Source organism: Lutra lutra, chromosome 10 (assembly GCF_902655055.1).
Source record: "Lutra lutra chromosome 10, mLutLut1.2, whole genome shotgun sequence".
NCBI lineage: Eukaryota > Metazoa > Chordata > Mammalia > Carnivora > Mustelidae > Lutra > Lutra lutra.
Window position 1 is genome coordinate 62,719,130 of NC_062287.1, and position 144,179 is coordinate 62,863,308.

Genomic DNA, 144,179 nt, shown 5'->3' on the forward strand with positions numbered 1-144,179 from the left:
TTCAAAACCATACAGATCTTGGCTTACAGAGACACCCAGAAAGGCAAGAGGAAATTTGAAGAAAGTGTGGGTTTATGAAAGCAAAGGGGAAAGAGAACATCAAGAAGTAAGGCATTGTAAAAACAACAATTAGCATAGTATGGCACCCTGTAAGTTAATTGTGTACATTAACTTCTAATCTTTGCAGAAGTAGGGACTGTTTTCTTATAGATATGACAGTTGAGTCCAAAAATAAATACCTGCTGGGTTTTGCAACAGGGTGGTAATTGGTATAAGTTATCTCGGTGGAATTCTGGTTGCAAAAGTGAGATTGCAGTGGACTGTGGAGGAATAATAGGTTATGTATAGAAGACTCTGAAGAAGTTTGAGCATGAAGCAACAGATGTGGAGTAAAGAACATTTATGTAAGACTAGATTTGCGCATGTTTATATGTCAGTGAGAAGGACTGAGTGGTTAGGGAGAAGCCTTTTGGTCCTTGAGAAATTACAGTGTTCCTTTGAAGATTCCTCAAATGTATTCCTTTTTATTTCTTTTAAAAAATTACTATGGAAGCTGTTTTGGTCACATCCTAATCTAGAATATTTCTGCAATATAGTTAAAACACACACACACACACATGCACAAAACCAAGATCCTAAAATAGCTGATTGCTCCCTAATTACTGTAGGATAAAGTCCTGATTTACTATGTAATTTTGAGACAATTCACTTTCTGCTTAAGAAGTAAAATTCCCCTTCTGTACGTTTTTATTTCCTTCCTCTTCCTTCTCCAGGCCCATTAGCAAGATTAGAGGAAGGATTTTGGAGTACAGAAAGATCTCAGAGTTCTGTCTGTACCACTTATTAGCTCTCTCTAGCCAGTTGCTCAAGAGATGAGACACTTGAGGACACTATGTAAGTGATTAACTGGAAGTGCCTGTGCTGAACAAGAAACTGAGTAAGGCTCTTAAGCGGCTGATAAATAAGAGGAAAACAGGCCTCAAAATAAGAGGATTTGAGGGGCGCCTGGGTGGCTCAGTGGGTTAAAGCCTCTGCCTTCGGCTCAGGTCATGGTCTCAGGGTCCTGGGATTGAGCCCTGCATCAGGCTCTCTGCTCAGTGGGGAGCCTGCTTCCCCCTCTCTCTCTGCCTGCCTCTCTGTGTACTTGTGATCTCTCTCTCTGTCAAATAAATAAATAAAATAAAATAAAAAAGAGGATTTGATTGTATTTGAAGAACTGTCGCAGTAGGAGGGAGGGCAAGAAATTAAGTTATCTGGAAGGTATTAGGAGAGAATGTGTTATAGGAGCCTTCGGGTTAAGTCTGAGTAGTCCTTGCTGATACAGTCAGGAGTGAGAGCATCAGAATGAAAAGTTGGAGTGGAACATGGTCATGGGAGCTGCTGTGAGAGAATGTCAGTGATGTGAGAGAATGCAGTTTTGGGTGAGCTTTAACGCAGAACATATCCAGAATGTGTAGTGCTGGGGAGTGGGTGTGAAAGGAGCTTGTGACCTGGGAATGCTGACCCTCACTGGCTGTGTATGGATTTGTGACCAGCGATGACAGGACAAAAAGAGGTAGATGGTGGCATATTCCAGCTTTGCTTCAAAAGTAATGGTGTGTTGGTGGGGGTGCCATAACAATGTTTTATGGGTTGAGGTATGGGTGAGTTTGGGGAGAGAAGGCATGAGAGGGTTGCCAGTCTTAGGAGTCTGGTCTGTGCTGGGTGATAGATTAACTCTACCTTGTTTCATCCATACTGCAGTTCTCTGGGCATGATTCTGATCTCCTCTCTTCAGTAGAGTCAGCTGAGGCTCAGAGAGATGAATTGCCTTCATTTCTTATGGCTCATAAGTGGTGGGACTGGGGGTAACTTTGGGAAAGTGGAAGAAAGCTACACTGATCTGTATTAGAGGAATGTTTTTATGACAGTAGTATGGGGCCAGTAAGTACTGAGCCTAACACTGGGGCTTTCACCATGTGTTTGCAGAATTCATCTATATTTTTAAAGGCATTTCATTTTCTAATTTTTTCTGTCAGTCCTGTTACTTATATTTTTAATGAACTTGCTCTTTATTTTTTTAATTAACTTTAGCTCTTTTTTATTAACATATATGTATTATTTCAGGAGTACAGGTCTGTGATTTATCAGTCTTATACAACACCCAGTGTTGACCACAACACCTACCCTCCCCAGTGTCCATGCAGCCACTCCATCCTCGCCGCCCACAGTAACCCTCCGTTTGTTTCCGGAGTTTGAGTCTCTTATGCTTTTTCTTTAAGGATTTATTTTTATTTTAGTGTGCAGTGGAGGGGGGTGCAGAGGGAGAGGAACAGAGCCTTAAGCAGACTCTACACAGAGCATGGAGCCCTATACAGGGCTCCATCTCCCAAACCTGAGATAATCACCTGAGCAGAAACCAAGAGTCAGACCCTCAACTGACTGTACCACTCAGGTGTTCCACTCATATTCTTCTGTTTTTTTCTCACTGAAGCCTGAATATTGATCCATAGCAAGATGACAGATGGATCGTCATCTTCCTTCTTTCATGATTTTGGACTGCTGTTGTATTTGGAGGAGCTAAACAAAGAGGAATTGAATAAATTCAAGTTATTTTTAAAGAATGAGACCGTGGAGCCCAGGGACTGCCAGATACCCTGGGCTGAGGTGAAGAAAGCCAAGCGAAAGGAACTGGCTAGTTTGATGAAAAAATATTATCCGGGGGAGCAAGCCTGGAATGTGGCTCTCAAAATCTTTGGCAAGATGAACCTGAAGGATCTGTGTGAGAGAGCAACAGCAGAGATCAACTGTGAGTAATGCTGGGAACCGATCTGGGGCTGGGGGAAGGATGTGCTTCCTGAGGCCCATCAACAAGGTTCTATGAAAGGGACTTGGGGATTATACCATTGTTGGATCATTTGAGAAACCCTGAGGAGGCAGGAGGGTTCTGAGTACTATTACTCAGTCTGGCTCCTTAGCTGGGGGTAATTCATCCATCTTGTACCAGCTAGAATGATTAAAGGAATTGAATAATAAGAATTGTCCCATCTAGTGTTCCTTTGCCTGAACTGCAAATAGTCATAGGCTGCATTAAATTTTAAATAACTTAGAATAGGATTTAAAATCTTTGCTAAAGTATGAGGAATGGGCAAAATATCAAGGGACATAAGTCGTGTTGATATTTTTTTGTCATTCCTAAGTATGAAATATTACAGATCTCACAAATTTCTTTCTTGTATTCTTTACCAAGGCCTTACAGCTACAAAGTTGTATTCATTATTTCCAGGAGCCTCACCATATTCCTGGGAGGTCCAGGTAGACAGGAAATAGACTTAGACTAGAGTGATAGGATGGTGGGAGGGCCTGGCAAAAGGTCCTGCTCCAGTGCTGTTGACACCACATCACTTTTCCCTTAGCTAAGCTGTGGAGTCTGAGGCTCTCTTGGTTCCCATTTTCTTAAGCCCAGATGTCATAGAATTGGACCAGCAAGGACCATTCTAACCCCTGTTCTAGCTGTCAGTAAAGCTCCCCTTGTCTTTGGTAAATCTCATGATCCTGTTGGAACCTGTCACAGGGACAGCCCAGACCATAGGACCAGGCGATGCCAGGACACAAGAGGAACAAGATGGTCAGGAGACAGTGCAGGGTGAGTAGATGTGTCCTCTGTTTTCAGATTTGGAAGTAAGTGTACTCTGAATCTCCTTCACCTATTCCACCCATCCCCCCCTGGTAACCATCCGTTTGTTCTCTATAGTTAAGAGTCTGTTTCATGGTTTTCCTTTTTTTTTTTTTTTTTCTTTTTCCATTTATTTTGTTTCTTAAATTCCACATAGGAGTGAAACCATGTGGTATTTGTCTCTCTGACTTATTTCACTTAGCATTATATTCTCTAGATCCATCCATGTTGTTGCAGATGACCAATTTTCATTCTTCTTATGGCTGAGTAATATTCCATTGTATACATACACCACTTATTTATCCATTCATTTATCAATAAACATTTGGGAGTTTCTATGTCTGGCAATTGTAAGTACTGTTACAATAAACATAGGGATGCATGTATCTTTTTGAATTAGTGTTTTCTATTCTGTGGTAAATACCCAGTGGTGGAATTACTAGATCATATGGTAATTCTGTATTTAATTTTTGGAGGAACCTGCATACTGTTTTCCATTGTGGCTGCACCAGTTTGCATTCCCACCAACAATGCATGAAGGTTTCTTTTTCTCCATATCCTCAGCAATATCTGTTGTTTCCTGTGTTGTTAATTTGAGCCATTCTGACTGGTGTGAAGTGATATTTGAATTTCCCTAATGTTGAGTGATGTTGAGCACCTTTTCTTGTAACTGTTGGCCATCTGTAGGTGTTCTTTGGAGAAATGTCTGTTCATGATTTCCATTAAAAAAATTTTTTTTTGAAAAGATTTTATTTATTTATTTGACAGAGATCACAAGTAGGCAGAAAGGTAGGCATAGAGAGAGAGGGGGAAGCAGGCTCCCCACTGAGCAGAGATCCCGATATGGGGCTCTATCCCAGGACCCTGAGACCATGACCTGAGCTGAAGGCAGAGGTTTAACCCACTGAGCCACCCAGGTGCCACAAATTTTATTATTAACATATAATGTATTATTTGCCCCAGGGGTACAGGTCTGTGAATCATCAGGTTTAAACATTTCACAGCGCTCACCATAGCACATACCCTCCCCAATGTCCATAACCTAGCCACCCTATCCCTGCCCCCCACCCCCCAGCAACGCTCAATTTGTTTTGTGAGATTAAGAGTCTCTTATGGTTTTTCTCCCTTCCGATCCGATCTTGTTTCATTTTTTCCATCCCTACTCCCCACAACCCCTGACTTTGCCTCTCAAATTCCTCATATCAGGGAGATCATGTGATAATTGTCTTTCTCTGATTGACTTATTTCAGTCAGCTTAATACCCTCTAGTTCCACCCATGTTGTTGCAAATGGCAAGATTTCATTTCTTTTGATGGCTGCATAGTATTCCATTGTGTGTGTGTGTGTGTGTGTGTGTGTACACACACACCACATCTTCTTTATCCATTCATCTGTTGATGGACATCTAGGTTCTTTTCATAGTTTGGCTATTGTGGACATTGCTGCTATAAACATTGGGGTGCACGTGCCCCTTCGGATCACGACATTTGTATCTTTAGGGTAAATACCCAGAGTGCAATCGCTGGGTCATAGGGTAGTTCTATTTTCAACTTTTTGAGGAACCTCCATGCTGTTTTCCAGAGTGGCTGCACCAGCTTGCATTCCCACCAACAGTGTAGGAGGGTTCCCCTCTCTCCACGTCCTTGCCAGCATCTGTCATTTCCTGACTTGTTAATTTTAGCCATTCTGACTGGCGTGAGATAGTATCTCATTGTGGTTTTGATTTGTATTTCCCTGATGATGAGTGATGGGAGCACTTTTTCATGTTCATGTCTTCCCATTTTTAACTGGATTATTTTTTCGATGTCGAGTTGTAGGCGTCCTTTTTTTTTTTTTTTTTTTTTTTAATGTTAAGTAATCTCTACACCCAACATGGGGCTTGAACTTACAACCAAGAGTCAGTCACATGCTCCACAGACTGAGTCAGCCAGGTGCCCTGAGTTGTAGAAGTTCTCTATATAGTTTGGATACTAACCCTTTGTCAGGTACATCCTTTGCAAATATCTTCTCCCATTCAATAGGTTGTGTGTTAGTTTTGTTGATTTGTTTCCTTTGCTCTGCAGGAGATTTTTATATTCTTGCGGTCCCAGTAGTTTATTTTTGCTTTTTGTTTCCCATGCCTGAGGAGACATATCTAGGAAAGGGAATACTTTTCTTTTCTTTTAATATTCTTCAGGCTATGCTTCGATGTTCATTTCTATTAATGTTTTACTATAAAGTGGATTATTTTGATCTGTGGATTCATATGTATCTTCAGGTCCTCCATATAGTCCTCTTTTTTTCTCTGTAGAGGAAAAGTACAAAGAAAAAATTTCTTTTTTTGTTTTATTTAAATTCAAGTTAGTTAACATACAGTGTACTATTAGTTTCAGGGGGAGAAATTAGTGATTTATCAATTGCATATAACCCCAGTACTCATTACATCAAGTGCCCTCCTTAATGTCCTTCACCCAATTATCCCATCACCCCACATCTACCTCCCCTCTAGCAACTCTATTTGTTTCCTAGAGTCCAGAATCTCTTACAGTTTGTTTCCCTCTCCGTTTTCATATTCTCCCTTCCCTTCCCCTGTGTTCATCTGGTTTTTTTTTTTAAGATTTTTTATTTATTTGACAGATCACAAGTAGGCAGAGAGGCAGACAGAGAGAGAGGGGGAAGCAGGTTCCCCGCTAAGCAGAGAGCCCGATGCGGGGCTCCATTCCAGGACCCTGAGATCATGACCTGAGCTGAAGGTAGAGGCTTTAACCCACTGAGCCACCCAGGCGCCCCTGTTTTGTTTCTTAAATTTCACATATGAGTGAAATCATATGGTATTTGTATTAAGAGAACATATTTGTAGAGTGAATCTAATTTTTACTTGCTACTCCAAAGTCATCCTTCTGCATGTTCAGTTTTGTTTTTTCAGTTTCTTATGCAGGTTTTCTGTTTGTTTGTTTTACATTCTTATCTAAACCAGCTGACTTGGGGTGCCTAAGTGGTTCAGTTAGTTGAACATCTGCCTTCGGCTCAGGTCATGACCCCCGGTCTTGGGGCCAAGGCCCACATCCGGCTCCTTGCTGAGCAGGAAGCCCGCTTCTCCCCTGCCTGCCATTCCCCCCTGCTTGTGCTTGCTCTCTGTGTATTTCCCCCTCTCTCTGTCAAATAAATTAAAAATTTTATAAAAACAATAAATAAACCAGCTGCACTTTGATTTGAGCCGAGTAGAGTGTTCTTAACACTGTACTTTGTAATTCATAGAATTTGCCTTGATCATGTATATCTTTGTTTTTTTTTTTTTTTTGCTTGTTTTTTCCTGCTATATTCTGACTTAGGTGATGGAACAGAATACAGAATCCAAATAAAGGAAAAATTTTGTATCATGGGGGATAAGAAGTCTTTGTTTGGAGAACCTGAAGATTTCCATCTTGGAGTTGCTCAGGAAGATCAAGAACTGTTGGAACATCTATTCGACGTGGATGTGAAAACCGGTGAGCAGCCCCAGACTATCGTGCTCCAGGGGGCTGCTGGAGTTGGGAAAACAACCTTGGTGAGAAAAGCAATAGTAGATTGGGCCCAGGGCAATCTCTATCAGCAGAGGTTTAGCTATGTTTTTTATTTCAATGCAAGAGAAGTCAACCAGTTGAGAGAACAAAGCTTTGTTCAAATGGTATCAAAGGACTGGCCTAGCAGGGAAGGTCCTATTGAAAGGATAATGTCTGAGCCAAGTAGTCTCCTTTTTATTATTGATAGTTTTGATGAACTGAACTTTGCCTTTGAGGAGCCTGAGTTTGTGCTTTGTGAAGACTGGACCCAGGTACACCCAGTGTCCTTCCTTATGAGTAGTCTGCTGAGGAAAGTGATGCTCCCTGAGTCCTCTTTATTGGTGACAACGAGACCTACAGCTTGTAAGAAACTAAAGCCTTTGTTGAAGAACCAGCGTTCTGTAGAGCTGCTGGGTATGTCCGAGAGTGCAAGAAAGGAGTATATTTATCAGTTTTTTGAAGACAAGAAGAGGGCCTTCCAGGTATTCAACTCACTAAGAAGCAATGAGATGCTTTTCAGCATGTGCAAAGTCCCCCTGGTGTGCTGGACCATCTGCACCTATCTGGAGCAGCAGATGGAGATGGGTGGTGATGTCTCATTAACCTGCAAAACAACCACCACTCTGTTCACCTGCTATACCTCTAGCTTCTTCGCACCAGTAGATGGAAGCTGTACTAGTCTACCCAACCAAACCCAACTGAGGAGCCTGTGCCACTTGGCTGCCAAAGGAGTGTGGACTCTGACATCTGTGTTCTACAGGGAAGATCTCAGAAAGCATGGGTTAACTAAATCGGATGTGTCGATTTTCCTGGACAGGAATATCCTTCAAAAGGACATGGAGTATGAAAATTGCTATGTGTTCACCCACCTGCATGTTCAGGAGTTTCTTGCAGCTATGTTCTATGTATTGAAAGACAACTGGGAGATCAGGGACCGTTCCCTTCAGTCATTTGAAGATGTGAAGCTATTGCTTGAAGCCAACAGTCGTCAAGATCCCCATTTGACGCAGATGAAATGCTTTTTGTTTGGCCTTTTGAATGAAGATCTAGTGAAACAACTGGAGACAACTTTGAACTGTACAATGTCGCTGGAGATAAAAGGGAAGATCCTTCGGTGGCTGGAGATCCTGGGGAAAAGTGAACATTTTCCAACACAGTTAGAATTTCTGGAGTTGTTTCTCTGTCTGTATGAGACTCAAGATGAAACATTTATAAGCCAGGCAATGAAACCTTTCCAAAAGGCTGTTATTGATGTTTGTGGGAAAGTCCACTTGCTTGTGTCTTCATTCTGCCTTAAGCACTGCCAGTGCTTACGGGCCTTTAAACTGTCTGTAACTGTGTCATGTGAGACAATGTTAAACTCAAGCCACCCAGCTGCACTTTGGTAAGTGGGGAGATGCCCTGTCCCGGGAGTGATGGAAGGAAATTTCATCAGAGAGAGGGGAGGGGACTTGTTTAGCTGAGGTCGCAGAGCCAGGATTACCGTCAGAGTTGCCCCACCTTGAGGCAAGGAGGCCAAACACCAAAACCTATATCAACCAGTTGTGCCTACTGGTGGGAAAAGGACAAAAACTTGCCTGAAATGACTGTCTTGGCCTGAGGGCAATCTCAAAAAAGTGGCGTGGCTGACAGCAATTACCTGGCAACCCCCTTAACAACTAGAAATAATCTTTAGTCCTCAGGGATGCATGTGACCTAGCACAAAGTTGGATCCACTGTGGAACATATATTTAACTTTTAAAAGAATGCACTCCAGAAGGACTAGAGACCAGGAATTTCTTGCTGAAGCTAGTTGACACAGGGCATCTCTCTGGGCTCTGTTCCTCTGTAAGCTACCAACCTAGCTCACCTTCCCCATTGCCTAGACAGAGGTCATCCTTTACTTTGTAGTTCATGAAAGGTCTCAGCCCTTTAACACCTAACAGGAGAGTCTGATTTGGATAAGAAACAGTAGGAGCTGAATGAATATTTTGAAAGAATAAATGAATCATTAGCATTTGAAGCCTATTTTACCTTTTTCCCTTCCATGAGTTCCTTTTCTGACTCTATCCGTCTATGTCTAAGGGAAGAATTGAATTATGGGATTAGCTCTAGATTTAACTGAAATTGAGGGCTTACTATGTGACATATAGTTATATAGCACATGGGATATTTAACCAATTATCCAATTTGATGCTGGTCAAAAGTATATCTCTATTTTTGGGATTACAAAACTGCGATTCACAGTAGTTCACCTAGAAAGTAAGTGTACCATTATTGATTCAAGCACACATCAGACAGTAGCTAGCATCTGCTTGACACATGCCCAACAGTCTTCTGAGTCTCAACTCAATGCATCTCTCAACAATCCCAGGAAGATGCTGTTATTTCCATTTTACTAGTAAAAACCCTGAGGTACCAAGAAGATATCAACTTGACTGAGGTCAAACTGATTGTTAATTCCTTGGTTTTCCAACTTGACCCACGTTGCCTCACCACCATTACGTACAGTTGGCAGAACCATGTCTCTTATAAGGACCTACATATTTCTCTTCTGCTGTGGGAGTAGAATCATAGGCTGGGATGCCGTGATCTTTACTGTCCTTGGGGTATTGTAAATAATCTCGTCTGTTTTCTCAATTCTGACTTAGTGGTTCTGATCAGAGCTGTGATTTGGACCCAGTGCATTAGAATGTATTTTATGCCTAATAATATTAGGAAGGCATTCTGGCCATTATATTGCTAGTCCTCATGCTGCCTTCCCCTCACCTGTGTCCTAGTGTTACCTAATATTAGAGCTGGCATTGTTGCTAAATTAAGTCTGAGAACCCAGTCCTTTAAGAGGCACATTACAGGTGGGTCAGTGTCTTCTATAATATAATAATGTTGTAAATTTAACAGCATCTCTCCTGTTCACCATTATATCCTATGGCATTTCTACATAGTAAGCACTTAAATGTTTGAATGATTTATTGCCTAGTTTTATCAAATTTAAGACCTCAGGTGATATAGAGACAGCACTCTGCAATGTTATTCATTCCAAGGTAAGTAAGATATGGGAGAGTCAGTATTTATTGAGTGGTGATGGAGATCAGGATATGCCACCCCTAAATATGCCACTTTTCCATAAGAAGTGTTTTTTTTTTAAGAGTTTATTTATTTGTCAGAGAGAGAGAGACAGAGAGAGAGAGTGCGCACAAGCAGGCAGAGTGGCAGACAGAGGCAGAGAGAGAAGCAGGCTCCCCACTGAGCAAGGAGCCTGATGTGGGACTTGACCCCAGACCCTGGGATCATGACCGGAGCCAAAGGCAGTGACATAACCAACTGAGCCACTCAGGCATCCCCATAAGTATTTTGAACTGAAGGCATATGAGTTCCTGAAACACCTCACCTGCCTAGAAGCAGAGCCTCCAAAAAGAACTCAACTGTCTTAAATCCCCTCCCTGGAAGCAATTTCTCTACTTTCTTCTTAGAGACAGAAGTTGACCCCATAACCAGACAGACACTGTCATAAACTATCATGTCTTATCTGTTTTTTCTTTTTTTTTTTTTTAAAGATTTTATTTATTTGACAGAGAGAGATCACAAGTAGATGGAGAGGCAGGCAGAGAGAGGGAAGCAGGATCCCTGCCGAGCAGAGAACCCGATGCGGGACTCGATCCCAGGACCCCGAGACCACGACCCGAGCCCAAGGCAGCGGCCCAACCCACTGAGCCACCCAGGCGCCCCACTTATCTGTTTTCTTTAGGGTACATTTATCTTTCCAACAAGTCATTTGTTTTTCCACAAGTGACTTTTCTCCCCCTGCCTTTTTCCTGCTAAATTAGCTATATAAACTCCAAATTCTACCTACCCCTTTAAGTCACTCCTCACTAATTTCACCCACGTGTATCCACAATGCACATGCTAATATAACTGGGATGCTGTTCTCTTATTAATCTGTCGTTTGTCAGTCCAATTTACAGGGCCCCTCTAGAAGCTAGGAGGACACAAGGAAAAAGATACTTCTTCCCTCTCCTACAGCAGCTGTTTGTGTAAAGCAACATGCTAGATTTTTATATATTTTAATATGAATAAGGGCAGCTATCAGTTGTAAGCCTTTACAGTGGAAAACATTTGCCAAGAGTTTTCTATAGATTGTCCTACTGAATCTTCACAGTAATCCTAAGAAATCGATACTATTATCTTCATTGTTCAAGGAGCAGCAGTGGAGACATACATAAGTTAGTAGCACTGCCAGAATCACCCATGTTAGCGAATGGCAGTGTTGGGGCTCAGGACTGTTTTGTTCCAGAGCTTACGCTTATAAGGCTATCCTGTTTTGTTCTTTATTAACCTTTGTTTATAATGAGCTTATTGAAAGTATGCCTAATACTTACAAATCTACAGAGTGCTTTTGTGTGTGCACCTAACTTGACTATTAGATCCTCACAATCCCATGAAGGGAGATGGAATTCCCATTTCACAGATGAAGAAAGCTCAAAGTTCATAGCACTGATGTGATTTACCTAAAGTCAGGTGTCTAGTACACTGGAGAACTGCAGCTCATAACCTGTGGTTCTTTTTTTTTTTTTTTTAAGATTTTATTTATTTATTTGACAGAGACAGATCACAAGTAGGCAGAGAGGCAGAGAGAGAGAGAGAGAGAGAGGGAAGCAGGCTCCCTGCCGAGCAGAGAGCCCGATGCGGGACTCAATCCCAGGACTCTGAGATCATGACCTGAGCCGAAGGCAGCAGCCCAACTCACTGATCCACCCAGGTGCCCCGTAACCTGTGGTTCTTAACCTCCACCCCTGTGTCTGGATCTCTACCCACTACTCCTATACTCACTCTTTGTGGGTCTTAGATTATTTTTCTTCTAGATACTGGCTTTTTGGATATTTGAAGACCTCTGTCGTCCTTCCTAAGTCTCGTCCTCCAAAACAAAGTCTCTCTAGTGTAACTTTGTGTGTTGAAGGGGTGAGGGAGTTTTTGAGCAAACAAAGCCTCCTGGAGTGCCAAGAGGAAGACGTTGGGGGGACTGTGCCCATGCCAGGCTGGCAGTGGTGCACTCGCCATTTCCAGAATAGCTTACTTCCACCTGATACCATCTTCTGAGATTTGCATGGGCTGAAAGAGCTACACCTGTCTTGTTTTTTTTTTTCTTGATTGTTTAGGCAAAGGGATGGTGGTCACATTACTCATTGCTGGCAAGATCTCTGTTCTGTGCTTCGTACAAATGAGCACTTGAGAGAACTGGAACTGTGTCATAGCAACCTCAGTGAATTAGCCATGAAGACTTTTTATCAAGAACTGAGGCATCCAAACTGTAAACTACAAAAACTACTGTAAGTTCGGCATGAGAACACTTAGTGGATTTATTTCAACTTCTTTCTTTGTCCCACCTCCTGCTGCTACTTATTAGGTAGATCCAGTGATAAATACTTAAACTCCACTGTGTAAAATACTCTAAGAACACCACAGTGGAAACCTCTGGGGATGTGGGGGCATGACTAGCTTCTTCTGGGAAAGATTGCATGGAGTGTAGCACCTGTCGACATGTGGGTTTTGAGGCTTGATAAGGAATTTCCTAGATGAAGAACAACAAAGAGATAAGGCATTCTAGGCAGTTCAACAGCAATTTCAAAGGTGAGTTCTATTGAGTAGTTTACTTTTAATAAAATACACATATGTGTCTCGTTTTTGTTTTGTTTTATTTTGTTTTTTTGGGTTGTTTTTTTTTTTTTTTTGATGATTGTGTACACCTAGTGACCAGTATTCAAAATAAGATAGAAAACATATCACCTGAAATTTCCTTCTACCCACTTCTGTTCAGTTTTCTTACCCTATCCAGTCTCAGGAGCAACCCCTTTCTAACCTTTTATTGCTATAGGTTAGCTTGTTCTGTTCCTGTAAATGATTGTTTCATATGGTCAGTATGTACTTGTTGTGTCAGTATTCTTTTGCTCAACATGATACTTAAAAAAATTACCCATGTAGGTATTTGCATGCTTCAGTAGTTCATTATTGATACACATGCCATTGTATGATAGACCAACTCCTGCATTCTCTTTTGAATAGACCCCTGGGCTGTTTCCAGTTTGGCGCCATTATGAATAAGGCTGCTAGGACTATCTTCGGACACATTTTTTTCTGTGTGACACAGGTTTTCATCTCTTGGGCTAATATTTTGAAATAGAACTGCTAGTTCACAGATGGGTGTTAACTTGTTGGGAAATTGCCAACTAGCTCTTGAGAGTGGTTGTACTATTTTTCAGGTTTACCAGCAGTATAGGAAAGTCCCTGCTGCTCCTCATCCTTGCCAATATTTGCTCTTTCAGTCGTTATTACATCTTTTTTTTTTAAAGATTTTATTTATTTATTTGACAGAAATCACAAGCAGGCAGAGAGGCAGGCAGAGAGAGAGGAGGAAGCAGGCTCCCCGCTGAGCAGAAAGCCCGATGTGGGGCTTGAACCCAGGACCTGGGATCATGACCTGAGCCGAAGGCAGCGGCTTAACCCACTGAGCCACCCAGGCGCCCCTCGTTATTACATCTTAATTTGATTCTACAGACCCTATCACTTAGTTACATGGGCTGGTTTACACATCTTTCCCCTTGTCCACTGACTGTACTGGGAGCTGGAACTGATCCTACTTACTCCTGTACTCATTAGTGCTTGTAACATGTGTGTAATCGGTGCTCAGGAATATGTACTGAGTGTTGAACAAATGATTAGTGCTGGAGATTGATGTTGTTCTTTGGGGTGGGGGCAGGATTCCCCCCAAGTATTTTCCTTGGAACCTCCATGTTTTTAGTGAGATTGTCCTTGGGTTCCAAGTAATCAGATTTGGCCTGGTTTTGCACGTAGATATGGTAGGTGACTGTGCAGAAGTCCTGATTACGGGGTTCCAGGAAATCCTCTTCCTTTGCCCCCAGACATCTCCCCTACATTTCCCTTTCCATGAATGTCACCAGTCTAAGCCCCTAACAAGAGCTATTGCCTTCTTTTGGGCTAAATGGATTCCTCTTCTAGTATGTGAGGGCTCCATGGGGGAGGACACCATGAAGGCAGCTTAGTCTTTCCCACCATAAAGTGGCCTACCTTTCTCAAGTCCCTTTTCCTTAACACATGAAATTGTATTTGCAGTTTGCATTTAGTAAGTACATTAGGCATTATTATCAGATGATGATGGCTAGTGCTGTACATAGGTGAAAGTTTTGTTTTCTTATGCCTGGCCTGAAGGAGAGTGAGGGTGAGGGGTAGGTGGTGAGCAAAAGGGAGGAGAGGTGAGGTGATCTTACAAAGGGATGTTTTGAACAGTTAGCAGTGTGAACATGCCAAGCATTGGGGGCTAGCAGAGGCACTTAAAGAAGAATCAGATATAGCTAACAGTGCCTGAGTAGCAGATAACTAGGAAGAAAGATGGGCATATTTAATTTAGTTTTGGGCTATCTCTGTACATCTAACAGAGTCCATGAGATGACAGCATATTTTGCAATAATATGTTTTGCTAATGATGCACATCAAACACTTGATATTAACTATGAACTCACCTTGGGTTATTTAAAGGATTAAATATTGTGCACTGGGGTGACTGGGTGGCTCAGTGGGTTAAAGCCTCTGCCTTTGGCTCAGGTCATGGTCTCAGGGTCCTGGGATTGAGCCCCGCATCGGGCTCTCTGCTCAGCGGGGAGCCTGCTTTCTCCTCTCTCTCTGCCTACTTGTGATCTCCATCTGTCAGATAAATAAATAAAATCTTTAAAATAAATAAATATTGTGAACTAATGCTGTAATTGAAATATTTGGAATATCCCTCATTATTCCAGTAGTTTCTATTGAAATTGAGTTCAGAAACTCTCCTTCTGCTTTTCCTGATGTTACTACCTTCTTTTTCTCCAAGGTCAAAATAAGTTGAGAGTATCAGTTGTCAGGATGTAATGGACATCTAAGTTGTAACCCAGCTGTTTTACTAAGCAACCTCCTGAAACTGATTTATAACCACCCGTGAAATAAAAGAAACTCCAAGTAAGATAAGAAATGACAGGACTATTTAGATATCAAAGAGTTGGATTTGAAGATCAAGGGAATGCTGTAAATAGGACAGAGATAATTTTGTAATTCCTCCTGTATATTTTTCCTCTGAAGGTTGAGATTTCTTTCTTTCCCTGGTGGTTGTCAGGATATTGCAAATTATTTGACTGACAACCAGAATCTGATGCATCTTGACCTGAAAGGGAGTGATATAGGGGACAATGGAGTAAAGTCATTATGCGAAGCCTTGAAACACCCAGAGTGTAAACTACAGAATCTGAGGTAAGTCGTGAGTTATTTTTGTTGTAACTGAGACCTTTATCCATCCAAATAGACATTTGTTGTTCATCAGGCCAGCTTCAATTTATTTTCACAATATCAAATAGCAGAAATCAGTAGATTCAGGGTGATTTTCTCCTGATTGGACTTTTAACTGGTCCCATCCCCCTACTGAAGACTCCCCCCCCCCCCATTGTACAGTTCCATCTCTCCATTTCCTAAATTTAAAAAACCTAGAATTTATAAGGATTTAAAATTGTTCATATTTAAGTGCAGCCATATGTGTATTCATTGCATCTTTGAATGCTTTCAGGAAAGAATGCAGTAATGGTAAGGGGTGGGGGCAGTGATAAGCAGACTCAGTCTTTTTTTTTTTTTTTTTTAACTTAATTCATGCGAGACAGAGAGGGAGGCAGAGGCAGAAGCAGGCTCCCTGTGGAGCAGGAAGCCCCACGGGATCCCAGGACCCCGGGATCATGACCCAAGACGAAGGCATGCACTTAACCAACTGAGCCACCCAGGTGTTTCCCCTGCCCTCCCCCCGCCCCTTTTTATCACTCTATTGGGGCTGCTACAACCAAATACCACTGACTGGGGGGCTTAAACAGAAATTTATTCCTCGGTTTGGAGCCTGGAAGTTAAAGATCAGGGTGCAGACAGGATGCATTTCTGGTGAAACTTCTCTCTTAGGCTTGTAGATAGCCCCTTTCTCAGTGCCTTCACGTGCCTTTTGTGTGTGTGTGCCCATTCCTGGTGCCTCTCTTATAAGGACACCAGTCCTGTTGAATCAGGAGTCCCCACTTATGACCTCATTTAACCTTAATTATCTCCTTAAAGGCCTTGTCTCCAAATACAGTCACATTGGGAGTTCAGCCTTCAACATGAATTTTGGGGAACACAGTTCAGTCCGTAACACTTTTTCAGGGCAAGTTGGGGTTTTCAGCCTTAGGCTGTATCCTAAGTCATCCACTGAGGTCTAATTCGGGACTGAGGAGGGAGCTTCTCTTTCCTACCTATGTACACCCTTATTTTGAGAACCAATTCCTGAGGAACTGAGTTGATAAGTGCTTGATTCAAAGAAGTAACTAGAGCAACTCCAAGTTCCTGGAACCTGCTGCCCCCTGCCTCCTCTTACTAAGAGCTGGTATCAGGCCCTGCTTCTCCCAGGACAAGCGGTCTCTAAATATAGGAGTCTCTAAAAAAGTGTGGGCTCTACATGCACTTCTTCCTTTCTTCTTCTGCTCCCCTCCTTTACTTATTTTTTTTAAAGATTATATTTATTTATTTGACAGAGAGGGACACAGCAGGAGAGGGAGAAGCAGGATTCCTGCTAAGCATGGAGCGGGATGCCGGCTGGATCCCAGGACGCTGGGATCATGACCTGAGCTGAAGGCAGATGCTTAACAACTAAGCCACCTAGGCGCCCCTCCCTACTTTATTTTTGAAACTGTATTATTTCTGATTCACTTCTTGTTTTTACTCTCAAGGACTGGGTTCCTCATAAAATATGAACTGACTCCCATGAATAAGTAAGTGGGCTAAGTACTGTGGGAATCACAGCTTGTGCTCCTGACTTCTGCCCATTTGTTTCAGAAGTCAGAGTGGTAGGACACAATGCCCTTCAGTCCACCTTCCATGTTGTATGTAGTTGGAGGAAATGTCTCCTAGTTTAAAAAAAGATTATCATTTAAAAAATATTTTTTAGGGGGGCACCTGGGTGGCTTGGTCAGTTAAGTATTCGACTATTGATTTTCCTCAGGTCATGATCTCAGGGTGGTAGGATCAAGCCCTTCAGCAGGGGGGTCTTAAGGATTTTTCTCTTTCCCTCCCCCATATGCATGCTTTTGCTCACTCTCAAATAATAAATACATATTTTCATAGGGAATAGGGGAGGTGGGGATAGAAGAGACAAGCCTCCTACCCCTCCCCTTCCTGGTTATCAGAGCCATGTCCTAGTTAAAGAACTCACTCCATGGAGGGAAGCTGGTCTTCAGAATGGGTCACAAAGCCTGGGAAACAACACCCTCTAGCGGTGAGTGGTGGTCATAGCTCTTCTCTGAGGAGGGTCCTATGCTCTTCTGCGCGTGTTTTCCAGCTTGGAATCCTGTGACCTAACTACAGTTTGCTGTCTAAATATCTCTAAGGCTCTCCTCAGAAGCCAGAGCCTGAGATTTCTGAATTTGTCGACCAATCACCTATTGGATGATGGGATCAAGCTGTTGTGTGAGGCCTTAGGACATCCCAAGTGTCACCTAGAGAGACTGTCGTGAGTTTTGCTGATTTGTTTTCCTGGGGTCCTTTGTGCGGTCCTGGTGTGGCTTAGTGAAGAGCTGATAGGGCAAACTGCATGGGCCTTGACACCACTTGGCTCATTTGTCAAGCCTGGATGAACTTTACATGAAGGCTGTCTTTGCTTCCTCTTCTGTTTGGGTTTTAAATGCTGCTTTTCTTCATGAGTGCTTATTTTTACTGTTTTCCTCCTTTTCTTCTCTGTACATAGCTGTAGTGGCATTTTGATTCTATGGTAGAGGTATAGGGGGTGTAAGTACCAACTAGTGTCCCTGCAAAGGAGAGGAGAAACAGGAACTTTGTGATTTGACTGCTCCCTTTCTGTGTTTCTCCTTCAGCCTAGAAAGCTGTGGTCTCACAGTAGCTGGTTGTGAGGATCTTTCTTTGGCTGTCATCAACAACAAAATGTTGACACATTTGTGCTTGGCGGACAACATCTTGGGAGATGATGGAATAAAATTTGTGACTGATGCTTTGAAAAACCCACAGTGCAATCTCCAGAGCCTTGTGTAAGAGTCTACTAGTGTTCATCCTTCCGTGTATATTACATTTTGAAATATATTTTATTTTTTTAAAAGATTTTATTTATTATAAAACACAAGCGGGGGAGGGGCAGAGGGCAAGGGACAGACTCCCCACTGAGCGGGAAGCCTGATGCAGAGCTCCAATCCCAGGATGCCAATATCATGCCCTAAGTGGAAGGCAGACACTTCACTGACCGAGCCACCCAGGCGCCCCCTAGCCACTTGGTTGTCATGGGACATTTCTATCACTGCAGAAAATTCTATTGGACAGTGCTATGTGAGACCTGACAGAGGAGGAATTCAGTACTTCACAAATCAGAACACAATAGCAGTTCAACTGAAAGGTCTCACATTTATTTCTGAACCAACTTAGTGAGGTAAAGGCATAGTAAGAGAGAAAAATCATTTCCCTGATAAAACATGTCTATTGGCCAGGTAGGAGGGACGTTAACAGAGTGATAGGATAGGAACATGTTGGGGGAAAAAAGGAACATGTAAGCCTCATGCAGCTTCGATATGTATGCCATCTCATGAAGTGTGATGCCTTACAGACCCAGCTTGGTTCTTCTCCAGTGACGCCTCTTGGAGTTGTACCTGATTTTATTACCAGTTTTCATCTGAATCCACTGGGGAATGGGACGATTCTGCTTTTGTTTCTTGGCCAGGAATCGCTTGATTCTGAACGTCTTGTGAGAAGACATGGCGAGGAACAGTCAACCACACACCAGGATGGTAGCAAAAAGGAGGAAAAAGCTGAAATATATTTTAAAAGGGAGAATGTTATGAACATACTCTGTCCCTTGCTTTTTCCCATCTGTTATCCGTAAAGATACGACGACAAGGATGATGGTGTTAATAACTGCCGTGTCTTCTGTCCTTCCTCTGCGCTGGGTCCTGTGCTAAACTGGTTTAATCTGTACAAAAGTACCTGATGGTGTCAAATTGGCCACCTGAGTTCTAAGTGCCTTACTGGACAGTAGGAAATAGGAGGCTTAGAAAGATTATGTAGTTTGCCTAATGCTCACAAGAAGATGATGGATTCAGGACTAGAGTCTGCCTGTCTAGCTCCATATTCTGGGCTTAGATGAGCACCATTAAAGAGAAATGCAGCATCCCATGGTATGGCTGGATCACAGTGTGATTATTTTCATCATGGCTCTTAGACAATTTTAGACATGGAACTGATGAGCCAAAATTCTTATTTTGTTAGATATGGTTAAATTTTCTCCAGATTATTCATATTTCCTCAGCAGTCTAGAGGCCTACATTTTAAGATCTTCACTGGGTATCTACTTTTTTTTTATCAGTATTATTTTCTTTAAAGATTTTATTTCTTGGAGCACACAAGCCAGGGGAAGCGGCAGGTGGAGGGAGGAGAAGCAGACTCTCTGCTGAGCAAGGAGCCCGATGTGGGGATGACCCCAGGACCATTATCTGAGTGGATGGCAGATACTTAACTGGCTGAGCCGCCCAGGAGCCCCTTATCAATATTATTTAGATAATTGAAGATAACTAAAAATAATTTGATGTTGAGCATCTTTTCAGATGTTTTTGGCCTTTAGTATTCTAGGAATTATCTCTTCATGGATTTAATTTTCCTCTAGATGTTTTCTGTTATGTATGTTATATAATATGGTTATTAATAAGCACATAGACCTTAAAGCCATTATTTTTTATATGTTGCAAATAATTTACCTAGCATGTTACAGCATTCCTAACTTTCTTATGGTCATTTTTAGAATACAGAAGTTTAAAATTTTTGTGAAGTCAAAATCCTCCTCATGACCGCTCAGTTTTATCATAATTGGAAATATCTTTTTTCAAAAAAAAAAAAACTGTCACACACTTTATGGTTTAATTTTTGAAATGTTAAATTATTCCTAATTCGTTATAAGGCTTATCCCATATGTCAGGTCTGCCTTCCCAAATTATTTATGGCATAATAGATCTTTTCCCTACTGATTAGAAATGCCACTTTTATTATGTACAAAAATACTTTTCTGTGATTACTCCCATTCTGTTCCAAATGCCTGCTCTTCTGCTCCATGTAGCTACTTCAGCAGTTGGGCCCTATATTTGTGCCCAGTGTAAAGAGGCCAACATTTCATTTATAGTAAGAAACATTCTGAAAAACAAGGGCGGAGGGTATTTGATGAGATGAGTGTTGGCAAATAGATATAAGGTACCAGAGCATGAAATCTTCCCAAAGATAAGAACCTCTGGGCAGTAGCAGTGATTCCATCTTCACTCACACTGTCCTTCCTACAGGCTGAGGCGTTGCCACTTCACTTCGCTTAGTGGTGAACATCTCTCATCCGCTCTCCTGTGCAACAGGAGCCTGACACACCTGGATCTGGGGTCAAACTGGCTACAGGATGATGGAGTAAAGCTTCTGTGTGATGCCTTTCGGCATCCAAGCTGTCACCTTCAGGAGCTGGAGTAGGTCTTCTGTGACCTTTCTTTGGGTGCTTTGACTACTGTGAGGGTAGGGGAGATGAGGAAAGAAGGGATGAGCTGAGTGTGTGTCAGAGAAAAGAATAAACAGCTGATTCCTTCTCTCTTACCCTGCTTGAGACAAGCTGGGGAAGTATGTTCATCAGATTTTTCTTAAACAGTTAATACAGTAATTCAACCTCCCTCAGGGAAGGAAGACCAGAGACAACAGACTGAACAGCCATTTTATATATTTTTTTGGTTGTACCCCAGTGAGTCTACTGTGTGTCCTCTACCTTACATCCATGAGGCAGAAACTGTGCCCTACTAGTTTTTCTTTCAGGTTTAAAACTAGGTCAACTTTTAAAAAAACAGGAAGGGAATTTTTTTTCTTTTTGGAAAGAGTATGTTGCATGAGTGGGGAGGCTGGGACAGAGGCAGAGGTAAAGAATCTCAAGCAGACTCCATGCCACACGCAGAGCCATACATGGGGCTTGATCTCAGAACCCTGAGATGGTAACCTGAGCCAAAATCAAGAGTTGGATGCTTAATGGACTGAGCCACCCAGGTGCCCACTAGGAAGGGAATTTATAAAAATGTTCAACAAGCCACTCATTAAGCAACTGTTTTTATTACTATGTTCTCTTATTCTGTGGGTGGGTATTTACATGTGTGGTATGTGTATATGTAATTGTTATTACTGTATAGATAAGACTTGGAGGTTTCCTTTTCATAGGATAGTATTTCAGAAATATTTAAATACTTATATGCTGTTATCTTATTGGATATTGAATATATCCTATATACATTCAATATCTTATTGAATAATGGATGCACTATATTTAGTATTTAATATTTCATTTTGTAAATATTGTGGCTAGAGTGAAGCAACATAGAGGTGTCACTTAGTGATCTCAGCTCACTTTCCCACCAGGGCCTCCCATAGGACTAGTCACCTGGGTGAGTTATTAAGGGTTTAATCTCCAGCATTGTTTTTTTTACAACTATAAACTCTAGATCGTTTGACTAGACTAGACTCAGGGTAATCAAATTTCCACAAGAGTTTAACAGTTGATTGTTACATTGGTAAACACCAAGGTGATTGAACTCTTGGGTCCAATAAGTACCTTTACTTTGTTTAGGAAAACATACACAATGTGATTCTCTGAAGCTTCCTTGATTATTATTCAACTGGAAGACAAAATTTTACTTCATGGAAATTATTGTTAAATCCACTACCTTTATTTTAGCCACAATTTCTAAGTGACCTATACACACAAGATGTTTGCGTAGTCTACTTTCTCTCTTTAACATTGTAAGCACATAGACAAATTCGTGCTCTCTTAGCTACCTTCATAGCCTCTATGCAGACCATGCCAATTCGCTCAACTAAAATTTCCAACAAATATAAGCTATATTCTGAGGGCATTAAAAGTTATTACTAAGGTGATGCACTTGCCCTCCATTAACTCATAAAATGCTGATGGCAAGGAAATAAAGACAAAGCCAGTTACAACGTATTCCACATATTCTTGTAAGACAAAAGTCTCAAGGAGCAAGGAGTGGGACAGAGGCTACTGAATTACCTTAGCCTTGAAAGATGAATAGGATTTTGTGGTGTGCAGATACCCTTGGCAGAAGGTAGGAAGAGAGCAGGGACCTGAAGATAGGTGTGGCAGATTTGGAAGAAAAAAAAAATAGATGAGTATGCTTGATGAGTAGGATGGGGATGAAATATGGAAAGTGAACACTTGAGGGCAGATTCTGCATGCTCTCGAATGCCCTACAGAGGGTTGAAAGAAATAACTTCTATGTAGTCTGCTGCTTCTTGGAAAACAGCACTTTAGGATAGATTCTTGGAAAGTATTTTTATTTTAAAAATATATTAGAAACTAAAAGCACAGAGATCTGTGGGTTCCTTGGGTAAACTTCTATCTATTTTGTTTGTTTTGAGAGAAAAAAGTGTTTATACCCTTGATTTGGAAACTTGGTGGGTATAACTTATTTGTGGGAGAAAGCAGCTTTACCCACTGTTTTGTTTTCAGCTCATTAAGAAATCCCATGTGTTTCTGCTGGTAATGTTAGACATTCCTCTGTGTGTCCTGGATTGTGGGGAGAAAAGGGTCAGGAAAAAGGCTTAGATACTTCAGCTTCTCTCCTAGGAATAATTTAATTAAGCTTCACAACTGACAGTCTCACCTCTTTTGTATTTCTTGCAGATTGTTGGGCTGTGTTCTTACTAGTACGTGTTGTCTGGATCTGGCTTCCGCTATTTTGAACAACACACACCTGCGGAGCCTGGACCTTGGACACAATGACCTGCAGGATGATGGAGTAAAAGTTCTGTCTGAGGCTTTGAGGCATCCAAACTGCAATATTGAGAGGCTTGGGTAAGTTCAGTTTTCCATTAGGAAAATGATACCTATTTGGTGGCCTGCATAGCTAGAAGAAATTTAGTACATGAGAAAGGATGATAAATGGGACAGAAGGTAAGTTACTCTCAGAAATGAGAATCTGAATTTCAAATATGTGGATCACTGTGTATTATGTGCTGTTAGTATTGAAGCCATATTTCACAATTCATTGTGTCCTCCTTAGTGCCCTAGACAGAGTATGTATTAGTATGTATTAAGTAAATGGTACCTGCTTTAAGGTCTTCCATGTTCTATCATTCTTCAGATATTCCATCTCTCTTTGAATTTTCTAATTAAAGTGAAGATTTGGGGGTACCTGGGTAGCTCAGTTGCTTAACAACCCGACTCTTGATTTCTGCTCAGGTCATGATTTCAGGGTCTTGCAACCAAGCCCACATAAGGCTCCACTCAGGGTGTATGCATGAGCCTGCTTAAGATTCTATCTCTCCCTCTTCCCCTCCCTTGCCCTCACCTCCCACCCCAGCTTGTGCTAGATCTCTCACACGTGCACTCTTTCTCAAAAAAAAAAAAAAAAAAAAAATTTGCTCATTGTTTTTAATCTGGAGAAATGCTATCTTTGCTGGTTTGTTTGTTTGTTTTGTTTTTAAGATTTTTATTTATCTTAGAGGGAGAGCATGAGCAGGAGAGGGGCAGATGTGAGTGAGAGGGAGAAGTGGGGGAGAATCCCAAGCAGACTGCAGGCATTGAGCCTGACACAGGGCTTGAGCTCACAACCCTAAGATCATGACCTGAGCTGAAATCAAGAGTTCAATACTTAACTGAGTCACCTAGCACCCCACTACTTATGCTCTTAAGGAGCCTGTGGTCTAATAAAATCTTATCCTATGTTTTGAGTACTTTTTATGTTTAATCATATATTGTTTAGATGTTTTTTAAATCTTGAATGGATATTGTCTAGTATATTTTTACTTAAATAGTGTAATGTATTGATCTCTGGGTCAAGAATTTTGCTCCATATGTGGGAAACCCAAATATTCTATGTCTCCTTGACTCTTACAAGAAAATGCTGCTTTACTTTACCTATGTGTCCATTGACTGTTTATATATTTTTATCTCAACAATAATGATACTGTAACTGTTGGGTCTGGAATTTATTTTTATTTTTTTAAAGATTTTATTTATTTATTTGACAGAGACCACAAGTAGGCAGAAAGACAAGCAGAAAAAGAGGAGGATGCAGGCTCCCTGCTGAGCAGAGAGCCCGATGCAGGGCTCCATCCCAGGATCCTGGGATCATGACCTGAGCTGAAAGCAGAGGCTTTAACCCACTGAGCCACCCAGGTGCCCCTGGGTCTGGAATTTAATTTTATCCTGCTTATAAACCTAGTAAACTAGCCTATCCATATTTCCTGGATACTGGCAGGAAACACAGAATCCCATCAGAGACTGAGGACTTTATTACTCCTTGCATGGCAGCATAAGCACTAGTGTTTCTGTGTCCATTTCCTCTGTCACCCAAATCCCACTGGGTGGATGTGGACAGCAATTGATGGATTGTGAGATTAAAAAAAAAAGAAAAAGGCAAATATAAAACAACCCTTAATGATAGAGAACAAACCAAGGAATAATGGAGGGAGGTGGGCTAGATGGGTGATGGGTATTAGGAAGGCACTTGTGATGAGCACTAGGTGTTGTATGCAAGTGATGAATCACTAAATTCTACACCTGAAACAAATACTACACTGTATGTTAACTGAAATTTAAATAAAAACTTTAAAAAATGTTTATACACAGAAAAAAATAAAGATCTGCCAAGTTCACATTTTAAACATTTTCACTATGAAATATAAAATACATACAAACAAGCAAATAAAACTGTTTAAAAAAAAATCATGTGCATAACCTCACCCAGGTCAATAAACTGAATTCGCCCAGGAAAGTAAATTCCCCTACTCCTCCCTTATAAATTGCTTCTTCCTTCCTCCCCAAGAAGTAAACATTATCCTGATGTTTGTGGCCATCATTTATTTATCTGTACAGTGATTGCAAGTGTATATAGCCCTAAGCAATATATTGTTGAATTTTGCCAGGTTTTGCATTTTATATACAGGGAATCCTACTCTATATTCTTTTGTTACCTTTTTTTTTTTTTGCTCATTGTTATGAATTTGTCATCCAGTTGTTTCATGTAGTTGTAGTTAGTTCATTTTTATCACAGTAAAGTATTCCAGTGAATGACTGTACCACAAACTATGTAATAACCATTCTATTATAGGTGGACTTTTGTATTGTTTTCATTTATTTTTTGACCAGTGCTGTTGATGAATATTTCAGTAATGAATTCTGAGGCACATATGTATATATTTATCTAGGGCAAATAGGGATAGATTTATTACATAATGGGGAAAAGATCTTTAAATTTATCAGATATTATCAAAAAGACTGTACTAATTTATTCTGCCCTTGGTGGTGTGTGATATAGTTCCTGTTCTCTGTTCTTGCCATTTTGTCTAATTTTGTTTTTAAAGTTTAGGGAATTAGGTGTGTGTTTTAGCATCTTTGGTTTCAATATGTGTCTGGTTAGAGATCTGATACTTATTCAGATGCTTAAAAGCCATTTGTATTTCCTCTTTTGTCAAGTTCCTTTTCCACGTGTTTTGTTCATTCTTCTATTTGGTGAGCCATTTTTGGCCTTACTGATTTGTAGGGTTGTTTTTTTTTTCCTCCAGTATATTCTGGTTATGAGCCCTTGTCGCTTACATATGTGACAATAACTTGGGCTTTTCTTTCCACACTGTATGGTGTCTTTTATGGAATTGAAGAACTTAATTGTTAACATCAGGTTATTCTTTTATTGTTAGTGCTTTTTGTAATTGTTCAGGACATTTTTCCCAACACTGGCAAATTCTAAATTTGGATTCAGGACTCTGAAGACCTTCTTCTATTTTCTAAATGTAAAAGGCAACTTATGAAGCATTTGAGTTTTTTTTTAAGATTTTATTTATTTATTTGATAGAGATCAGTAGGCAGAGAGGCAGGCAGAGAGAGATGGAGTAGCAGGCTCCTTGCTTGTGGAGTAGAGAGCCCAATGCGGGGCTCGATCCCAGGACCCCGAGATCATGACCTGAGCCGAAGGCAGAGGCCTAACCCACTGAGCCACCCAGGCACCCCAGCATTTGAGATTTTAAAATATGGTTGGAGGTCAGTCCAGTTTAATATTTTTTCTATGTGGATACATCTTTTCTAGCAAAATTTAATGACTCTCTTTCTTTCCTCACTGTTTGGCAGGGCCACCTTTGTTATAAATCAGTACATTGGTGCATGGGTCTGTTGCTGGGTTCTCCCTTCGCATTTCCAAACAAAATTTTAAATATTGGCTTACCAAGTTACACACACGTGCACGTGAGCCTCCCCATGTATCCACGCCTACACATAAAGGTGGCATTTTGATTGGAATTGCATTGAACCTATCAATTATGATAGATCCTTATTTACTTAGCTATATCAATAAAGCTTAGTAATTTTTCCTGTAGTGGCCCTCTATTTTGCTGTTTAACTTTATTTCTAAGTACTTGTTATATTGCAATAGTATTTGGAAAAGGGTATTTTTTTTAACGATTTAATTATTTGACAGAGAGCACAAACAGGAGGAGTGGCAGGCAGAGGCAGAGGGAGAAGCAATCTCCCCACTAAGCAAGGAGCCCTATGCAGGGCTCCATCCCAGGACCCTGGGATTATGACCTGAGGCAAAGGCAGATGCTTAACCCACTGAGCCACCCAGGTTCCCCAAAAATGGGTATTTTTGTTATTTTTTCATTTTATTTATTCCTTATAGATAGAAACACAGTTGGGTTTTTGTATATTAATTTCATATCCAGTAGCTTATCACATCCTGTAGTTAATTATAATTGCTTATTCGTATTTGTTTGGATCTTCTAGGTAGAGTCCTCTCTTTTGAGAATAACAGGGTTTTGGGTTTTTTTTTTTCCCCTTTTCTATTCTTTTCCTTTTTTCTTCTTACTGCCTTAGTATCTTGTAAGACATGTGATAGAATGTCTGGAGATACTGGGCTTCCCTGTGTTATTTTCAGTGTTAAAAGCAAAATTTGTCAAAAGCAAAATTTCAACGTTTCTCTTTTATTAATTTAAGAAGGTTCCTGTTTTTAGTTTGCTAAGAATTTTTTATTTTCTTTCTAAATTATGAATACATGTTGGGATTTATGAAATGTGTCAACTGTGGTAAATCACACTGATTTTTATTATATATATTAGATTGGGGGTGGGAGGCTCAAAACCAACTTGGTCATGGTATCTCCTATACTTCGTGCACTTCATTTTGTTGATAGAGGACTATTTTAACATCTTTGTTTATAATGGAGATTAAGTTATAATTTTCTTATGCAGTTCCCATCAAGTTTTGGTATCCAGATTACAGTATTTTCAAAAAATGAGTTTGGGAGTAATCCTTCTTTGTTTTTCTTAGGAGGGTTTGAGTAAGATTAGAATTATTTCTTCCTTGAACTTTGTAGAAATTTCTGGTAAAGCTATATGATCTGTGGAGATTTGACTTGTGATTCAATTTTTAAAATGATCACACATTTATGTAAGTTTCCTCTTAGTAATTTTTGGTAAAATTATTCCTATGATTTTATCCATTTCGGCTAAATTTTTAAATCTCTTGGCAAGTGTCTGATATTTTATTGTCTGCTCAACTTCTGATCATCTCCAGTGATTTAGACATCTGCTGATATCTCTTTTCCTGATATTGACAGTTTCAGCTTTTTCTCATTTTACTTTTCAAAGAATACAACATTGATCTTCTCTATGTGTATATTTTTTCCTTAATTATTTTATCTTATTTCTCCTTTTTGAGTTTATTTTACCTTTAAAAAAATTTTTTTTACTTATTTATCAGAGAGTGCACATGCATGCGTGTGCGCCCTGGAGAGCACAAGCAGGGGAAATGGCAGGCAGAGGAAGAAGCAGGCTCTCTGCTGAGCAAGGAACCAGGTGTAGGACTTGATCTTAGGACCCTGGGACTGTGACCCTAGCCAAAGATGCTTAACCAACTGAGCCACCCAAGCATCCCTATTTTACTGTTCTTAAATTCTTGAGCTGGATGCTTTGCTCATAAATATTTCCTCCTTTTCCAACACAAGGGTATGACTTTTCCTTCAAATCATTGCATTAACTCCATCCTGTAATTAATATTAAATGTAGCATTTGTTATTTTTGAGTCTAAAATATTTAACTTCCCTCATGATCTTTTTTCTTCAATCCATTGGTTATTTTAAAGTATATTCCTTAATTTTCAAACACGAAAGGGGTTTCTTGTCATCTTTTTATATTTAATCTCTAGGATTGTGGTCTAAGAACATATTTTGCATGATTACAGTTCTTTAAAATTTATTTGCTTCACAACCCTAAAAAATATAGTCCATTTTTTAGACATGTACCATAACGCACTTAATATGAAGAGTTGTTGGTTGCTGTATTGTATGAGTTAATTAAGATTGCTAATTCCGCTATTTAAATCATCTATATTTTTAGTGATTTTTTATAACTGTAGAGTTGTCTTTCAGTTTGTCATCCTGTTAGTTTTAGTTTTCTATATTTTGAGAACATTATAAGTGACTGCAAACTTAGAATGATTGTTTCCTGATGGATTCTTGAAATCTTTTATGTCTCATAGTGCTTTTTACCCTATGGTTTATTTTGAGTGATATTTATCTTGTGTCATAAATAGTGGGAGTGTTGCTCTACCACATTAATGCCAGTTCCATCTAGGCAGTAATTTAATTTTTTTTAATACTCTGCACCTATATAGGCACTCAGTTATTGAATGGCTCAGTAAACATAAGGTGAAAATTAAATTAAATTTAGTTGGTTAGGGACATCATCATGTGTACAAGTTTGAATTTAACATACTTCCTCAGTTCATGGTTTATGCAAGGATCCTCCAATGACTACTGGTTGGCTAGTTGGTTAATTTATCTCTTTTAAACTAGTCTCCTTTCCATGTATAGGCAGCTGGTCTACTGTGTTTGAAATATGCCGTAGAATTGTGAGTATCTTTGTAAAAGATGTAATGTTTTTTGGTGTATTCATTTTTATTTGTATAAATGGTGTGGTGCTAAGAGACCTCATTATATACCCTGCTTTTGAAATACTCAATATCATATTTTAAAAGTCCACTTATATATCTATATGTTTTTAAATTTTATTTATTTATTTGACAGAGGGAGAGCAATCACAAGTAGGCAGAGCAGCAGGCACAAAGAGGGGGAAGCAGGCTCCCCGCTGAGCAGAAAGGCTGATACGGGGCTGATCCCAGGACCCTGAGATCATGACCTGGGCAGAAGGCAGAGGCTTAACCCACTGAGCCACTCAGGTGCCCCAGTGTATCTATATTTTTGATGATGATAAAAGATTCAACTGTTTCAGCTTTTCTTAGCGTGCTTCCCTATTTATTCCCTGGACTATAATTATGAACTTGCAATTTATGATTTAGGAAGGAATATATTCAGTCTATAAATATCTAGTAATAATGAATATTATAAGTATTTAACAGTCTTTGAATCATTTGTCTAATTGTGCCCCCCCCCCATTTTTTTTTTTTCTTTTTTAAGCTTCTGGAGTCGTCCTACACTCCCAGCTCACAGACGTCTTATGTGCTTGCTGTCTGGAGTAAAATTAATTTTATCTTTAGTCTCTCTTCCCTTCAGGTTGGAATATTGTGGTTTGACCTCCCTGTGTTGTCAGGATCTCTCCTCTGTTCTTAGAAGCAACCAAAACCTGATAAAAATAAACCTCAGACAGAATACTTTAGGGAACGAAGGAGTGATGAAGTTATGTGAAGTCTTGAGGTCTCCTGAATGTAAACTGAAAGTTCTAGGGTAAGTCTTCACTGGCTTCTCAGGGCAAAAGTTTCTTGTAACTTTTGGGGATTGGGGAAGCTACTTATTTATTACAGCCCTAAGGATCAACCTGATCGTGGATCCCCATGTATTTTTGAGGCCCTTACTTGTTTTTCTCCTATAGGACATTGAATTTTGAGACATACTGTAGCAAAGTAGTAATAGCTGAGAACTGTAAAGCCAGACTACCTGAGTTTGAAATCTAGCTGGAACTTAATAGATACTTGAACTTACACTAGTTTCCAATCTGTGTTTTGGTTTCCTTATCTATAAAAATGGGTGAAATAATAATATCTACCCATGGTTTATTGTGAAGATCCATCAGCCAAGTCAGTAAGGCAGTAGAGGTGTCTCCCTACTATCTGAAGGTAGAGTGTTCCTATGAAGCCTTTCACAAGCCAAAATGGTGTAAATCAGATGCAGTTACCATTAATTTATATGGAAAATTTTTTGAGCATTCCTGGACCCAAAAAAACAACCTTTTCTAGGCTTTTCTGATACCTTAAGACATATGCACAAAATAAATTGATATGAAGCACAGACACCCACAGCCACAGTTCAAAGCTATGATGGCTTAGTGCTGAGGGGCACTGTAGGTCCCAGGGAAGGAGCTTGGAGGGGCTGCTATTGCTGCTTGGGTTCCTGCTGCCTCTGTAATGGCTTGCTGCAACCCAAATGCCAAATGCTATTTTTGCTTTTTACCTATGTGTGTGTGTGTGTTCAAAGAAAAAATCTTTGAACTTCCTTCAGTTATCAAAAACAGGTGCTAATGTAGCTCTCTCATAAAGGTGATGTGGTATAGCCACGACCTTTGGAAAAGCAGAGGTATGGTATCTGTATTGAGAACTGTGCATTTAACACCTAACGGTGTTATATGTTAGCTATTGTCCTCATTAGTAGTACTGTTTTGCCTGAGTAGAAAAAAGCTCTTGGGAGGATTCTCTTAAATTTTAATCTATTTCTATTTCTGCTCTAAATTCCATTTTCCTTCGCCTGCTATGTTCCCTTGGTATATCACTCATACTTTCCTTGCCCCATTCCCCATGTTTGTCTCTACATCAACAGTCTTTCTCTGAAAAACAAATTCTCCAGAGAAATTACAGGACTGTGGGAAAACTGAGTACAAGAAGAGATATTCCCTTGTTTTCTCAGGGTGTGCAAAGAGGCGTTTGATGAGGAAGCCCGGAAACTTCTGGAAGCTGTGCAAGTTAGCAACCCACACCTTATCATTAAGCGTGATTATACTGATCACAATGACGAAGATGGTTCCTGGTGGCGCTGTACCTGATTTAAAGAACCTAATGTTCTTTTAAAAAGTGAAATAAAGGCCTCAGAGTGACAAGGCTTGGGGGCTCTTAGCGTTAGATGCTTTTGCCCAGATGGTGTTTGATGTCTGTTAGATGTAGGTGAGTCATTTCTCTGTACACTATCTGTGCTACTTCACATGGGGTTTGAGAGGCTAAAATAAAGTGAAAAACATAAGCTCTGTGAAAGGTATAACATGTTTTTAATTGAATGTAGAGCTTAAGAATTCAGATGTGAGAAGCCTAGAAATGAGACTGGAGCACCAGGCCAGGGTAGATTATGTTAGAGCATCTGGTTTCCTCTCTCTCCCTTGCCCAGATGGCTTCCTTCACAGCCTCACCATCTCTGGCATGTTTTACTGGCATGTTTTGTGTTCCTGGAACCACTGGGTCTAAATCACTTGGGTGTTTCTTAGAATCCAGATTCTTGAGCCCCACATCAGACTTACTGAATCTAAATACCTGGATGAAGGTCCTAGGAACTGGCATTTTAAATTATTTCCCAGGCAGCTTTTAGGTACATTACTATTTGAGAATGGCTGGTTTCTCAATTGAAATGGGAGTCTACTTCCTCAGTGAACATTATCTGTAGCCTGTTGTGAAGATATAAGTAGATATAGGATTATTGAGATTAGACCTATTCCTCCATTTCTCATTTGACAATCCCAAATGTGAAATCTGACACAGTAACATTTTCTGTGAAAGACTGTTTAAACCTTTTCAGAACATCACTGAGGAAGGTAACTCTACTATTTTCTCTTATAAGGCTATAAAACTTTAATAGTAGAAGATAGCACTGCAAGGAAATTCACAGTCATATTATTTATGAATATATATGCATAAATATGAATATTTGAAAATTCCAAAGTCAAATTTAAATATATCATGAATTAGGGGCGCCTTGTTGGCTCAGCTGATACAGCATGTCACTCTTGATCTCCAGGTTGTGAGTCCGAACCCCATGCTGGGTGTAGAGATAACTTAAATATAACATTTTAAATATACACTGTAAATATAATATGACCTACAACAGAAGTACAAAAAGACAAATATTAGGAATGTTGTAATTTATGTTATCGATTGATGGAGAAAGGCTAAATAATCACTTCAGCATATGTTGATAAGGCATTTAACAAAATTGGTTTTTGGTCAGGTACTTATTTCAAAACATAAGGAATTTTTACCTTGTACTATTAACAGTATACTAGAACCACAGTCATCTAAATTTTGGAAACACACCTGGTGTCACTGCTATCAGATAATCCATGGGCCAGGATTGGGAGTGAAGGCAGATGGGGATCTGGAGGCAGATGGGGGCTGGGGCCGACCTTGTGCAAGTGCAGGGTCAGACACTGTCTTTAAAGTATTTATAGTCATTTATGGATATTTTGCATTAATGTTGACTTAAAAGATATTCCACTAAAATGTTTTTCTTGATTCTTGAGTCTTTCCCTATCTCCTTAAAGTTGTGCATCCCCCAAGTTACCCCCCTCATCCTAAATCCAGCCCTGGAGAATAAAGAGTTTGCAATTTCAAATAGTGTAGTTACAGGGTCAAAAAGGATAGTCAAATATTCAAATAGGGTGATCAAAATAAACTTTGGCTTTGTTGGATTTTTTTTTATTCTTTACATTTTCTTTTTTAAGTAAGTTTATTTCATAAGTTCTTATTTGTTATTATTTGAATTTGTTCTGACAGTATGCTAACTCCTTAAGTTAGATTCTTACTGATTTCTAGCCTTTTTATTATAAGTATTAAAGTATAAAGTTCCCTTAATTTATATTTTAGCTGAATTCCTATGCTTGAATACAGAGTTATTTTCAGTAGCCTTCATGTCCAAATGTTTTCTTGCAGTGGGACTTTTTTTCTGTGATCCATATGTCAAATAGAAGTATTTGTAATTTCCAGACTTAAGGGTTTTTAAAGTTATCTTTGTTGGGGTGCCTGGGTGGCTCATTTAAGTGTCTGCTTTCTGCTCAGGTCATGATCCTGGGGTCCTGGGGTTCTGGGATCTAGCCAGGCATCACAGTGGGTTCCCTGCTCGGCAGGAGACCTGCTTCTCCTTCCCCTCCCCTTTGGGATTATCTTTTAATCATACGGAACATTTGCACTGCTAGCTCACAAGAATTATTTACATTGCTATCAGTTTTCTACAAAATAATCTCTATACCCTTAGTTGTCAATCTCCTGATCAAATAGCAAATCAAGAGTCAAAGAACTGTTAAATTTTTTAATATGCCTCAGTTTATCTTTTTAAGAGCTTATTTGAGGGGGAAATTAATTTGAACTATGTAGCATCAAAGAAAGTGGCTGGAAGGGCTCCACCCAAAAACAGAAGGAAGTCTTAGAAAGATGTGAAAGCAAAAAAATTATTTGAATGGCAATAGCTTAAGCATTATAAGCTTTCTTGGAAAAGGCCAGTTGGCTATTTGTGATTGGTTGTCCTTAGGTTTCGATTTAACTTTGAGACATTTACAGATTTATGTTTTGATTTGCTTGGATATTGTCATGAGCATGTTATGAAGGCGCACACAGGAGTCTTTCCACAGTCTTAAAGTTAACATAATTACAAAGCAGGTTCAGGATTCCAAACTCAGTGACATTTCACCATGTGATTAACGGGCTTCTTATAAGGCACACAAAGTAATGCACAAGACAAGTCCTACAACAAACTAAATAGAACAGGGGGTAGGAGGTTAACAAACCAAATGTGAAATCATAACATTGTTAAGTCCTTGGCCCCATGTAAGTGGGCTCTCAGGACTCACTGCTTATGTTCAAGGGGTGAAGAATCCCTGTTCTTTGCAGAGATCAATCAGGCAGAGCCTTCTGTAGTCGCTGCCTTTGAGAAGTAGTCAGGCATAAAACAGTCAGTGCTTGGAGAGTCTTAACAGTTTGCTGCAAAAATCCTACTTTGCTAAAGGATTAACAAAGTCAGTCTTGGGCCCCCACTGTTTCTGTGAGTTATAAATTGAGTGTGTCATCAGCTGGTGCTGATGTTTCTGTGGGTTATAAGTTGAGTGTGTCATCAGCTGGTGCTGGTCTTGGTGGTATCTGGTCTCAGCTGAAATGCCCTAGGTGCTTGTGTCACTGCTTAACACAAACCACTGCTCAGTACGAGTGATGGCATCTTGCTCGCTATAGTAGGCTGCTATGATATCAGAAGCATTATGATTTTCATACTTGAGTTACCTTTAACATGGAGGCTAAGAAATATTTATGTCTCACTATCACCTCTGAATCTTGGTCTAGGAGCTAATGAACTTTAGGGAGGGAGGTGTAGAAAAAGGACAACAGTCTTTACCCAACCATGCTACTGTTGTTTATAATATATTTCAGTCTTCAAGCTTCCTGTCTCACAGCTCTAGAAATCTCCTAAGAAAACCTTTGGAAATTTCTAAGCGGGAAGATCAATGGGCTTATCTTTGTCATACTATTTGGTCTTCTGTTCTCAGTTCCTGAAATTGCCTCAGAGCTATAAAGATGAAATGGGTGTCTTATTATTCATAACGAGCCTCTTCCAATGACAAGTTTATGTTAATGAGGTGACCTTTGGAAATCCCCTGAGGATGAGGGCCAGGCTGCCTGGGGAGCCAACCTTGATCTGAAGGTTAGAATTTTCAGTCACAGCACCTGATGGGGGGTGGTGTTGGTGGGGTGGGGGGGACTGTTGTAGGTTGAATCCCCAATAGCCAGTGATTTAATCAATCATACCTATGTAATGGAGCCTCCATAAAAACCCAGGAGTGTTTGTAGAACTTCCAGGATGGTGAACCAGCACATTTGAACCCGCTAGTCCCCAAACTCCATGGGACAGAAGCTCCTGCTTTTAGGGACCTTGCCTTACATATCTCTTCATCTGGCTATTCATATACTTCTTCTGTTGTATTGTAATAATCCAGTAATAGTGATGTCGAGAACAAAGGGAAATTAAACTTCCTTACAACTTACAGCCCATTGACAAGTAATTGGTACAGGCAGAGTGATCTTCCTCATTGCTTAGCTGCCTCAATGTTAATACTGTGTTAGAGGCAAAAGGCAACCATAGCTTAACACTTGACATTAGCTTGACCTCCAGGATCCCATAAAAATCCCTTTGGAAACTTCCTTTATCTCTACCTTGCCCCCTCACTCCCAAGATATGTTAGCAGTCATCCTCCAAGCATATGGCCCACTGATAAACTTCTGAAGGGTCTCATGATTAGTTTTACTAGATAGTAATAAATGACCTTTTCCTAACAACAGCTAGCCCTCCAAGGTCCCAGAAACCTTGCTATCCCCAACCACCTCCTTACTTGAAAGTATATAATCGGCCATTCCTCACAACCCAATGCTGCTCTTTCTGCCCACAGTTCCTGTCTTTGGGCTTTAATAAAAACACCCTTTTTGCACCAAAGATGTGTCAAGAATTCTTTCTTGACTCTTCAGTCCCGAACCCCAGCATTTCATATCCGTAAGTATACTGATTTCCTGAGTCTGTGAGCCACTCCAGCAAGTTAATCGAACCCAAGGAGGGGGTGTTACCAAACAGTATTTGATGTTACCAAACTATCACAGGCACTAACCCAGAAGAGGAATGGGTGAGGCTCAGCCCACTGCTACACCCAGCTGGTCCCTTACAGGGAATCCCAAGGGGGCTGCACACATTGAAAGCATGGTTCCTGACTGGGTTTGCCAACACTGTTGTTGAACAAACTCTGATAAACTTGTCCTAAGATAAGTCAGTAACTCAAGAAACAGGGGTTAAGAAGAGAAAGGGAGAAATTTATTTTGGGTGGCAGCACCTGAAGGAGGTGACGGGCTCAAGCCGTTAACAACTACCTCTCCCAACAGTAAGATAGACACCTAGAGTTTTGCAGACATTTTCGGGGTTGGGGTGTACCTGAAAGAGAGCAGGCAGAAAGCATGTGATCAAGGGTGGGGGTCAGTATATGTTCAGCCCATGATCTTGGGCAGTGAAGGGGACGTGTGGTATGTGATCCTCTAGGCATGCCATTACTATCAGGGGTTTTCTGGTCTGGCCATTGGAATGTTCCAGTTATTGTCAGTACCTCAGAAAGTGCAATAAGAAATAATTGTTGGGGTCTATAATTGAGGAAGAGGGTCGCTAACAGATTGTAATTTATGTTCAAAGCGTAGATTAACAACCTGGACTTCGAATTGGCATCTGATATGGGGGCAGTCTTGTGGGACTCCGTTCTTACTAACCTGTGGAATGTGATGCTATTTCTAGGTAGGTAGTGTCCGAATTGAGTGAATTTATAGGATAGTCAGTCAATGTCTCAGGAGAATTAATAAGTGGCATGGGAAAAACATGTGGTACCTTAACATGGTCAATATACTTTTTTTTTTCCTTTAGATTTTATTTATTTGATAGAGACGGTGAGAGAGTGAACACAAGCAGGGGGAGTGGGAGAGGGAGAAGCAGGCTTCCCGCTGAGTGGGAAGCCTGATGCAGGGCTTGATCCCAGAACCCTTTCTGGGATCATGACCTGAGCCGAAGACAGATGCTTAATGACTAAGCCACCCAGACACCCCAGTATACTTCTTTAGGAGTGAAAGAGATAAGGGAAAACTAGATTGAAAAGATATGTTCTTTCCAGGCTAATTAGTATAGCTTATTTTAGGTCATCATTTCCTGTCTAGTCTCTCGGCTTCTCCCTTATTGCATTCTACTCTGTCTTCTACACCAAAGTAGCTTTCTTTAAAAACAAAACAGAAAACTATTTTCAAGTCTCTTTTCCCTCTCCTTCCTCCTCTACTGCTTTACATTCAGTTTCAGCTCTCAACCCCCAAACAGTGTAAACCATTGACAATGTTATTTCAAACCGAATACTGTGTTCAGTTTATCATTTTTCCCCACTGCCTTTTGCACATGTCATTCCCTCTAATATTTTTGTCTTCACTCCTTCTTAATCATAGGTCCTTTACCAGAAGATAAGATCTAAGAATAGATTAAAAGGAGGAAACTAGCAGGTTCCATTATACCAATAGGAAGAAGAAAGACCATGAACTCACATATTGTTAATATTTTTGTCTTTCAGATGTAATCGTTTAAAAAGATGTTTAAAAGATATAATTGTTTAATTAAACAGCCCTCTTTCCTATTTGTCTTCACCTCAGAATCTTCAATACCTAGGTCAGTGCCTGCCCTATCAGAAGTGCCCAATAAGCATTTGTTGAATAAATGAAAGGGTATGTGAATCATGTGAGGGCTGGATCAAATTCTCCTTATTTAAAAGGCAGCATAATTTGGGCACTTGGGGGCTCAGTTAAATGACTGATTCTTGGTTTTGGCTCAAGTCATGATTTCAGGGGTCCTAGAATTGAGCCCTGCACTGGGTTCTCAGCTTGAAGATTCCTTCTCTCTGCCTCTCCCCGCCACTCACACACTCATGCACTCTCTCCAAAATAAATTTTTAACAATAACAAAAAGCAGTGTTTTTGTTCCACTTTCCAATATGTCACTCTCCCTTCTCACCAAACAACACAGTGATTTCTTCTCAATTCCCTGAATGTTGCAAGTTTTTCACCACCAGTCCTTTGCACTGGTGATCCGCTCTGTCTCCTCAGCTCTTCCACAGGGCTGACTCAGCCATCTTTGCACTGCAGTTTAAATATCCCTTGTCAAGGATTTGGTTAAGTACTGTTATCTGAAATACCACTGCCTGCCCCCTTTTACTAACAGATCATAGGTGTTTTTTTTTTTTCCTACAGCTTCTCAAAGATTTTCTTATCGTCTGTTTTCATTAACACAGTGTAAGTTAAGCAAGGGCAGGAACTATGGCTCTTTCCTTCACTGTTGTATTTCCAGCCCACAACACAGTGTCACCCAGTGTGAGCTCTGAACAAACAAACGAATGAATGAATGAAAGCAAAAATATCCCACTACTCCTGAAGGCAGCTGTATTACTTGCCAACTTACTAGCAACTCCGTGAAATTGTGACCCCCACAGTTTGGGAATGCCCAGCTTTTAGGAAACAACTGGATTTGCAGTCTCTGCATCCCTCTGTAGCCCCTGAATTCCAACTCTGTTGGGGAGGAGGGCACTTATTTCCAGTTGGCTTTTGTGAATTACTAAGTGCGATGAATTTGCCCTCAGGTCCTGGGACGAAGCCTGGAAGGGCCAGGAGATTCCTGCGGAGTGTCTGCTGTTGTGGTGGAGAGGGGAGGCAAGCTCAGCAGGGTAGGGAAGGCAGAGCAGAGTGCACAGATGAGACAGGGGCCCAGAACTGTTGGAGGGCGTAGCTTTTGGTGACTCAGGGCGCGGGGACCGTCCTGATCAGGCTTGCAGGGAGCAGGAGTTGCAGCCTGTGTAGTCCACTCCTGGAGCTTGTGTCCCTGAGATAGACGCTCTCAGAACCTGGCTTGGGGTGCACAGTTCACAGCATGGATGTTCTTGGAAAAGAAGGACCCCAACCTTGGCCTCCAAAGACAGACAAAACAGGACCCCGGACAGCGCTTAGAGGCCACAAAGGCAGGGCTTGCGTTACTTTGGGTTCCCAGATCTTTTCCACTGGGGCAATTTTGCCACTCATAATAAAGCTGAGATCCCAATCTGTGGGGCCACTATCCTAAAGTTGGGCAGAAATGGATTTCCCAAAAATGGACACCTGTTATTCACCAAAAAAATATAAATTTCTTTGAAACAAGAGGAACATAAAGAACAGTCTTTTGGTCATATTATTTGAATAAATCAGGGGATACTAATAGATTTGAAAAGTACAAAGGTGGTAGCCAGGGGCTGGAGGGAATGTGGAGTTAATGGGTACAGTCTCAGGTTTGCTAGATGAAAATAATTCTAACTGAATAGAAAATAATTCTAACCAATAATTCTATTGGTTTCACAATGTGAATATACTCAATGCTACTGTAAAGAGAAACTTTTTTTTTAAGGTTTTTATTTATTTTTTGGACAGACAGAGATCACAAGTAGGCAGACACCCAGAGAGGCGGTGGCGGGGGGGGGGGGGGAAGCTCCCCACTAAGCAGAGAGCCTGATGTGGGTCTTGACCCCAGGACCCTGGGATCATGACCTGAGCAGAAGGCAGAGGCTTTAACCCACTGAGCCACTCAGGTGCCCCAAGAGAAACTCTTATTTTCATTTACTTCAAATGCAATATTCTGAATACTACACTACTTCTGGCACTTCTGGTCACCACATGCATACGCATCCAGCAATTCTCCAACACCAGCTGGGTGTCCTACAATTCAACCCAGTCCTGACACGATCCACCTGGAGAGAGCCTCAGATCCCACAGGTTGAAAGCTCAGTCCTGTACCACTGCTCCCCCACCCCCACCAGATTGTGCTTCCGATCCACCAGCTATGAAACAGAGGTTCCCCAGACCCTCTTTTCAGGTTTGATTAATTTGTTAGAATGGCTCACAAAACTAAGGAAAACATTTTACATATTAGAGTACCAGTTTGTTACAAAATGATGTAACTCAGAAACAACCAGATGGAAGACATGCTGAGGGCAAGGAATGCGGAAAGGGGGCAGAGCTTACATGCTCTTCCTGAGCAAGACTGCTACTCTCCCTAGCACCAGCTCATTCACCAGCCTGGAGGCTCTCCAAACCCAGGATTTTTGTGGAGGCTTCATTATATATGTGTGATTGATTAAATCACTGGCCTTGGTGATTGAACTCAATCTCCAGTCTCTATCCTTTCCAGAGAGGTGGGGGTGGATGGGGCTGGAAGTTCCAACCCTCTAAGCAAGAGGTTGGTTCCCTTGGCAACCAGCCACCATCCTAGGGTGCTTTCCAAAAGTTGCACATTAACATAAACTTAGGTGTGGTTGTATGGGGAGGACACTCCTTTCACCTTTGTGGTCCTGGAGCTATTTCAGGAATCCATGACAAAAGACTAAATATTAAAAGATGCTCCCATTTTTCTTACTCTCTTGGAATGCCAAGGATTTTAAGAGCTATGAAACAGAAATCTTGGACCAACACCAAAATATAGAATAAACCACAATATCACAACTACTCAACTATATACCTAAAAATGTTAAAAGTGGCAAATTTTATGTATTTTTACCACAACTTTAAAAATTACCAAGGGAAAAAAAAAGTGCCCAAGCTGCAGAGTGACTGGGAAGCTCCCTCCTCACTGTCAAGGAGCTTGTGGCATAGTATAGAGCCACGGGATCACTCCATGTGTCTGGATGGCTGGCCCAGAAGTCAGTCCCTGGAGATACTGGAAACAGAGTCAGGGTCCCATTCCACAGGCATTGGTGCTGCCTCTAGAGCTAGTCCCCCGACCTTCCCATTAGGAAGGATGGGGATCTCATTCAGTTGACTCTCCTTTCTACCCTGAGGAATTGGGGACCTTCATGGCAGTTCCTTTCTGTTCTCCAACTCTTCCTTTGCAGAGATTATTATTGTTACTAGAGAAGAGTGATTTTCTTTTTCTTGAAATGTCATCTTCATTCCCTGATAGTAGATAGATTTCTTTTTTTTTTTCATCTTGAAGCTTCTCTACTTACTAAATCCCATACTGCAGCCTGTGCGATACTCCATAAGGAATGCCTCTGCACCCCCTTGCCTGGCTCTCCTTACTTTGATGTACCCATCCCTGTCCAGCAGTATTCACATCTTCATTAATTATTAAGATCTGCTATAGTTTGTTGCCAGTAGGTTGTAAAGGAGTGAAAAATAGTATTAGCATTCTTTTTCATTGACACCTGGGGGACAGCTGTAAACATAAAATACTCAACCATTACCATTTTGCAATTTCAAGTATGATAATTATTACTTTAAAATATTTCAAAATGAGGGGTACCTGGGTAGCTCAGTCGGTTGAGCATCCAACTCTTGATCTCAGCTTAGGTCTTGATCTCAGGGTTGTGCTCCACAGTGGGCGTGGAACCTACTTAAAAAAAATTTTCAAAATAAGTAGCCAGACCATGAGTGTCAGAACTTAAAACAACCATGTATGTTAGACCTCTTCATTGTAATTTAGCAGGGCAGAAATTCAGGTGGCCTGGGGACCCCATATGCAACCAGCAGTTTTGTTGCGACTGAGCCCTTAAGCTATGGGGTTTGTACTAACTCTGGGCAACTAGTGTCAGAAGTTAGTTGAGTTGTAGGATATCCCGTTGGTGTGAAAGAATTGAGAACTGTTGTTAGAAAATGACACACCATCTCCCCTTGATTACTACAATAGCCTCCTAGCCAACTACAAATTTAGGAATTCCCACAACGCCCTCAGTTTCCATAATTCAGTAGAAAGACCTACAGAACTCAGTAAAGTGCTATACTTATGATTCGTTTATTATAATGAATGCAAATAAACAACCAAATGAAGGGGTACCTAAGGCATATTCAGGGAGTAGGTCTGCGGCTTCCTTACGCCCTCTAGGCAAGTGACTGTCCCAGCACATCCACGTGTTCACCAAACAAGAAGTTCCCTGAACTCTGTTGTTAAGTGTTTTCATATGAGCTTTCACTGCAGGGGCATGATTAATTAAATCACTGGCCATGGTGATTGAACCCAATCTTCAGGCCATTTTCCCCTTTCCAGAGTCACGTTCTAACCCTCTAATCACATGGCTCTTTCATCTAGTGACCAGCCACCATCCTGAAGCTATTTAGGGGCCCCTCTAGGATTTACCCCATTAGCATAAACTCAGATATGGTGGAAAGGGTTTATGAGTAACAAAAAACATTTCTATTGCTTAGGAAATTCCAAGGGTTTTTAGACAAAGATTAAGTATGTTTTTTATTATACCCCAGGCCACCCCCTAGTCTTTGATCTCATGGATCCCTTATAGCAAAAAGATCATATCTGTCTGAACGTAACAGATAACAGCAGCATTTGGAAGAGTCAATGTGGGTAGAGATAAGAGCCTTCTAACGCAATTTCCCAATACATCTGACCATCAGTATCAGTATTATAATTTTACCAACAATGTAGATATAAGACCATATTTCATTATGATAAACATAATCTGAAAAATAAAAGTCAAAAGATATCAGCCTATTACTAGAGTTCCATTCAGTCCAGGCCATCATATTGTATGAAAGTATCTCCCAGGATGAGGCCACTCATGTTCACAGGCTTCCATTTGATCTCTGCAGTTTCCAAAAGCAGGTGTGGCTTCAGCACCATAGCACTACATAGCTTCACTCTTTCTGGCATCTGGTATAATTCAGCTAAGAGACAGTATCATCTCCTGTTTTGAGCCTCTTTCTAAGTGTTAATGAATTCGAGATTCCCTCATTATATAACTTGTTTGTTTATTTATTTGTCTAGCAGGTACTCCCCCCAGTCTACTCCCTAGAGTAGGGTTATACAGGTACAGAATGAGTGGGCTATTTTTACTACTAGACATAGCTGCATTCACTGTTAATCACGGTTTTCACAAATAGGGTAAAGGTATACTCCATCAGGTCCTTAGGAATTCCGACATAAGAATTTAAAATATAGTTAAAGTTTCTTACTTAGGAATCATCCTTGCTTCTGGAGCTTATAGCTGCAGCCTTGGTCCTGTGACCATTAGGTAAGAAAAAGAAAGTTGAGGTGATAAGGGAAATAAAGAAAAATTGTAGTCATTAGTCATCTTCCCATGGGAAGATGAATAATCATGCCATCATCCTCTTCCAGTCCTCTTCCCCAGATCCACCGGGGTGGGGGGGGGTAGTCTGTTTAGTGAGGATAATACCTTGTCTTCCTTGAGTGTGAGCATGTACTCATGAAGGCGTGTAAGCCAGCCTTCACATCTTTATCTCCCCCCGTTTCAGATGAACAATGTTTAATTGCCCATTCCAATTCTCTATCAGACTATTAGTATGAGGAAGATACCTCCCTACTTGTTTATGTGCTGTAAAGCATGTTCCTTGTTCTGAAGAAATATGACTTGGTGACCCAAACTGGTGCAGTTTCTTCTCTCATGGTTCTTTTATTGTACTCTGAATATTTGTATCTTCCACTAGGTAAGCAAAGTCTACTTCAAAGTCAATATCTACTCCTATTAAGACCCGTTGGCAGGGCGCCTGGGTGGCTCAGTTGGTTACGCGGCTGCCTTCGGCTCTGGTCATGATTCCTGGGTCGTGGGATAAAGCCTCATATTGGGATCCCTGCTCAGCAGAGAGCCTGCTTCTCTCTCTCCCTCTGCCTGCCACTCTGCTTACTTGCTTACTAAATAAAATCTTTTTTTTAAAGATTTTATTTATTTATTTGTCATAGAGAGAGAAGCGAGAGTGAGCACAGGCAGACAGAGTGGCAGGCAGAGGCAGAGGGAGAAGCAGGCTCCCTGCCAAGCAAGGAGCCCGATGTGGGACCCGATCCCAGGACGCTGGGATCATGACCTGAGCCGAAGGCAGCTGCTTAACCAACTGAGCCACCCAGGCGTCCCTAAATAAAATCTTTTAAAAAAAAGTGTGTGGGGGGAGCGCCTGGATGGCTCAGTGGGTTAAAGCCTCTGCCTTTGGCTCGGGTTGTGGTCCTGGGGTCGAGCCCCACATCGCATCGGGCTCTCTGCTCGGCGGGAGGCCTGCCTCTCCCTCTGCCTGCCTCTCTGCCTACTCATGATCTCTGTCAAATAAATAAGAAAATCTTAAAAAAAAAAAAAAAGACCCCTTGGCTACCAGAATCATTTTCACTTTTCACTTGCCAGCTGTGTTCTCCCAGGGAATTTGCCATATATCACCTGTAATCTTTTGTTGGCAGAAAGAATAGTTGTTCATGGCATTTTGTGCTCCAGAGCTGCAAGAGGAGTATGTCTAGATTCAGGGCATATCTGCAGTGCTCCAATGTCCGTGCATTTCATACATGCAGGTAGCCTCATCAGACAAGTACACAGGACTACCCACTAGTGAATTCCAAGCACCTTGTGAACCTGCAAATTGGTTCTTCCGATGGGCATCAACATATGCTACTGTAATGCATCCCTCAAATTCTCAGTCATTTCAATAGGGCCATGCCTCATAAGGGCATATCTCTTGTTTTAAAATCTTTTATTTATTGAGTAATCTCTACCCTAACATGGAGTTCAAACTCATAACTCCAAGATCAAGAGTTACATGCTCTACCTACTGAGCCAGCCAGGTGCTAGATACCCTTGGTAAATCTTCCATTGCTTTTCCGCCTGACCATATGGCCAGGCCAATGGACATCATCCATGAGTCAGTATCATTGTTCAGTTCTTCAATCACCGCTGGGAAAACAGCATGTAATTCAGCCAACCACAGATTTGTTTTTACCCTCCTCAAAAACAGTTTTTAGCCTTCTAAAGAGGATGCTGTCCATTTACCTTGGAACTGCCATCCATAAACCAAGCAGCTCCTTGTTGGTCAGTTGAGAACTGTTTACAGGGCACTGTTAATAGAAGAGAATCTTGCAGCTCCTCATGTGGTCCCAAAATCAGTCCCAGGAGGAAAAGTCTACTTGCCTTGCCTGTGAATCTACAGGGTAACTTTCTGCATTCCTTTGATGGCATATTCCTCTATGAACCATTTCCATTTTGTTATAGAAGTCTTCTGGGCACTGCCCCTCCCTATTAGTGTGTTTCTGTGACCTCACCCAATTATTAGTGTTCCTTCTGGTTGAAAGATTATTTTTCATTTAAAAATTTTAAAATTATGGTTAAATGCACTTAATATGAAGTCTACCATGTTAACCATTTTTAAGTGTACAGTTCAGTAGTGTTAAGTATATTTGTGCAACCAATCCCTGGAATTTTTTCATCTTGCAAAATTGAAGCTCTGTACCAATTAAACAACAACTCATTTTCCCCTCCCTCTGGTCCCTAGCAACCATTGCTCTACTTTCTCTTCCTATGAACTTGACCATTCTAGATAACTCACATAAGTGGAATCGTTACTCAGTATTTATCTCTTTTGTGACTGGCGTGTTTCACATAGCATAATGTCCTCAGGGTTCATCCATGTTGTAGGTAGTGTCAGAATTCCCTTCCTTTTTCAGGCTAATATTACATGTACATATATACTACATTTTGTTTATCCACTCATCTGTGCATGGACAGTTGAGTTGCTTCTACCTCTTGGCTATTTTGTGACTAATGTTGCTATGAACATGGGTGTACAAATATCAGAGACCCCACTTTCAATTCTTTTGCATATATACCCAGAAGTAGATTGCTAGATCATATGATAATTTTTTTTTTTCCCTGAAGAACCACCATACTGCTTCCCATAGTGGCTGCACCATTTTACATTACTACCAGCAGTATACAAGTGTTCCAATTTCCCCATGTCCTTGGCAACATCTGTTCTTTTCTGGGTGTTTGTTTGTTTTGGTTCTTTGATAGTAAGCATCCTAATGGGTGTGAGGTTATACGAGTACTTATATACTTCAGTCACAGGGGCAGTTTGAATCAATGTCTAAGAGCAAGGTAGTAATTGCCCCTCAAATGAAACTCTCTAGTCCAAAGTCCCAGTAGTCATTACTGCGGGGCATTCACAGAGTTTGCCATAAGCTCCAGTTTACATTCCACATGGGTCTCTGGTATAGAAAATTCGCCATACCAGCACTCCAGTTTTTATTTTATATTGTGTGGGCTTGGGCAGTCTTATTTGTTGCCATTTAGCATGTCTAACTAATACTGCTTGAAGGGTGGATTTATAAGCCTGGAGTTTCACAAAACTAGGTAGGGGAAACTTTGCCAGATGCAATATCCACCCACCTAATACACTCAGGTAAAAGAGAAATAGACACCCAGTCACTTCATGTAAACATTCTAGTTTTCACCCAAATCTCTACTTTAATCCTATCAACACTTAACATTTCTGTATTCTCTCGATCTGATTACAGCTCCTGTTAGGGATGCACCAGTGGGTTTTGATACCGCAGTGCACAAGGTTCCCTTCTCTAGGAGACCCAGAAACTACTCTTCTCCACTCCTGCCCATATGTGAAATGTAATCAGGCACCAAATGTATGATTATATAGATAAACTTATAAACTTAGCATTTATAGGTTAGCCCTAAATAAAAACATTCAAGGTAAGCATTCAAAGAATAGAAATTGAAGGCAAAACTTCCATGTTAGTAGAGAAAAAAGAAAGGAATAAAGACAAATCATTTGATAGAAGAGAATGCAAGAAAATTGGGAAAAAAAGAGTCAAGAAAGGTGTGGTTAACAGCACACAAGAAATCTGAAAAATATTGAGCTACATAAGTATTAGATAAAACAGAGTAAAATAAAAATGTTATAGATAAGGGGCGCCTGGGTAGCTCAGTGGGTTAAGCCTCTGCCTTCGGCTCTGGTCATGATCCCAGGGTCCTGGGATCGAGCCCCACATCGGGCTCTCTGCTCAGCCCAGAGCCTGCTTCCCCCTCTCTCTCTGCCTGCTCCTCTGCCTACTTGTGATCTCTGTCAAATAAATAAATAAAATCTTTAAAAAAATATTATAGATAATGAGGATCATTACATAATAAACACGTTTATCAGAAATACATAGCAGTTCTCAATTTATATATCCAACAATGTAATCTTAAATTACATGAAGCTAAAGTGTGCATAAAGGGAGATTGCCAAATCCACAATTATGGGAAATTTAAGAAACCATTCTCAGTGATTGATAATTCTATCAGATATAAATAGGATAAGCTAGATTTAAACTTCTAGGGAAAGAATTCTACCCCAGTATTTAGAGAATATATTTTCCTCTCAAGCATAAATGGAACATTACGTGCGCGCACACATACGTGCACACACACAGATGCATAGCAGGTCACAAAGCAAATCTCAGTAAACCCAAAGAATGGAGATCATACAAAGCATTTTAAGAAATAACCTCCAGGGCACCTGGGTGGCTCAGTGGGTTAAGCCGCTGCCTTCGGCTCAGGTCATGATCTCAGGGTCATAGGATCGAGTCCCGCGTTGGGCTCTCTGCTCAGCAGGGAGCCTGCTTCCCTTCCTCTCTCTCTGCCTGCCTCTCTGCCTACTTGTGATCTCTCTCTGTCAAATAAATAAATAAAATCTTTAAAAAAAAAAAAAAAGAAATAACCTCCAAAATCTGTATGTTTGAAAATTTGAAAACATACTTCTTTATAATTTATAAGTCAAGAAAGGAAGAAATGAAAGTGAGACAATGTTAGGACCTGAACAACAGTGAAATCACACCATGTATCATAGCTCAGGACATGGTGTTAACTAGTACACAGAGAATAAGTTTTAAACTTAGATACAGTAATTAGAAGAAACATTTTTAAAAACTCTTAAAGCACTGTCTTACCTAAAAATTTAGAACAAAAAAATACAAACTGTAAATCCAAAGAATGTGGAAAGAAGAAAAGAAAGACAATAGTAGCAAATAAAATCAAGACAGAGTATCAATGAAGAAAAAAGGCTACTTCTTAGAAAAGATAAAAAACCTCTGGTGAGACTGGTTACAAAACAGAAAGCAAAACAGAACACAGCTATCCATAAAATAAAATTTCAAATTAAAGAAAAATTAGTAACTTAGAAAAGTGTATCCTACAAAAACCAAGTCACGAACAAAGTTTTAAAAATCTGAATAGATTCAAAACTAGAAGAAACTTAGGCAAAAATCTTCCCAGCTCAATAAGGGAATGAAGATTTTAGGCCAATGCCTTTTATGCTGAGAACTGTAAAATTTCTAAGTGTTAGCAAACAAAAATAAATTTATTTAAAAATAAATACATTCTGACCAGGTAGGCTTACCTTAGAAGTATAATGATAATAAAATCTGTTAGTGCAATTCATTTCATGAATTGATGTGATGCATTTAACTTACATTCATGCACATTAAAATAATCTTAAAACCTTCCAAATATATGCATTTAAAGTCAGAAATGTCATAAAAATTCCTGCTTTCACCACCTCTTTCAACGTTATGTAGCTGTTGCAGTAAACCAATGGAACACATATACACATGTATATGTACACATATTACATACACGAATACTTCTCATGACTATTCAGTTAACTTTTCACATAGCAGCCTCTGAAAAGCTAATTTGTTATTTTAAAAAGCCCCCAAATACACTACAGGTTTTTTTAGAAAGTAGTTTTAGATGTCAGAATCTCAGGCAAAGCTATGTTCACCAAGTTACTCTTCGCACTTAGTTCCATTCAGAGAATACTGTAAGGAGCAAATCTGAATTGTGTAATTTGTGTAAACCCAAAATGTTGTTTCCCTGAGATGTACTTCCTCTTCCGAGAGGAAGAGGCAAGGGCTTTAGCTTGTTCTGCTTGCTCAGGGGTGAGGAATGTCCCGGAGCTCTGTCCCCTTATTTTCCCTAAAGGTGACTTTCCGTGCAGTATCTTTATATTAAAGGGCAGTACTACATAAAACTATGAGGCCTTTGAAGGCTGGCAAACTGAAGAAAATGGCGCAGAACAGGAAAATGGTGCATCCAAAGAACGACTCCCTCTTTTTCCTAGTCCAGTAACCAACTCCCCCCACCCCCCGCCCCAACCAAGTCTTCTCTTCCCCACTGATAAGTACAAAATTCTGAATACAATTTACGTATGAACAGCGTTTTTAAACTTTAAAGTTATTTCATTTTTCAGTGGATTTTTTTTTTCCTGTTTGAAAATTGTTTAGGTTACTTGAATCAGAATGCACTATAATTTTTCTCATTAAGACTAATGGAATTTTTAAAAAAAAAAATTTTTTTCATTTCGCAACTGACCTTTCAGGAGTGAATTAAAAGACAGTAAGCCAGGGACAGGTTAAGAAGCCCAAGTTGAAAGACTTTCCCCGAAGGTGCCCCCCCCCCCCCCGCCGGACCACCAGCCAATCACGACTAGAAAGAGCCCCGCCAGGTTGCGCACCCAGACCCAAAGGCACACACCCCAGCGTTCCGATTGCGCAGCGGGGCCGCCAACCGCGGTTCTGGGGCTCCGCGACGACGCGCTGCCTGACCGGTAGGAGCCGCCGTCGACGAGCGACGGGTGCCGTCCAGGCCACGCCGGGTGCCGTCCCCTCGCCTCCCCCCACCCCCGCCACCGATCCCTCAACCGGCGGACATGGTTGAGGCAGATCGCCCCGGGAAGCTTTTCATTGGGGGGCTCAACCCCGAAACCGATGAAAAAGGCCTAGAGGCCGCGTTTGGCAAGTATGGGCGCATCAGCGAGGTTCTCTTGATGAAAGATCGAGAAACCAGCAAGTCCAGGGGCTTCGCGTTCGTCACCTTCGAAAGCCCCGCGGACGCCAAGGCCGCCGTCAGAGACATGAACGGCAAGTCCCTGGATGGTAAGGCCATCAAGGTGGCCCAGGCCACCAAGCCGGCGTTTGAGAGCGGGCGACGGGGCGCGCCGCCGCCGTCCCGCAGCCGCGGTCGCCCGAGGGGCCTGCGCGGGACCCGCGGGGGCGGCGGAGGCCCGCGGCGACCCCCGTCCCGGGGCGGGCCGGCGGACGACGGCAGCTACGCGGGGGATTTCGATCCGCGGCCCTCCAGGGCCCCGCTGCCCATGAAGCGCGGGCCGCCACCGCGCAGGGCCGGGCCGCCCCCCAAGAGGGCCGCACCGTCGGGCCCGGCTCGCAGCGGTGGCGGCGGAATGCGCGGGCGGGCTACGGCCGCGCGGGGACGAGACGGCTATGCGGGCCCGCCGCGCCGGGAACCGCCGCCTCTGCACCGCGACCCCTACCTGGGCCCCCGGGAGGAGGGCTACTCGCCCAGAGACGGTTACTCGAGCCGAGACTACCCCCGCGAGTTTGCTCCCTCGCCCCGAGAGTACACCTACCGCGATTACGGCCACGCCAGTGCCCGGGACGACTGCCCGTCGAGAGGCTACGGCGACCGAGACAGCTATGGGGGGCGCGACCGTGACTACGCGGACCACCCGAGTGGAGGCTCCTACCGAGACCCCTTCGAGAGCTACGGAGACCCGCGCGGTGCCGCCACAGCGCGGGGGCCCCCGCCTTCTTACGGCGGAGGAGGCCGCTACGACGAGTACCGCGGCTGCTCGCCTGACGTCTACGGCGGCGGCCGCGACGGTTACGGCGGCGGCCGCAGCGACCGCTACTCGAGGGGCCGCGACCGGGTAGGCAGAGCCGACCGCGGGCTCTCCCCGTCCTTGGAAAGGGGGTGCCCTCCCCCGCGCGATTCTTACAGCCGCTCTGGCCGCAGGATCCCCAGGGGCGGAGGCCGCCTGGGAAGCCGCTCGGAGAGAGGGGGAGGCCGCAGCAGATACTAAGTACCGACAGACTTGGGACCAAAATGCCGTTTTCAACGAAGAGTCTGTGCCCTGGTAAACTACCCAAGGACTAGTACAAGGAAGAGTTGTTTTTACCTTTTAAGAATTTTCTGTTAACCTCCTCTCCATGATTTTTGTGCTTTTGGGAGGAAAAAGTTAAAACTCGTTTAATTGCGTTTTGGAATTGTTAACGTTTCTTTCAACAAGCTCATGTTAAAAGTGTAAGACTTGAACCTGCGTACTAGTCTTCTTATATTTTCAAGTAAAAATTCTTCTAAAGGCTTCCTCCTTCTAAATTTTCCTGAAAAATGAGACAAACGGTTCTAAGATCTTTTACAAACGTCTCAAAAAATGGAAAAACGGATCATTCTGTTAATTCAAACCAACTAGATTTTGGGGGGAAGAGTGGGAGGGAATTAGTGTATGCTACTCTTAAGATTTCAGGGTGTATCTTTCAAACCCAGGCTCAGTGTTCCCAATATTTTGAAAGAAAAATGACCAGCAGCAACAACAAAAATTACTTAAATGCTTATTTAAAGGAAGTTCTATACACTCTGTAAGTCTAAAAAAAAAAAAAAAAAGCAAGTGGACAATACTGGCCATATTTGGGGGTTTTTTTCCTTTACCTGGGAATCTGCAGGAATTCCTGATCCCTTTGTCCCCAAAATACTGTTCATATGTGTTGGACAAGAATGGAATACCAAATTAAAGATTTGGCCAGCCAACCACAGAGCTGCAAAAATCCCAGAAAAACATCAATTAATAGCATTTATTTTCACCACCAACAAATTACTAAGAAATAAGTAGAAAATACACCAGTAGTCGATTTGGGGATCATATGGCTTCCATTTCTAACTCCAAGCTACTTGCCCTTGGCTCTAGAGCCACCTGCTGGCTCCTGTGGAGAGAAATAGGATTCTGCCCCCAGGGGTGGAGGAATCAAATGTGAGCAACATCAGAGCTCAGAAGCTCAGAGAGTTCCTAAGAGAGCTTGGTATTTCAACATCTGAGGATTTCATCCTGGTATGAGGGACTTGGGTCTGCCTGTTCACAAAAGGCAAGGGGATGGGTTGAGTGTACTGTTAACGTGGGCAAAAGGGCTTGAGCAGACAGAAATCAGAGAGGCTTCCTCCAGAGTGCCTCAGGAGGGATGTAACAACCTCCTCTTTCCACCCCAAGCTCAGGGCAAGAAACACCTTTTCCAGTCAGCACCTGTGGAATTTCCCATTTATTTGAGAGAAAGGTAATTGCACAGTCAAGGAGCTCTGGTAGCCACCAGAGAAAAAGGACGAGGTTAAAATAGTAGGATTCATGTTCTGCATAATAATTGCTGGAGGAAATAGATGAGCATTTGAACAACAAAGTACTTAAAGAGATCTGAATGTACCACACTCACATACACAACTCTAAAAATATGGTTTTGTGACAAAATAATAAAGTAGGTGAATTACAGCAGAGGCTGCATTAGTGGCCCAGAAGATCAAATGCAGGAAATAGCTTTAAAATAAAGTCCAGAAATCAATCTGGCAAAAATGTGTAACAGCTTTATGGAAAAGTTGTTAATGTTTATTAAAGGACCTGAAAGAAGACTAAATAAATGGGAGGTTTGTATCATGTCGTGGTTGGTAACAGTTTTTATTGTAACTCTTCTCAATCTCACCAAATTAATTTGGAAAATCAATACAACTTCAAAGGAAGTTACAACATGACTTTTCCACACAGCTCGCTTCTCTTTCTCGATAATACCTATTTGTTGGTGTGATCAACGATGGAATACTGAATAAAAGATTTGGTCAACTGGCCACAAAATGAAAAAAAAAAAAAAGAAGCTTCAATTCACTACAAACAAATGATTAAGAAACAGGTAAGAAAAAGACACTATTGGGAGATTTAGCTAACAATTCTGAAAGTTATATGGTGGAATAAAAGAGCAAGAAGAGCCACAGCAATTCTGAAAAAAACAATTAGAAAAGACTGGCCTTACCAGATACCAAAACTCGTTACAAAATTAGAGTAATTTAAGCTGTGTAATATCAACAGACAAGGATAGACAGACCAACAGAGCCAAAACAGTGAGCCTAGAAACTGGCCCACTTGCATATGAAAACATGATATATGACAGGTAGCTTTGAAAGTCACTGATGAAAGGATGGACTTTTTTTGTTTGTTTTTGATGGCTGTCTCTTTGCAAATATAAAATGAGATTCCCTAACCCAGCATACACAAAAATACATTCTAGATGATTTGAAGATTTAATTCTGAAGAGGAAATTTTTCAAAAACTTAGAAGAAAATAAAGAAGAAATGTATCACACTGGGGTAGAGAACTTTTTAAGACATAAAACACAATCCTAGAAGGAAAATGTTGATAGAATTTTCCACCTTAAGATATTTTTTATGATAGGATACTTAACAGTGAAATATCAAACCATAGATTGGAAGAATTTATTTGCATTGAAATAAGTTCCAAAAGAATGCTTAGGAACCAGTTAGAAAAAAAAAAATCAAGAAAAAAAGGGGGGAGCAAAAGGACAGATACCTTTTTGATAGAAGTATAAATTGACATAATCACTGGAAATAATTTTGGCAATGCCTAGTCAAGTTGAAGGGGGTACGTACCTTATGACCCAGAAATTCCACTTCAAGGAGAGGACCTAGAGAAACTTGCACATGTACACAGGAGGTTTGCTCGAGATTGGGCCTTACTGCACTCTTTGAATGTTGAAGTAGAGCCAGTCTGCCTGGAGTGGATCAGTGGTGAGGTTTACTCTCATAATGAAGTTCAATGTAGAAGCCACCGTCAATCAACCAGATTCACACGTAACAACATAGGTAAATATCTCAATATTTGTTGGGTGAAAAGGGCAAATTGCATAAATACAGGTGTACTAAAAATATGTGATCAAGAGATACACAAGAAATTGGAAAGCTTACTGTGAGATAAGGAAGGTAGATGAGGAATGAGCTTTAGCTGAACCTGCAGTGTTGTTTCTTTAACAGATGAATTTTGAGCAAAAATGGCAATGTTAATAACTTAAATTTCTGTGTCTATACATTAGCATCTCTTTGGTATTCCATAATTTTGATACACATCATACTATAAACTTTAACATGAAAACAGAGCTTAGCACAGCACCATCATATAATGGCTACTCAAAAATGTTAACTAAAACACTGCAACTGTCTTTCAGTTCACTCTTAACAATGACTGTCTCTCTTGGCTATGTTTATGGGTGATGCTTTATTCTATTTGACTGCTTATAGAACCTCCTGTCCTAGACTGTGCTCACAGCTAGGTCACCATAACCTCTAGGGTGGAGCTTGCATATTTGAGAACCAAATCTTAGAGGAAAGTGTAGTTTTTTCCTTTGATTTCTTTCTGAAGCATAATGGCGATGAAAACTTTTTTCCCATTAACAAAATGCCAATTTCTGAGGAGTAATCTCCTGAATATTGAACTATTAATAACTTTTTTAAAAGTGTGGTGTAAACATTTGGAAATAAAGTCTCCTGCAGAGCTTAGATGAGTTCAAGACGTCATAGCATTCAAAGGCTGTGGATTTCTCATGTACATATACAGTAGAGCAGTTTCAATGCTTCTTTACTGGAAATTAATGTATAAAGCTATTTTTGTAGGAAAATATGTAAGAGATAGAGCAATTGAGAACTCTCATAATTGCTTTCATAATGACGAGAGAAAAAGCATACCTGGTATTTTGCAGGACTTACTCACTGGGTCTAATTTAAAGAATGTGCATCTCATAACCAAAACCTTTGTGTTCTCTATCTTGAGCTCAGTCTACTCCTGAGACCCTATCTCCACATTTCTTCTGTCCAAAACAGGGTTCCAGGATCATCGAAAGTATCCATGTGGTAGCTGACAGCATTACTGAGTGTTCCCCGACCAGGTGAGGCCTGAACATCTTCCATCTTTGGTAGCAGCCTGAATCCTGTTGCGGGTCCTGGGGCTCTCCTAGAGTGCTGGACATAGACTGCTTTCCTAGAGGGCAGTGGCTCCCCTTTTTCCTTTGCCTCAGGCCTGGTAAGATGGGGAAGAATTTTCTGCTTATATTCCTTCCATCTCGGACCCCTAATATTCCAGCCTTTAGATTATTGGGGTTCATGCTGCCACCCTTTTAGTCTCTACCTTAAGGTGATGAGATTTCTCTTATCTTCTTCACAGAAATTTCCTTTTTGGAGACAGTTACTTTTTTTTTTTTTTTAAGATTTCATTTATTTATTTGACAGAGATCACAAGCAGGCAGAGAGGCAGGCAGAGAGAGAGGAAGGGAAGCAGTTTCCCCGCAGAGCAGAGAGCCCCACGCGGGGCTCGATCCCAGGAACCCGGGACCATGACCTGAGCCAAAGGCAGAGGCTTTAACCCATTGAGCCACCCAGGCACCTTCAGTTACTCTGTTCTTGACTTGAACATAGTTAAGAACTCACCAAGTAGAATCGGATTGTGTTGCTTTTGCTCTGAACATATAGGATCCAGTGATAGCGGGAATTCTTTTCAGAATTCAGATATTCTGTTTATGGTGATGTTGTTTCTGAAGCTAATTTCTCTTACAGTATGGAACGTCTAAAAAGTCTTTAAAAATTGTTCTGAGTATAAATATTTTGAGGGTGACATTTAATATGGGTATCAAGCACAAAAAATAAACTGTAGCAACCACAAAGCAGTGATGACTCTGGAATGTGTTCCACTATCATATTTACTAAAATGCTCAAGGAGTATGAAAAATATCTGAGGATGTATTTTGAAATTCTTAGGGAGAGCATTAGGAAAAAGTAGTGAAGCTTTCTTGTTATGTTTGGAGGCTGCTTGTTATAGTAAAAAGGTAATCTTGGTCTGTGTATGAGTCTTCGTTCTGTTGTTTGGGTGACTTGGGCAATTTTCTTCTTCTTCTTCTTTTTTTTTTTTTTAAGATTTTATTTACCTGAGAGAGAGACAGCACAAATGAGGGGGAGCAGGAGATAGGAACAAGCAAACTCCCTGCTGAGTGGGGATTCCCCACATGGGCCTCAATCCGAGGGTCCCAGGTTCATAACCTGAACCTCAGTGAGACTGAAGTCAGATGCTGAAACGACTGAGCCACCCAGGCGCCCCTGGGCCATTCTCTTAAAAATTTTGACCTTTAGTTTTTTTCATGTGCAAACGATGATGATAGAATTATTTTGAAAGTTTAAAATAAGATCACACCTGTTAAGCAAGCAGCACAGTGAGTGGACTTGCAGGGGGGCTCTCATTACAGAGTAGTGCCACGGCGGCGCTCTGCACAGAGCTGTAGCAGAGACTTTCCTTTGCAATTTATCATTCCATTGACGAGTTAAACAGCTAATTTACAAAAAGTCTTCAGAAAGTTCAGAAAGTTGAGAGTTTTATTGTATTTATGTTCCAGGTGTACTCACCCAGCTTGAAATCTTGGGAACATCTTTGACTCTTTGCTGTCCTCACTCTGCCTCTGTCTTCTGTACTTCTTGGCAGCTAGGGTCACCAAAAACTTCTACTGGCAGACTGTGTCCCATTCCTAACCAGTTTGAAGGGATGGATATTATCATCACCTTTTTTTCCTTCAAATCTAGTAGGGTTTGGAATTCTTACTCTCTGTTATTAGATTTCACTCTCTGGTATTAGATTTCACTTAGATTTCTCTTTACCTCGTAAATAAAACAGCTAATACTGTGCCTGGATTTTAAAAGGCATGGCTGTTGTTACCTGCGGTTGACCCTGGGCCCAGTGCACCTCGGGAAGTCCCCGAGTTGCAGTAGAGTGTAGTGATAAGTAGTGCAGAATCTGGTAGACCTGAATTCAGATCCTGTATCCACCACTTACTAACCATGTGATCTCGGTCAGGCTACTTCCTCTCTCTCTGCTCTGCTTCCCTTACCTATGAAACAGAGGCAAGAGTGCTCACCTCATGAGGTTGTTTATCTATCTGTTTACTCATTAAAATCCAGTGATGAACAGTTACTTATGTAGTATCCACTGTATGTCAAGCACCGTGTTAATATGGGAACAAGGCAGATACCACAGTGGCACATATTCTTGGCTGACGAATTCATGTTCATCAAGGAAGAATCATAGAGCATCCACTGTTGGTGGTTGCCCACATGCATGCTAGGGGAGTGCACAGGGAGCTAACAGGATTAGACATCAGGTTCCTCCCATATAGTTTTCTTTTTACTTTTCTGCCTTTTTTTTTTTTTTTTGAGTGTAGTTGACACACAATGCTACATTAGTTTTAGGTGTACAACTTAATGATTTGACAGATTTATGCATTATGTGGTGTTCACCACAAGTGTAAGCACCATCTGTCACCATACAATGCTCTTATGATAACGACTATATTCTTTTTTTTTTTTTTAAGATTTTATTTATTTATTTGATGCAGAGATCACAAGTAGGCAGAGGCAGGCAGAGAGAGGAGGAAGCAGGCTCCTTGCTGAGCAGAGAGCCTGATGCAGGGCTCATCCCAGGACCCTGGGATCATGACCCAAGCTGAAGGCAGAGGCTTTAACCCACTGAGCCACTCAGGCACCCCTCATTGACTATATTCTTTATGCTGTGACTTTTATTCCTGTGACTTACTCATTCCATAACTGGAAAGCTGTATCTCCCGCTCCCCTTCACTTATTTTGCCCAACAACCCCCCTCCCCTCTAGAAACCATCTGTTCTCTGTATTTATAGGTCTGATTTTGCTTTCTGTTTGTTTATTCATTTTTTGTTTGGTGGTTTTTTGGTTTTTTTAGATTCCACTTATGAGTGGGATCATATGGTATTTGTCTTTCTCAGGCTGACTTATTTCAGTAAGCATAATATCCTCTAGGTCTATCCATGTTGTTTCAAATAGCGCAGTCTTATCTTTTTTTTATGGCTGTGTAGTGTTCCTGTGTGCTCATGCATGAGTGTGTGTGTGTGTTTGTGTGTGTGTATTCCTTATACATTTGCTTGTTGATGAACACTTAGATTGCTTCCATGTCTTCGCTATAAACATAGGGATATGTATATCTCTTTGAATTATTATTTTTATTTTCTCAGGGTAAATGATAGTGGAATTTTCAGATCACATGGTATTAATATTTTCAGGAAAAAAAATTTTTTAAGATTTTATTTGAGAGAGAGAGAGAGCGCGTGCATAGGCAAGAGGAGGCACAATCAGAGAGGGAGAAGCAGACTCCCTACAGAGCAGGGAGCCCATTCAGGACTGGATCCCAGGACCCTGGGATCATGATCTTAGCCAAAGGCAGCTGCTTAGCCAAATCAGCCACACGGGTGGCCTATCTTCAGAAATCTTAACACTGTTTTCTACAGTGGCTATGCCAATTTACATCCCCACTGACAGTTCATAAAGGTTCTTTTTCTCACATCCTCACCAACACTTGTTTCTTGTTATTTTGATTTTAGCCATTCTAACTGGTATAAGGTGATATCTCATTATGGTTGTGATTTGCATTTCCCTGAGGATTAGTGATATTGAGCATCTTTTCATGTGTCTGTTGGCCATCTGGATGTCTCCTTTGGAAAAATGTCTCTTCAAGTCCTATGCCTATATTTTAGTCAAATTGGTTTTTTGGTGTCAAGTCATAGAAGTTCTTTATATATTTTGGATTTTAAACCTTACTGGGGGCACTTGGGTGGCTCAGTGGGTTAAGCCTCTGCCTTCAGCTCAGGTAGTGATCTCAGGGTCCTGGGATCGAGTCCCGAACCGTGCTCTCTGCTCAGCAGGGAGCCTGCTTCCTCCTCTCTCTCTCTCTCTCTGCACCTACTTGTGATCTCTCTCTGTCAAATAAATAAATAAAAATCTTTAATAAGAAAAAAAAGACCTTACTGGATATATCATTTGCATGTATCTTCTCCCATTCAGTACATTGTCTTTTAGTTTTGTTAATGGTTTCCTTTGATGTGCAAAATCTTCTTATTTTAATGTAGTTCTGATAGTTTATTTTTGTTTTTGTTTCCCTCGCCTGGGCAAACATATCTAGAAAAATGTGGTGATGGCTGATAGATAAATTACTGTCTGTGCTCTCTTTTAGGATTTTTATGGTTTCAGGTCTCACATATAGATCTTTAGTCTGTTTTGAGTTTACTTTTGTGTTTGATGTTAGAAAATGGTCCGGTTTTCATTCTTTTACATGTAGCTGTCCAGTTTTCCCAGCACCATTTATTATGAGACTGTCTTTTCCCCATTGTATAAAAATTAATTGACCATAAATTGTGGGTTTATTTTTGGAGTCTCTATCCTGTTCCATTGATCTGTGTGTCTGTTCCTGTGCCAGTTCCATACTATTTAGATTACTATAGCTTCGCAATATATCTAGAAATCTGGGATTGTAGTACCCACCATTTTGTTCTTCTTTCTCAGGATTGCTTTGGCTATTCAGGGGCTTCTCTGGTTCCCTACAAGTTTATTGTCTGTTCTAGTTTTCTGAAAAATGCAGTTGATATTTTGATTTTTTTTCCTTAAGGATTTTATTTATTTATTTGACAGAGAGAGACAGCAAGAGAGGGAACACAAGCAGGGGGAGTGGGAGAGAGAGAAGCAGGCTTCCAGCAGAGCAGGGAGCCCAATGCAGGGTTCATCCCAGGACCCTGGCATCATGACCTGAGCTGAAAATAGTTGTTCAATGACTGAGCGACCCAGGTGCCCCTGCATTTGATATTTTGTTAGGGACTGCATTGAATCTATAGATTGCTTTGGGGTTGTATGGACATTTTAACAATATCAATTCCTCCAATTAGACATCAGCTTTGGGAGAAGAATTTCTACGTTTGGGCTCTGGGGCCTTTGAGTTGCATAATAGAGTAAGTGCCAGCTGGAATAATCCAGGATTAAGGTACGGTGGCCATGTGTCATGACAGAACTTTAGCTCTTACCTCGCCCTCACTCATTGCTTGTGGATGGGGTTTGAAGGAGTCAAGGTCTTGATAACAAAACCTATCTGCCTCCTTTAGACTGATTACAAAATGGGGCACTCAGACTTGTGAGAAAGGTTTTTGACCAGCCCAGATGTCAAGAACGGGAGAAGGCAGGGATAGTGGATATATATAAATGGTACTATAATATAATGGCTGTGAAGGCATTACTCTGTATGACACCTGTTCTCAGATCCTGGGATGATGGGACCAAAGTCTTGCAACTGAAGCCATATGACATAGCTAACTAGCAGTAAGATTTGCTACATCAGCATTCATGATTGTGAAAGGATTACCCCTCCTAACACCATAGCTGACCATGATTGACTGCCTTGAAAACTAGGTCTTCCCAGTTTCCATTGATACTCTGCATAAGGCCAGTGTCTTTCGGGGAGGCCAATCTGCTGGGATTAGTTTTGGACAAGTTAATCCTTATCTCTTGACTAAGCAATGGAGACACTGTGTGAACAAAAGTAGACATCATTAATCCTCAAAGGGATTAATGTTCAAAAGAGATAGACTTTGGTTAAAAAAATGTAAAATTTTAACTGTGATAAGCATTATGAGAGAGCTGCCTAGTGCTATGAGATACTATAGTAATAAAGGTTTCGTGTAGTACAAGATGTTAGAGAATGCATCCTTAAGGAAGTGATGATTGAATTCTGATGTGAATGATGAGTAAGAGCTACATTGCTGGGAAAATTAAATGAGACAATATGTTAAAGCATGTAGCACATAGGAAGCTCTCTTTAAATGAGCCCCTGGTTTTTTTATTGCTGTTCTTTTTTGACTTCGAGATAGTTTTAGCTGGAAGTTTAAGCTATATGGATAAGGGTGAAGGAACACAGATAAATGCTTAACTTACTAATTTAAGAAGACATACCTTGAGGTTGATTACCAGGAGAGCACAGAAGAATGCCAAGGTTCGAATCAACAGAGGCAGAAGGTATGAGATCAGTTTGAAGTCAAACTAATAAGAAAAAATTAATAGGGAAAATGTAGAAACTGATAAACAGGCATGGACTATTGGGATTAATGCCCTGGTGAACTGCATTTGTGGTGACTACCATTTAAAGTCTCCTCATCTTTCTGGAGAAAGTCTCTCCATCCTTGCTCTCCTCCTCCTCCTCCTCCCCCTTCTCCTCTTCCTATTTATTAGAGAGCATGAGGGGGGCAGTAGGAAAAGGAGATGCAGAGTCCCCACTGAGCATGGAGCCCAACACAGGGCTGGAGCCCAGGAGGATCAGGGCCTGAGTCAACCTGAGCTGAAGACAGACACCCTACCAACTAAGCCATCCAGGTGCCCCTAAATTTTTTTTTATTAAAATTTTTTATTTATTCATTTGAGAGAGAGAACATGAGAGAGCCAGAGCAGGAGCAGGGGCGAGGGTCAGAGGGAGAGTCAGACTCTACACTGAGCAGGGAGCCAGACTCAGGTCTTGATCCCAAGACCCAGGGATCATGACCTGAGCCAAAAGTGGATACTTAACTGACAGAGCGACCCAGGGACCCCAGAAAGTCAGTCTTCTTAAAGGTGTCAAAGCTGTTTGAATCTGGGATGAAACAGATCCTGCCTTTATCCTTAAGGCACTCACAGTCCAGTGTGGTTGGCAGATTGTTCTGCATCAAATTACCTTCAGTGCAAAGTAGAGAGTAAGTGCTGTGAGATAGGTGTGGGCAGTGTGCTAAGGGAGGAAGGGAATTCTGAGGAGAGGAAAAGCTTTCCAGAGGATGTGAATTTCAAGGTTTTCCCTGATCTTCCTCAGTGTGTGTGTATTTTACATTTTAGAAACAGCTGGGTCCATTTTTTTCTATTTGCACTTAATTTTAGGATTGTTCTCATCCTTGTTGATTTTATTTCCCTCTCTGCTAATATACATCTACTTAATTTCATTGCCAATTGGAAGCCATTGAAACTTTCGAAGACAGAAGTAGTGATCTGAGCTGCACTTGACTGTTGTATCCCTGGCATCTCAAAGATGGACCACAGAGAAAGGTTGGAAGCAGAGGGCCAGCCTGTACATGATGAGGCTTACAGTTTTTATATTAAAATTGCCCTAGTGGAGTAAGAAACCAAGTGGTGGAAAGGGTTTCCAGACTCCGAACAGAGTTTGACCCATGAAAACAGCCCACTAGATGGCACCAAAAGCTTAAGGATTGTGGCTTCATGGGTCCTTGAATTTGCCACCTAGAAGTTGAATTTCAGGGCCAGCTGCTGTGTGGCTGAGTGGCGCCTATACCTTCCTTCTGGGTATGATGAAAATGACATAGGTACAACTGGAAATCTTCACTGACTCAGATACTGAGCATTGGGTACAGTTGGAAAGACCAAAAATATATCCAAGTGTATCCAAGTATTCAAACTGGTAGGGAAAGACAAAAATGCAGTAAGTCATACTGATTTAATTGGATAAGTACTTTGGGGGGAAAAATACAATTTTTTTAAAAGATTTTATTTATTTATTTGACAGAGATCACAAGTAGGCAGAGAGAGAGAGAGAGAAGTGGAAGCAGGCTCCCTGCTAAGCAGAGAGCCTGATGCGGTGCTCGATCCCAGGACCGTGGGATCATGACCTAAGATGAAGGCAGAGGCTTTAACCCACTGAGCTACCCAGGTGCCCCCCAAAAATACAATTTTAAACTCCAAAATAAATTCCAGGTGGATGAACTTGTATTTTAGGTGAGGTTTTTTTTACTAAAAAAACTATTTCCAGTTTTCTTGAGGTATAATTGATTATATCACTATGTAAGTTCAAGGTGTGCAGAATAATGATTTGACTTACATGTTGTGGAATGTTCGCCAAAATAAGTTTAGTTAGCATCCATCATCTCCTATAGATACAATAAAAAAAAGCAAAAAAGAGAAACATTTTTTCCCTTGTTTTGAGAACTCTCAGGATGTCCTCCCTCAGCAGCTCTCCTGTATGGTCATACAGTGGTGTTAGCTGCACTCTGACTGGAAATTTATACCTTTGACTACCTTCCTTCCATCTTCCCCTCCTCTCGTCCCCCACTTCTGGTAACCACAACTCTGATATCTTTCTGTAGGGTCTAGAATCATTTTAATTGTGGTTAAATACACAGACAAGTTACCATCTTAACCATTTTTAAGTGTACAGCTCAGAGGCATGAAGTCCACTCACACTCTGTGTTGGCATCACCATCTCCCAGCCACAGAACTCTCTTCATCTTGTAAAATGGTAAATTAACTTTTCAAGTATAAAAACCAGACGCTACAAAAAGCGTAGGAGATATAAGTGTGTTTTATATAACCTTGAGTTTGGGAAGATCTTTCAAAGCCCAAACAGCAGAAGTATCAAAAGTTATATATTGATACATTTGATGGCATAAAAATTAAAATTTAGTTTCCATATAGATAAGCCTAAAAATTTATGAATTTATCATGTGTATTTATTCTGTTCACAGAATGCATCTTCGTGTGGTTAGAGGACTGTAAGACTGAGGTCCCTCTTTCTTGCTGGCTTCAGTCAGGTGCTGCTCTCCGCTCCTAGAGGCTACACCCCCCCACCATTCCTTGCTCTCACAGGCCCTTTCAGAACACAGCAGCTTATTTCTTCAAAGCCTGCAAGAGAGAGGCTCTCCAGTCTACTAATGTAGACTCTCGTATATAACAACAGAACAGAGCATTAGTCTTACATGACATCTGTGTAGTGTCTCCATAATCACAGGGGTGACATCCCATACCCTGCGCCATATAATGTAAGCTCATCCGAGTTGCCCCCCCATGTATGCTTATCACATGGAGGAAACATGAACGATGAGTTTTAAGAAGATACTAAAATATCGAATGAGAATGGGGGTTTTAATAAATTTAAAGTCTAAATTCATATTGGAACTTATAGCTGTAAAGAAACTAAAGAAAAGAGGTTTATGTACTTAGGATAAGTATCAAGATATTAATGGAAAGTATACAGTGATTTAGTCCATTTAGCCTTAGTCTTCAAATTCAAAAATAGGGAATGGAGAGAGGTTAAGATAATTTTGACCTATATTATCTCTAAGCTTTCTTGTTGACTCTAATGATAATAACAGAAACAACTAATATTTTTGAGTGATTCCTCTAATAGGCACTGAGATAATTTACCTCACTCTTCACAGTGATCCTAGGAAGTAGATAACTTTTTTTTTAAGATTTTATTTATTTATTTGTCAGAAAGAGAGAGAGAGAAAGAGAGTGCACAAGCATGGGAAGGAGAAAGAGAAAGGAAGAGGGAGAAGCAGACTCCCTGTTGAGCAGGGAGCCCGATGTGGGGCTCAATCCCAGGACCCTGGGATCATGACCTGAGGCGAAGGCAGACGCTTAACCAATTGAGCCACCCAGGTGTCCCAGTAGAGTCCTTTTTATACCCATTTTACAGATGAGGAAAGCAAGATCTAGAGAAGGTGGTAGGTTTCTATGATGTTAATCCAAGTGACTCATTTTTCAGCTTGAAGTTCTATAAAAAGTTACTAAGTGGGGAGTGTTCTTTTCCTACCTAAAAAGCATTCATTTTTCAAAATTATAGAAAATATTTAATGAGAAGAAATATATTAAAAATGAGCATATAGATTACTTGACAGAGAGAAAGCTCCACTGACTCCTAGTTTTACCCAAATTTTTAAAAACATTTTATTTATTTATTTGACAGAGAGATCACAAGTAGGCAGAGAGGCAGGCATAGAGAGAGGGGGAAGCAGGCTCCCTGCTGAGCAGAGAGCCTGATGCAGGGCTCGATCCCAGGACCCTGAAATCATAACCTGAGCCGAAGGCAGAGACTTAATCCACTGAGCCACCCAGACACCCCTATTAGTATCTTTTTATAACTCACACTTCACACTTCCTCCAAGGACAAGCTAATAAGAATAGAGCAGGAGGACTCCTTGGGTGGCTGCAGTGGCATTCTGCTGGCTACTGCCTGGTCTTAATTATTTTGATCATTAATTTCTTTACAGTTAGCATCTTATCCCTCCATCGTGACAGCTGTCTTGAGCTAAGAAATCTCACAGTGAATCTTGAATCATAATTGATAATGTATGTTTTTTAAAGATCCTATAGTGATTTTTGGTATCACACCCAGAGAAGCTCAGCTTTGTCAGAATCTTGGGGCATCGGCTACCTTCAAATCGACTGCTCTTTGGTGGCAGTTGTCTGGATGTAAATTGAAATCACTCCTTATCAGTGTTTGATTCCCTGTCATGTCTAAGTTCAATCGTGTCCTCACCTGAGTCCTTCACAGGCAGCATTGACTCTTGTCTGGTTTGAGACTGCAAACTCATAGATGTCCTACTTTTGCCATTATATTATGATGCCATTTCCTTTTATTTTTCCAATAACATCAAGATACACAATAAGATTCAGTCTCCAGACTTGAATTTGTGCCAGAGAACTCAATCACTACAATATTCTTATTTTCCTTTGTGTTTTACTTCATTATTGAGTCCACATGTAGCAGTGTATGGGTTTAGCCTTCCTTTAGAGCCTGGAGATTTAATTATTACAAGCTTTTTCCTGCAGACCCCATTCTGGTTTTGGGTGAGATTCTAAACCTTCTAAGTTGATATTATGATGGGTGTTTCTACCAAAATTAGAGGAAAAGTGAACCATTTGTATATTTAATTATGGGGGAACTGTTCCTGGGGTTGTAATCAGTCTGGGCATTTAGACAGGTTGGACATGTAGTTCCACTTTCCAGATGCTTGGTGATTTCCAAGATAATGTCCAGCCTGCGGGTGAGGAACAAAGGGGCATGGAGCATGTGAAAAGGAGCCTCCTTGGGGTGCCTGGGTGGCTCAGATGGTTAGGCCTATCTGCCTTCAACTCAGATCATGATCCCAGGGTCCTGGGATTGGCCCCACATCGGGCTCCCTGCTTGGTGGGGGGTCTGCTTCTACCTCTCTTTCACCGTACTGTTCCCCCTGCCTGTGCTCTCTCACTCTCTTGTCAAATAAATAAACTCTCTGGGGGAAAAAAAAAAAAGGAGCCTCTTCATGCTTACGGTTGTCCTAAGCCTTCTATTCATTCATTTGGTAAAGATTAATTCAACACTTAAGACTGGCCGAGCACGATTCTGAAAGGTGGATGTGTAGACAGTGACACCAGTGATGATCTCTTCCTTTGAATACTTACCTCTCAGTCCAGGAGGGGAGAAAAACGCAAACTAGCAGTTGAAACCCAACTCCTATAGTAAGAGTAGAAATGAAAACATTTCACCTCAGGAGCAGAAAGCAGACTTTTGCTTTAGAACAGAAGGAAAATTGAAGACCAGAAACGAAGCTAAATAAAAGGCCGAAGTGAAGCAGGGTCTGGATAAAGCTGTTGTGTGCTTCCTCTTTTGTGTCCAGTGAAATATTTTTGACACTAGAACTCCAAAAATACTACATAACAAAGTGAATTGAAAAATTGCTTTCTAGAAGCTTTGAGGATGCATCATTACTCTGATATAAGGGAGTCGTAAATACTATGAACATTTTGATATACTAAAATAGCAAAATAAGAAGATTAGCTTTTGCCAAATGGATTTTATGGCCTCAATAATAACACTGCTTCATTTATTTTCATTATTTCCAGTGGAGTAAAGACTCCACATGTAACTAATATATTTGGATTAACTCCTCTGTGCTTCGTTTTTTCTGGGAAGGATTAGCAACAAAGCTAGCTTTATGAACCTTGGGGGAGGGATGTACTTTGTTGAACCCCTCATCTGATTTTATACATGTTTCTAAACCCCCATGTTCACAAGCCTCAAATGGTGCCCAGGAGAGATGAAATTACCCAGGCCTTAGCTCCTTCAGGGTGTAACTGCTGGCTGACCAGGACAACTACATAATTAGGGGTAGCTGTGGAGTAGCACTGGGCCTGGGGCTAATCCACTCCTGCGGGTCGGAGGGGCGGGGGGAACACGATTACTGGCCTGTGTGTGCCGGGCACTGTTCCTTCCTAATCCTTTTGGATGGTGCTTTCTCAGCCTCAGACTGTTTCCTCAGATACACACACCCATCAGGAAGTGGCTAACGCCCCAAGTGCCTCCTCTGCAGATGTCTGGAGTTCTGTCTCTGTGCTGCTTGGCTCTCTGGTCCTTGGGTCTGTGTGTGGTGGAGTCCTTTCTCCCCTCTGGGCTCCTGTCCCTGGCTCTTCAACTAAGGCCTTCTTACTCAGGCCAGGGGTTCCCTCCCTGCTCTCAGTAAAAGTGGGCATTTCAGAGGAAAATAGGAATTATAGAAATAGATCCAAGAATACATGGAATATATAAATAGGATAATGATCATGGAAGTAATCTAAAATGTGAAAGAATTCTCTAAAACCACACTTGTTCAGATTTTAAAAAAAGAATTCCCATGTTATATAAATTATTGAAGAACATTTTAAAAGATAGTGTCTAAGTTCATTTTACAAACCAGTATAAACTTGCTACAAAAACCTGACAAAAATATAAAAATAAGAAAATTATAGGCACCTTTCACCTATAAATATAAAAACGTATTCTCAATAATATAATAGTAATGAGTCACTAACATTGAAAGAATAACATACCATGAATAAATAGGAATGTAGCTTTATAAAATCTAATATAATATTTTATACAGTAGACTAAAAGAAAAAAAAAGTCACCACTGTCTCCATAGTTTCCAATGAAGCATTTATAAAAATTCAATATCCATTTTTGATACAGACTCTTAGGAAACCAAAAGTATAACATGATAAAATGTATTAATTTTAAGGTATCAACTGACAATTTTTTAAAAGATTTTATTTTTTTATTATTTATTTGACAGAGATCACAAGTAGGCAGAAAGGCAGGCAGAGAGAGAGGAGAAAGCAGGCTCCCTGCTGAGCAGAGAGCCCGATGCGGGACTCGATTCCAGGACCCTGAGATCATGACCTGAGCCGAAGGCAGAGGCTTAACCCACTGAGCCACCCAGGCACCACACAATTATTTTTTTTTTTTAATTTAAAGATTTACTTATCTATTTTAGAGCATGAGTGCTTACAGGGAGAGGTAGAGGGAGAAAGAGAAACAGACTCCTTGCTGAGGAATTAGTTTAAAACTCGGGGCTCCATCCAAGCCCCTGAGATCCTGACCAGAGCCAAATCAAGAGTCGGAGTCTTTTTTTTTTTTTTTAAAGATTTTATTTATCTGACAGAGAGAGATCACAAGTGGGCAGACAGGCAAGCAGAGAGAGAGAGAGGAGGAAGCAGGCTCCCTGCAGAGCAGAGAGCCCGATGTGGGACTCGATCCCAGGACCCTGAGATCATGACCCGAGCTGAAGGCAGAGGCTTAACCACTGAGCCACCCAGGTGCCCCAAGAGTCGGAGTCTTAACCAACTGAGCCACCCAGACGTCCCTCAACTGATAGCATTCTTAATACTAAAAGCAGAAGGAATCTGATTGAAGTAAGAAATAAGACAGAGATACTGCCATCAGAATTATTCAGTATTGCTCTGTAGTGTCAGCATATGAAAAAAGGCAAAAGGAATTAAATGAGGAGGTGAAATACAATGATGTGCTGATAACATGATTATTTGCTTTTAATTGCTTATCAATGAGGAAGGAGCTATGTTTTCAATGTCAAGAATGAAACCATATTTTTCACTACCCCCGTTAATTTTTTAAAAAGAGAAGTTTAGAATGTTTCTACACCCTAATTTCCTCCCATCGCCCTTCATAGTTTAGAATCACTGGGATTTTAGATATTAATTATTTCATGTAGCTTCTCTGGCAAAAATAATTAGTGACCTGAAACTAAAACATTGGATGTTAATTATATTTTAATTAAAAAGGAAAAAAATAATGACAAGTATTTAATTCCATTAGTTTATTTTTAAATTATGTACTATAAGTTTTGTTTACTTTTAATACTTACTGCCAATTTTTTTTAAAGATTTTATTTATTTATTTGACAGACAGAGATCACAGGTAGACAGAGAGGCAGGCAGAGAGAGAGAGAGGGAAGTAGGCTCCCTGCTGAGCAGAGTGCCCGATGCGGGACTCGATCCCAGGACCCTGAGATCATGACCTGAGCCGAAGGCAGCGGCTTAACCCACTGAGCCACCCAGGCGCCCCATTACTGCCAATTTTTTAATACCATCTTCCTTTTTATTAAGTTAAAAAATTTATATTATAATCAGCAAAATTAGAATCTGGAATAGCTTTTAAGGGCAGAAATGTGGTTGTTAGATTTTAAGCTTTTCTATGGTTGGGAATGTTTTTCAGTGGATTCTCAAATGGATGCTTGCAAGACCAGATAGAAAATGTTGGTGTGTCTGTTGTTTCCAAAGTTCTGTAGTTAATGCTAAACTCTTTTCTGGCATTTACTATTATAGAGCAGACATCTAAGGCCAACGGGACTCTAGTTTTCTTTGTGGTTTGTCTTTTCTTTTTGCTTGAATGCTGGGTTGAATTTGTTTTTTCATCCTTAGAATTATAGGTTTAATGAGGTTTTACCCCTACCCCCATAACATTCGCTGTGAATGAAGTGAAACATTTCAACCTAAAAATTCAGCCAGTTCTTTAGTTCAAGGCATGTTCTTCTTTTACTTAACTGATTTTGAACCATACAACATATTTAAAGAATAATACGCCATGAGCAAATAAGAATGTGGTTTTTAAAATCTATTAATATAGTCTTTTATATCAGTAGACCAGGAGAAAAAAGATTACATGATCATACCCATAGATCCCAATGAAGCATTAATGAAAATTCAATATCCTTTTGATACAAGCTCTTAGTAAACCAGAAATAGATCACGTTTCTATTTCACTTTTAAGAATGCTTCTTCTAGATTATGCTGAGTGAAATAAGTCAAGCAGAGAGAGTCAATTATCATATGGTTTCACTTATTTGTGTTGCATAACAAATAGCATGGAGGACAAGGGGAGATGGAGAGGAGAAGGGAGTTGAGGGAAATTGGAAGGGGAGGTGAACCATGAGAGACTATGGACTCTGAAAAAGGATCTGAGAATTTTGAAGGGGTGGGGGGTGGGAGGTTGGGGGCACCAGGTGGTGGGTATTGTAGAGGGCACGGATTGCATGGAGCACTGGGTGTGGTGCAAAAATAATGAATATTGTTATGCTGAAAAAATAAAAAAATTAAAAAAAAAAAGAAAAAAAAAAAGAATGCTTCTTCTATGCTTATTTCATGTGCTTGCTTTGTCTTCCGTGTCTCTAGTATTTTCTCCTGTCAGTTCTGTCCATATAGGGTTATTTGTTTGGAGGTTTAAGAGTTTTTCTTGAGGGGCGCCTGGGTGGCTCAGTGGGTTAAAGCCTCTGCCTTCAGCTCAGGTCATGATCTTAGGGTCCTGGGATTGAGCCCCGCATCGGGCTCTCTGCTCAGCAGGGAGGCTGCTTCTCCCTCTCTCTCTGCCTGACTCTCTGCCTACTTGTGATCTCTCTGTCAAATAAATAAGTAAAATCCTTAAATAAAAAAAAAAAGTTGTTCTTGAGCATTTGAGTATTTACTTTGTTATCCCTTTTTTTTTTTTTTTCTCATGGCAAATCTCCATTTTAAAAGTTTACCCATCTGGGATGCCTGGGTGGCTCAGTTGGTTAAGTGGCTGCCTTTGGCTCAGGTCACGATCCCATCGTCCTGGGATCGAGTCTCACATCGGGCTCCTTGCTCGGCGGGGATCCTGCTTCTCCGTCTGCCTCTGCCTGTGCTCTCTCTCGCTCTCTGACAAAAAAATAAATAAAATCTTTTAAAAAAAAAGTTTACCCATCATGCTTTTTCAAACCCTGAAAAATATCTCCTAATCTCATATTGTGCTTTTCTTGTAATTTTGTATTCTAGTTTCATAAATCATAATGTACTCCCAAACCCTGTTAAGTGGGTGAATTGTAGATTTTCTAATGATTTTTCTTTTTAGGGCAAGAAGTCAGTTTACTTGGGGTGGTCAGGGGTTGGGACATGCTCAGATTTGTCATCTTCGTTCTTCTTTTACACTGCTGACTGTTTCCATAGTCAAATTATCTTTGTTCTTTTTCATTTTATCTGCTAAGGGGTATCTGTCTTTTAGCAGAGGGGAAGCAAGGTAGCCTTAGAGACCCTGTTGGTCCTTTTCAGATACTTAAAGCACCAGCACATATAAGGAGGCATTCTAGATTTTACCAAGTTTTACTTTGCCATTGTAAAGTTGCAAAGACCTGTAAGGAAAATTAAAACTGTAGAGCTAGGCGTGGCCCAAGCCAGAGGCATTGTCTTCGTGCTCAAAAGATAGGTTTCCATGTTTGTTGTGACAATCCAAGTTAGAGAGCTCTGTGCCTTCGGGTTTTTCTCCTCTTCTTCCTGATCATCTGTTACCATCCTCCTCCTCTTTGTTTTGTTTATTTTGGTCCTGGTTTCCCTTTTAATGTTAATTGCAAAATATATGTGCAGAAGAGAATGGAAATTTCCACATATAGTTTAGAGGAAAATTATAAAATGAATTATACTGTATTATTTCTTTTTTACTTTCCTCTTTCACTCAATATTTTATTTGTGAGATGCATCCATGTTCTTGAATGAAGTAGTAGTTGTTAATGTTCATTGCTGTGTTGAATTTCATTACATGGTATGAGTATACCGTAATTATTTGCCCATTTTTTGGTTGTAAATATCAGCATCTTTTCCAGTTTGGGACCGTTTTGAACAATGCCTCTCCAACATCCTTGTGTCTCTCTGGGTCCAGAATATATACTAAATAGTGTTAAGTTGATTTTCCAGTGTCGTGGTCTCAAGATATAGTTCATCTAGTCATCTTTGTGAATACCTGTTGTCCTACTTCTTTCCAGCTCATAATGTCAACACACATTCAATTTCCAGTCCATGTGATGGGTGCTCAGCTCAGTACGAAAACAATCCTCTGGGTATATAGGGTAGGGGAATCAGCTTGATGTTTGTCTTGCCCTTATCTTTAGGGTAGAGCTCTTGGGAGGGAGGCTCTCCTTCCAGAATCCTCTCCTCGATGTACCCTGGATTTGGCCTTTTGTCTCCCAGTCCAAAGCAAGCCTTGGAAACTATTGTTAAAGTTCCAAGGACTTGGCAAATGTTCTCCTAGCAAAAGTTTCTTCATTTACATTTTGGACTGATAATTTTTTTTTTTTTACTTTGGGCAGATCTTTGATGCATTCAGGATTTATTTTTGTTCTATGTACCTTGCCCAAAAGTTTAGTTCTTAAGTTGTTTTTTTTTTAATCTCCCCAAAGCAGATCAGGTTGGTTCACATAACCTTCAGTCTATATTCTTTCTTTTATAATTGACACGACTGCCTGTTTTAGAGATCATCACAGCAGGGCCCTCACCTTTATTAGCTGGTAATCTGTGCTGTGGGGCTGGATTCTTTCTTTGGACAATGTCATTTTCCCTTAGGTGCCAGTAGGAATTAAATCAGGCTCCTCTCCTGTAAGGGCTCAAGTTTGCTCTCCTTTTAGAACCAAGTGAAGGTTCAGCGAAGGTGACTGGGAGACTAACTCCGATTAATTAGGAGTTGACTTGGCATTACTTTACACTTATTCCCAGACAGGCTTTTCAGTCTCTTGCAGAAAAATATATTTTAGTATTCCTTTTTCCTATCTTACATCTTAAATATATTTAAATTAAATATATATTAAATTAAATATATATTCCTATCTTACATTTTAAATATATTTTCAACGTAACTGACAGATAAAATTCAACGTTCCATAACCCCTTCATTGATTGATTTTTCCCCCCTTCATTATATCCTCTTAGTCCTTTCAGTGAAATTTGGAAAGGATTAGATGTAGGACTTTAGATAATATGTTCATGATGCCACTCAGAGCAAGAATTCTGTTTTGTGCATTCTGAAATGGTGTTATTCAGTGTGTAAATGTTCATTTTGTTATGACTTTTGGGAATATAATGTACCCCTCAGCTATTTAGGAAAATTATGTTAACATTTTTTTTTCAATTTCAGGTTCTTCCTCTCTACTGGCTCTTAAATGTGCTCAAGCCTCTCAAAAACTCTCTTGATCACCGAACCCTTTCTAGATGTTAGCCTATGACTCTCCTTCCCTTTGCAGCCATGTCTCTCTGTTTCCTTATCCTCAAACTTGAGGGGTTCTTCCCTGAATAAGAAAATTGGAAATCAAACTATTGAGTTCTTTAAAGTTTTATTTTATATTTTAATGGGAATACATCTAAATTATAGATAAATTTTGTATAAATTAGTATTTCTAAAATACTGAGTTTTCTTATTTAAGAATACAGTTTGCTTTTCTATTTAATAGAATTTTTTCCAGAGCCTTAGATAAAGTTGTCATCCTTGTTATATAGACTTCATTAGGTTTACTGCAATGTATTTAACAATTTTTCTTTGTACAACGAATGCTTTTCCTTCTCTGCTCTAATTATTACTGCTGGTTACTGTAGGGGGCTGTTGATCTTTGTAGACTTCTCTCATACAGTGCCAACTTAATACTCGTAACTGTGGATAGTTATGTAGTTGATTTTATTGTATAGTTAAGGAGGCAATTTGCGAAATAGCACTTTCTGTCTCTTTTTTATTATATTCATATCTCTGTGTTTTTCTTGTCTTACTGAAATGGGTACAACTCTCAATAAAGTTTTTATTAGTAGCAGGGATAATGAGAATCCTCATTAACTGTATTTTGTGGTATTCCTTCTAGTATTTAAATGAGGCCTGGAATTTGTTGTGGGTTTTGTTTTTTTTTTTTTAAAGATTTTATTTATTTATTTGACAGAGAGAGATCACAAGTAGACAGAGAGGCAGGCAGAGAGAGAGAGAGAGGGAAGCAGGCTCCCCGCTGAGCAGAGAGCCCGATGCGGGACTCGATCCCAGGACCCTGAGATCATGACCTGAGCCGAAGGCAGCGGCTTAACCCACTGAGCCACCCAGGCGCCCTGTTGTGGGTTTTGTTAAAGGACTTTTACTTTTTCCTAGTTTGCTACAAGTAGTGAGATTTTGGTTTGTTTGTTTTAGAATAAGAATAGTTGTTTAACATTAACAACTGCTTATGTGATATCTGTCAATCAGGTCATATGTTTTTCTTTGAACTGATAGTGTAGAAATAGCTTCAGATAAACCCCACATAACATGATGTCTAATTTTTTAATTCCCTGATGGATTCAATTTTCTTTTTTTTTTTTTAAGATTTTATTTATTTCTTTGACAGATCACAAGTAGGCAGAGAGGCAGGCAGAGAGAGAGGAGGAAGCAGGCTCTCCGCAGAGCAGAGAGCCCAATGCAGGGCTCAATCCCAGGACCCTGGGATCATGACCTGAGCCGAAGACAGAGGCTTAACCCACTGAGCCACCCAGGCGCCCCTGGATTCAATTTTCTTTTTTTTTTTTTTAAGATTTTATTTATTTATTTGACAGAGAGAGATCACAAGTAGGCAGAGAGGCAGGCAGAGAGAGAGAGAGAGAGGGAAGCAGGCTCCCTGCTGAGCAGAGCGCCCGATGCGGGACTTGATCCCAGGACCCTGAGATCATGACCTGAGCTGAAGGCAGCGGCTTAACCCACTGAGCCATCCAGGTGCCCCTGGATTCAATTTTCTAATATTGATTTATAATTTTTTGATCTATACTCATAATGGAGTCTAGTCTATAGTCTGTGTTTATGTTTGTATTTCTTTTCTTAAAGTTTAGATATTAGGGTTAGGTTGACCTGATGGAATTCTACTATTCTACTCTAAGTCTGTGTATTATTTCCAGATAATATGATGATTTCCATACAGAGAATGGAAAGACTCGGTAGATATATTATTAGAACAATTAAGCGAGTAAGCAAGATTACTGGGTATCAACTTACAAAAATAAGTACCATTCCTCTACATGGACAGTTATCATTTCTAGAAAACAGAAAATAAGATAACATTAGAGTAATGGCAAAAAGTACAAATTTTCTGGAAACAAGCCTAACAAAGTCCTCACAAGCCCTTTAAGTAGAAAAATATTAAAAGCTATATAAGAACCTAAAGAAAACTTGACATGCCATGTTTTAAGGCAAATTGACTTAACACTGTGGAGGTTAAAATTCTTTACATGTTAACATATAAATAAAATAAGATTTGAACAAATATTCTAGTAGATTTTTTGAGGAACTCAACACATAATGCCTATATAATATATATTAATATTTTCTAAATTTTAGATATAAATATCTTCTTCCAGATGATAGTTCATCTACTGTCTTTGCTTGTGGCAATCTTCACCAAAAAAAAAAAAAAATCGTTATTTTTGATGTCGACAAAGCCATCAAATGCCTTTTTTATCTAAAAAATTATTTTTCCTGTTCCAAGTTATAAGATATTCTCCTATATCTTTTCTATTAGAAAATAGAATATGCATAAAATATATGATAAAATAAATGAGATAATAAAGATTCACAATTAGCTAAGAATTTTTTTTTAATTTTTTCAGTTGTCATTTATTTTTGGCTCTTGGGGCAATGTTATCTTTTCAATATGAAAAAAAGCAAGTTCAACACAAAATAGAAATTTGAAGTGTAGGACAGGATGAAGCCAAGGGCAGGGGAGGGAATAGCAAAAGGAAAAAATGAGATGTTGCCAAAGATGGGAGGGTCTCCTTGTCCCCTCTCTGGAAGAATGATTCAAAAGATTTAGGTGACAGTACAAACCTTTCTGTATATACACAGCAGAGCTGGGTGTTTGCTAAGAAAGCGTGGGGATGGGGAGGGTCTTTCTGGAGGCTAGTCCCTCTTCCCCTTCTTGACCCCCTTCTCCAACCAGGAGAATAGGAAGGAATCCAACATATGAAGGTGGTTATGTAGGAAAAGGGAAGGATCCTGCTTTAACAGGGTGGGGCAGACCCCTGCAAAAGAAACAGCTCAGGACACAGCTTGGGAGAAGACGGAAAAATAGAGATAATACTGTCAACACCTCTCCTGAAGCTGAGAGGAACAGGGAAATTCCTGGAAATTAGGACTCAAGAGCCTGGATATCCCTCTCCAAAACTGCTCTAGAATAGAAAACCCTACTCCTTCCTTATAGGTACCTCTACTGCTATGAGGTAGCTTTGTTTCCTTTCCCCAGGGCTACCACATGGGCTTAGGATGGTGGCCATCTACTGGGTTTTAAGCACTTGGTTCTAGATGGGACCTGATGAGACCCAGCTTCTTGGAGAATTATCTTATAAAACAAAGGGAAATACCAACTAGACAGATGGGAGAAGGGGACACCGAAAGGAAATACAGAGTTACTGAGAATGGCAGAAATCTAGGTTTCCCAGAGTGGAAGAGAGGAGACATTCAACAAACAACAAGTATTTATTGAGCGCCTGTTATGTGCCAGGCACTGTGTTCTAGGACCACCCCCCCTCCAAAAAAGGAAAAAAAAGAGACAGAGGCAGAAAATGAAATTCTGAGGGAGAGGACAGGGGCAGCTGAGGAAGAAGGCTGAGGGAATGGAGAAGCCTGAGGTGATAGTGCTCTGCCTTAGGCCTCCTCTTCAGCCTCCTCACCGAAATCATCCTCCTCTTCTGCGGTGGCATCCTGGTACTGCTGGTACTCGGAGACAAGGTCATTCATGTTGCTCTCAGCTTCACTGAATTCCATCTCGTCCATGCCCTCACCTGTGTACCAGTGGAGGAAGGCTTTGCGCCAGAACATGGCCGTGAACTGCTCTGAGATGCGCTTGAAGAGCTCCTGGATGGCTGTGCTATTTCCAATGAAGGTGACTGCCATCTTGAGGCCACGAGGTGGGATATCGCAGACTGCTGTCTTGACGTTGTTGGGGATCCACTCCACGAAGTAGCTGCTATTCTTGTTCTGCATGTTGAGCATCTGCTCATCTACCTCCTTCATGGACATCCGCCCACGGAAGACAGCAGCTACAGTGAGGTAACGGCCATGGCGGGGGGGCACAGGCAGCCATCATGTTCTTGGCATCAAAGACCTGCTGGGTGAGTTCAGGCACAGTGAGGGCCTGATACTGCTGGCTTCCACGGCTGGTCAGAGGTGCAAAGCCAGGCATTAAGAAGTGGAGCCGTGGGAAGGGCACCATGTTGACGGCTAGCTTCCGGAGGTCAGCATTGAGTTGACCAGGGAAACGGAGGCAGGTGGTAACACCACTCATGGTGGCTGAGATGAGGTGGTTCAGGTCTCCGTAGGTTGGCGTGGTCAGCTTGAGAGTGCGGAAGCAGATGTCATAAAGGACCTCGTTGTCAATGCAGTAGGTCTCTTCTGTGTTCTCTACCAACTGATGGACGGAGAGGGTGGCATTATAGGGCTCGACCACAGTGTCAGACACTTTGGGTGAGGGTACCACACTGAAGGTGTTCATGATGCGGTTAGGATACTCTTCTCGGATCTTACTGATGAGTAAGGTGCCCCTTCCAGAGCCTGTGCCCTCACCCAGTAAATGGGTCAGCTGGAAGCCCTGTAGGCAGTCACAGCTCTCCGCCTCCTTCCTCACCACATCCAGGACTGAGTCAACCAGCTCAGCCCCTTCTGTGTAGTGGCCTTTGGCCCAGTTGTTGCCTGCCCCAGACTGACCAAAAACAAAGTTGTCTGAATATCTGCCCAAAAGGACCTGAGCGAACAGAGTCCATCGTCCCGGGTTCTAGATCCACCAAGATAGCACGAGGAACATATTTGCCACCTGTAGCTTCATTGTAGTACATGGAGATGCGATCCAGCTGCAGGTCGCTGTCACCGTGGTAGGTTCCAGTGGGGTCGATGCCGTGTTCATCACTGATTACCTCCCAGAACTTGGCACCGATCTGGTTGCCACACTGACCGGCCTGGATGTGCATGATTTTCCTCATTGTTAAAATTTATTTTAATTTTTTTGCTCGCCTCAAGGTGTGTACGGGGCAAGAAATGATATGGAATTTTCTTTTCTATACTGCTAGTCTCAGGCTGGAAGGATGGGACGTGTCCCGGAGGTTGGAGTAGCGAGGTCCGAACGCAGCCGCAGGAAGGTTCTGAGAGAGCTAAGAATTTTTGAAAGAGAACAAAAGAGGAGAACACCGTACCAGAATTTAAGACATTATGTAGTCAAGTAAGGTGGGAATGACAATAGAACAACGGAACAGAATAGGAAGGCCAGAACTAGTTATAGGTTTGTGTATGTATGACTCCATATATAATAAGGGTAGCAGTGAGCAAAAGGACTGTTCAGGAGTTGTTAGCTGGATATGGGCTCATTCCTATATGAGGAAAATAGAATGAGATCATTGCCTTACGTCATAAACATGTATAGATTTAAGATCAGATAAATTAAGGCTAACATGTAAATAATAACATTGTAGACCCTAATGGTCAAGGGATCAATATCTTTTAAAAGAATAGCCACTGACTCTTGGCCAACTGGCATTTGTGAATGTGAGCCTAGTGTTGCTAGATTGTCTCTATTTTTCAAAAGAAGGCAGAAATACAACTTTTAAGTGAAATCTCCCAATTTTAATTATTCACAATTTAATTTATAAAGTCAGAATTATTTTGTGAGTCCTTATTTGGCTCACAGACCAATGATTTAATACATCTGAACAGATGTGAAGCCTACCAGTTGCTAATTTCCACCCAATGTACAGAGCTTCCAGTCAGTCTTATTCCCTTATTATTCAATATGAATGGACAACTATGAATCACCAGATATTTAAGGGATGCCTAGAACACAACCAAGGTGGACATACTGAAAACCGATCCCTTAGAAAACAGAGATAATTCTGAAAACAGAAGACAAATTTAACTGCATCACACATATTAATCTCCTCCACAAGTTCAATAACTATTTTTATTTTTTTTAAAGATTTTATTTATTTATTTGACAGAGAGAAATCACAAGTAGGCAGAGAGGCAGGCAGAGAGAGAGGAGGAAGCAGGCTCCCTGCTGAGCAGAAAGCCCGATGCGGGGCTCGAACCCAGGACCTGGGATCATGACCTGAGCCGAAGGCAGCAGCCCAACCCACTGAGCCACCCAGGCGCCCCTCAATAACTATTTTTAAACCATAAGTTCTAGAGGGTCAGAAATTAGCATCCTTGTTGGCTTGTGCTTATGGGGAATTCAATATCTATTCTAGAATGTAATCCACATTGCAAAATCCTACTGTGTTGTTAGATTGGTCACCTCTGACTCTTTCTCCACACTATTTGCAGAATGAGAGAAATGTCATCACACTACCGCAGAGTGGCTCAGGTTGCTGACAGAATGATGACAAATTTAATTCGTGTGAGAAACACTGCCATGTCAGTGCCATGCAGCATCGTTTTTGAGATGCATCAGGCTCTGCAGGCCTAGGACAGGATTTGATGACAGGACTTTCTTTGTGGCTTTTACATTATATTATCTTGGGATATTTTTAGAACTACGTAAGAAGAAAGTGTCAATTCCTTCATATCTTCTATATTTTTCTATAAGACAGAATAAGGCCAAGAGCAAATATTTTAGTATAATAGGCTATATGCTTTTAAGGAATAATTAGAGCAAATCATAGACTTCCTTAGTTTGAATTCCAGTCTTACCATGGATTTGTGCTTTAAGATTGGTGAATTCTGAATTTTTAATGGAAGAGTTGAACAGAAGAACTTATTTGAATGTCTTTACCATTTATCCCTTAAATAAAATTCTGTGCCTTTTAATGATTCTGTTAGTGACTGAAGTCCACCTTTCTCCATTCAAAGGTACTTGCCACTTACTAACTATAGAGTTCTTATTCTCTTTTTCTTATACTGAGCAACTACCAAAGCATAAAGCTGGGGTGTTATGGGGGGAGGGATACAAAGATAAATCAGATGTAAGCTCTGCCCTCAAGATAGTCATGTTCACTGTGCTGAAAATCGCTGGTCATTTGCATTAGGTCCAAAAAGGATGCCATATTATCCTTTGCCAGAAATAGAATAATCTAGTGGTTTAAAACTGCAGGCTCTGGAGTCAGACTGCCTGAATTCAAAACAGATCCACAATTTAATAGCTGTGTGACCTTGGATAAATTCCTAAACCTTTCTGTACCTCTGTTTTCTCAACTATAAAGTTGTAGTAAGAAGTAGTACCACATAGACTGTGTGAAGATTTAATGAAGTACCATTTGTAAAGACTTGGGGGGCTGTGTCCCAGATTATAGTCTGTTAACTATATTTCCCATAATCCTCACTGCCTTTTTATGAATGACTGGGATTTTTAAGTCTCAATCCCCAGAAAGTGTTTAGAGAAGGGGAAGTTTGAAAAAAAGGGGCAACACCTTCCTTTTTAAATGTTTTAAAGATTTTATTTATTTATTTGACAGAGAGAGACACAGTGAGAGAGAAAATGCAAGCAGGGGAAACAGGAGAGGGAGAAGCAGGCTTTCTGCGGAGCAGGATGCCCAATGTGGGGCTTGATATCAGGACGCTGGGATCATGACCTGAGCTGAAGACAGATGTTTAACAACTGAGCCAACTAGGCATCCCCCAACCTTTTTTTTTAATAGACTCTACACCCAGCATGGAGCCCAGTGTGGGGCTTGAACTCATGGCCCTGAGATCAAAACCTGAGCTGAGATCAAGAGTCGGACAGTTAATCAACTGAGCCACCCAGGTGCCCCAATACCCTTGTATTTCAGAGAAAGTTCTGGGGTGTTGGAAGACCATAGTCTGCTTGTATCTTTCTTTCAGCCCACAGGCCTGGTCTTGCACAGTTGGTGTGATTTAAGGAAAACCTCACTGCATTCAACTTCTTTCTTGAGAGTTTGGATGAACAGACACCCCAGAGAGACATAGATTGACTCGCAGAAACTAACAACCTTGTATGGTTTGATTTAATGAGCTTGCTTTCCTAATGGAAAGTTGAGCCCAGCTAAAGGAAAAAATAGAAATTTTGTTGGGATAAGAATAAAGTGAGGAAGACAATAGCATTATAGAATGCCAACATAAAAGTAACAATGGATAGTGGCTCAGATGAAAGGAAGAGAGAACATAGTGAGGTTGAAAGAGGCGGCAATAGGGAAGCAAAAGGAATAGAGATTAAGGAAGAGTATATAGGGAGTTGTTTTACATACAGATGGATATAGGGGAGAAGACATAGAGTACTCTACACCGTTGCTACTCACAGTGTGGTCCTCTGATCAGTAGATCAGTTTCAGCATGTCATCTGGGAGCTTGTTAGAAATGAAACATCTCAGACTCCACCCACAAATAGAATCGGCACTTTAGCAAGATCCCCAAGTGACTTGAATGCACATTAGACTTTGAGAAGGGAGTATAAAAGACACAAGCCCCCCTTCTCACTGTGATGAGAGAAACACACAGGTGTATAGTGGAAGGGAGCAGCCTAATGGATGAGATGGAGACGCATATAAGGATCTAAAAATCTTCCAGGAGAAAAGTGGTTATAGAGTAGCTTGTGAGTGGTTAAGCTGACTGTGATTTATATTTTAGTCTCCACTCTATCAGAGCATCAGTATATGAGAAAAGCCTGGAAGTTTTTAAGGATTAAAGTTACTGGAGATTCCTAAAATATTCTGATATTATTAAGTATTGGTTTTAATTTTCAGCATTTGGTGCTAAATGTACATTTTTGTTCTCTTTTTATTGAGTTATTTAGTTGGGGAGGTGGGGCTGTATTATAGGGAGTTATGCAGAGGTGATTTTAGGCAGGCAGTCATTCCCATCACTTGGCTTCCAAACATTTTTGTCTCCAAACACAGCCTCATTCTCAAACCATTCCTTCAAAGGGCCTTTTGCAAATGAGCATCTCTTGGATGTTTTTATTTCCAGGTTGTGTCATTGACTATCTCTTCTCTTTCTTCACAGAACAAACTGATACAGGTTGTATCATTTACTACAGTGAATTCCACTCCCACCAACAAATCGTGTCTCAGATTTATCTTCAGTCTTGCTCAGTCTACAGAGCCCTAGGACTACTGCTCAGTATCTTATTGAATTTTTAGTAGGCAACACAGACTCAACAGATCACAACCTGAATTCATCTTTTTAAAATTTTTTTAAAAGACTTTATTTATTTGATAGAGACACAGCGAGAGAGGGAACACAAGCAGGGGGAGTTGGGGAGGGAGAAGCAGACTTCCTGCTGAGCAGGGAGCCTGATGCGGGGCTCCATCCCAGGACCCTGAGATCGTGACCTGAGCTGAAGGCAGACGCTTAATGACTGAGCCACCCAGGGGCCCCCTGAATTCATCTTTTTAAAAAAATTTTTTTTTAAATAAAAAAAAATACTTTATTCTCAGTGAATGTCACCCACATGAACTCATTCCTGTGTGCCTGAGTTTGGGACAGGGAAAGTACAAGATGAGCCCAAAATATCTTGATTTGAGCAAAGATTTGATAAAAATTTATGAGGACTCGTCAAAAAGACACATTAGCCAGCATGAAGAACAGCTGGGACAATTTAATAAATATATGTATTATATTTACATATAATAAGTCAAAATAAGTAATGACTGAAACAGATTACAACCTATGGATTAATATAAGGATTAATGAGTCTATAAATGAATGAATGAATACATGATTATAGGAAAAGGGAAGGTTCTTATGTTACAGTATTAACAAATAAATGATAGAGTTACAAAGTCATTATTAGCAAATATCACAATAATTATTTAGTCAAGGATCATCAATAGAGTATATATTTTTTTCAGTTAGCAGTAGCAAATGAGATTTTATAGAACTTTAATCAAAACTGCAGCAAGTGTTTCTGAAACAGGTTTGCGGGCCTGTAAGGGAGAGGAGAAGGACAGACCAATGTTAGCCATTCTGCAGAAGGGAAGCATTGCAAGAAAAATGGTGGCACCACGTGTGGAATGTGTGGAATGTTCTGGAATGGTGTAGAGGATGGCACCAGCAAGGTAACAGTGGCAGGTAGAGGAAGGGAGCTCTCAGTGGGGTCCAAATAACTCCTGCATCTCACTGTTTTATCCTTGTCTGTAGATTCTGAGGTCCAGAGTGTGAGGCAAAGATAAATCACTTCATATTTCTAAGCCTCTGGTTTTTCTCTGTATAGTAAGGTGGATAGACCAATAATACCAATAAGAACTAATAATTATCAAGTATTTTTCTGTATGCTAGGCACCACAGGAATCACTTGACAAGCATTGTCTCATTTACCCTTCACAACAACTCTGGCAGATAGATGTCATTTTACAGATGATGTAACTGAGATTTAGAGAGGTCAAGGAACTATCCTGGGATCACATAGCTTGTGAGTGGTTGAGGGACAGAGATCAGGATCAAAATCCAGACTGTGTGATCTTAGATCCTGCTAGACTGTTCTACTTCCAGCTCTCATGCCCTGTGACTCTAAGAGAAAAATGCCACCTCGTGTATGTGTTAAGATAGTACAAAGCCCTCTTGAGAAGCACCGGTGTGTTGAATTTAGGGCACCTGATAATAGTAGCAGCTGGCCAGCATCTAGTGGTACGGTAGGCTAGATGCTGGCCCCTGCCCTCCAGCTCCCCACTCCCCGCTCCCATGGACATTAGGATGTCCATGACCTGATGTCTGGAACCTGTGACCATTATAGTAGATGGCAAAAGGGATTTTGCTGATGTAATTAAGTTGGGCATCTTGAGATGGGAAAATGGTCCTGGATTATCCAAGTGGGCCCAAGGCAATGACCAAGATCCTTCTAAGAGAGAAAGTAATGAAAAGATGGAAGTAGAAAGAGAGTGAGATTTGAACATGCTATGCTGCTGGCTTTTAAAATGAAAGAAAGGTCCATGGAGCAAGAATGCAAGAAATACAGTGTTAGAAGCTAGCAAAAGCAAGGAAACAGATTCTCCCCTACAGCCTTCAGAAGGAAGCAGCCCCCTGCAAACAACATGATTTAGCCCAATAAAGGCAATTCTGGAATTTCTCACCTTCAGAACTGTAAGAGAAAAAAATCTGTCTCTCTCTCTTTTAATATTTATTTCTTTATTTTAGAGAGAGAGAGAGCTGCTCTCTCGGGTCAGAATGTCATACCCAGGCTATCCTCCAACAGGCTACCCACCTTTCCCTGGATATCCTCCTGCAGGTCAGGAGTCCTCTTTTCCCCCTCCGGGTCAGTATCCTTATCCTAGTGGCTTTCCTCCAGTGGGAGGAGGTGCCTACCCCCCAGCCCCAAGTAGTGGCTACCCTGGAGCTGGAGGCTACCCAGCCCCTGGAGGTTATCCAGCCCCCAGAGGTTATCCTGGTGCCCCACCACCAGGGGGAGCTCCATCCTATCCAGGAGTTCCTCCAGGTCAAGGGTTTGGCACCCCACCAGGTGGAGCAGGCTTTTCTGGCTATCCACAGCCACCCTCACAGTCTTATGGTGGCAGCCCAGCACAGGTCCCACTACCTGGTGGCTTTCCTGGAGGACAGATGCCTTCTCAGTATCCTGGAGGACAAGCTCCTTACCCAAGTCAGCCTGCTGCGATGACTCAGGGAACTCAAGGAACAGTCCGACCAGCTGCCAACTTTGATGCCATGAGAGATGCAGAAATTCTTCGTAAAGCAATGAAAGGTTTTGGGACAGATGAGCAAGCAATTGTGGACGTTGTGGCCAACCGTTCCAATGATCAGAGGCAAAAAATTAAAGCAGCTTTTAAGACCATGTATGGCAAGGATTTAATCAAAGACCTTAAATCAGAGTTAAGTGGAAATATGGAAGAACTGATCCTTGCCCTATTCATGCCACCTACATATTATGATGCCTGGAGTTTACGGAATGCAATGAAGGGAGCAGGAAATCGGGAACGTGTACTGATTGAAATTTTGTGCACGAGAACAAATCAGGAAATCCAAGAAATTGTCAGATGTTATCAGTCAGAATTCGGACAAGACCTTGAAAAGGATATTAGGTCAGATACATCTGGGCATTTTGAACGTTTACTGGTATCCATGTGCCAGGGAAACCATGATGAGAACCAGAATGTTAACCACCAGTTGGCTCAGGAAGATGCTCAGCGTCTCTATCAAGCTGGTGAGGGAAGACTAGGAACAGATGAATCCTGCTTTAACATGATTCTCACCACAAGAAGCTTTCCTCAACTGAAAGCTACTGTGGAGGCTTATTCCAGGGTGGCTAATCGAGATTTGCTAAGTAGTGTTGCCCGTGAATTTTCTGGAAATGTTGAAAGTGGTTTAAAGACCATCTTGCAGTGTGCCCTGAACCGCCCTGCCTTCTTTGCTGAGAGGCTCTACTATTCTAGGAAAGGTGCCGGCACAGATGACTCCACCCTGGTCAGGACTGTGGTCACTCGAAGTGAGATTGATCTTGTACAAATAAAACAGACCTTCAGTCAGATGTATCAGAAGACCCTGGGCACAATGATTGCGAGTGACACAAGTGGAGATTACCGAAAGCTTCTTCTGGCCATTGTGGGCCAATAGGAGGGATTTTTTTTTTTTTTTTAATAAATGAAGCATATCCTTCAGTGATTGACCTGCATGCAGCAGTATCAACCATCACCTAACCAAAAGAGCTTTTTACTAAGGACCGTGTCAGGGTATTGTGCTTGGTTTGCACATGTGATTACTGCCTTAATTCCAATGTTATTTTTTTCTCTGTATACAATCAATTTGAAGCCATATCACAATGATGTAGTACTAATGCAATGGTTGTAAGGCATAATTTGCACTGTTCTTATCCTAATCAGGATCCCAAATTGAATAAAAAAATCACAGCAGTTTCCAAGTCTGCATAATAAAGCTGAATAAAAGAAAAAGTTGCAAAAAAAAATAGAGTATAAAAAACTGTTGGGTAAAAGTTTGATGATAAATAAGATAACAATGTAATTTCAAAGTGCTTCTTAATTACAAAGGGAAAACTGTAGCTTTATAGAGAAGAATTTTGATAGGTACCACCTTAATGCAATGATGAAAATTAGCCTCACTGGGAATGGTACAAATCAACATTGTGTCCTTCATAAGATGCCCTGAGAAGAACACAGCATCACTTCTGTGACATCCCTGCCAAAAAATACAAAACCCGAAACTAATATTGGAGAAACAGGAGTAAAATCAAATTGAGGGGAACTCTACAAAATAACTACTTTGTACTGTTCAAAAATGTCAAGATCAGAAACCAAGAAAGACTGAGTAGCTGTTCCAGACTGAAAAAATAAAATAAAAAGACACAACAGTGAAATGTCACACTTGATCCCCAAATGGATCTTGAAAAAGAAGAAGCTCCTTGTAATATTCTTTGCTCTGAAATACATTATTGGGGCAATTTGTGATACTTGAATGGGGTTTGTGGATTATATGGTCTCAGTATTAATTTTCTCAATTTTGTAATTGTGTAAGAGAGTTCCCTTTTCTCTAGGAAACAGCAGTAATGGGTCATCATGCCTGCAATCTGTACTCCACTAATTTGCAAAAGAACGTGTGGTGGCCGGGGTGGAGAGTGAGAGAGGGAAGGAATGATGCAGAAAATGTGTCAAATATTAACAATCGGGAAACCTGGGGGAAGGCTGACAGGAGGGTTTGTTTTGTTTTGTTTTTGTTTTGTTGTTGTTGTTGCTGTTGTATTGCTATTCTTGCAACCTTTCTGTAGCTTTGGTAATTACTGAAAACTAAAAAAAAGTTTTGGGAAAAAAAATCACTATTTCTCTGACACTTTCTTTACTTCATTTTATTTCCTGACCACAGCTTCCTTCTAATGATTCCCCAGTGCACATGGAAACAAATTAGTAAACTATAGAAGTAAATTCATTAGGTGAAGAAGTAGTTAAACATGATGGTTAAGCTTCTGGGCTCTTCATCAGACTGCCTGAGTTCAAATCCCATCCCTGTGTGATTTTGAGACGAGCCCCTTAGCCCCTCCATGTCTCTTTTCTTGTCAGTAGAATGAGAACGATAATAATGCTTACTTCGTGATGCTTTGGAGAGAAATCGATTTATGGGTACATTTAAAACAGTTAGCTCAGTGCCCAGCTTGTGGTAAATAGCTAAATTAATGTATACTCTGTTTTTCCGAAAGGACTTGTTGAGAGAGCTTCCTGTTGAAGCATAACTGGTTTGTGTGGCATTTGTTTACTGGATCCATAGAGAGCCCCTGTGGGGCTGACAGTGCTATCCACACAATAATGAAATAATTCAACGTCTTCAAGCCATGAAAATGCAAGGTGTTTGGTATCACAGGCGGAGGAATCACCCCCATGTGAGAGTTTGATTAATTATCATGAGTGGGGTGGTTTTTTTCTGTTGTTAATATAACTTAAGAGCCACTTGCTACCACTGTCCAGAATCATCACAGAATAGGGAGGATGGAGGGAAGGATGAGGCAGCTACTTTTAGTGAGAGAGTCAGAAGAACAGAACAAACTCGGTGCTGCAGGCAATCCTGAGAATGCTTCCATGAGCTATTTAGAAGCTTATTTTAAGAAATATTGGATTTTATCAGGTCAGTCAGTGAGGCAGAAAAAGCTCAGCTTGCTTGTGATGCTTCTGGAATACAAGAAATGTATCTGCACTGAAGCTTGGAGGAGCAGTGTAGGAGAGGAGATAATAAGGAAAAATGACTGAACGAGGGAAGAACAATTAAAATCTCATGCTCCTAACCCTCAGTCCGAAATAAGGTCCTGCCCGAGTGCTACTCAACATAGATTGTCTTTGAAGGGTATCACGGTGGTGAAGAGCACCAGTGTCAGAGCCAGACACGTCTGCAGGTGAATCCTGACTCTGTAATAACCCAACACTGGGATCTTTGTAAGTTATTTAACTTCTCTAAGCTTGAGATACTGCAAATAGAAAATGGAGATAATATTACTTGCTTCACAGTGTTATGTGAGCATTAAATGAAGTACTGTTAGAACGCTTGTCACAAATGGGTTCAGTAAATATTGCTCCTATTCTGATAGGAAGCATAAAGCAATTAAGACAAAATTTGGAAGAAAAATTTGTACTCGTCTTTGAAGATGAAGCTAATCTTGTTTTAATTTTTTAACTTCTTATTTTGAGCTAAGTATAGACTCATATGACATTGTAAGAAATAATACAGCGAGATCTTGACTCAGTTTACAGTTTACAGTTTACAGTATCTTGACTCAGTTTACTCAGTTTAGAGTACACTTTCCTTGACCTCTGGTAACCACTAGACAGTTCTCCACTTCTATGATTTGGTAATTTTAGGAATGTTTTATAAATGGAATCATATGGTTTACAACCATTTGGTATTGGCTTTTTTTTTTTTTTACACCGTAATTTTGTGGATATTCATCTAGATTTTTTTTTTGTGTATCAATAGTTTGTTCCTTCAGTGGTACTGAATACTTTGCTTAGTAGTTGCTGAGTAGTACTTCAAGATATGGGTGTACCCAGTTAGTTTAACTGTTCACCCATTGAAGAATTTCAGGGTTGTTTTGGCTGTTATGAATAAAGCCCTGTACACATTTGTTCACAGGCTTTTGTGTTAATCTGGGATAAATGCCCAGGAGTGCAGTTGCTAGATCATATGGTAGTTGCATGTTAGTTTTTAAAAATACTGCCAAATTGTTTTCCACAGGGGCTGTACTGTTTTACATTTACACAGCAATGTATGAGTGATTCGGTTTCTCTGCAACTTTGGTGTCTATTTTTAATTTTAGCCATTCTAATAGGTGTGTGATGACATCTCTTTTATTTTCATTTGCATTTCCAAAATGGCTAATGATGTTGAACATCTTTCCATGTGTTTATTTGCCATCTGCTTATCCTCTTTGGTAAAATGTCTTTTTATGCCCTTTTTCCATTTTTAAAAATTTGGGTTGTTGGTTTTATTACTGGTGAGTTTTGAGAATTCTTTATATATTCTAGATACGAGTACTTTGTCAAATAGGTGGTTTGCAAATATTTTCTTCTTCTCTAACTTGCCTTTTCATTCTCTTAACAGCTTGTATAGAGAAAAAGAATTTAACTTTGATGAAGGTCTAACATAGTTTTTCCTTTTATGGATCATGGTGACAGGTCTAAGTAATTCTTGCCTTGCCATGGTTCCCTAAGATTTTCTTCTGGATTTTTAATAAAATACTATCACTTTACATTTTACATTTTTAAAAAAAAATTTTATCTATTTACCTGACAGACAGAAACCACAAGTAGGCAGAGAGACAGGCAGAGAGAGAGGAAGGGAAGTAGGCTCCCCACCGAGCAGAGAGCCTGACAAGGGGCTCGATCCCAGGACCCTGGGACCATGACCCGAGCCGAAGGCAGAAGCCCCAACCCACTGAGCCACCCAGGCGCCCTACATTTTACATTTAAATCCATGACCCATTTAAGTTAATTATGGCCAATTGTTTCAGCATCATTTGTTGAAAAGTTTATCTCTCCTCTATTGAATTACCTATATTACCTTTGAACTTTTGTCCACAATCTATCAGGCATACATATTTGGGTTCCAGTTCCTTGGAACCCAGGCATTTCTACACTGATTACTATAGCCATGTAATAAGTCTTAAAATTGAGTAGACTATTTGCTCCTCATTCTTGTTTTTCAAAATTATTCTAGCTCCTTTGCCTTTCCATATAAATTGTAAAATAGTCTTGTCTCCTCTGGATCTACAGAAGTCTTTCTGGGACTTTGGTAGAAGCTGTATTAAACCTACACATCAATGTGGGGAAGAACTGACATCTTGACTGTGTTGAGTCTTAGAATCCATGAACCCAATATGTCTCTCAATTTATTTTGATCTTTGATTTCTTTCATCAGCATTCTGTAATTTTTAGCATTTAAGTCCTGTATATGTTTTGTTAGATTTATACTTTAGTGTGTCATTTTTCTAGTGATCATATATGGTGTTATATTTTAAATTTCATTCCATGTAATCATTGCTAGTGTAATAATATTTGTGTGTTTATCTTGTAGCCAGTTACCTCATTGAACCTATTTACTAGTTCTAGGAGAATTTTGTAGATTCCTTGGTATTTTCTACCTAGACAATCAAGTCATCTGCATATAGGGTCTTAAATTTGCCTTTTTTGTGTATATGTCTTTTATTTCTTTTTCTTGCCTTACTGCACTGGCTGGAACTTCCAGCACTATATTCAATGTGAGTGGTGAATGTTTTGTCCCAGTTTTGGGGGAAAGTGTTTAGGTTTTTTTCCATTAACTATAATGTTGTTGTAGGGTTCTTTGTAGATGCTCAATCAAGTTGAGGAAGCTCCCCTCTATTCCTGTGTTCCTAAGAATTTTTACCATAAATTGATGATGAATTTTGGCCAATTCCCTTTCTTTATTGATTATTATGTTCATTTGATTTTTTTCCCTTTAATCTGTTAATATGGTGATTATATTGATTTTTGAAGATTTTATTAATTAACTTATTTATTTGAAAGAAAGAGAGAGCAGGGGGAATAAGAGGGAGAGAGTATCTTGAGCAGACTCTGCATTGAGCATGGAGCCTGATGCAGGGCTTGGTCTCATGACTCTGAGATCATGACCTGAGCCGAAACCAAGAGTCAGAAGCTTAACCAACTGAGCCACCCTGGTGCCCCATATTGATGATTTTTGAATATTGAATCAGCCTCCCATCTCTGGAATAATCCTAACTTGGTCATGGTATATTTAATTCTTTTTATAGATTGTTAATTGTATTTGTAAATATTTCATTAAGGATTTTTTTCATCTGTATTCATGAGGGATATTGATCTTTAGTTTTATAATTAAAATATACTCTCTATTTTGTTTTGGTATAGGGGTCATATTGCTTTGTAAAATAAATCGGTAAGTGATTCCTTCGTCTTCTGTTTTCTGGAAGAGATTATGTATAATTGATGCTAACTTTTCTTTAAATATCTGGTAGAATTCTCTGGTTAAACCATCTGAGTTTGGAGATTTTCTTTTTGGGGGGGAGTTTTAAGAATTATGAATTCAATTTCCTTAATAGTCACAGAGTTATTAAAATTATCTTTTATATTGGGTGAGTTATAGTAGTTTATATATTTTTTGAGGAGTGGCTTATTTCATCTAAGTTGATAAATTTATGGGTACAGGGTTAATCATAGTATTCCTCTACTAACCTTTTGATGTCTGCAGGGTCTGATTGATATCCCTTTCTTATTCTTGATATTATTAATTTGTGTCTTCTTTTTTTTCTTTCTCAGTATTGCTAAATTTTTGTTGATTTTATTGATTTTTCCATTTTTCTTTCTTTTTTTATTCTTTTTCTGTTTTCGTTTTCACTGATTTCTGTTTTATTATTTCTTCTTGCTTTGGTTTTATTTTGCTTTTCTTAAGTTTTTGAGAAGGCAGCTTAGATTATTGATTTGAGACTTTACCTCTTTTCTAGTGTATAAACTATTAAGGATATATTTATAAATATCATATTTATCCACGTTTTTCCTTATAATCTTCTTTCTTCTTTCCTAATGTTCCTTTTTTATCATTTACTTTCTTTTTAGAGATCTTCTTTTAGACATTGTTTTAGGGTAGATTTGTTGGCAACAAATTCTTCATTTTCCTTCATTTGAGAATGTCTTGATTTCCTCTTTATTCCTGAAAGGTATTTTCAATGGGCCTAGGATTCTGGGTTGGCAGTTGTTTTAGCACTTGAACTATATTGTGCTACTTCCTTTGGCCTCAGTGGTTTCTGAAGAGAAATCTGTCATTTAAAGTAATTTTTCCCTGAGTGGCTGCTTTCAAGAATTTTCCTTTATCTTTAGACTTCAGAAGCATAGTTATCTTAAGTTTGGGTGCATTTCTTTGAGTTAATCCTATTTGGAATTTGCTCAGCCTCTTAAACCTTTAGATTAATATCTTTTGCTAAATTTGGGAAGATCACATCCATTATTTTTTTAGTTCTTTTTCAGTCCCTCTTTCTTTTCTCTTCCTGGGACTCTAGATTTTGTTTGTTTTGTTTTGTTTTAATCTATTTTTGTCTCTGTAGTTCCAATTAGGTAATTACTATAGCTCTTTCTTCATGTTTACTAATTCTTTCCTCTCTCTTCTCCAGCAGGGAGGGAGAGAAGCATCATTTTAGTGTCAAGTGGGGGTAGAATTCCAGTTTCCCCATGTAAATTATTGCAGTTTTATGCAAAGTCACTTAGAGAGAAGTCTGGCATCCTCTTTGGAACTTGGCTGGTCATCCAGACAGATCCTTCAGTTTGGCATTTCCTTGGCAAATTCATGACAGGCCTGAGCATGGCTCTCAAGCCATCCACTTGAAAACATGATTGTCAACATGATGAGAAATAGTTCTGTTTCTCAGAGTGGACTCAAATTAAACAAACTCATGGAGGCCAATGACTAAAACCTACAGTACCAATTAATTTAAAATAAGAAGTTTCACCATTATATAGGCTTAAAAATAAATGCTTTCTCTGAGGACAAATGAAAACAGGAAACTTTATTATTAGAAGGCTGCTTAGTGAAGCTGCAACTAGAAGAAGAGCAGTCAGTTGGAGATTTTAATGCCTATGTCATGAAGCCCTGAAAATTGCCAGGTGTACTTCTCCCATAGGGTCAAACCTGCCACACCCCCAGTTGGTCATCCTAGCGGGCTGGACATTGTCTTCTAAGAAATAAAATAATATCAATGTTTGGCTTTCCCTTTTCTAAACTTCCTTTGCTGACTAAATCTCTTAGAGACTGTCATATTATTTGTGTTAGTACATTTAACATAGTTTTGTTCAAGTCTTGGCCAGAGCTCATTCTGTCTCTGATTATGTTATCTCTAATTTATTTTACATTATCACTAATGAAAACCGTCATTCAAAACATTGTTTAAAACCCCAGCTGAAGCTTCTTTTCAGATTCTTGAAGGGAATCTTATTGGTGTCCTTGTGAATCCTACTAACATTGGAAACATTATTTGACAATGAAGACTAAGTGCAAGTTGTTCCTTTTCTTTTCCCAAAAAAAGCTTTATCTTAAAGGAGTAAGAGCTGGCAAGAGTATGTCTCCTCTGTACGTCAGCTTTAGGAAATAGAAAGATCAGAGATCTTAGAAGGTAGTAGAGAGCAAATTTGGTTCCGTGCTGTATGCCTAATTTGGGGGACTTTGGAAGAAAACTGTGGAGGACGCAATGGTGGGCTATGAGGTATGACCTTGGCCCCCATACAGGCATTCGCCCGCAGCTGCTGTCTTTGGAGAATGGTGGACTGCCTTTACCGGACCTGGAAGTTTTCTTTTAGTTTGTGCGGGGTGAATTGGTTTCTCTGGTCAGATAGTTATCATGCTTATTTAGAATACAACAAATTGATTTCTTATTATCTCACAACTTAGCTCCAATTTAGGAGCCATTTAATGAGAGAATTAAACTTGCTCATGTTTAGGGAGAAAATTCAAATTCTCTACTGTTTAATAATAACTTGTTCAGTTGTTCAATAACAAGTTGAATGATGACTTGTTGAGCTGGTGATTAATCTGATAACTGTAAGTCAGTTTCTATTGTAAAAAGCAATACTGAGTAAAATTTTAAAATTACATCAAATATGTTACTCCATTGTTCACAGGAGAGTGCTCATGGGATCAAATTAAAATTCCCTAGCCTAACATACAAGTCCTTATGATATAGCCCTTGCTTAACTTCCAACCCTCATTTCTTCCAATTCCCTCTGCTCTTCATAGAGTTCTTGACCTTATGGAGCATGTGTTTAGTGCAGATGACAGACATTATTCAAAGAATCAATCAAATAGAAGAAATACCACAACTGGAGCAAGTGTTAAAAGGGAGAAGAGAATGCTATTATAGGAACATAAAACATAAGATTTTTTTTTTTTTATGTTATCAAGGACATAGGTCAGGAAGGACTTCTCTGAGGAAATGATGATGGAGTTGGGATTTGGAGAGAGGTGGGGTTAGAAAAGCAAAAAGGGGAAGGGAAAATATTGAAGTCAGGAGGAAATGATATGTTCAAAAACCTGCAGCCAAGATGCAGACTGTAGTATGCAAAAGATCAGTGCAGCTTGGGCTGGGTGAGTGATGGAGGAGCATGTTCAGTTCAGATGTTACTAGAAAGATAGGTATGGGATGAGTCATATTAAGGAATTTATCTTTAATAAGTAAATAAAAAATATATATGTATATATATATGTATATACACAGACATACACACAATGGAATATTACTTTTTATTTCATAAAAAGAATGAAATCTTGCCATTCACAATGACGTGGATGGAGCTAGAGAGTATTATGCTAAGTGAAATAAGTCAATCAGAGAAAGACAAATACCATACAATCTCACTTATATGTGGGATTTAAAAAACAAAACGAACGAACAAAAGGGAAAAAAAAAAAAGACAAACCCAAAACAGGCTCTTAACTATAGAGAACAAACCGATGGTCACCAGAGGGGAGGTGGGTGGGAGGATGGGGTAAGTAGGTGAAGGAGATCAAGAGGACACTTACCATGTTTAACACAGAAATGTATAGAATTGTTAAATCACTATATTGTACACCTGAAACTTACATAACACTGTATGCTAACTATATTGGAATTAAAATTTAAAGAAAAGAGCAATGGGAAAGCACTGACATATTTTAAACAGTAAAGTGGCCTGATAGAATGTGTGTTTTCACAGTAACACCCTTGCTGCTGTGTGGGAAACAGATGGCAAAGGGACAAAGGTAGATTCAGGAAGATCATTTTTTGTATCAGTATTTATCAGACTACTCGAATAGTTTAAATAACTGATGATGTGGGGGAGGGAGAAATTTACTTCTTTCCCTTGAGGTCTTCTAGCTGGCTTAGGAATTAAATTAGTATGAGACCGATTAATAGGAGAAACAAACAAAAATTTGTTGCAAGAAGATCCAATAATGAAATTGAGACCCAAATATATTACCCAAGCAGGCAGTTTTTATACCTTTTTGGACAAAGAGAAAATAAATTTGTAAGGAATTGACAGGATAATGAAAACAGGTGTTTGGGAGCTTTAGTTAGTGAGGAATTCTAAGCAGAATTTAGGCTGAGGTAGTAGATTAGAAAAAAAAATAACAAGGTTTCTTTCTATAACTTTCTCCACTTTAAAGCCCCTATCTTTGGTGATAAGGATGTCTTTATACTTCTTATACAGGGAGATTTGTTTCTCAGTTTCAGGGGGACAGAGGAGGGTTTTGAGTGTTCTTGTACTGGCTGTTTCCCAAGTAACTTGAATTCAAAATGATCAGTATGCCACGTGGTACATTTGGGGGCAGGCTTCCCTGGGCCCCTTCAATGACAGTAGTCTGGCATAGCTACACAGTGTGGTAGAAATGAAGCTGGGATAGATCTTAGAGATATTTAGGAAACAAAATCAAATAGAGGGGGATGTGGGAGTTAGGAAACCCTTTTTGACTGCATATTCCTAAGGTCTGGGCTAAGAGCTCTTCCTGTATATATTTATAACTTCTTGTACTTTCCACCTACAAAGACTTTTTAATAAAGTAGTGAAAATTGCATACTTATCCTGTATGTTGTAAGCTCCATGTCTTTGCTCGTGATTCTATCGGCAGCACCTAGTGCCACGCTTAGTACATATTAGCTTTTGGAATTTGTACAAAGAAAGAGTAGAAATAGAAAGACTTTGAAGTGGAGTTCAAATGTTAATAGGTTTTCAGAAAAAGGAATAGCAGCTTTAATCTGAAAAGCAGTAAGATATCTTCAATGTTTAACTCTTGGTTGTGTAATGCATATTTAGAAGTTCAGAAATGAAGCAAGCATGGTTTTGTACTCCGATAATACCCACATCCAATGAAAGCAAAATGAATAACCTGTTTTAATTGCAATTTTTCAGGACCTCCAGGAAGAGGCTTAGAACAAACACCCTCAGACATAGACACTAATTCTAAGACACAAGAAGCCAGCCTCTCTTACACTGTCGTCCAGCAGTTATGCTCAGAGCTCTAGACCATTCTTAGAGCTCGGTCAGTGGTGTCCCACTCTCCAGGCCACCTTGAAATAGAAAAGAGCACCTGTATGTACCTTCATCTAATGCAATGCTATTTTTGAAATCCTCTTCTTTTGTGCCATCCTCCGTCTTCTTTTGGCTCATCACCCCTTCTTGCTGCTTGTGAAACATATATAGGGATACCGATCCATGTTTTGAACAACTTGTTTCTTTCTTTTTTTTTTTCTAAAGAGTTTTCTTATTTATTTGACAGAGGCACAGTGAGAGAGGGAACACAAGCAGGGGGGAGTGGGATTTGCCCTTTCTCTTGGATTACTTCCTCTGAAGGAAGCCAACTACAATAACACAAGAAGAGGTCCACATAACAAGAAACCAAAGGCTCTTGAGAACAGCTATACCAGCGAGCTTGGGAGTGGGTCCTGGAGTCTCCATCAAGCCTTCAAATAACTATAACCCCAGCCAAAATCTGGACTGCAATCTCATGAGAGACCCTGAGCCAGAATGACCCAGCGAAGCCACATCTGAATTCCTGACCCTCAGAAACTAAGTGAAGCAAAATATTAGTTATTTTAAGCTACTAAGTACTGGAATAACTTCTAACACAGCAGTAGATAAAAACTATTGATATTTAAGAACTGAGGGAGTAGAAGGACTCAAGTAGGAGTTCTCTTCAGGTGGGTGGGCTTATTTTCCTTAAAATGAATTCTTAGAAAACTTTGTGAGAAATAGGGCCTACCTTCCGTGTGGCAGCAGTCTCATTAGGCCCCCCACCTCTCTCTTAGTAGTTCAATTAACTTCTTTTTTTTTTTTTCCAACTAACTTTGTAGAGGGTGTTTTCCAGTAACAAATGCTGGGCTGCTTAAGCTCTTCCCAAGTCTGGAACAGTCTGCCCCGTACATAGATCTTCAACTGATCTTTTTGTTTCCCACCACACTTCTAACCTTTACCTTATTCTTTAAATTAATTAATTAATTAACTTTTATTTTTAATTCCAGTATAGTTAACATACAGTGTTATATTAGTTTCAGGCATACAATATAGTGATTGAACAATTCTATACATTACTCCGTGCTCAGCATGCTAAGTCTACTCTTAATTCTCTTTATCTATTTCACCCATCCCCCCACCCATTGTCCCTTTGGGAACCAGCTATTTGTTCTGTATAGTTAAGAGTCTGTTTTTTGGTTTGTCTTTTCTTTTTTGTTATTTCTATTCTTAAATTCCACATATAAGTGAGATCATATGGTATTTGTCTTTCTCTGGCTGACTTATTTCACTTAGCATTATACCCTCTAGATCCACCCAAGTTGTTGCATTCTTCTTTAAAAAAAAAAAAGATTTATTTATTTATTTGAGAGAGAGAGAGAGAGAAAATGTGGGGGGCGGGGAGGAGCAGAAGGAAAGGGAAAGAGAATCTCAAGCAGATTCCCCATGAGTACGAAGCCTGACACAGGGCTCTATCTCATTACCCTGAGATTATGACCTGAGCCAAAATCAAGAGTCAGATGCTTAACCAGCTGAGTCACCCAGGCACCCTGGCAGCAGCATTCCATTCTTTATTAAGGCCGAATAATATTTCATTTTATATATATGTACCACCTCTTTGTCTATTCATCTGTTGATGGACACTGGGGCTTTTTATATAATTTGCCCATTGTAATTAATGCTGCAATAAACATAGGGGTACATATATTTTTTTTAATTAGTGTTTTTGTATTCTTCAGGTAAATACCCAGTAGTGGAATTATGGGATCCCATGGTAATTCTGTTTTTAATTATTTGAGGAACCTCCATTGTGTTTTTCACATGGCTGCACCAGCTTGCATTCCCCTCAATAGTGCATGAGGGTTCCTTTTTTCTTCAAATGCTTACCAACACTCATTGTTTCTTGTGTTTTTTATTTTAGCCATTTTGACAGTGTGTGAGGTGTGAGGTGTGAGGTGATATCTCATTGTGGTTTGATTTGTATTTCCCTGATGATGAGTGATGGTGAGCCTCTTTTCATTGGGCCGACTGTATGTCTTCTTTAGAGAAATGTCTGTTCATGTCTTCTACCCATCTTTAATAGAATGGTATGGTTTTTTGGTGTTGAGTTACGTAAGATCTTTATATATTTTGGATACAAATCCTTTATCAGATATATCATTTGCAAATATCTTCTCCCATTCAGTATGTTGTCTTTTACTCTTGTTGGTTGTTTTCTTTGCTGTGCAAAGGCTCTTTATTTTAATGTAGTCCTATTAGTTTATTTTTGCCTTTATTTTTTTGCCTCACAAAACATACCTAGAAAAATGATGCTATGACTGATATTAGGGAAATTACTGCCTGTGTTGTCTTCAAGAATTTTTATGGTTTCAGGTCTCACATTTTAAGTCCTTAATCCATTTGTATTTTATTTTTATGTATGGTGTAAGAAAGTGGTCCAGTTTCATTCTTTTGTGGGTAGCTGTCCGGTTTTCCCAACACCACTTGTTGAAGAGACTGTCTTTTTTCCATTGCATATTCTTGCCTCCTTTGTTGAAGATTAATTGACCATATACTTGTGGGTTTATTTCCAGGCTCTCTATTCTGTCACATTAATCTATGTGTCTGTATTGTTTTGATTACTACAATTTTAATATAACTTGAAATCTGGGATTTTGACACCCCTAGTTTTGTTCTTCTTTTCCAAATTGCTTTGACTCTTCATGGTCTTTTATGGTTGCATAGAAACTTTAGGACTATTTGTTCTAGTTCTGTGAAAAATGCTGTTGGTATTTTGATAGAAATTGCATTAAATTCATAGTTTGCTTTGGGTAGTATGGACATTTTAACAGTAATTGTTCTTCCAATTCTGTTAAACAGTATTTGTTCTTCCAACCCATGAGCATGGAATCTTTTTCCATTTGTTGGTGTTGTCTTCAAATTCTTTCATCAGGGTTTTATAGTTTTCAGAGTATAGGTCTTTTCACCTCTTTGGCTGAGTCTATTGCTAGGTATTTTATTTCTTCTGCTGAAATTGTAAATAGGATTGTTTTCCTAATTTCTCTAATAATTTCATTATTAGTGTGTAGAAATGCAATGGATTTTTATATATTGATTATGTATCCTGTGACCTTACTAAATTCATTTATCAGTTCTAGTAGTTTTTTGGTGGAGTCTTTAGGACTTTTCTCAATAAAGTATCATGTCATCTGAAGATAGAGTTTAACTTCTTCCTTACTGATTTGGATAACTTTTATTTCTTTTTCTTGTCTGATTGCTGTGGTTAGGACTTCCAGTAATATGTTGAATAAAAGGGATGAAAGTGGACATCCTTGTCTTGTTCCTTACCTTAAGAGAAAAGCTGTGGGTTTTTCACCATTGAGTATGATGGTCACTGTGGGTTTTTCATAAATGGTCTTTATTATGTTGAAGTGTGCTCTCTCTAAACCTACTTTGTTGAAGATTTTATTCTGAATGGATATTAGCTTTTTCTGCATCTACTGAAATGATCATAGTGTTTTTATCTTTTCTCTTCTTGATGGGATATTAATCGATTTGCAAATGTTGAATTGCCCATGCATCCCAGGAATAAATCATACTTGATTGTGGTGAATGATTTTTTAATGTATTGTTGGATTCAGTTTGCTAATATTTTGTTGAGGATTTTTGCCTCTATGTTCATTAGGGATATTGGCCTGCAGTTCTCTTTTTTTATAGTGTCCTTATCTGATTTTGGTACTGGGTAATTCAGGTTTCATAGAATGAATTTGGAAGCATTCCTTCCTCTTCTGTTTTTTTTGTAATAATTTGAAAAGAATAGGTAATAACTCTTCTTTAAATGTCTGGTAGAATAAACCTATGAAGCCATCTGGTCCCAGACTTTTGTTTGTTGGGAATTTTGTTTTTATCGGTGTTGTTGTTGTGAGGTTTTTTTTTTTTATTACTTTTTCAATTTCATTGCTGTTAATCAATCTGTTCAAATTTTCTATTTATTCCTAATTCAGTTTTTGTAGGTTATATGCTCCTAGGAACTTATCCATTTCTTCTAGGTTTTCCAGTTTGTTGGCATATAATTTTTCATATTATGCTTTCATAATCCTTTGTATTTCTGTTGTATCAGTTGCTTATCTCTCCTCTTTCATTTCTGATTTCATTTATTTGAGTGCTTTCCCTCTCTCTCTCTCTTTGATGAGTCTGCCTAAAGGTTTATTAATATTATTAATCTTTTTTAAAAAACCAGTTCCTGATTTCATTGATCTTTTTTCTTTAGTTTCTATTTTGTTTATTTCTGCTCTAATCTTAGTATTTCCTTCCTTCTACTAGGTTTGGGTTTTGTCTGTTCTTTTTCTGACTCCTTTAAATATAAGATTAGGTTGTTTATTTGAGAGGTTTCTTGCTTCTTGAGGTAGGCCTGTATTGCTGTAAACTTCCTTTTTAGAACAGCTTTTGCTACACCCCAAAGATTTTAGAGCTTTGTGTTTTCATTTTAATTTCTACCCATGTATTTTTTAATTTCTTCTTTAATTTCCTAGTTGACCCATTTATTGTTTAGTAATATGTTATTTAACCTCCGTGTATTTCTGTTCTTCCTAGAGCTTTTTTTGCAGTTGATTTTTAGTTTCATAGTGTTGTGATCAGAAAAGATGCATGGTATATCTTCAGTGTTTTTGAATTTGTTGAGATTTGTTTTGTGGTATATTCTGAACGAGAGCCTTGCTGGATAGAGTACCTAGTAATCTTGGGTGCAGGTTTTTTCTTTTTTTGTTTTGTTTTGTTTTTTTCTGGTACTTTAAATAAATCATGCCCCTGTCTTCTGGCCTACAGAGTTTTTGCTGAAAAATCAGTGTATAACTTTGTTGGCTTTCCCTTGTAACAGTTTTCTTTTTTCTTGCTGCTTTTAAAATGTTCTCTTTATTCGTTCTTTTTGCCATTTTAATTATTATGTGTCTTCTTATGGACTTCCTTGGGTTGATTTTATTGGTGCTCCCTGTGCCTCCTGGATCTGGATTTCTGTTTCCTTGCCCAGATTTGGGATGTTTTAAGTTATTATTTCTTCAAATAAAATTTCTGCCCCCCTTTACTCTCTTCTCCTTCTGGGATCCCTAGGATGTGAAGGTTATTATGCTTGTTGAGTTCCCTAAGTCTATTTTCACTTATTATTATTTTTTTCTCTCTCCTGTTCACCTTGATTGTTCTCCATTACTTTGTCTTCTAAGTTGCTGATCCATTCTTCCGCTTCCTTTAGTCTACTAGGTATGCCATCTAATATATTTTTCATATTAGTGAAAAATGTTTTTAATGTATATTTCAGTTATTGTTTTGGGCTCCATGCTGAAGTCTGCTTAAGATTCTCTTTCTCAGACAACTATCATATGATCTCCCTGATATGAGGGAGAGGAGATGCAACATGGGGGGTTAAGGGGGTAGGAGAAGAGTAAATGAAACAAGATGGAATTGGGAGGGAGGCAAACCATAAGTGATTCTTAATCTCACAAAACAAACTGAGGGTTGATGGGGGGAGGGGGGTTGGGAGGGGGGTGGGATTATGGACACTGGGGAGGGTATGTGCTATGGTGAGTGCTGTGAAGTGTGTAAACCTGGTGATTCACAGACCTGTACCCCTGGGGATAAAAATATATGTTTATAAAAAATAAAATTAATAAAAAAAAAAAAACCTAAAAAAAAAAAAAAAGATTCTCTTTCTCTTTCTGTCTCTCTCTCTGGCCTCCTCTCCCAACTCTTATATGTGTGCATGCACACACTCTCCCTCTCCCTTTCTAAAACAACAACAACAAAACCAGAAGAGGTCCTGTAGTGCCCCGTGTTGCAGTGTCCCCTGTTCACCAGAACCTGGCACTTCCAGAGTATCTCCTATGTGAGTTATGTATACCCTGCTCTTGTAGCTGAGCTGTTTTTGCCTTTAATCCAGGTGTCTGCAGTAGCTATCTTTGCCTGTTGTGGGCAGGGTTTGGTCCCTGTGTTATTAGTGCCAGTCTGGGACTGCTTTGGGTTTAATGTGAGTCACAATAGGCATTTGCCAGAGATTCATCACCAAACTGCAGGTCCTTTCCCTGTGTTGTCCCCAGAGAAGTTTTGCTGATGGACAGGGCCTGCAGGTAGACCAGATGTCTGACCCCAGCACACTGCTGGGGCTACAGTTGGACTGGCACATGCGGTTATCTTTTCCTCTCCCCAGGGTGGGAGTCATTTTGGGTGGTGCTGGCCCTTGTCAGGGCTGCTTGCACCCTGTCAGGCTATGGCATGACTTTGGATGGACTCTACTCAAGGGCTTATTGGAGTGGGCAGGTGCGCAGAGGAGTGTAGGAAGGGGTGAGGGGGGTGAGGCATGTGGTATTAAAAAGCTTTACCTGGATCTTCTGTGGGAGGGGACCTGGGGCCAAAGCCTGGCTGGAGGGGGTGTGTCCACAGGAGAACAGTGGGGTGGGGCACGGTGTTTGGAAGTTCAGAGGAGAATGTTGGCTGCTGTACTGGTTCCTGCAGGAAATTATGTGTCTATTGGGGGCTGGTTCCTGCAGGGAGCTGTGTGTCTATTGGGGGGTGGGAGAGAGAAATCGTGCCTGCCATCTCAGTTGTTCCTGGACAAGTCCCCTAAAGATCCCTACTCCTCCAGTAAACACTCTGAGATTAGAAGATAAATCTTCCCATATACCTGAATCATTTTTCAAAGTACTGCTTCTATACTGTATTTCTGTGGGATTGTTTGATATAATGTCTCTAAGGTGGCGACTCAGTTTCCTGTCACCTTCCCAGCTCTCTCAGAGCTGAGCTTGCTGATTTTTAAATTTTAAATTTTAAATTTTTAAAATTAAGTACTGCTGGTTTTAAGAACTCACAAAATTCGGCCCCTCTGGTTTTCAAAGCCGAAGGTTATGGGGATTTGTCTTCCCCATGCAGGTTCACTGTGTCTGGATGCCTGGTGTAGAGGTCTGATCCTCTCCCCTCTCTGTGTCTGTGACATCCTTCCCTCCTGTGACAATCCCATATGTCTGCTTAGCTCCCAACCATGTCTCTGCCCTTCCTACCCTATTTGATGTGCCCTTTTCTCTATATTTAGCTGTGGAGAGTCTGTTCTGACAGTCTCAGGTCATTTTTTGGGTTCTTTACACTGATATGGGTGTTATCTAGTTCCATCTGTGGAACAAGGTGAGTTTAGGATCTTCTTACTCTGCCATCTTCCCTAGAACTCCCTTCACCTTCTGATTATAGAGTTTTTCCAGGTGTATGATTTCCTCTACCCCACAGTACCTTACAACTCTGTTTAGGCTATGACTACTTCTGGGTTATTGCATTTGTCAGCATTTCTTCAATCTGCTTCTAGAAATATTTTGAAATATTTTGTTTTCGGGACTGCATCCTCACACCTTCTCTCTACCTTCTATTGTTGTCTTTGCTGTTTTTTAAACAAGTGTCTTTGAAAAGTGTTTTTGTTATTATTTTAGTAGGATTTAGGAATTGGGAAAGGCAAAGTATACTCAGTCTGCCATCTTGTACCAGAAGTCCTCTGTGTGGAATCTTCTATTCCATTCATTCATTACATAACACTATACTTTGAAAAGATCTCTTATTATTATCTCTTATTTCCTGAGAGGTCTCTGAAACCATTGTACCCCCTTCATTTACTCTTTGTCTAGTCCTGCCAGTGAGGTCACTGTTTTCAGGTTATCTCTGTTCTCTCCAACATTTCCCCTCACCCTCCACCCCAATTCCCAACAACAACAGCTATTTTATGAATCCCAGTCTTACGAACAAATGATCCTCTCTTGTCTGGTATCATACAGACCTCTAGGAAGTCCTGATTAGGAACGATCTGGTGACACAGAACTCTAGTAAGCTGTACCAAATGGGGCTGGAGAGAACAGTCTCTGCAAAGGTTAGCAGAGAAAGAGTGAATATGACGAGAGACGAAGGCTCCATTCACATTTCTTCTGCTGCAACTGTCCACAATCTTCTTGGGCCACAGGATACTTCTTCCCATAGATGATTATATCATAAGAAACCCTGGAGTATAGAAAAAGACAGCACAGTTCTTGGAATAAAAAAAACTCCTACTTCTGCCTCTTTTTCACATGTGGAATATTGATAACAGTCATAACTTAAAAGTTTCGATCCGTTAATTAAAGTCTGAGGCTTTAGTTATTACAATATTGAGCCCAAAAATGTGTATTTCATGTGAGCAGCCAGGGAAAAATCCAAGCAAGTGGTGCATCTTAACATGCTGACAAAGTATAGTGGGAAGAATACAATGCAAATGCTATTTGGAGGAATCTTGGCATGTGTTTTCAACATTTGGAAGGTCCAATCACAGAGGTAGTTTCCCAGTCTAGGGATTCATTTAAGGAAGTAAGTCCAGTATTGAGCTTATCAAGACCGTGACAGAGCCTCAGTTCCAGAAAGGAAATGGAGGATGAGGCAGGTCGCAGGTCAGGAACTCAAGAACTGAAGGACTTCAGTTTCACCAGAGACCTGGGAAAATGTCAAAATCCATGTAATGCTGTTCTTTTCTCCTTTTTGAACTAAGTTTCAAAGAATTCAACCTCATTAAATGGAACAAAATCCAGACTTAGTAGGGCTTATCTCTGGAAGAAGAATTACTAGGAATGTAGGGGCTGCTTAAAGATAGTATTGACCCTGTGCCCTGAGTGTCATCTACTATTTGGAGGCACTCTTATCCAGCTTCCTACCACAGTGGGCCTGGGGATCACCAGGGCTTTGCTTTTAGCAGGTCTAAGACAGATGGAAAATCCCAAAGCCTTTGTTAGATATGAAGGAAAAGCACAGGAAATAACCAGTAGAGGATGGAATGTCAGAACACTTCAACAAAACCTAGGGATCTAATCCCATTGTATCTACTTCATTAAGATTTCTCTATTTGGCCCTACTTCATTGAAATCTGTGTCCCTTCCTTTCTGTATCAGTTTTAATTTTGACTACCTTGTTCCAACCCATCACTGGTGAACTCCATAAAAATCTTGTCACTTTTCAGTGCAGTCTAAAAGAGAGACTTTGCGGGCTCTGTTGTCCACTTTTTCAATTCTGATTTTCACTCTGAAAAAATGGACTTCTTCCTCATATGATGACACCAGGAATGACTTCAGGTGAGATTCTGACCCAGCTCCCTGTCTACAGACCCATGGCTTTATATTGGAGGCTGCAAAGTTTAACACTTTCATGATCATGCAAGTGGCAGACACACTCTCCTTACAACTGGGTTACACACAAATGGTAACAGGTGAGTTTTTCCCTCAGGTAAGGGCCAGTTTTTATGTATCAGTATCAAAATGGTCCCTGTTTCATGGAAGTAAAGGGGTTTTAAGAAAAGCACCTCTACTCTCTTATTTATGGGGAGGAGGAAGAGTTCTTAGAGAAAATGGATACCACAAATAATAAATCTGAAAGTAGAGGATTCTAATGACCTGAGGAAGAATTAAAAGCCTGATCATGAGTTAGGAGTGTGGACATAGGGGCCTAGAGGTGGTAATGATGCAGGACAAACTATGTACAACTGAAGATACACAATTAGGATGATCCCCATGAAGAGGAAGACAGATTCTGGGGGAGAAAACTCAGAATAAGTAATGTATCCTTGTCAGAAAAAAAATGGTAACATCTGATGAACTATAGGTATTACTATTTTCAGGGGACCTTGGAATCATTGAATTGTGCACCAGACAATACTTCATATCCTTGTGAAATATCTGCTTACAGGAAGAATGAAAAAATAGGAAGCAGAATAGACTTGCTTCCTAGGCTTGTGCCCTAAGCCCTACTATTGGGAATTTTTGTAAGCAGTGCCAGAGGACACAGTTTAAGGGGTGTCTGTTTCATGCTCCTTCTTAGAAGCCCAAAGCCTCAACCTCAGAATTGTCCCTGTACCAGAACAGGGTGGCCCTAAGGCCACTTACTGTTCTGCTGAAGTAGCAGAAAAGAGAAGAGAGAAAACCAATATATGGGCACTCTCTAAACATATAGTGTCTCTTTATCACTATTAAATGTGGCCCCAACTAATGAAAACCATGTTCTTCCTTAAGAACACTTAAGTTTAGGGGCGCCTGGGTGGCTCAGTGGGTTAAGCCGCTGCCTTCGGCTCAGGTCATGATCTCAGAGTCCTGGGATCGAGCCCCGCATCGGGCTCTCTGCTCGGCAGGGAGCCTGCTTCCTCCTCTCTCTCTCTGCCTGCCTCTCTGCCTACTTGTGATCTCTCTGTCAAATAAATAAATAAAATCTTTAAAAAAAAAAAAAAAACACTTAAGTTTAGGGCGCCTGGGTGGCTCAGTGGGTTAAGCTGCTGCCTTCGGCTCAGGTCATGATCTCAGGGTCCTGGGATCGAGTCCTGCATCAGGCTCTCTGCTCAGCAAGGAGCCTGCTTCTCTCTCTCTCTCTCTCTCTCTCTCTCTCTGCTTGCCTCTCCATCTACTTGTGATCTCTCTCTGTCAAATAAATGGATAAAAATATTAAAAAAAAAAGAACACTTAAGTTTAAAGCAGGAGTAGCATGAGAAAAGTTTTTGAAAATTTTATAATTGTCTTTAGGGTTCTACTCCCAGTCTAGCAAGAGGCGCGGATACAAAGGATATTCTGATGAATGCTTGTTTTTTATAATCTTGCTCTAAACCATGTCATTATTCTAATAATACTTTACTCAACTGTGCACCAGTTCCTCCTTATTACTTATGAAACTTATGCTTGTTTCTGCCTCTTCTATGATTATTGATTTTTTTCCCCTGCTTAATCTATTGTCTTAATAGAGTTGGATTAAAATCTCCCTTGTGATTGTGGACTTGTTTATTTTCCTTGTAGTTTGCTTCTGCTTCATATGTTTTAAAGTTATGTCACTAAGTACCTGCAATTTAAATTTTTTATGTCTTCCCAGTGCATTGTAAATTTTATTAATTGTGGCAAGTCACAACGAAAGTGAAATATCTCTAGTTACATGCATCCACATGGGTCAATGTCAAAGACAATGCTGAGAAAAACATGCAAATTACAGAGGAGTACTGGCATGCAATTGTTTCCATGCACATAAACTTCAGAACCCTGAAAGACAGAGCAATGTGTTGAGACATACATGGTATAGATGGTGAAAACTTAGGAGGAAAGGAAAGGGTTAATATTAAGGAAGATTACAAGGGGGGTTGAAGATTCTTAGTGCTCTGTTTCTTATGCTGGTTGGTAGCCTAGGTGCATGTTTTATTATTATTATTTAGTGTATATATATGCTACATATTCTTTAGTATATGATATATGAAAATAACCAAATCATTGATAGAGAAGAAGATTGAATACATTTCAGGATTGCCCTGTGTGAGTCCCCACGATGGGGCTGCTTCCTCCGCCTGGAGATGCTGAGACATCTGCTCATGAAGTTGGGCTTATTTAGAAGGCCAAGCTGGTAGCTCAGCAAGGCCTTCCAGGCCTGGGCCAAGTGTAGTAGGGTGGCTTTTTCACTCCCACATTTATAACCATGGCAATCTCCTATTCTGATCTGAATGTTCTTTACTAAATTCTCAAACCTGAGAACACTTTCAATTCTCACCCCCATTTACTTGCTGTAATTTGGCTTCTGCCTTAGCTCCTGTTTAGACAATGTATAAAATAACAACTAAATGCTTACTTTATGCTCAGCTTTACGTATTCTCATTTACATATACTCACATAAATTTCACAGCATTTCTGTTAGCTTTTCCACTTCCTAGCTGAAGGGACCAAAGTAAAGAGATTAATTAACTTATCCAAGATTTCTCACCTGCAAAGTAGGTATAAAATGAGACATTCTGGCTTTGAAGTTTGTGCTTTAAACCACCAAGTTCAGGCCTTGTTCTTGCCAACTCTCTTTCCAGAAACTTTAGTCTTGTCTCTGAACTTCAGTGCAGCCGTGAATGACTGTCTTGGCTGCCGGCAGCCTCTCTGCCATCTTTCAGCAGACTGTAGACTCTCCGTCATTGCACTCCACCTTCCGCTGGCCTGGCTCCTCTTTCAGTTCTGTCTTCTTGCCGAGAGCTCAGGATTGCTCGATACCATTAATTGTGGACACGGCTTTACAACTGCTGTGAGCCGGGAGGGTCTCTTAGTCCCTTTCTGCCCTCTCCAGATGGGTGAATCTATGGCTGGGTTATGACTTTGTTTCCTCCCTCCATTTATCTTACTGTGAGTCAGCCACTAACTTCATCTATGAATTGTAAACCATAACAGATGTGCAAAGTAATAAATAAATAAATAGATAAATAATCTGACATGAAGTGAAGAAAAATACTGCTTATATATGAAGAAGGTATGTGCCTGCAGAAAACACGGGAGACTGAGCATGGACCCTCTCCACAGACCACACCAGCGAGAAAGAGGACCTGGAGTCAAATTATCATGGATAGCCCTAGGCCACTGGGCAAGATGAAATGAGCACATGATTCCTGGCACAATACTCAATGCCTAATGGGTGATCAGGACAAGATGTTTGTTTTGGGGTAAGTGACTGAATGATACATACTTTCTGCAAAGCATGAACCTGGCAGAGACAGGACATTGTCATGAAAGGGAATAAGAATCTGCTAGTTATCTGGAGGAAAGCTCTGGCTGAAAGAGTCTGAAAAGACCTTGATTCCTCTCTGAAATTTAATTTTCTGAAAGTAGAGAGAGAACTAGGGGACCTGGCAACAAAGGGCCTGGGATGGTTAATTTTATGTGTCAACTTCTCTGGGCCAGAGGACGTGCTCTGTAGGATATTTGATCCAGCATTGTTCTGGGTGTGTCTGTGAGGCTGTTTTGGATGGGATTAACATTTTAGTCACGAATCACCAGACTGAATAAGGCAGATGGCCTCCTTAAAGTGGGTGGGCCTCATCCAGTCAGTTGATGGCCTGAATAGACCAAAAACCCTGACGATCCCCTGAGTAAAAGGGAATTCCTTCTGCTGACTGTTTGAGCTCGAATATTGTTCTTTCTCTTTAGGCTCAAACTGAACCATCAGTTCTTCTTGGCTTTTGGGCTGGAATTACACCATCAGTTGTCCTGGATCTCCAGCTTGCTGACTGTTGATCTTGGAATGTCTCAGTATCCATAACCATGTGAGTCAATTTCTTATAATAAATCAATCTCTAACCCTCTCTCTATCAAATATATATATATTTATTTATTTCAGGAAACAAAAATACTTATCATTTATATAATCATATATATAACTTAGAGGGAAATATTATATTCATTTTTAAAAAAAGAAACATATGTATATCTGTGTATATATATATATAGAGAGAGAGAGAAAAAGAGAATAATAAATAATTAGGATATTTATATTCTGTTTCTCTGGAGAATCCTAATACAGGGCCTAATTCTAACCAATAAGGAGAACTTTGTCGGTGATGGAAAAATTGAGAAAAAGAGAAAAGGTAGTATTAGATTTGAAAGTGGTAGATATTCCAAAGATAAGAAGAAAAGAAGATTGTAGTTCGGCAGTGGGAGATTTTGTGTTTTATTTATTTATTTATTTATTTTGTGTGTGTGTGTGTGTGGAAGACTTTAAATGGAATGTTGGCTTTAAGAGAATTGGACAATTCTGTCTTAAAACAAACGTAAAATACAGTAGCAAAGAAGATGAAGGGAGAGGCCCACAAACCGAGGAGACTGTAGAGGGAGCTGTCTCATCAGCTCAGATATGAAAGTACGCTTCCAAGAGGAGGGAAGACTGCCTTGTGTGCACTATTCACAGAGGAGGAACTTAATAAACATTCATATGAATAAGATTGAAATGAAGGACAAAGAGAATTGAGTCCAGAAAAATTACATTCAAGTTTTCTAGAATTGTAGAAAATGCTGTGGGGCAAAGAAAGGTGGCTTTATGTTTTGCTACAGGCTAGAAAAGAACAGATGCTGTTCTAAGAAGGAACAGACCCTGCTTGAAGACCATACTCAAAAGCAGGTGTCTCGGTCCTTATTTGGTTCTGTCTTGTCTCCCAGGGTATCATATTGGGATGAGAAGGGTTACAGGGACTCTGGAGAGAGGGGACAGTACACAGTGGGGTGGATACCAGAGAGCCCAGCCTGTCTCCAGATCCAGGACTCATCCCACCTTCCATGAGTTTGCAAAGGGGATTCCTGACATACTCTCAGTTCAGTCATTCAACATTCGTTATGAAGCCCACATCCTGTGCCTGGCAGTAGGTCAGACACTCAGAATACAGAGATGAAGACAATGCAGAGTAATCTCCTTGGAGCCTGAGGAATTCCAGAGAATAGAAAAGTTTCCAGAGATCAAGGAAATGTTCTGATTTCCAGAAGGAGATTATGCAATGGAATCCTCAAACTAGCAGTTTCCCAGTCCTCTGACACAGGCTTCAGATCAGGTTGACATACTCCATTATCAAGCATCTGGCAATAAAAGTGACTCTCAGGCTTCAGAACCATGGATCCTTCTCACTTCGATTTTGCTCCAGCTCCTAGTCCTTCTGTTGCTATGTCCCCCCTGGCTTCTGGTCCTTAGCTTTGTCTCTTGATTATAATTCTGTCCTTTCTTGCTGAATAAAATGCCAAAAGTGGCATTCGTTCATTCATTTATCTATTTAACAAATATTGATTGAATGTCTATCATATGCCAGACTCTGTTCTAGGTGGTAGGGATACATCTGTGACTAAGACAAAGTCCCTGACCTAATGGAACTTAACTTTTGATACTGGTTGTGGGACTGGGGACAAAATATAAACAAATATATATCTGTATATCTGTAAATATCTATATAGATATATATGGCTATCTTATCTATGAAGAAAAATAAAATATATCAGCATGAGAGAGACAGTACTAGGACTTACTATGTTATGTAGTGTGATCAGGGAAGAATTCTCAAATAAGATGATACTTGAACAGAAATTGAAAGGAATTTAGAGTGAGTCTCATGCTTGTCTAGTGGGAAGAACATCCCAGTAGAGGGGAATCCTAGTGTAAAGGCTGGAACAGAGTGGTGGAAGAAGACTGATAAGAGGTGAGGTCATAGCAGTAGTGAGGGCAAGGGGAGCATAGAATGCTGGGCCTTTCAAGCTATGGTCAAGCTTTGGCTTTAACCTAAAACAATTACTCTTGGAACATTTTAAGCAGTGAAGTGCCGTCATCTGACATGTTTTGAAAGGATCACTTGGACTGTCATATGAAGAATAGGCTCAGGTGGGGGAGGTAAAATCAGAAGAAGGGAGAGCAGTTAGGAGTCTATCAGAATTATGTGGGAGTGAGAGATGGTGGCCTGGACAAGGTTTGCAGTGGTAGAGGCAAGAAGAGGTAATGGAATTCTCAACATATTTTGAGGATATAACCGAAAGAGTTTGCTGTTGGATTGTATGTTGGGTATGTGGAATATTGGAGATGGAACACTTCTGGCTTTGATCATTATTTTTTAAAATTTTAAAAAAGATTTTATTTATTTATCTGAGAGAGAGAGTGAGCACTAGAGGGAAGTGGTCAGAGGGAGAAGCAGTCTTCCCCCACAGAGCAGAGACACAGGGCTCGACCCAGGACTATCCCGGGACTCTGGGATCATGACCTGAGCCGAAGGCAAACACTTAACCAATTCAGCCACCCAGGCACCCCTGGTCATTATTAGTCTCTAAGATATGACTCATTCCCACCTTCTGACGTTACCCACTTCTAGGCCCTTTGGTGGCCAACTCTTGTCTACCTTCATTAAGAATGCCAGCACCCAACTCTGGCCCTATCCTCTCTCCCCAGCCAAGTGCTCCTACCAGACTTGCCCCAACTCCTGAAGGAGCATTAAACAGGTGTTTTCTTCCCTCAAATTGAAAAATGAAAACAAAAAAATGAATTGAAGTGGCTTCTGGTGTGTCTTGGAATGTTTATCAATCTAAGGAAAACAGGATTAACTATGTGTGAAAATTAACCTTTTATTTTCTTTTTTCTTAATTAAAGAACCAATGTTTAGGTGATCATAAAGTGAAAATGGGCACATAAATCCTGACTAAAGGAGGAAAACATCCTAGGAAAGTAGACTTGTGTTTCTGTATCAAGTTAAAAGACAGATGATTCAGAAGAAAGCTTTTCCTTTATGTTGTGGTAATGAGTTTAGCCCAGAAACTTCTGATTCTAGCAGGAGTCTAATGGCAACAGAGACACTGTTTATTTGTCTACAGTTGAAGTACATCTCCTCTGCCCTACCACTGCTTTCTCACCTCGGACACTGATTGAAACCCAAACAAGTGTCTTTGGCGCAGGAGCTGAGGGTGGCATTACTGTGTCCCTGGGTCAGACCAAGAGAATCCAGCTTTGCTGCTCTGTTTTGGCTGTTACACAGATGGCTTGCCATTCCCACACACGAGCAGGAGCTGCTTAGCACTCCGGTGCCCTATTTAAGCTTTCTGGCTCCAGAGAGAATCTATTTTGAAAAGTGAAAAGATTACACTCCGATAATAGACCAGAGGCCTTACCCATGTGGATGGCTCACAGAGGATTAAAAGAGCAAGCCCAGAATAAATGTGGCCTGCGCCTGATAGAACAATGCAAGTGACAGGTTCTCACACTGACTGCAGGGGCTGATTGAAGGAAGTTCCCCTGTTCTGATCATTGGTGCCTCTGTGAGCCAACACAATGGCGGTTGGTTTAAGGGACCAATGTCTGATCCAACTGCTGTCTTCTTGAGGAACCAATTAAACCACTTCATATTCCTTTGATGTCTCAGGGATCTCAGGTCATGATTCGTAGACTTCTCTCTCCAAAATTTGTTTCATCTTTTTCTGAGTGTTCCTGCATGGCAATGTTTTCCCAGGGTCACTAATCTCTGAAGAAGTAGGGGAGTGGGGACATTTACACTTGTTCTCATTTATTTTAAACAAAAGATGAGACAGATTGGAATTTCATTAATTTCAGGCCAAGATCTCTGAGAACTGTCTGTAAGAGTAGCCCTTGGCTGGAAAGGACTTTAAGCCCTGTGATCAGACTTAAGGAGATCAAGTCTTGGGGAAGACCAACTCATTCAACTCTGATAATAGCCATATGTTAAAGTATTCATTTCCCAAGACAAGTTGTATGGTCCAAAGGATACAAAGTTTATTGTAATATTGGTCTCAATGCATTTTCTGTCCAGAAATTAAATAAATACTTATAACAATATTTATTAAACACATATTATGTGTCAAGAAATTTACCTAGCACTGAAGTTTCCATAGTGAAAGAGAATTCAGACATTGGTTTTAATGTCTATAATCAATGAAGAGGAAACTTCTCTTCATTGGGCAAGTGATACCAATCCTATGATTGGTAGTGGGGACCATTATGTAATCGCCATGTTTGTCCCAGGAACTTTTTGGTGTCTTTCAGGTCTTTTTTTTTTTTAATTACTTAAAAAAAATTTTTTATTAACATATAATGTATTATTAGCCCCAGGGATACAGGTCTGTGAATCGCCAGGTTTACACACTTCACAGCACTCACCATAGCACATACCCTCCCCAATGTCCATAACCCCACCACCCTCTCCCTACTCCCTTCCCCCCAGGCAACCCTCAGTTTTTCAGGTCTATTTTTGACTCAAGCATATATGTCTTAGGTAGAAATGAATTATAGGGCACCAGGCCAGATTTATAGCCACAACACATCCTCATATTATCTAAAGTGGTCCGTGGAGTGATGACGTAGCAGAGTCCCTGTGTCTGTGTGGAAGGCATACCTGCCACTTGGAGCAGGAGCCCACCCCCCCCCACCCCCGCAGAGGACAGACTCGTGTGTTTTGTGCCTGCCTGATCTTCTCCTCAGTCAAAATGAGGCCAGGGAAATTTTTCTTAGGTGGGAAAATCAGGTAGGATGACATCTGTTGTTCCAGCTTTTGGGCTTGTGGGACCTGGCTTCTGTTTGGTGGATCTGACTATCTGGAAGATAGAGTTTGAACCTCTTTGGGGAAGCTTTCTGATATGCCTCTGTTGCTCTGAGACCAGGTAGTCAGAACTTGCTGTCAGGAGGTTCATGGTCCTTTGAGGAGGTGTCTCCATGCTTCCAAGTGACATGCTGTCACCAGTTATCACCCACACTGGGTTTTGGCACTTATTTTAAAATGTGAGGATGAGAAGGTACCAATGATAGTTAGAAATCCAGAAAGGAAATGTCAGGCAGGGGTATACATCCCTCGTTTCAGCCGTGATCCAGCAGGAAGCTGAATAGGTCTCATGGTTATGGTGAGAGCCACTGTCATAGGATCCTTTTAGTATGTTTCACTTGCCCATGCATCTGAGCATGAACTTGGGCCCTCCCTAGGCAAGAATGGCACGATTGACTTTTAATTAGGTTTTAAACATTTTTAAATAAACTTTAAATTTTATAAGAATATTCAATTTACAGGAATGTTGCCAAGATACTACGGAAAGTTCCCATTTACTCCTTACCCATTTTCCCCTATAATTAGTATCTTACATTACTATGCTACACTTGTCACAATGGAGGAGCTAACATTGGTAAATTGCTATTAATTAAACTCTACTCTTTGTTTGCACTTTACCTGATTTTCCTCATGTAAGGGTGTTTTGTTTGTTTTTGTTTAATTTTTTAAGATTTTATTTCATTTTATTTTATTTTATTTTATTTGAGAGACAGAGAATGAGAGAGAGAGTACGAGAGGGGGGAGGGTCAGGGGGAGAAGCAGATTCCCCAGTGAGCAGGAAGCCCAAAGTGGGACTTGATCCGGGGACTCCAGGATCATGACTCGAACTGAAGGCAGTCATTTAACCAACTGAACCACCCAGGCACCACTTAAGATTTTATTTTTAAGTGATCTGTATACCCAGCATGGGTCTTGAACTTAAAACCTCAAGTTCAAGACTGCAGGCTCTACTGACTGAGCAGCCAGGCACCCCACTCCATGTAGGATTTTTGAATCATTATTCATACACAGTACTAGTTGGTAGGATCCTATTCAGGGCATCATTGTCCACTTTTGATATCAGTATTATGTCAGCTTCATAACCTTTCTCTAAGCTGTGGAACAATTTACAAGAGATTGGAATTATTTGCTATTGGTTTGAAAGAACTGACCTGTGATTTGTATAGTCTTAGTACTAGTTGGGGGAACATTATATGCACTGAGACAAAGGCTGAGAGGAGTGTAAATAGAGCCAGGCCTTTGGCCCCACACTCCAGTGTGATCCCCAGCTGAGGGGCTGGAGCACATGGATCCAGAATTCTCACCTCAGCCAGGCTGATCTGTATGTCCTCACAGAAAGCAGGCTGAAAGTCCCACCTAGTCTGCTAGAGCCAGCCCAAGAATCTGAGATTTTATGTCTCTTTGAGAAGGAAAGGCCACAGCACAGCCTTGCCGTTGGTGAGAAAATAGAACAAAAACAGAAGAATCAGTTTTTGATGTGATGCTCAGAGAGCCTACTCTTAACCCTTTTAGGCTCAATCCCAGAACTATGATTCAGTCTCAAGTGGGGCCTCGGATGTGACACTGGGAACAAGTTTTCAGATGATGTTGCTGGCCCAGAGACCACACTTTGAGAAACACTTCCTTAAGATATAGTTTGTGTAGAAAACCACAACAGCAACAACAACAGAATAAGCGCTTCCTTGTTTCTCTTCATCTTCCAGTTTTCTAAATAATAATTCGGTTCCCTTGGAGCTTCCAAAGGACCAGTGATTTTTATTTTCATACTATTATGAATTCAGGTGTTGTTTCTGATGTATTTAATGTGTCTTGGTTATGGGCAGATATTTGTTTTCTTCTTGGAGCTCAGGTTGTCTCATGTTTGGCTTATGGGGGGGGTCTCTTCACATTGGCTTCGTGTTCTTTCGACAGACTGCATTTCAGCTGTCTTCAAGAGCTCCCTTGTTTTAGGAGCATCAACAATATCCTGCGGGCTCATCTTATACATCTCATACCTCATATTTGAAATCAGCCATTTCTCCAGAATCTTGGTTCCTTTTAAGGTGCATCCATGTTTTATATTTAGTAACCTTTTAAATTATAAAAGCATATTCTCTTTTTTTTTTTTAAGATTTTATTTATTTATTTGACAGAGAGAGATCACAAGTAGACAGAGAGGCAGGCAGAGAGAGAGAGAGAGAGAGAGGGAAGCAGGCTCCCCACTGAGCAGAGAGCCCGATGTGGGCCTCGATCCCAGGACCCTGAGATCATGACCTGAGCCAAAGGCAGCGGCTTAACCCACTGAGCCACCCAGGCGCCCCAATAGTGTAAAGAGGCAGAAAAAACAATCCTACCATTTTAAAGAGCTACTGATAGCATTTTAATCTACTCCTTCCCAGATCCTTGGCAATGAAATTCTACATAGTTGAAATCATGTTGTGTATATAAATTAATATCTTGCATTTTTTTATTTAAAAAAAATCATTCATGACAATATTCCTGTATTAATAAAAAAAACTTTCACATTTCATTTTAGTATTAGTACCATGTGTCAGTCTATGGATTTACCCTAACTTTCCTAATCATTCCCCTAATATTGGACAACTGGCTTATTCTTATAAATAATGCTTCCAAGGGCAGCTGTGTGCTTAAATCCTTGATCCCATTTTATATTGTTTCCTTAGCATCAATTCCAGAAGTAGAATTCATAGATCAGAGTATATAACACATTTAAAGGTCTTGAAACCTATTACCGAATTGCTATCCAGAAATCATTATACTACACCCTTGCCAACACTGAGCATTGCCATTTTAAAATCTTCAGTGGGATAGGTGAAAAATTCACGTCATTGTTCTCATTTGAATGTTTATTCTAAATAATTAGTACTTGATCTGTTAGGATATTGCAAACATTTCCTCTGGTTTATCATTTGTCTTTCGGTGTTGGGTTAGTTTTTGATACACAGAAACCTTTTATACTCGTCTGCTAAAATCTTCCTTCAAAACTTCTTCCTTTGGACCTATAATGTTGACATGAGAGACTCTGGACTCTGGAAGCAAAACTGAGGGTTACAGAAAAGAGAGGTGTGGGGGAGATGGGGTAACCGAGTGATGGGTATTAAGGAGAGCACATGTGGTGATGAGCACTGGGTGTTATATGCAACTAATGAGTCATTGAACACTGCATCAGAAACTAATGAGGTAGTATATGTTGGCTAACTGAACATAATAATAATAAAAAAAAGAAATAAAAGGGAAGTTTTTCTCCAGTTTATGTAAATTAACTGTGCAACTGATATTACTAGAACGTATGTTGTGTTCAATAAACCAAGAATGGAGAGCAAAGAGATTTGCCTGTCTTCCACATGGTCACACATGAGTGGAGCCCTTGGCCCCACACTGTCATCTGTGTGTGGCAGGGTCCTTTCTTTTGAGTCTCCCGTATTTGGAGGGGTGATCTTTGTTGAGATGGTCACTGCTAAAAACCAGTTGTGGTTGAATAATCCACATGGCTAACACCCTTCAAGAATGTCTCAGCCAGAACCCTGTGATGGGACCTGGGACAAAGAAGTCTTCCTCTGGCCACTCTGCCAGAGCCTGGCTCTTCTCCATCAGAAAAACAGGCAGAGCTATCGTAACAGAAGGGAAGAAGAAGGCCATCTCAGTATAGGAACAAACTCAGAAATCAGTCTAGTTTGCATTCCAGAAGACGAACTCCATCCTCTGCATAGATGTGCCCCAGTGGGCACTCTCTTCCATTGACTTTCCTTCTCTGTGCCTGTGTCAGCTCCCTGCTGTCCCCCTGCCCCTCTCTCGCTGAGTCCTTCAGGACCATTCTTTCGCCCTCCCGCTGCACGCGGAGATACTCCCTTCACACTGAGGATGAAGACTTTTCCTTTGCATTTTGCAGATGCAGGCATGTCTCAAGTTTCTCTACTGTGCTCCTTGCAGCTTCCTTCTCAATTCATTGCTAGGTTGGGCAAGGTGAGGTGAGGCTTAACTTTCCTTTCCTAAAGAGAAAACTGAAAACCAGTTGGGTTTTTTATTTGCTCGTCTGTCTGCTTTTTTATTATTTAGCCTAATATATAAACACATCTTAAGTGAGTATTATTTTTGTTACATTCACCACAGTTTAATATATGGCAAGAGAGAAATAATTTGTTATCCGTATGACTCTGGGCCTTGAAACAATAAACCTCATCATTATTGTGTTAAAGAGCATTTGGCAATCTCTGAGCCTGGCTTGCTTTTGTAGAAGGAACCACACTAGCTCTAAAAGGCCCTTCCTTGCTATGCAGAATGGATATTGCCTGCTCCAATTAATTTGAGAGTCAGTTCGTCTCACCTTGAAATGGCATGCTCCCCACCTGCCACCAAGAGCAATTGTGTTCCTGCTGGACTGTCAGTCTCTATATTTGCTCTGGCTCATCTCCCACTTTTATTTTTCAGAATATATTTATACACAGTCACATTTTTTAGGGGAGATATATAAGTTCAATATTATTTATATTAGTAGGTAACTTCTGAGGTAGAAAATTTGGCTTTATGTTCTCTTTTTACAGTTCTCTTTTTACAGATGGAGCTAGCAATTGGGAAGATTTCCCTCATTGTGAGCAAAACATATGATGGGTTCTTTATTTAGGCCCCCTTTGCCATGGGACTAGGTTTAAAAGGGCATTTTCCCTCTTTATGTAGCTAAGCAAATGCTGAGCTCTGGGAATAAGTTGCATAAGGAATTTGATGATAGGAGCACTCTTAGAGTCCATCTACATGGTAAACATGAGGCCCAGCCTGGAAAGGATGCAGAGGACCCTGACCAGGAGCAGTGCCTGGGGGAGTCTAGGCTGCGGCCAAGCATGCAACACTTCAGACCTTGAGTGGCATTGGGAGCTTTGCTTCAAAATGTGGTCCAGGTTGGCAAAGGCAGCAGGCTTGGCCACCCCAGTGGAACTGTGAGGGGAAAGGCTAGGCGTGTATTTTTGTGCTGACTAAGCTACAGGCTTGGAATCCCAGGTGGAGGCCGTGCTGTGGCAGCGAAGGCTCTGTTTTTAGAGACTGTTGCTGTGGCTGTAGACCAGTCCTCTGATATGATGAAACCCGTGCTCCTGTACTGGGAGGCAGCAGCGGGCGCTAGGGAGGTAGGGGATAAACGTGCTTTCCGGTGTTCCTACTTCATATATTTTTGGAAACAAGGTGGATTCCTTCAAATGAGCAAGCCTCTAGTGCTCTTGCATATTTGGGCGTGGTGGCAGCTTCAAGGGGGAGACTACATTTCTCAACATGGCCAGAAATCTTAGATTCTGTTTTTCCTTTCCCTGTTTCTAATCCATCGATAATCCTTCATGATTCTACCTCCCAAATCAAAATGAATCCATCTGTTTCTGTGCTACTAGCTTGGCCCTCTGGCAATTGATTTCCTGGTTTACTAGCCTCCTAAGCTCTGTTTCCGCATCTGCCCCTGTAGAATTCCCACTCTGCACAGAGCAAACTTTTGAAAGTATAAATCGATCTTGCCCTTCCCCTGCTAAAACACTCGAGGGGCTTCCATTCCTGCTCATAATAAAAGCAGATCTCCCTATACTGACCCACAGGCCCCCTCCAAGGCCTGATCTTCTCCCTAGTCTCATCTCTCACTGTTCTTCCTCTGCCCACTGCACCCCAGCCGCAGGACTTTCTGTTCCTGGAATGGGATGTTTATTTCTACTTCAGGACCCCGGGCCCCAGCCATTACCTTTGCCTGCACTGTACTTCTGACTCCTTAGCTTCCATGTCACAGCATCAGAGGGGCCTTGCTTGGACACCCAAGTTAAGATAACCCCCAACTCCCATCACTCGGATATTTTCAAGTTAGCCTTTCTCAACACCTAACATTTTCTGAGTTATTTTTATCTACCTGTCTATCTGTCATCTCTCTAACCCAAGCGAGCTATTAGTTTAGGGTCTAGTTTGGGGACTGGAGAAGGAGAGTTAACAGATGAATAAATAATTGAATGAGTGGCCAGCTATGAATTTATTCCTTTATTTATCTTCACTTATCTCTTCCAGGCTTTGGCTGCAAGTTTCATGGGAGCAAGAGTTTTATATGGATCCTTAGCTCCTAGAACAATGCCCAGTCCATAGTAGTCATTCAGTAAATGTTTGTTGAATGAAAGGAAGAGCCAAAGTGTGCAATTGAAACAATAAAGGAGGTGCGCTCACCTTTATTCCTGGAGGGTATGAAACGCAGCTCACCTGTAACACATGGTTAAAGCATTTAGTGCTTCCTAGGAGACAGGTCATGTGCAAAGTGCTTTTTCAGTGCTTCATTTAATACTTACAACAACATTGTGGGTTGTGTACTATATTACTTCCATTTTATAGGTAGAGAAACTGAGGCTCAGAGAGATTAAATAACTGGTATATAAGTGAAATAGCAGAATCTGGTCATTTAAAGCTATCTAATAAGCTGTTAATATGGTTTCATTTCACTAGAACGTGCTTATGGCAGTCCCAGTTTTTTAAATCAGATTTTATGTGGGATGCCTGGGTGGCTCAGTCATAGAGTTTCTCTCTCTCCTTTTTTTGCCCCTCCCCAGTTGCGCTCTCCCTCCCTCTCTCTTTCAGGAAAAAAAAAAAAAAGATGTTATACATCTTAGAATGGTAGACATAATGATAGCATTGGTAACAATAAGTGGTAAAAAGTATCCTTTCTTGCTCATTTCCTGTGCAAGGAAACCTTATGGCAGAAACAGTTATCAGCAAATGATCAGATTATAAATGATCAAATATGGGGACAAGGCTCTGTCTGTTTTGGTACAGGTTGTCTTTTCAGCTTGGAGGAAAGGAAGAAATGGAGTGAAAAAATCTTGTATTAAAGGGTATGTGACAGAGAGCTAAACTAAATTGTAATCTCTTCCTCTCATGTAGAGAAAAACTCTGTTGTTTCCTTTGGAAAGTCCAGGCCCCTTTTGGTGGTGGAAGTTTGCTTTGCCTAACTCCATGGGGTATCCCGCTCCCAGGAGCAGCCTGCTTTGGAAGAAGGCCCCACTTCCAGCTGTAAGTAGGCCTGGCATTTGTCTCCTTGTGTCCATCCCCCTGGGCTCCATGACAGACAGATGGAGCTTGATTCTAAACTGACCTGCTGAGCTTGGGTACGATGTTTTCCGTCATGAAATCTTGATTAATGGCAAATGTTAATTGAAGCAGTGAATTATTAAAGGGCTTTTCCATAAATGATAAATGGTGTTGTTGGCTGTCTTGCCTCTTGTGACACCATAAAACTTTCCAAGAGGTTGCTAGCTTCGTCCAAGGAAGTCCGGAAGAGGTAACTGCATTTGATGGTGTTCGTGATGACCTGGTTATGCTCTATGGCCAGGCTTGCCTGGTAATAACACCACTTTCTCCTCTGGAATCCCGCATCACCTCAATCAAACAAATCTTCTTTGCCTTAAATGCAGAACGTCACCAAGTAATATCACCCAGTCCCCTGCTTCGGTTCCCATCAAGAGCTGGTGACTCCCAATCTCTACCTCAAATTCAGATGTTCCCCTGAGCTCCTGACTTATAAACACAATTGGACAACTCCTCTTGATGTCCCATGGGATCTCAAACTTGTATTCATTCATTTAACAAATATTTATCAAGCACCTATCCTATGTCCCCAGTGCCACTTTGTTCTAGGCACTGCCAGAGAAAAAATAATGGACAAAATAGGTTATAGCTCCTCCTGGATCTTACATTTTAGTGGGGAAGGGAGGAGGCAGATAACCTAAGGCAGGGAAAGGGGAGGAGGAGCACTGTGCATTGCGGGTGCTGGCAGTGATAGATTGTTCAGAGAATGTCCCATTAGATGACTTTTGAGTAGAGACTCAGAAGAAATTCTAGATGTTTCTAAGATTTAAACATTAAAAAAAATTAAACCTCCAAATAGTCCAAATTCTGTCTCTTCAAATTTCCCCTTGTCCTGTGCTCACAGTTTTGGAGAATGTTGCATTCAATCCCTAAAGCCATATGCCCAAGCTCATCTTCCTCTATGACCTCTACATTTGTGGGAGAAAGCATTCTTTCACCCATCCTGAGTTCCTGCCAGCCCCAAATGGGAACTTAAGACCTCACAGAGGTATCAGGTAGAATCTTCTGCCACTTGTCCACCTCTCTTTGGATCCTCCCCCTGGGAGAAGGAGTGATGGATCTTATAGGTCAGATGGAGAGAGTCTTTCATCTACCTGTCCTATTTCTCTAGTGGTCTCTGGAAGCCCTTCTCAAACTTTGATGGGTGCAGGAGAGAGCTGGGGCATCTCATTCAAATGCAGACCCTGATCCTGTCTGTCTCTTCTGGGGCCTGAGATTCTGCATTTCTCTAAGCTCTCAGGTGGTGCTGATGCTGGTGATCTGTGGACCATACTCTGGGTAACAAGGTCTGCAGGGTATGAGAAGGGCTCAGTCCTTCATGTTAAGTACCTTCTCAGCAGCTCCTCCTGACCTATAGGGCCTAAGAGACGGGCTTGAGAGCACACGTTAGGAAGCCCATTTTCACTTTGAATCCAAGCCAAATCCACCAATCCAGGCTTATCAGATTAAAACCTATATGTTGGTATCTGTTTGATAGCTATCTCTTCCTCCATGGATTCAGAAGTCAGGAGAGAGAGGAGAAAGGTATTGCTATTTTACAGATGGGAAAAGGGACACTTAATGAAGCTGAACAACTGATTTCAAGCAAAACATGGAGGGAGTGCAGACTCAGATTTGAAGCCTATCAGTTTGCCTCTAGCATTTGCCCCATTATGTGCTGTTTTATACTGGCTGCCTTAATACTCCCTGCCCCACGTGATCCTATCTTGTTGTGAATGACATGGCAGTCACTGTCCCCTGTCCTGTGCCCTCCACACCAGTCACAGCTCCCTTTTCCCATTTCCTTCTTGGCCATCTTCATACCTATCAGTACGCAGATCAAAGTCTGTCTTCTTTCTGAAGCTTTTCTTTGATGCTTCAGCAAGAAATAATCCCTTCCTATTTGTCTCTTGCTTTTTGCTGTGTACAGAAATCCACTGGTTCGCTTGAAGTAGTCACGGCCCTTATGTGTTACATGCCCATTTCCTCTACTACTTGGAAAGACAGGAATAGTGTTTGATTCATCTTCTCTTCTCAGCACCCTCCTCAGGGCTTGCACTTATTAAGTGCTAAATATATACTGAATGAATGTTTAATGCCTGTGTTGGAACTAAGCGGCTGAAGGCTGCTGTGCTCGGTCTTCCTTTTTCTGTCTCCTCCTCTTCTCTCCCTTGCATTTTGTTTGAAGTGTCCCATTTCCTTCTCCACCGTATGAGCAGAAATAGAGAGGGCAGGGGCAGTGTCTTACTGTGCTGGAGACCTGCTCGTCACTTGGTGAGGACCTCGCACAAACTTGTGGCACAATAGAAGTTTGCTAATAAAATATTTTTTTGTCCTGAGAAGGGCAAAATACAATCTTTAATGCAAAGTTAAAAGAACCAGCTACTCCATTAATGAGTGGGCTAATTATCTGAATTATCTGAATTTTGAAAAAGATTTATTTATTTTAGAGAGAGAGAGAGAGAGCACGCAAGCACGAGTGAGGGGAGGAGTATAGGGAGAGGGAGATAATCCCAAGCAGACTGCCCACTGAGCACGGAGCCTGATGTGGGGCACAATGCCGGACTCAATGCCGCAACCCTGAGATCATGACCTGAGCCGAAACCAAGAGTCCAGCGCTTAACTGAATGAGCCACCCAGACACCCCTAAATTATCCAAACTGTCCACATCTGTAAGATGGTGGTGTTGACGTCTACATCAAAGGATTGTTGAAGGGTCAAGTGAAGTAGTGCATCTTAAAGAACAGCAGGGACTCAATGCCATAGCTTCCTTTTAGCCATTCTCAGTGCCAGCATGAGGTTGAAGCCCTTGTCATACTTCCCGTCCCTCCCTTTTTTGTCCTTTGACATATACTGCCATGGTCCTCTCCCTGAACACAGTATTCATCCTGATGCACTTCTTCTTTAAGATCCCATCACTAACAAGGTGAAATCACAGCAGGCTGCCTGCAAGGTGCCCCTTGAGCCTTGCACTATTCCCTGGCACCAGTTCCTGCTCCAGCTAAAGTGGGCAGCCTCTACTTCTTTGAACATACAGTTTACTTTCTTATCCCTGGGCAGTTTCTCACATGGTTCCACCTACTAATTATGCCCAACCATTAAGAATCCAAATCTTATCCTCAAAACACAGTGCAGAACTTAATTTCCCAGTCACCATGTATAATGTATGCTTGCTCTTCTGACCTGGGTGTCCAAATTAAGGTAGTTGGTGTTGCATTTTCCTGTTGAAATAGTACTTTTTCTATTGTTTGGAAAGGCCCTTTTAATCTTGCCTCACCATTTGCCGTCTTCTACCAGATGGCAACGTCCTTTGGAGCAGGGACCGTGTCCTGTATCCCACATTTCTTTGTAGTCCAACCACTGCCTACCATGAAGTCTCTTGTTTGTTCGGCCCCACATGGAGTAGTTTGCTCTGTGCTAGGCACTCAGTCTATGAAAATCAATATCAGGACATGGTGTATGAGGATTTTTAACCAAATTACGGAGAAATAGGTGGAAAACAGTGAGTGTGGTAGATAAAAATATCCATGGATTCTGGGTAACTCCTTTCATCGAAAGACAAAGTACATCCCCCATTCCTTGAATCTGGCTGGTCTTTCGATGCACTTTTCCAGTAGAAAGCAGCAAAAGTGACATCATGGCAGCTTTCACAGCATGTACTCTCCTTCTCTTGGGAGAAGAGCAACTGTGAGCCACTAATAGAAGCAGATACAAGAAAATACAGCCTGCAAGGTGCCATGGCAGGTGATGTGAATTGTTTTACCAAGCTTCAGTTTCTTCCTTTTGGCAAGTCTTGTTTTTAAAAATATTTCCTAGACTCCTTTTCAGCTACAGTTCTTGGTTAAGCCGCTGCCTTCGGCTCGGGTCATGATCCCAGCGTCCTGGGATCGAGTCCCGCATCGGGCTCCTTGCTCAGCGGGAGCCTGCTTCTCCATCTGCCTCTGCCTGCCACTCTGTCTGCCTGTGCTCACTCTGACAAATAAATAAGTAAAATCGTTAAAAAAAATTCTCTAAATTCTGCCAATTTGATGGATGCATATATGACTTGGAAGGACAAATTCCTGGCCCTTTGGTTAGTGTCTGTTGCAAGGTCCTGGGGCCTGTGATTATTCAGCGGCGGCATCCCAATGCCCATTTACCAACCTCATGGCTGCCAGGAGGCAATTTCAGTTGAAGTACTGGAAGCTTTCCAACTCTGATTTTCTGATCCCTCAATTATAGGTGTGGTGTGTCTTCTTGTGCTAAGGTCAGTTCTGTAGTGTTCTGACAGTTATTTCAGGAGACCTATCCTAGAACCCTTGCAGCAATTTTATAAGCATCTCATTCTCTGTATTAAATCTCAGTCTGCTTAAAGTACTTAGTGTGGTTTCTGTTTCCTGAACTGAACATTTACAGATGGTATAAAAAGTATATAAACAAAGTAATGAGAATCCAGCCAAGTGCATGACTAATTCTGCTTGGGAGATTTGGAGAAATTTCCATGGAGGAGGTGATAATATTATGTATCTTAAAGGATGAGTAGTAATAATTGTTCAATAGGCAGCTAAGGGTGGAGAAGGCAGTGTAGGCATTGAAAAAAAGCTTGTGTAGAAGCATAGAGGTGTTAAAGATAATAGTGTAAAGGGAATGAGAAGTAGATCTCTGAATTTCTGTAGCCATTTCCAGCCACTTTGTAGTACATTCTTTTAATAATGCAACTATACCTCAGTTAGTATTTCCCCATGGAGTGCCAATTCTTTATAGAATTTTTCATGTCATAAGTACCAATATATATGTGTATATGTGTGTGTGTAATTAGTATATATCTTTCTCATGTCCAGTCAACCAGTAGAATAGAGCGATACAAGGGAGTACTATAGTAAGGTGATTAGGTTATGTGATTGGGAATCAGATTGTCGTAATGATAACCACTCCCTCCATTTTCCCTACCACAAAAATAGGGATAATAATAGTCTTCTCTCACCTAATAATTGTTTGGAGGATTAACATTAATACATGTAAAATGAATAGCACATAGGAGACCCACAGAAGGCCCTCAGTAATGGGACTTGCTTATTCATATAGTTGTACGTATGGGACATGCTTATTCATGTAGTTGTACTCTCTCAGCGAGAGAGTGCGAGTGGATTAGCTTGTGCTGTTTGCATTTGGAATGACCTTCACAAGTCTGTTTGTTCGCTCCTTTATCATAGTTCTTTTTACTGTAATTAACTTGTTTTTGAGAACGATTTTGACCCTTTCTGGCTGTTAAAAGATATGCCAAGACAGTGCTCGTAGTGCCACAAAATTGCCAAGGAAGATTTTCACGCTGGCTAAGATGCAATGCTTATGCTGGGTAAAGGCATTTGATGTAATGGGTGAGGCAACAAAAAATAAATATCAGTAGAAATAGGCGCAAATCCTTTGACATTTTACAGGGTATTGTTGTAAATAGTACTGCAGACCAACAATTGTTTGATGGAACCTAGAAGGAATTATGCAAGTGACATAGAGGCTCTGCTAAAACAATTTTAACACTTATTTAGTTCATACTCTCACTTCCAAGAAAATATTTCCAAAATAAAAAGGCTATGTCTGTACCTTCTTTTTAAACCTATGCTATCTGTTTGTGTTGTCCTCCTCCAATTTTTTTAAATCATTCCCACATTTCTGAAGATATTGGCCACCTGTTTATTGCTTTTTCCATAGACTCTCCTGCCGACTCAGAAAAACTTCAGCTGACATGTTTCAGCTCTAATGGCCATTAGATAGAACTACAAGATAGACCCTGGTTTCTAGCAATTTTGACCTTCTCTTTACATTGAGCCTCCACATTAGGAAATACCCTCAGTCTACATGAGGGAAGGCTTTCAGTCCCACCCACACACCCTTTGGGTCTGCTCTACCCTAGAGAATCTGACCTCTTGTTCTCATACCTCATCCTTAAATTTGCTCCATCACACTACACTTTTACACTTTTTTTAGATATTTTATTTTTTTTCTCAGTGTTCCGAGATTCATTGTTTATGCACCACACCCAGTGCTCCATGCAATACGTACCCTTCTTAATACCCACCACCAGGCTCACCCAACCCCTCACCCTTCTCCCCTACACTTACACAGTTTTAAAACCTTTTGCAGTTGTTTCCTATTCTTTTTTTTTCTTTTTAAGATTATTTATTTGAGAGAGAGATAGAGAGAGATAGCACATATAGGCAGAGTGGCAGGCAGAGGGAGAGGGAGAAGCAGGCTTTCTGCTAAACAGGGAGCCCAATGCGGGGCTAGATCCCAGAATCCTGGGATCATAACCTGAGCCAAAGTCAGCCACTTAACTGAGTGAACCACGGGCACCCCAGCAAAACCAAACCCCTTCCCTTATCTTTGTTATTAACCAAACTATATCTTCACATTCTTTCTTTTAACAACATTTACTTAAGCAGCTACTGTGTGAATCCCTTGGGATTCAGAACAAGAAGACCATCCCTATTCCCAAGGAACATTCAGTGTGATGGAACAAATGAGTAAAACTTGAAACAGCTGGTGATTCAAGCTAGGATTTAAGCAATTACAGAATACTATGTGAAAATTAATCAGGGACACAGAACCAAGACTTCCTTGGGGAGGAGAAACTGAAATGTCATATATAACATTTTTCAAGATGGTGTAAGGAAATATCCAACTTTATTCTTTTGCCTGTAGTTATCAAGTTTCCCAGAACTCTTTGCAAAAAAAAAAAAAAAAAAAAAAAAAAAGATTCTTTCCCCATGGGACGGTGTTGACATCCCTGTCAAAAATTAGTTAACCATGGACATGTAGACTTATTCCTAGACTCTCCATTCCATTCATTTGATATGTATATATGTCCTTATGCCAAAACTGCACTGTCTTTCCTACTGTTGCTTTGTATAACCTTTGAAATTGGAAAGAATGAGTATTCTTACTTGTTCATCTTTTCCAAAATTGTTTTGGCTGTCTGAAAAGGCCACATACTGTGTGATTCCACTTATATGACATTTGGGAAAAGGCAGAACTAATAGAGGCGGTAAGGAGATCATTGGTTGCCAGAGGTTTAAGATGGAGGAGAGTGGAATATGGGAAACTCGGGGGAATTTTTTTAGGGTGATTGAACTATTCTACATTGACAATATAATGGTGTATACATGACACTATGCATTTTTCAAGACCTATAAAACCTTAGAGCAATAGAGTGAATCCTTGATGTATGTAAATTTTAAAATCATTTGGAGGTTGGAGAACTCCAATAGAATGCAGACTTTAATTTCTTGAATCTCCACACTGTTCGAGTTGGGGGAAATTGGAAGGGGAGGTGAACAATGAGAGACTATGGACTCTGAAAAACAATCTGAAGCTGTTTGAAGAGGTGGGAGGTTGGGGGAACCAGGTGGTGGGTGTTAGAGAGGGCACGGATTGCATGGAGCACTGGGTGTGGTACAAAAACAATGAATACTGTTATGTTGAAATAAATTTAAAAAATGAAAAAAATAAATAAATATGAAAAAAAAAGAATGCAGACTTCAGCGAAAGAATCTAATCATATTGCAGTTATATTACAGGGGTGTATATGGGGACTTATAATATTCTCCTTATTTTGTAAATATTGGAAAATTTTCATTACCCTTTGGAAAGGTAAGTGAAATGTGAAAGTAGATGCCTGCATAGATGCCTGCACACACATAGAAGATCTGTGGTGTTGCAGACTGCAGTCACTGGAAAGCAGATGCTCAGATGGAATTTACCATGCAGGATGTTTATTAAGGAGTGTCCTTGGAATTAAAACCTGTGGAAGAGAGGCAAAGGAAGAAAGTGGGAATGTGTAGAGGGAAACATCAAACTGCAAAGTAAGCCCAACTTCAAGTGGAGCTCAGGAGCAAGAATGGCCTTTGAGAGTTGTCCCAAGTTGGGCCTAGCTGGTCAGGACTTCATACACCTGCATCCAGGAAGTCACTGGATATGGGAGAGCTTGGTAAGGGATGTGCCATCAGGCAAAGCAGCTCTCTGCAATCCCTATCAGATTTGACAGCTAAAGACTGTCTACTGACAGCACTTCAAGCAGCTGGTACAGCAAGTCCTTCCTTAAAATGGGATCTGAGGAGTGTAACATTGGGTCCATCATAGGTGGTAACCAGACCACACAGATGTGAGAAGCCAAGATGAGCCAGAAACTACCCAGGGGAACTTGGATGTCAAGAGATGGGTAAGAGAATGGGGTCAAGATCAAGCAGATTTCCAGACTTCAGAGTTCCAGAGGTGTCATGCCGTAAGAAAGTTGGGGAAAGGAGTGGTGGGAAAGCCAAAGAGGCAAGCAAGAAAGGCTTCACAAAGCCTCAGGATGAGAGGACTTTGAAACTGTAGGCAAGTTATGACCTAAAAAGAAGTTTTCACCCAAAAGGCCAAGAGCCAGCAACTGACTACTGCAATGGGAAGGAGGAAGGAAAGGAGTAGTAACTAAGTGCTTTGAATGACATGTGCTTAGAGTTCACAATGTGGATAGAGATCTGTGCTCATCCTGCTTAATGATACTTTACCATTGCCTAGCAGGAAGGAGAGAATGCTTTAATTAGTGGAGAAGCCCCTCTAAATCTTTAAATCCCATTTCCAACATAAATTTCTAATGTTCACAATCTGCTTTCTAGATTTTTTCCCATTCCCAGAATTTCCTTGTCACTAAGTGAAGAACTCTGGTCAGATTCCTTCCTTCATTCCACATTGTATACTTAGTTACTGAGGATCTCTGTGTCTTCTTCATCCTGGATTCTTCACTGGAAAAGTTTGCCTCTCACTGACAGACATCTCAGATAACCCTGTAGATCTCAGTGATTGAGCTAAGAGGATCTGGGTTTTCACCTCCTTCTGCCACATTACCTATTTGCATAGTCCAGCCCATTACCTTGTGGTTAGCATTTCTAATGGTAGGATATCTTTTCTAACATTGTGTCTAGCTGAATAGGATCTTATACAAGATTAATGAGGAAGACTTCGTTTATAAAATAGGGGTCTTACATGCCTTCGAGTATCATGAAATGTTCTGTGTTACCTGATGTTGAGACCTAGGTGCCAACTCCCTCTTTTCTTGGTTCTCGGTTGGACAGCCGTTTCCTGGGCTCCTTGTTCCAAATATCTACACTTGATCTCTCTGGCTACTTTGCCTAGAATATCCTCCTCTGTCTAATAAGTCTGTGGCTCTGCAATGACTTGTATTTTTCAGTTACCCATCACCTCTTCTCTTTCTTCTTTATTTTTTAAGATGTTATTTATTTATTTGGCAGACAGAGATCAAAAGTAGGCAGAGAGGCAGGCAGAGAGAGAGGGGAAGCAGCCTCCCTGCTGAGCAGAGAGCCCTATGAGGGGCTCGATCCCTATGCGGGGCATGATCCCTGAGATCATGACCTGAGCTAAAGGCAGAGGCTTAACCTGCTGAGCCACCCAGGCACCCCTCTTCTCTTTCTTCTAATTTTTATCTGTAACTTGTTATTTTTATGAAGGAAACATATTTTAAGAGAAATATTCCAGAGAAATTCTTGCTGACTTCCCAATTTTTCTGTTCAGTTAATAGAGATTTGTAAAAAGATATTCTGCAGAATGCTTCTCTGCTGGAGCCTACCTCTGAGTGTGAAGGTTTCCTACTTCACATTTCCATATCTTAAGCATGTAATTTGCATATTATATGTATATATATACACACATATATATATATATATACAGAGGCTGGCTCATTCAAATTCATAATCAATTATAAGAATGGAGTCTCCCTTATCTTAGGTGGGATACATGTCATATTTCTTCCAGACTTAATGGCAGTCTTCCCCCAGTTGCTCTCTGTTTTCTAAGCTATGTGATAAGTTGAAATAGGGTCAGGGCAGGTAATGTGGAGAAGGACACAAGTGCATACAGGCAGCAGAACATAGAGCTCCAGGTCTCTGAAGCATTTGGGGCTGGGAAGAGCTAGGAATTTAGTATGGCTGGAGCATGGTGAGAGAGAGATCATGGGAACTGAGGTTGGAGGGCTGGGGTGTGGGTGGGGCAGGAAATGCAGGTCCTTTGGATCCTTTGAGGCCATAGTAAGCACACTGGTTTTGTATCTGAGGAACACAGGAAATTTTCTGTTCTCCTTATCTCTAATTTTTTTTTCCAGAAACATGTTTTAATTTTTTTCCAATTTTTTTTTTACTGTGATAAATGCACATAACATAAAATGTACTACCTTAACTATTTTTTTTTTTTTATTTGACAGACAGAGATCACAAGTAGGCAGAGAGGCAGGCAGAGAGAGAGAGGAGGAAGCAGGCTCCCTGCCGAGCAGAGAGCCCGATGCGGGGCTCGATCCCAGGACCCTGGGATCATGACCTGAGCCGAAGGCAGAGGCTTAACCCACTGAGCCACCCAGGCGCCCCTACCTTAACTATTTTTAATGGACAGTCCAGCCATATTAACTGTATTCATGTTGTGCAACCATCATCACCATCCATCCCTAAAATTCTTTTCATCTTTCAGAATTGAAACTCTGTAAATGGTAACTTACCATGACCACTTCTCTACAGCCCTTTGCAACCACCATTTTACTTTCTTTCTTTCTCTCTCTTTTTTAAAAGGTTTATTTATTTATTTGAGAGAGAAAGAGTGAGAGGGAGTTAGCGTGTGTGAGCTATGAAAGGTGCAGAGGGAGAAGGAGACAGGCCCACCGTGGGGCTCAATCCCAGGACCCTGAGATCATGACCTGAGCCGAAACCTGAGCCACCCAGGTTTTTCTCTCTTTCTTTCTTTCTCTCTTTTTTTTAAATCTCCCCTTTTCCCCTGATTCCCTAGCCTCTGGTAACCAACACTGTACCCTCTCTTACTGTGAGGTCAGCCTTTTTTCCTTTTTATTTCCACATATAAATGAGATCATGTAATATTTGTCTTTCTGAATCTGGCTTATTCTACTTAATATATGCCTTCATGTTTCATCCACATTGTCACAAGTGGTAGGATCTCCTTTTTTAAGGCTGAATAATATTCCATGTTTTTTTTCTAGGAGATTTTGGGTTTCATTGATGTCTTTAATCCAGTTTGAGTTAATTTTTGTGAGTGGCATAAGATAGGGGTCCAATCTTATTCTTTTGCATATGACTATCCAGTTTATCTAATACCATTTATTGAACAGACTTCTTTCCCCATTGGTATTCTTGGTTCCTTTGTCAACTAATAGTTGACCATATACGCATGGGTTTATTTTCTTCCATTCTGTAAGTAGGTTGCTTTTTCATTATGTTGTTTTTGTTTTGTTTTGTTTTTCCTTTTTCATTATGTTGTTTTTTTTTACCTTTGCTGTGCCTTTGTCTCTATTCTTTCTGTCTCAGGTAGGGGAAGAAGTTTCCCTTTTCATGTTCATGGCTAAATCCTTTCTAGTCTCTGCTCTTCCTTGTTTCATAAATTGTCTTTATAAATATATTGACAATTTTTATTTAGTTATGAGTGTATGGAAATTTAATTTCTCACATAGTCTTTAATCATGGTTATTTTTACATCTTAAAACCAAGGTTTTCCTTTAACTCTCATGTGATTTTCTGATTTTTTTTAAGCTTTTATTTATTTATTTGGGAGAGAGCATTAGCTAGAGAGGACAAGCAGGGGAGCAGCAGAGGGAGAGGGAGAAGCAGACTCCCCACTGAGCTGGGAGCCTGATGTGAGACTCATCCATCCCAGGACCCTGGGATCTTGACCCCAGCCGAAGGCAGCCGCTTAACTGGCTGAGCCATTCAAGTGCCCCAGTTTTGTGATATTTTTTTTGTTTTGTTTTTTAAAATTAGAAAAATTTTTTATTAACAGGGGTACAGTCTGTGAATCACCAGAATTCTGTGATTTTTTAATAAGAAATATATATTGTCTTTGTCCCTTTCTGGCAGAGCTCTTAAAACCCTTGGAATTTCCTAAGTGATTAGGGAGAGAGGATAAGAGGTGACTTTTCTTATGTTAATGAAGTGACTTTTAAGAGCCACCTAAGGATGGGGACTGTTTGCCAGGAGGACCTACCCTGTGATTAGAGGGTTGGAGCTTTCAGTCCCACCCCCAGACCTCTGGGGAAGGGAGAGGAGCTTGAAGTTAAATAAATTGTCAATGGCCAGTGATATAATCAATCATGCCTATGTAGTGGAGCCTTCATAAACACCCAAAAGGACTGGGTTGAGAGAACTTCTGGGCTGGTGAACTGGAGGAGGTCCTGGGAAAATGAGTCACCTGAACAGGTCATGGAAGTTCTATGCCTTTTCCCCAGGCCTTGCCCTATGAGTCTTTTCTATATCGCTGTTTCTGACTTAAAACCTTTTATAATAAGTCAATGATCTAGTAAATAAAATGTTTCTTTGAGTTCTGGGGGCAGCTCTGGCAAATGAATCAAGCTCAAGGAAGGGGTTTGGGAACTTCTGATTTATAGCCAGTTTACAGGAAGTGCAGGTGACACCTGGTGGTGTTGAGACTGGCACCTGAAGTCCAAGGAGAGGGTAGTTGAAACTGCCAGTTTGTCGCCGGTACATCAGAAACACTGGTAACACCCTGGGTTTGGGCCTGGCGTCTGAGGTGTGGGGTGGGAGGCAGCCTTGTAGGACTGAGACCTTAACCTGTGGATTCTGTTCTGGGAGGATAGTGTCAGAACTGAGTTGAATTCTCAGACACGCCGGTGGAGTTGAATTGCTTGGGGATATGGGTGGAATTCCGCGCCCCACCACCACATTGTAATTGGGTCCATTTTATCTCATTTCCCTGTTTAGTTAATATCCTATTTTGTTCCGTTCCTTCATAACAAAAACAATAGCTTACATTCCCTTTTCTGCTTCATTCCTATTCATGATAGAAATCACAAGCGTCTGTTAGCCACAGAATTGACTCCCCAGAAAGGTCTATTGCTAAATGCATAAACCACTCCTAAATGGCCAAATCCAAACATGCGCTTTGTGTTGACTATTCTCTTACCTTGAGATCCTTTCCTTGTCTGACTTCCAAACCACTTTTTCTTTTCTGACCTCTGCTAGTGCTTTGCTAGCACCTCTCTCCATTCAGCTCTATATTTTGGTATTAGCCAGCGTCTTGTTTTTGGATTTATTATTATTCTAAATACTTAACTTTAATTATTTCATTCACACTCATAGTTTAAGTTACTATGTAACAACCTGTCAACTTTAAACCTGTGTCTAACCTTACTTCTTTCTTGAGTTTAAATATGTATATTTACATGTGTTTTTCTGACATTTTTCACATTAATCTATCACAGATGTCGCAAGCTCAGCATGTCCCAAACCATAATGTTTGCTTCTCAATTTATATTCCCTGTTCAATTCATAACCCTATGATCTACTCATTAATAAAAAATACAGAAATCATCCTATTTTTCTCTTCATTTCTAATATTAAGCCTGTCAGTTGTCTTCATCAGTAAGTCCCAAATCTATCACCTCATCTCAATTCCCTGTCTCAGTTTAGGTTATTATTATTATAATATTGTCAGACTACTTAAATACCTTGTTGATTCCTCCCCCTTTAAACGTCAATTCCTTGATTATTATGGAAGTCTTGTCTGTGGTAATATTTACCCCACTTCTCCTTGCATATCCTTCTTTTCTCTTACCCCTTCTACATAATGATTTAGGCGCTTGACGAGATAAAATTTTGAGTTATAAGAACTTAGCTGTACATAGAAAAAGCTTAAAGGAGTTTGTTTAGGCCATAAAAATGCCTTTCAGAAACTCAGTGGGATTAGTGCGTGGCAACGTGCCAGTTTTCCTCCGTGACCCTAATGTTTTCTGGAGCAGCCTATGAATAACAATCACAGAAGTCTCTTCCGTGCTGCATGGGGAGATAGGGCCTTTTAGTCTATTTCAACAGTTTATTTCTACTGACTGCCAGATGTTAAATCAGCCAGCTATAAAACCCTTATTCAGTGGCTCATTCATTCAGCGGGCACATATCGTGTGCATGCTTGGTGCCAGGCACTGAGGTAGATGTGGGTACGCCATGATGGCTGAAACAGCATCACGGCCTCCTTGTAGTGTAGAGTCTCTGGGTACAGACAAGCATGTCAACTAGTAACCGCACTGCAATATTACAATTACGTGTATAGACAGGATGCTAAGAGACTAATGAGGATGGTCCACTTTAATCTGATTTGGAAGGAAAGACAACTTTTGGGAAGAGGTGACACTGAGGTGAGTCTTGAAAGGTATAAGAAGAGTTTACTAACTTGACAAGGCCATGCTGTAAAGAAGGAACATGTTGAGTAAAGTCTTGAATTTAAGAAAGATCATGGATAGGAAAAAGATCACATGTAGTTTGGCTCTCTTACAATTCACAGAGCCTGTTGAGAGGCAGGAAATGAGTGTGGAAAGATATTCATGGCAAAGACTTTAATGGATTTGATATGTCAAGACAAGTTTGGGGTTTTTCCTACAGATCATGAACATGAGAAAAGATTTGTCATTTTCTGGCATTGGTTGCAGCTTTCTTTTTCCAGTTGGCAAAGTCACTTACATTTGCCCATTTGTTTTCCAACTCCCTAAATTGTGTTGTTGTCACTTCTAATACTTTCTTCCTTCTCCTTGAGAATTTTATCCCTCTTCTACAATTGGGGAGAGGCATGGGAAAGAAGGGAACTAAATGCATTTAGTTAATCTGCCATTAGAAAGTCCTCATCAGTGCTTGCTCCCAGCTCTGTATTTTGAAAAACCTCAAAAATACATAAAAGCTGGAAGAATACTGTGATGGAAACACCCATATCCCCCTTTATTCAGATTTATCAGTTGTTAGCTTTTTCCCCATAGTTGTTTTCTCTCTATTTCTATCTGTCTCTGGCCAGTTTTGCTCAATTAGAGTATAAAAAAATGGTGATCTATTTTTGCTGATCCATTTAAAAGTAGGTTGCAGATATCATGAACTACACTCCAACATACATGCATAGCATTAAGCACCTGAAGAATAAAGAAATCCTCCTATATAAGTACATTTACGTTTCACACCTAAAAAAGTAACAATAACCCAAAGGAAACAATCAATAAAACTAAAAGGCAACATATGGAATAGGAGAAGATATTTGCAAATGACATATCTGATAAAGGGTTAGTATCCAAAATATATAAAGAACCGATAAAACTCAACACTCAAAAAACAAATAATCTAGTTTAAAAATGGACAGAAGATATGAATATACATTTTTTAAAGATTTTATTTATTTATTTGACAGACAGAGATCACAAGTAGACAGAGAGGCAGGCGGAGTGGGGGAAGCAGGCTCCCCGCTGAGGAGAGAGCCCGATGCAGGGCTCAATCCCAGGATCCTAAAATCATGACCTGAGCTGAAGGCAGAGGCTTAACTCACTGAGCCACCCAGGTGCCCCATGAATATACATTTTTCTAAAGAAGACATAGAGATGGCTAACAGACACATGAAAAGATGTCCAATATCACTCATTATCAGGGAAATACAAATCAAAACTATGATGAGATACAACCTCACACCAGTTAGAATGGCTAAAATTAACAACACAGGAAATGACAGGTGTTGGTGAGGATGTGGAGAAAGAGGAACCGATAAATGGATGATTGATGATTGATGAATGATGAATGATGGAAGATTACTCAGCCATGAAAAAGAATGAAATCTTGCCAATTGCTCGAGCTAGAGAGCATTATGCTAACCAAAGTAAGTCAGTCAGAGAAAGACAAATACCATATGATTTCACTCATATGCAGAATTTAAGAAACAAAACAAATGAAGATGGGGAAAAAAGACAGGCAAACCAAGAAATAGGCTGTTAACTATAGTGAGCAAACTGATGGTCACCAGAGAGGAGGTGGGTAGGGGGATGGGTGAAATAGGTGATGGTGATTAAGGAGGACATTTGTCTTGATGAGCACCAGGTGTTGTTTGGAAGTGTTGAATCACGAAATTCTCCTCCGGAAACTAATATTACACTGTATGTTAACTAATTGGAATTTAAATAAAAACTTGAGAAAGAAAAAGGAAAAAAAACCAAACAACTCATAACATCATCTGCTGCTATTGAGTCCACATTCAACTGTCCCCAACTGTCACCAAATGTCTTTTTAACTGTCTTTGTTTAGATATAGGATCTAGTCAAAACTAACATAATGCTTCTGGTTGCTATGTCTCTTCAGTCATTTTAAATCTAAAGCAGCCCTCCTGACTTCCTGATGTTTGTAGGAAGTCCACATTTGGATTAGGCTGACTATTTCCTCATGGTGTCATTAAGCTTTTTCTAATATTCCCTGAATTTCCTGCCATCTAAAAGGCAGATCTGAACTTGATTTGATTCCTATTAAATATCACTGGCCAGAACATTTCCTCATTGCTCTCTTCTTACTGCATTGCATTGGGAGGTATGCAAAGTCAGGTTGTCTCTGTTAGGGTCCGTAATCAAAGGAGCAAGACTGATACAAAGTGAAGGTCAAACAAAGCTTTATTTTGTGCCAAGCATCGAGAATCAAACCAACAGGTCAGGGCCGTTTCTTACAAAGAGGCAACCCCTCTCAGCCTCACAGACTAACTTTTATAGAGGTGTTGAGCCTGGCTATACACAGGTGGCCAATGAGATTGCAATACACAGAGAAAACTGCACAGTCATGCTAGGTCACACACGGGTGGCCAATTGAATTTCAATTTACCCTAGTAGATATATGCGTGCCCCACTTAGTGGATGTCTTCACCTGGCCTGACCCGCCCTTGTATCTGGGCTTTGCAAGTAAGTTCCTCTGGGCGGGGTAAGGACAATCTAAGTTCACTGCATAAACACAAAATGGCTCCCTCTGGCTAAGTAGGTCCTTACAGTCTCCATCTTCATTCTAAGTTTGAAAACATGATTAAACCAACAAACACTGGATGTCTCTGTCATAAACCAACAGTTTGCCTTTGAATTAGTAGGTGATCAGGGGATGGGGGTGTTTCTTTTAGACAATGTGAATGTCATTTTCCCCAGTCATTTTTCACCTAATCATTCTAGAAACAATTTACAGTCCTTGTCCGAATTAATTATGAAATTGTGTTTGCAGGTGGTGATTTTCTAATTTTGTCAGTCCTTCTACAGTTACTAGTATTCTTCACTAAAGGAGAGCTTTTTCTTTTTACCTTAGCTATGTATTAAACTCAGAATTTATTTTAATATTCTTTTTTTTTATTAAAAATCAATTGTTACTAACATTATCATTATTTTTCATTCTCATATTGTCTAAAATTTGAACAGTGGAGGTCTCTTCAAGTTAGCTCCTATGTCCTTTTTAGTATGACTCTATTAGTCGTTGAGTGCTCTTTTACTTTTTTATAGTTTAAGATATCCCAGATCCAACTTGTGTTTTTCCTGTACTAGTCTTGGAGTTCTCCATTTGTCCAAGGAGCCTTTGTTCCTTGTAGTAGGCAAAGGTATTTGGAACCCAAAATCTGTATACTGAGAATGTTTGGTGCTCTTTGGAAGACTATTACTTATAGGTACTTTTAGGCGACAGAGCTAGAAAAAAAAAAAGTGTGTGTGTGTGTGTGGATTCAATTCATACTAATATTCTCCATTAAGATTTAACCTCTCAAACATTTTATTTATTTGTTTATATCATACTTATGTCTCTTTTTCCTTAACATGAAAATCTTCGCACCTACATATTCTCTTTCAATATACAAAATACATAAAACTGTTTCAGAATTACAATACTAATATTATTACTAATAGTAAAATATTATAAATTATTCAGGATTTCTTTCTGAGCTCATTTTGTCCTCAGAATAGATGCCACTGGAGATGTAAAGCCACAGCATGGTATTCAAAATTATTTGAAAAAATTCTGTTTTCCCATGTCATATCATCAATTTCATATATACCTAGCTTTATCTCCTTATCTTTATGTTTGTTTGTAGGTGTTTTCTTTTAAAACCTTGTTATTTAATTTTATATTTTGAATATATAAAGCCTTTACATTATTCCAAAATCAGAACTATATGATAATGTATAGTCAGATAAAGATAAATTATGTGAAAGGGTATATTCAGATAAAGGTAAACTTAGACACCAGCTCCTAACCTTATCTCCTCTACCCTACTCCCACATACACTATGTAACTGTAGGAGGCAACCACTCAATTTAGGTAATCACAGTCAGGTTCTGATTTATCCTTGTGTTTCTTTTTGCAAAAGTGAGCATATATTTATACTCTTATTTTCTCTTCTTTCTTATACAAAAGGTAGCATTCTCTCCATATACTTTTTTTGTGACTTTTTCTACTTAACTATGGAAATTAAAATGGAAGTTATCCATATCAGTTTGTAGAAATCTTTCTAATTATTTTTATAGCAACATAGTATTTTATTACCTGGATGTAATTTGTTGAACCATGTTTGTGACAGGAATTTGTGTTGTCCCACATCTCAGTGGACTTACTATTATGAAAATGCTGCAGTGAATAACCTCGTGCCTATGCTGTATTATTTTTGCAGAGATGTATCTTGGGTAAATTCTAGAACTGTAATTGCTCAAATGCTTAAATATTTTTTAAGTCTTTCCAACAGGGAGCTAATCAACTTTTAAATATCTAAACTTAATACCTAACTACCTTTGTTTAATTTTGATGCCTGTTTATAAATAACAGTTTAAAAAAATCTTCAAACATTAACCTAAAATGGATCACAGACCTAAAAGTAAAACACAGAACTATAAAACTCCTAGAAGGTAACATAGCAGAAAACCTAGGTGGCCTTGGATGTGGCAATGACTTTAGGTACAACCCCAAATATACAATCTTTGAAAGACATAACCAATAGTCTGAATTTCAGTAAAATTAAAAACTTCATTCCTGCAAAAGACAATGTCAAGAGAATGAGGGACAAGCCGCAGACTGGGAGTTAAGGATTTGCAAAAGATACATTTGATAAAGAACAGTTACCCAAAATATACATGGAACTCATAAAACTCAGCAATAAGAAAACAACTTGATTTAAAAAGTGGGTCAAAGACCTTAATAGACACCTCATCAAAAAAGATATACAGATGGCAAATAAGCATATCAAGAAACATTCCACATCATATCTCATCCAGGAAATGCAAATTAATACAACAGTGAGATACCAGTACACACAGATTAAAATAGCCAAAATTTGGAACACTGACAACAGCAAATGTTGGCCAGCATCTGAACAAAGAAGCTCTCTCTCTCTCTTTTTTATTTTTTTAAATAGCTTTTATATTTATTACATGGTTTGGGGCGCCTGGGTGGTTCAGCGGGTTAAATCCTCTGCCTTCGGCTCAGGTCATGATCTCAGGGTCCTGGGATGGAGCCCCACATCAGGCTCTCTGCTCAGCGGGGAGCCTGCTTCCCCCCTCCCCCCGCCTGCCTCTCCGCCTACTTGTAATCTCTGTCTGTCAAATAAATAAACAAATAAATAAAATATTTATATTTATTACATGGTGGAATGACATTTTGGATATATTGGCTAAATAAAATGCATTATTAAATCATTTCATCTGTCTTCTTACTTTTTAATTAAGTTTTTATTTTACTTCTAGTATAGTTAACATATATTGTTATATTAGTTTTAGGCATATGATATAGTGATTCAACAATTCTATACATTACTCAGTGCTCATCATGATAAGTATGTTCTTTAATTCCCATCACCAGTTTCACCCTTCCCTCCCATCCACCTCCACTCTGGTAACCATAAGTTTGTTCTCTGTAGTTAAGAGTCTGTTTTCTTGGCTTCTCTCTCTCTCTTTTCCCCCTAAGATCGCTTGTTTTGTTTCATAAATTCCACATGTGACTGAAATCTTATGGTATTTGTCTTTCTCTGACTGACTTATTTTGGTTAATATTATACTTTCTAGCTCCATCCTTTGTTGCGGCCGGCGCGACAAATCAACCAGGGAAACGTGAGGGTAAAAGGATGGTGAAAAGAAATTAAGAGACAAAGAGATGGGGGCAGGAGGGACACTGAGGAGGATGTCCAACAGTGCCGATTTTATTCCACATCTTACAATCATTTATAAGGCAGACCACAATAGAAGGAGTAATACATCAGTACCTAGTCAGATGACCGCAAGTTTCTATAACAAGTTTACATTAACTACAAGCAAACCTCTTGATGCCAGGTAGTCTCGGCTAAAGCCATTAGCAAGACAATCAACCAGGGAGTGGGTTATGGGAGGTACAGGAACGACAAGGACCAACTAAGAATTCATGACCCTGACCACATTGTTCCCTTCTGTAGGGAGAGTGTGTGGGAAGTCATGTAGGCGAGCGCACGACACATAGCACAGACCCTTTTCTCAGTGTTACTCAACTTTCCTGTCCTTAACCTAGTCAAGGTGTCCGGACTTTGAAGGAGACACAAGTCAGGGCCTGGTTTGATCCTCGACTCCAACCATGCCGTGGCCTCCAACAATCCTTGTCATTGGAAATGACTAGATTTTGTCCTTTTTTATAGCTGAGTAATATTCTGGGGTGTGTGTGTGTGTGTGTGTGTGTGTGTGTGTGTGTGTGTGTGTATCTCAAATCTTCTTCTTTTTTTAAAAGATTTTATTTATTTATTTGACAGACAGAGATCACAAGTATGCAGAGAGGCAAGCAGAGAGAGGAGGAAGTGGGCTCCCTGCTGAGCAAAGAGCCTGACACGGGGCTCAATCCCAGGACCCTAAGACCATGACCTGAGCCGAAGGCAGAGTCTTTAACCCACTGAGACACCCAGGGGCCCCAATCTTCTTTATCCATTCATCTATCGATGGACACTTGGGCTGCTTCCATAATTTGGCTATTTGAACTCTAATTCATTGCTGGGGGGAATGCAAAATGGTACAGCTATTTGGAAGGTAGTTCGGTGGTTTCTTACAAAACTAATCATACTCTTACCCTAAGATCCAACAGTCACATTCTTTGTTATTTTCCCAAAGGAGCTGAAAACACATCCACACAAAAACATGCACAAAGCTGTTTATAACAGCTTTATTCATAACTGCCAAAACTTGGAAGCAAATAACATGTCCTTCAGTAGGTAAATGGACAAAGAAACTGGTACATCTAGACAATGGAATATTATTAAGTGCTAAAAACAAATGAACAATCAAGTTATGAAAATACATGGGGGAACTTTACATCCATATGAGTAAGTGAAAGAAGCCAGTCTGAAAAGGCTCTCTACTGTATGATTCCATGTATATGCCAGTCTGGAAAGACAAAACTATGGAGACAGTAAAAATATGAGTAGTTGCCAAGGGTTGGGAATGAATAGGCAGAGCACAGAGGATTTGAGGGCAGTGAAAATTCTTGGTATGATATCATAATGTTGGGGGCATGTCATTATAATATTTGTCTACACCCTTAGGATGTACAACATCAAGACTTTAATGTAAACTATAGACTTTGGGTGACAATGATTTGTCAATGTGACAATGTGACAATGAGTTGTAACAGATGTATTACTCTGGCAGAGGATTTTGACAGTGGGACACTATGCATGAATGGAGGCAGGGTCTATATGGGAAATCCCTGTCCTTTCCTACTTTTGCTGTGAATCTTAAATTGCTCTAAAAAATAGCCTTAATTTAAAAAAAAAATCTTTGCATGACCTGGAGAACTAGAGTTTTGTTTTATTTTGATTTACTGTTTAGCTCTTTTTCCTTTACTGCTCTGATACATACCTACATCTAGTTTTCCTTGTGATTTCTCAATGATCTTAAAACCTTTATGGAGCACTATAGTTGCTGAAGTGTATTTTGTACTTCACAATTGTCTCTCTCTTTTAAAGATTTTATTTATTTATTTATTTGACAGAGAGAGAGAGAGAGAGACAGCCCAAGAAGGGAGAAGGTCAGAGGGAGAAGCAGACTCCCCACTGAGCAGGGAGCCCAATGCAGGATTTGATCCCGGGACTCCAGGATCATGACCTGAGCCGAAGGCAGATGCTTAATGGACTGAGCCACACAGGCATCCCACAATTGTCTCTTGTTAGCCCACCCATGTTAAGATGTTAGCCATTTATCTTTTCAGTGTGTACCTCTTCGTAAAACCAGCTCAATCAATCAATCACAGTATTCACCAGAGGCATGGTATTTTCTGTTACTGTGGTTTGGGAAATGTTTTTCTTCTCCCTTCAAAGAGAACAGCAACTTAGCAAGATAATTGATCTGTGGTGAGAAAACATATCCCATAAGTGTTCTATAAGTATTCTCCCAGATTCTTTGGTCCTCTAATCTTTAAGTTATGAAAGTAAACATCTTCTTTTCTTCCCACCTTTGAATGTTAGGTCTCTTCTCATCCTAGCTGCATGTAGTTCAAGTTCTTTGAATTTGTAATCTGAAATATTAGGTAACATATTGGTAACTCTCATCTTTCTTTGATGCTGATGATAGAAGACATATTAAATCTCTCGCAAACTCTAGGATATATGGGTTGTGTGTGTGGGGGTGTTTTATTTATCTATTTTAAAATTTTTATTGTGTTGTTAGTCACTATACAATACATCATTAGTTTTGCTGTAATGTTCCAAGATTCATTGTTTACATATAACACCCAGTACTCCATCTAATACGTGCCCTCCTTAATACCCATCACTGGGCTCACCCATTCCCTCAACCCCTTCCCCTCTAAAACCCTCAGTCATGGTTTTTGTTTTTGTTTTTGTTTTTGTCTTAAATCAATTCAAGAAAATTGTAAATTGTTATAGGTCAGTTTCTTAGTTTCATGATTGTGGTTTATTTTAAATTTTCCCACATTTCCTTGAATAATGCAATTATGCACAAAATAGATTAGATCTGTGATAGGCTTCAGGTTATATTTGCCCCCCATTGTGTATGGTTAACATCCATTCTAGCTGTGATGTTCATTTTGATTGGTTAGTATCCATACCATACAGGTGTAAAATACATTTACTATCTCCCATCTCCCTAGTGTGATATCACAACACTAGTCAATAGGCCAGTGCCAGTCCCTGATGAAATTTGCATGTATTGGGTGCCTTGGTAGCTCGGTTGGTTGGGTGACTGCCTTCGGCTCAGGTCATGGTCCTAGAGTCCTGGGATCGAGTTCCGCATCGGACTCCCTAATCCTTGCGGAGTCTGCTTCTCTCTCTGACCTTCTCCCTTCTCATGTTCTCTCTCTCTCTCTCTCTCTCTCTCTCTCTCTCTCAAATAAATAAATGGAATCTTTAAAAAAAAGAAAAAAGAAAAAAATTTGCATGTATCTCTGGCTAATTGGAAATATGGGGACAATAAAATTAGTTTGTAATATAGATAAGTGTATTCAATTTACAAAACTATTAGGGTGTGTCACTCCTAAAGTTTTGGTTACAGAATGCTTGTCCTTTTGTGAAAAAATGGTAACTTAAAAAGAAAATATTATTACCTGGCTTAATAGAAAGGTGCCAATGCTATGTCAGTCCTTGAAATTTTAAAAAGGAGGAAAAATTCAATTTATGAAATTCAAAAGTCTGGGAACACTAATCTTTATCATTGCCTTTAAATTAATGTCCAGGCCTGTGAGTTGTTCTTCACTCTGTCTGAATCCTTTCTCTAGGATTGATATTTAAGATATAACTTCATCTTTGGAGTTACTGAGTCTTTTTGCCTTCCTTTTTGCAAAAGGTTTTATATTTCTTCCTTTTTTCACTTTAATCCTAAACATTCAATTCTTGTATGCTTTCGTAATTGATGTTGTCTACTTTATATTCTTCTGATTGCAAAGGTCTAGGGGCATATCAACGGTAATAAAGAGAATCTAGTAATAAACGAGATTTTTCTGGCTCTAGTCCTCACCTACTATTACACATTTCCCACTCTGCAAATTCTCCTTCTGTTGTTTCCTGAAGTCTCTAGTGAGCATCTCACATGTGTGCATTAATCAGTCTTTTGGGTCTACTGATTGCATGTACCTCTGTAGCCCGCATTGCTAATAAAGGTGCTTTGTCATCATCAGTGACACCAAAGCTCACTCTTGTGAATATGATGTCTGGCCAGTAGTGCTGTGTTCTCTTACTCCCATAAATGAGGGCAATAAATACTCGAAAGACTGAAACAATGTTTTATTATCTGTAGCTAATAACTGCATATTAGAAAATTTCCAACAATTGGCAAAGAGTAATTGCCTAAATTTTTTAATGGAGAAGGCATGTCAATTGCCAAATAAAAATCAATAATATTCTAATGTATTAATACTAAATGGAAAATCTAAACAAGAAAAGCCCTTCTTCAATATACACACACATGCACACATACACACAGTACACACACACA

The 144,179-nt window shown here is 40.3% G+C and overlaps 4 protein-coding genes, 1 long non-coding RNA gene and 1 pseudogene across 12 annotated transcripts; 4 read left to right on the top strand and 2 right to left on the bottom strand.

The window, feature by feature from the left end:
* Positions 1–2,496: 2,496 nt before the first annotated feature.
* On the top strand, positions 2,497–31,272 carry NLRP14 (NLR family pyrin domain containing 14). Its single transcript, XM_047693536.1, has 11 exons — positions 2,497–2,788; positions 3,554–3,625; positions 6,967–8,560; positions 12,318–12,482; positions 15,283–15,450; positions 17,543–17,713; positions 18,075–18,245; positions 20,529–20,699; positions 22,913–23,083; positions 29,793–29,963; positions 31,137–31,272. The coding sequence occupies exons 1-11, from the start codon at positions 2,497–2,499 to the stop codon at positions 31,270–31,272; spliced, it is 3,282 nt and encodes a 1,093-aa protein (XP_047549492.1).
* On the bottom strand, positions 18,604–50,206 carry LOC125079293 (60S ribosomal protein L39-like). Of its 5 annotated transcripts, none has more exons than XM_047692799.1 (3): positions 41,076–41,116; positions 22,893–23,012; positions 18,604–19,013 (listed from the first exon to the last, which is right to left on the bottom strand). In XM_047692799.1, the coding sequence occupies exon 3, from the start codon at positions 18,959–18,961 to the stop codon at positions 18,806–18,808; it is 156 nt and encodes a 51-aa protein (XP_047548755.1). In that variant the 5' UTR covers positions 18,962–19,013; positions 22,893–23,012; positions 41,076–41,116; the 3' UTR covers positions 18,604–18,805. The 5 variants fall into 5 exon arrangements, with proteins under 5 accessions (XP_047548755.1, XP_047548756.1, XP_047548758.1 ...); XM_047692800.1 differs by lacking the exon at positions 41,076–41,116 and adding an exon at positions 23,424–23,437; XM_047692802.1 differs by lacking the exons at positions 22,893–23,012; positions 41,076–41,116 and adding an exon at positions 49,970–50,206.
* Positions 48,941–50,655, top strand: RBMXL2 (RBMX like 2). The gene has a single exon (XM_047692798.1). It carries the CDS (start codon positions 49,253–49,255, stop codon positions 50,420–50,422), a length of 1,170 nt encoding a protein of 389 aa, XP_047548754.1. The 5' UTR covers positions 48,941–49,252; the 3' UTR covers positions 50,423–50,655.
* Positions 50,656–74,698: 24,043 nt separating this feature from the next.
* Positions 74,699–77,228, bottom strand: LOC125079418 (tubulin beta chain-like; annotated as a pseudogene).
* A 5,962-nt stretch (positions 77,229–83,190) lies between these two features.
* On the top strand, positions 83,191–84,906 carry LOC125080044 (annexin A7-like). The gene has a single exon (XM_047693846.1). It carries the CDS (start codon positions 83,207–83,209, stop codon positions 84,605–84,607), a length of 1,401 nt encoding a protein of 466 aa, XP_047549802.1. The 5' UTR covers positions 83,191–83,206; the 3' UTR covers positions 84,608–84,906.
* A 19,154-nt stretch (positions 84,907–104,060) lies between these two features.
* On the top strand, positions 104,061–129,133 carry LOC125080006 (uncharacterized). 4 transcript variants are annotated; one of them, XR_007121195.1, is made up of 4 exons: positions 104,061–104,239; positions 107,275–107,467; positions 107,952–108,067; positions 128,054–129,133. It is a non-coding gene; the product is annotated as an uncharacterized LOC125080006 (long non-coding RNA). The 4 variants fall into 4 exon arrangements; XR_007121192.1 differs by lacking the exon at positions 128,054–129,133 and adding an exon at positions 115,042–115,058; XR_007121193.1 differs by lacking the exon at positions 128,054–129,133 and adding an exon at positions 115,042–115,058 and having other exon boundaries at positions 107,292–107,467.
* The last annotated feature ends 15,046 nt before the right edge of the window (positions 129,134–144,179 follow it).

Excerpts from the sequence above, each read along its gene's own strand:
- NLRP14 (XM_047693536.1), top strand. The coding sequence starts at position 2,497 with ATGACAGATGGATCGTCATCTTCCTTCTTTCATGATTTTGGACTGCTG. Across the intron at positions 3,626-6,966 it reads TGGTCAGGAGACAGTGCAGG|GTGATGGAACAGAATACAGA; the intron begins GTGAGTAGATGT and ends ATTCTGACTTAG. Across the intron at positions 29,964-31,136 it reads TGTAAACTGAAAGTTCTAGG|GGTGTGCAAAGAGGCGTTTG; the intron begins GTAAGTCTTCAC and ends TTGTTTTCTCAG.
- LOC125079293 (XM_047692802.1), bottom strand. The coding sequence starts at position 18,961 with ATGTCTTCTCACAAGACGTTCAGAATCAAGCGATTCCTGGCCAAGAAA.
- RBMXL2 (XM_047692798.1), top strand. The coding sequence starts at position 49,253 with ATGGTTGAGGCAGATCGCCCCGGGAAGCTTTTCATTGGGGGGCTCAAC.
- LOC125080044 (XM_047693846.1), top strand. The coding sequence starts at position 83,207 with ATGTCATACCCAGGCTATCCTCCAACAGGCTACCCACCTTTCCCTGGA.